This window comes from Perna viridis, chromosome 1 (assembly GCF_037379345.1).
Source record: "Perna viridis isolate PV_CMFRI_1.1 ecotype Kerala chromosome 1, ASM3737934v1, whole genome shotgun sequence".
Taxonomy (NCBI): Eukaryota; Metazoa; Mollusca; class Bivalvia; order Mytilida; family Mytilidae; genus Perna; species Perna viridis.
In genome coordinates this window covers 42,211,614-42,328,618 of record NC_142445.1, presented here as the reverse complement: position 1 = coordinate 42,328,618, position 117,005 = coordinate 42,211,614, and the positions used below count along the sequence as shown (strand labels likewise).

At 32.9% G+C, this 117,005-nt stretch overlaps 8 protein-coding genes, 1 long non-coding RNA gene and 1 pseudogene across 19 annotated transcripts; 3 read left to right on the top strand and 7 right to left on the bottom strand.

Moving 5' to 3' along the window:
* Positions 1-18,456: 18,456 nt before the first annotated feature.
* Positions 18,457-20,815, bottom strand: LOC148628839 (GTPase IMAP family member 4-like). Its single transcript, XM_088595462.1, has 2 exons — positions 20,683-20,815; positions 18,457-19,861 (listed from the first exon to the last, which is right to left on the bottom strand). Exon 2 carries the CDS (start codon positions 19,858-19,860, stop codon positions 18,985-18,987), a length of 876 nt encoding a protein of 291 aa, XP_088451588.1. The 5' UTR covers position 19,861; positions 20,683-20,815; the 3' UTR covers positions 18,457-18,984.
* Positions 20,816-24,715: 3,900 nt separating this feature from the next.
* Positions 24,716-27,113, bottom strand: LOC148628838 (GTPase IMAP family member 7-like). 2 transcript variants are annotated; one of them, XM_088595431.1, is made up of 2 exons: positions 27,015-27,113; positions 24,716-25,712 (listed from the first exon to the last, which is right to left on the bottom strand). In XM_088595431.1, the coding sequence occupies exons 1-2, from the start codon at positions 27,075-27,077 to the stop codon at positions 24,876-24,878; spliced, it is 900 nt and encodes a 299-aa protein (XP_088451557.1). In that variant the 5' UTR covers positions 27,078-27,113; the 3' UTR covers positions 24,716-24,875. The 2 variants fall into 2 exon arrangements, with proteins under 2 accessions (XP_088451557.1, XP_088451560.1); XM_088595434.1 differs by lacking the exon at positions 27,015-27,113 and adding an exon at positions 26,359-26,495.
* LOC148628837 (GTPase IMAP family member 9-like) lies at positions 26,526-28,313 on the top strand. 2 transcript variants are annotated; one of them, XM_088595419.1, is made up of 2 exons: positions 26,526-26,685; positions 27,038-28,313. In XM_088595419.1, the coding sequence occupies exons 1-2, from the start codon at positions 26,653-26,655 to the stop codon at positions 27,917-27,919; spliced, it is 915 nt and encodes a 304-aa protein (XP_088451545.1). In that variant the 5' UTR covers positions 26,526-26,652; the 3' UTR covers positions 27,920-28,313. The 2 variants fall into 2 exon arrangements, with proteins under 2 accessions (XP_088451545.1, XP_088451551.1); XM_088595425.1 differs by lacking the exon at positions 26,526-26,685 and adding an exon at positions 26,839-26,860.
* Positions 28,314-29,939: 1,626 nt separating this feature from the next.
* On the bottom strand, positions 29,940-38,742 carry LOC148628836 (very long chain fatty acid elongase 4-like). 2 transcript variants are annotated; one of them, XM_088595444.1, is made up of 8 exons: positions 38,567-38,742; positions 34,946-35,017; positions 34,127-34,314; positions 33,591-33,671; positions 33,040-33,096; positions 32,357-32,465; positions 31,058-31,185; positions 29,940-30,157 (listed from the first exon to the last, which is right to left on the bottom strand). In XM_088595444.1, the coding sequence occupies exons 2-8, from the start codon at positions 34,998-35,000 to the stop codon at positions 29,987-29,989; spliced, it is 789 nt and encodes a 262-aa protein (XP_088451570.1). In that variant the 5' UTR covers positions 35,001-35,017; positions 38,567-38,742; the 3' UTR covers positions 29,940-29,986. The 2 variants fall into 2 exon arrangements, with proteins under 2 accessions (XP_088451570.1, XP_088451576.1); XM_088595450.1 differs by lacking the exon at positions 38,567-38,742 and adding an exon at positions 37,896-38,026.
* A 2,451-nt stretch (positions 38,743-41,193) lies between these two features.
* LOC148628835 (very long chain fatty acid elongase 4-like) lies at positions 41,194-49,111 on the bottom strand. 2 transcript variants are annotated; one of them, XM_088595408.1, is made up of 8 exons: positions 48,928-49,111; positions 48,543-48,613; positions 47,357-47,544; positions 46,070-46,150; positions 45,397-45,453; positions 44,587-44,701; positions 42,179-42,306; positions 41,194-41,685 (listed from the first exon to the last, which is right to left on the bottom strand). In XM_088595408.1, the coding sequence occupies exons 2-8, from the start codon at positions 48,598-48,600 to the stop codon at positions 41,515-41,517; spliced, it is 798 nt and encodes a 265-aa protein (XP_088451534.1). In that variant the 5' UTR covers positions 48,601-48,613; positions 48,928-49,111; the 3' UTR covers positions 41,194-41,514. The 2 variants fall into 2 exon arrangements, with proteins under 2 accessions (XP_088451534.1, XP_088451536.1); XM_088595410.1 differs by lacking the exon at positions 48,928-49,111 and adding an exon at positions 48,753-48,879.
* A 3,288-nt stretch (positions 49,112-52,399) lies between these two features.
* LOC148628834 (very long chain fatty acid elongase 4-like) lies at positions 52,400-65,745 on the bottom strand. Of its 2 annotated transcripts, XM_088595401.1 has the most exons (8): positions 59,889-65,745; positions 58,143-58,203; positions 57,393-57,580; positions 56,614-56,694; positions 55,560-55,616; positions 54,559-54,673; positions 53,768-53,895; positions 52,400-52,646 (listed from the first exon to the last, which is right to left on the bottom strand). In XM_088595401.1, the coding sequence occupies exons 2-8, from the start codon at positions 58,195-58,197 to the stop codon at positions 52,485-52,487; spliced, it is 786 nt and encodes a 261-aa protein (XP_088451527.1). In that variant the 5' UTR covers positions 58,198-58,203; positions 59,889-65,745; the 3' UTR covers positions 52,400-52,484. The 2 variants fall into 2 exon arrangements, with proteins under 2 accessions (XP_088451527.1, XP_088451521.1); XM_088595395.1 differs by having other exon boundaries at positions 58,143-65,745.
* A 146-nt stretch (positions 65,746-65,891) lies between these two features.
* On the bottom strand, positions 65,892-77,888 carry LOC148628833 (phospholipid phosphatase 1-like). 3 transcript variants are annotated; one of them, XM_088595389.1, is made up of 8 exons: positions 77,585-77,888; positions 76,066-76,388; positions 74,783-74,859; positions 72,820-72,971; positions 71,128-71,345; positions 70,668-70,788; positions 67,100-67,276; positions 65,892-66,289 (listed from the first exon to the last, which is right to left on the bottom strand). In XM_088595389.1, exons 3-8 carry the CDS (start codon positions 74,841-74,843, stop codon positions 66,083-66,085), a joined length of 936 nt encoding a protein of 311 aa, XP_088451515.1. In that variant the 5' UTR covers positions 74,844-74,859; positions 76,066-76,388; positions 77,585-77,888; the 3' UTR covers positions 65,892-66,082. The 3 variants fall into 3 exon arrangements, with proteins under 3 accessions (XP_088451515.1, XP_088451510.1, XP_088451505.1); XM_088595384.1 differs by lacking the exons at positions 74,783-74,859; positions 76,066-76,388 and having other exon boundaries at positions 77,585-77,885; XM_088595379.1 differs by lacking the exons at positions 76,066-76,388; positions 77,585-77,888 and having other exon boundaries at positions 74,783-76,033.
* A 7,975-nt stretch (positions 77,889-85,863) lies between these two features.
* LOC148628832 (uncharacterized) lies at positions 85,864-94,093 on the bottom strand. Its single transcript, XR_015924606.1, has 3 exons — positions 94,011-94,093; positions 89,266-89,499; positions 85,864-87,980 (listed from the first exon to the last, which is right to left on the bottom strand). It is a non-coding gene; the product is annotated as an uncharacterized LOC148628832 (long non-coding RNA).
* Positions 94,094-94,187: 94 nt separating this feature from the next.
* Positions 94,188-107,334, top strand: LOC148628831 (uncharacterized). Of its 3 annotated transcripts, XM_088595353.1 has the most exons (7): positions 94,188-95,268; positions 100,411-100,449; positions 102,037-102,129; positions 103,170-103,268; positions 104,390-104,458; positions 104,793-104,854; positions 105,421-107,334. In XM_088595353.1, exons 1-7 carry the CDS (start codon positions 94,188-94,190, stop codon positions 106,195-106,197), a joined length of 2,220 nt encoding a protein of 739 aa, XP_088451479.1. In that variant the 3' UTR covers positions 106,198-107,334. The 3 variants fall into 3 exon arrangements, with proteins under 3 accessions (XP_088451479.1, XP_088451484.1, XP_088451488.1); XM_088595358.1 differs by lacking the exon at positions 100,411-100,449; XM_088595362.1 differs by lacking the exon at positions 103,170-103,268.
* A 610-nt stretch (positions 107,335-107,944) lies between these two features.
* On the top strand, positions 107,945-116,095 carry LOC148628830 (uncharacterized; annotated as a pseudogene). The gene is made up of 3 exons (XR_015924605.1): positions 107,945-108,184; positions 112,028-112,125; positions 113,620-116,095. The product of XR_015924605.1 is annotated as an uncharacterized LOC148628830 (transcript).
* Positions 116,096-117,005: the final 910 nt, after the last annotated feature.

Here is a 117,005-nt window from a genome sequence, read left to right as displayed (position 1 = left end):
GACCTGGCTAAATTCCTTTTTTTTCTTTTAAATTTTGTTACATTTGAAGCTATAAAATGGTATTTGTATGGATACATGCGGATTATAAGAGTCATTTGCGAGGTAGAAACACGATCCTTTCCTGAGGGAATACGGAAATGAGAATAGCTTAAGATTTTTACTATCGCGTGTTTTATTAGATATATGCTATCTATATACATGCCTCACTCTGATAATTTAAATGACACCCAATGTAATATTTTCTAAGAACAAAAGCGATGAAGTTTCAAGTCTTGTCTTTAGGCACAACTGTGGTGATCACAAACAATAGTTTTGCTACCTCTGAAGATTTTAAATGCTGTTGCACCGTAGAGATAATCAAAGATTTCTCTTTTTTGTTTTAGCCATTTCCTTATAAATTAATTTGAGATAAATACTGTAATCTGATTGGTTAAAACAATTTTGTTATATCTAAATGAATAAAAAAATATTGACAAGCCCCTATTCAGTTAAATTCAGAGCTACTTTTCTCATGTTTAAAATTAAAAGTTTATTTTAAATTTAATTTATAAGAATTGGCTATGATAAAAAAAAATTCGCGCAATAAACAATATGCACATGGAAAATTTATGTTATTTTTCAATAGACACATTTTTTTATTATTGCCAATTCTTAATTGTTATCTTTCTTGGCACCCATAATAATTTGAATTTAAGTTGGATTTTTAATTTCAATTTATGGTGTGTGGTTCGTGGTGTATTGTTCCTTTGGTTTTTTTAATATATTAAGACAATGCGAGATAATCTTTTCTTCGTTGTGTTAAAATCTCAATCTCCCATAATGACTTCTCCAAACAGGTCAAAAAAAAAGATAATGAAAGTTTATTTTCACAAAAAATTCTGAAAATAATTTGGTGAACGGACGGATGGATTTTTATAATATGATTATCGTTTTTATATAACATTAAAAAGGATTCATACTGCGAAAAAAACATCACGTTACAAATCACAAAGAGAATGTATTAAACGATAAAGTGAAAAAAACAGTAGTCAGTATGGTCGACAACATAGGGTTTCCCTGCTGTGAGAGGTATTTTGTAAAACAATGCAATGCGGTAGTAATCTTCACACTGAGACTACGTTGACGTTTACACTCAACAGTTTCTAATTAAAAAAAACTTAATAACTATCGTCAATCTCTTTTAACACAAGAAAAACAAATTGTCTAGTTACTATAAAACACTGGTCACATCTGGCAAAAATGGTAGTGCGTTTCAAGTAAAAAGAAGTGCAAGAATCATCAAGGGACTGGAGGCCATTAAATCATAATGAAGTCTGTTTCTTTTGACAGCAAAAAGAAAATATATCGTAGGGTATCATTAGCGATGGTCATTATTTGGTTTTGGCTATTTCAATGGTTTTTCAATGAGTCATTACATCTTCAAAAACCTCCGTCCAAATCCCCTTCCTTGCCTAAAGCGATGTTATGCTCTTAGTTAAAGTGATAACTGTCACTTATCAGCTTTGTTCATTATCATCAACATGGCTCAAATCTAGATATCTTCATATGGCATTGGCATGTGTACGTTTTGCACCTAGACACCATTTCTTACTTCAATGTGTCTTTTGTTGTCAATTGCCTTCTCATTCTAAATTTTCGTCCTTTCTTTTTTTAATAACTTTTATTTTGGTTGTACAACGTTCTAAGTACTATACAGAAATACAGTGTATACACTAATTATTGCGATTTTGTAATTTCGGTCAATAATGCGGTTTTAGTTTTTGCGATTTTGAAAAACTTGCAAACAATCCATTAGTTAAATTAAAATGTTCTACAATGATATCCTCAATAATCAGTTGCATTTGTCGCAATAATAAAAAAACACCGCAATAAATTTACAATATTACATAATCGTGATTTTGTTTTTAAAAGTCTTCATAATACATTGACCTTTATTTTGTATGTTGTACCTTCAAGGTCGCATGTCTTTAATGTGTGGGTACCTTATTTTTTTCTTAAGGAGTTGCACTATTCTGAGCAGGAGTTATAATGAGTTTAATATAGCTATCAATCTGGCATAAAATTCATTAATGGTGTAAAAGCATATTTATTAGTGCAAAAGAAATCCTCGAGAGATTAATAGAGAAAGTTTCCGCAGTCACAGTTCTTTCTCTAACTAACATTAAATGAGACCATTCAGTTATAAATACAGGGTAGCATCTGGCTATTACCACAGTCAAGATTCATTTGGGTGGAATATTAATATGACGTTTACCATCTAACCATAAAAGGACCTCAGCGAGATACTATTAAGTCCTTAATTTGGATCTTTGATAAACCAATGTCTCCGCTATACCTGTGAATAAATGCATTATAACGATTACTTTACACAGCACTAAATCTGTTGGATTTCTGACAATTTCCAATTTGCGTCTCCGGACACAATTAATTGACGGACGACAAAAGATGTTCATGCCATGATAATATAATTAGAGCTGTTGGCGTGCATATTCTTGGGCCGGAAAATCTGTTTCCGGTCATTCTGATTAAAGTGACCTCGCTAGGTTGACAGGTCATCAACTATACGAACACTGGAGTCATGTCTATACGGTTTATTCTAGAATACGTTTTCTAGATTAATATGTTATCAATTTAATCTGTGTCTCTCTGTCAATTCTTAAATCAATTAGAATCTCGCAACAAAAATTTCAAATATTAACAAGCCTGACATGAAACTTACTTAGAATAATAATGTGCTTAAGTACGAAACAAGAAAAATAAATGTAATGGGAATTGATATACAGTTTACTTAAATGATTTCTGCTTTACATTAATTGTTTAAATGCAATTTACTTGTATAAATATGATTAGATGTGTATATTGAACAATAAATTACCATTTTTATAATGTTACTTCATGAGATGCACTAAACTCTCCCGACTTTCACATCAAGAACGTTTATTTTTCCATTAATGTATTCTTACTCATGGCTACACAATTAGCCATCATGGTGTAAAAAGGAACTGAATTTGATGTTACATGCTTATGTCAATAATGAAATTTATTAAATTTACATTCTACGAAAATAAACAACATCACAGTAAGTTGTCCATTTACAACTCATTTTCAATAAATCAATTGATGTATATAAATTGTATTGGAGTTGACTGTTTTATAAAGCCGAATTGCATTCATATAAATGTCCCATTATGAAGAGACAATTGACTTGTATGAAGATCAATAGCTATACCAGTTGATGACCTTTCCATGTTCAACAATATACCAGCTCCCATTAAGTGGTTTAGTTTATATAAATGTTACTGTTACTAGTAAGCTTCTAAAACACGTCAAAACCAGCGTCAGTTCTTACAAAAGTTATTAAATACTATTAGTAAGCTTCTAGCAACTTGCCAAAAACAAGTCTTAGTTCATATAATAGTTACTTACAATTGAGAGATATCAAAAACATGTCAAAATCAGTTTTCAGCCTCTTGTTTCAGTCATTAAAGGAGTAATAAAGAGAATCAAGATTCGAGCGGTAATCAAAACAAAGGCGAGACAGGGAAAACACACACAACAATGAATATGAAGTAACCAAAAACAGCACGTTAAAAAAAAAAAACAAATGTAAATGAACAACCCGCACTCCACTAAAACTGGGAGCATGGAGAATATATAGTACATTACATTAAATTACATTCAGTTTTAGTTTATTTTTGAAATATTGTCTGTTACCGTGGATTATATTAATTTTAATGTCAGGATCTTTCTGATTTTACTTTAAGGTGTGTTCAGGACCTTTTTGGTGATCCCTGAAAGTATTTACTATTTTGAATTTAGGTTATAAGCTGGTGCATTTGTTGCGTTTCACCATATTTTTTTGTCGGTCTATGAAGCCTTAATTTTTATGTTCAATTTTAAATATCTTAAATATCGTAAACTATGTTTTGAATTCAGTTTTCTTCGATTAAAAACAAAGTCTGGTTAAAACATATTGAATAATATGATTAAAACTGGTTTGGACATATCAATTTGTATAGTATAATAAAAGCTTATGTAAATATACGATTTCTAAAGCCGTGAATGAAGTTCAAACACAAAAAAATGCAACATGTGTGTTTAGAACCAATTTGAGACACATCTAAAACACAATTGTATTTGGACTGAAGATAAAACTCACGAAAAACATAAGTCTGAATATCATCTGGTAAAATGTGTTTCCTATGTACTTTCTTGAATGAAAGGAATAATTTTGGGGTAAGCAATGTACATTTTGATATCACTCGTAAAATGTTTGTTACCACGTGATAAACTATTATGTTCGATCATACTAGAAATAAACATGCATTGTATTGTTCTTGTATACTTTTCAAACTATCAGGGAGACATGAAACTATTAACTCAGTAAAAACAATTTCAATAAAAAGAAGGAAAATTGAATCTTATATTGCTGGAATATATCCTGATTAAATGTCCACATTTTTTTAAATTGAACAATGGCAAACCTCAGCATTGTGATTTCTACTGATCAAGGGAGATAATTCTTGTTATAAACTGGTTTTTTTTAGAAGGATACTGAAATTGACTAAACGGATTTTGATTCAGTTTTATATGTTGCTTCCTATGATACAAATCAGGTCACAATTTTATTTGTAGTTCGATTTTTGACTGAACTAATATAACATTAAATGACACTTTGTAGACATATCATGATTTTTATTACAAAAAGAATTGATGTGATTAAAGGATTTTCACTGTCTTTTGTACCGAATTATTTCTCCGTTGTTTAAAGAATCATGGTTTATTTCAGAAAAAAATAACTTTGTAGTTTTCTTATTCTATATTTTCGAGTAGACAAAATATCGATATTCTATAACTTTGGGAAGAAAAGGTCTAAATCAACATCTTCAATGCTTGAATTGAAACATCAAACATCTGTTGAGTGCACGACTATCCTGTTTTAATAAAGTTAATGTCAGGGTTTTTTTTTTATTTTGATTGTGATATTTGTTTCTTGATTGTTTTATGGAGATATGTGAAAGGTAGTACGATTATTATTTCGTTGACTTGTACAACTTTCCACTACGAATACATTGACAGGGTTCAAATGTCTATTTTCTGATATTTTTTTTCTTTTTTTCAATTCATAAGTAAAATGTAACCACGGATTATTATTATTGTATTATTATCCAAAACTTTAAAGTAGATTATAAAGTGATATAAAACCCGGACAGAAAACAAAATGATGTAAAGCAAAGGAAAAATACAAAATAATGTAAAAAAATCCGGGACAGAAATATCAAATGATGTAAAACCATGACAGAAAACCAAAATGGTGCAAAGCCAAGGCAAAAACACAAAATGATGTAAAATCCGGGACAGAAATATAAAATGATGAAAAGCAAAAACAAAATACGAAATGAAGTAAAAACAGGGACAGAAATACAAAATGGTGAAAAGCCAAGACAAAAATACAAAATGATTTAAAAAAAACAGGAAAGAGATACAAAATGCTGTAAAATCAAACACATAAATACAAGATGATGTTTATACTAGACAGAAATACAAGATAATAAAAAAAAACTCGAACATGAATACAAATTGATGTACAAGTAGATGGGTAATACTACGAATTCCTTGAACATTCTTGGTGATTCATTTAATGGTGACAGATATCTTTCCTGATATAGTTGTACAAACATAACTTATTAAAGCATAAAAGCGAACTGAATTCAAATCATATGGTTACACATCAACAGAAGAAATATTAGTAAATCCAAACAAATCTTATAGCATCTGTAACTAAATAGACAAATTTATAAAGTTTTGAAACATTAATCCCCTGAAATAAGTCAATAGTTACCGTTAGGAATCTGTTTTTCGCAGACAATTCTTTTTGATTTGTCTATAACGGGACGAAAATCAAATGAAATCTGTCGAATAAATCGTGATGAGAAATAAGTCTATTGATAGCATTAAGAGCCTGTATTTGACAAATCACTGAAACTTCAGATAAATCATCTCTTCCAGTGGAATGTTTATGTAAGAAATGGCTACTTAATTCCTATAGATAATATTGACAAAGTAAATGACTTACATCGGCAATTTATTATAGTCTTGTTTTTATCGAAATGACTCGTTGGTTCAGATACCTATATTATATGTATCATGTGTGAACGATGGGATAGCTTTGCGGTTTTCTCGAAGAAAATGTATTTGAGAGCTCAAATACAACTTGAGAAGACAGTTGAGTTAGTCTATGGTGTTTACTTAAAGAGTGAATATATTCCTGTGGTGAGATGTTTTATTGTCAAAATAACATTTCTTTGGAAAGTCGAAGAACGAAAAAAATCAGAAGATCATGAATTTATGAAATTAACTTGCGAAATTGCACATTATTTTCACATAAAATACTTTATGATATAATGCAACAACAAAATATTTAAAATCTGAACCGAAATTCACAGGTTGTAAAACTAGAAAAAAAATTCAAATTCAGAGATGTAAAACTTGAATAGAAATACAAGATGAAATAAAACATGACTAGCAAGAGAGTATTCTGATGAAAATTATCCTCAATATTTACAAGTTGTACGTACTAACTTGTATACCTTTAAACATCTTTAAATTTTGTTTTTTGTTTGTTTGTTTGTTTGGTTTTTTTTTTTTTTGGTTTTTTTTTTGTTTTGTTTTGTTTTTTGTTTTTTTATGGTTACGATTTATAACGTCACTGCAGGTTTGCTTAATTTTTAACCAAATATCTTATCGTATTCAGCAATAAAAAAATACCTTCTTTTGGCTATGTTGGCAGCACTACTTTACCTAATAATAACGTCTTCTGATAGACATGTCTAACATTATCTGGGGTCCAACCTCTAATCTCCAACAATAAAACTCTGAAATTAATTTACGAAAAACGATGTGCCATGACATTATAATACTGTAATCTACGTTCAACGACAAATTTACGATTTTAAGACTAATCTGTAATTCCATTTTGTATCTTATGTCGTAGAGAACTAATTTTCTCGGATTTTCTTGAAGCTTTCGACATCCGATTCTAGGGCATAAAATGTAGCTAAATTCTGTCTTATCTGTGATCTCTTTCCTGTTTTTTAGAGATATTAGCCGACTAATTAATGTAATGCATTCCAAATCTGAATTTTATTTTGGACGCAATTACAAAATTCATGGAAATAATTTTGACCAGTGAATTTCTTATCATTAAATCTGTGAATTTGGTCTCCCTGACAATTATATAGGAACTTAATAGAGATTTACCCACAAAATTGATATGTTTCGTCACAGATAATTACAACTAATGTTAATCTTGCCTAAACACGTACTATATTCCCAGATCATGAAGCAAAAACTAAAATGTGCAAGATTTCAAAAAAAAAAAAAGAAAAAGAATAAGAAACATTTCACTTTTTTCTTACTTCAAGTAGGGTGTATGTTAAATATATACTAAACAAGCCACTTAGAGAACAATTAGTGTTATGTATTTCCCTTGACTTATTGTACATTTTATTGTTTGTTGGCGTTAATTCCTGACAATTTTCCATGTGTAAATCTAAGGATGCCGAAGTTTGCCCTCAATTCTGCTGTTTTGGTGACCTATGTTTCGCGAAAATCTCTTTTTGCTGTATGCGTGTATTAAGCGAGTTAAGTTTGTATTTAAAATAAACCTAGAAAGCATGTTATATAAAATAAAATTACAAAGAAAGGAAGGAAGGAATAATAGACCATTAATACACGAAGTGAAGATAGGCGCCTGTTAATTTGTCGTCTTATAATTAACGCAACTAAAACGCATATTAAGTTTAGATTAAAAATAATATTAGATCTAATATTCAAAGAGTCTTTCACTTTTTTGTGAAAATCTCATTTTCATTCAAATATATCAGCTTAATTGGTGTACTTAAAAATAACTCTTAAAATGCATTTAACACAAGAAAAAACATTAAAACATGTACTTTATTCTTAAAATACCTAAAACAGCAACACAACTGAACGAAGATTTGAAAGCATTACAAGACATCAAAGATGTTTTAATCATAAGATGAAACGATCTTGCGATTTCTATTAAGATCTATGTATAATGGCTTTGTGTCTCTGTCACCTTTTGTTGTGGTTGTCTTTGTAAGCTGTCTCAAGTCCTTTAGATGTTACAAGACAATCAATGAAACTACATGAATATAAATCTAGAAAAATACCCTTCTTTCGTCTTTGTACAACAAGCCACAAAGGATGAAAGAATAACCTATTCTTTATTCTGACAACTTACTTCTATAATTGACGAAGAAGGCTTGGTTGGCGTAGGCTTAAACAAGACAATTATCTTGTTTCTTTCTCATTTGTTTTGTGTGGTATCCCTATCAACGAAGAGGTGTGTGCGTGTGAAATTCGTTTCTACAGTTTTTTCGAACGGTACAATTTGCAAAATGTAATATTTTAATAGAAATAAAACTTCTCTCTTGTTAAATCATGTGAATAGTTATGTGTTTTTTTAACCAAATGCTAAAAAGTAATAGGGTTTACTAGTGGATTTTTTTTCCCAGTATCGTATAAGAAAAGTAGTAACTAGATTTTTCAGTTAAAAAATAGAACGAAGAGTAGACTCTGACCATCACTTTCGACACTTTAACAACATCGAAAAAAGACCCATTCTGACTTGGCATACACGTAACTTTTATTATAATCATTGACATGAACTAATAGGGAATAAATTCCACAACGGTTACAATCGTATAACTTTCGAAGCAATGATTTCATTCTTTGGTCAACCTATCCTAGTTAAGTAGTTTCTGTGCGAGCCGCTAAGCCCTTGCAAGAAAATTAGAAAAAAGATTTATTATTATTTTTTATATATTATTATTATTATTTGTTATTTATCATTATCTATGTTTTTAATTTAGTATTTTTTTTTTTTGCTCGTTACGAAAACACATTTTTAATATGTTGATTTTCTTTCATTTTTTTTTACCTAAAACCCAGAGAATAAATGTACTAGTACTTTCACTACGTTCACTTTACAAGAATAACATCACAGATTTAAAACCAGAGTACAGAGGCCGTTATCTTGTTCATACAGAAATTATCTCTGGCCTGCACGTACTTGTTATACTTGACATAATTGGTTTTTACCCGGATTGTTTCTCTGATACCGCAATATTACTTATTTTTTGCTAAATAATATACCAATAATTAGACAAAGTAATGGGTACCGAAATCTTTATTCGTGTTCACTTTGCAATAAAATACAAATGAATGCCATTCTTTTGAACTAATTAAAAATGTTACGAAATTCTGATGTTCTGAACATCATCTGTTACATCGCTTGTTCTATTTCTTTTCTTTTAATGTTTATTACTTCTTCTCTTTTTTTCTGTTTTTCCTCTTTTTTTCACTACAATTATTTTTTATAATACAATTACATCAACAGTGAGAATGTATTATTTATAGTAACTACTCACTATAAGAATAAGGCAGTAGATGATTCATAGTGACGGAAAAACACACAAATCTCTCCATGACTTCTTATTTAAAATGTTGTCTGCAAAAATGGCATTCATTTCTTTGTTAAATGCCAGTGATATATGAATTGCGCTGCAATTTCATCGTCGAAGGGAGATAGCTCAGTTTCCCCGATCATTCAATTGTAACTTCTACATCTTCTGTTACTTCTAAGACGAACGAACTGTCAATTTGTCTTCAATATACCACAAACTGTGTGTCCACGTTGTAAATTTATGTGGTTTTTTTCAGCTTATTTATCATTTTTCAATTTTGCCAGATTCTTACTGATTCCAGCATTAAAGTGCCTATGCACTTACAGTAGGAAGATTTCAGTTACTTTTCTTTGCTTTTCTTCGCTTCAATTTAAGTTCTCGAAAGAATTTAGAATAGGAATTAATAGTCTTTAATTACATGTACATGTATCAGTATTTAATTTATGTAATGGTTTGTGGACACCTTATTATATGTGATGATGCTGGTATTCGTTTACAGATATGTGGAATGTAGTTAGATTGCTTCTAATTTCAAAATAGCATGTAATTTAGCGAGGAGTTATCAATGACAAATGGGCATTAATTTTCCTTATAATTCTGACATTCGAAACAATGGGATTACAAGCAAAAGCAGTGCCGCTTCTCGGCCTTTTTTTCAAAAGCATCTAAAAACATGATAGCAAACAGGAATTTGGTGCACATTGGAGCCGACAAACCATCACAAGGTACCAGCCAATCTGCACACCACATTTCAAATCGTTCCCATGGAGGTTTGTCAAATTTTATGCTACAAAGTGATCACCAAATTTCTCGGGATTCACTTTATTTAGGGAAGAACCGATGTGTTGCAACTATTAGACCATGCACATTTATACCACATTTTTAGTTTGTTTTTATATTGGTTTTTTTGTGGGGGGTCTAATTTTTTAGCTGTACAACATTCCCGTCTTGTAATGATATTAACAGCTTCAATAACGAATTGTATTGTGGTCAGCACTAGCTGCTGGATTCATCTTTTAGTACTTGGAATCATTGCTTCCTTAGTTCACAGTTCCAATCACAACTAATGTGTTCATAATTAGTTTTATCTTAGCAAGGGACATAGGACTTTTACAAATTGAATATACATATATAAACAACAAGTAAATCCTATATGCCTTAAATAAATTTAATTTTGATGGTAACAAGAGCTTTTTTGTTCTGTTGATGCCTGTTCTAATCAAACACTCATCTTTCATATCTCCACTGGCATTTCCATAGAAAAAAATTCAATTATCTTGTCTGGAACGTAAATTACATTTATCATATGTCATAATATTTCAATTTGAAGAATCAGGGAAACTATTGATGTGTATGTGATAGTGACACTACTGCTCAGTCTCTTTCAGATTTATCATTCCAATCTATACATCTAGCGTGCTTATTAGGTTCATCTTACTTGCTTTGACAAACCGTTTACGACAAAAAGATAATGGGGGGAATCTAGATAATAAGCTGCAATAACATTCCTTTTGTGTTATCCTTATGAATCTTTGTGATGTATCAATTTTCCAATAAATGAATGTTATGGAAGGTTACTATTTCAATGCACCGTGTTTAAATTTTGGATTTGTTGATAATTAATGGTATTCTATTGTCGAGATGGGAATTTAATTGAATTCATATCAATTTGATGCTCTTTTTGGTAAAATTCATTATTTGATTTGATATGAAGAAGATAAGATCAACTTTTTTCGTTACAAGGTTGTAACATGCGTCAAACCGGAAGTTATTCGATATGTGATTGTTTTTTGTAATTGACTCTGTTCACTTGATTATTTGGTCTGGTATTCTCTTTTTAACCCAGCCTAGCCTTGCATCATTGTATGAAGTTGAACTGATGTCTTTTGGGTATTTTTTCTTATTTTTTGATCTTCAAAATTTTGTTTCATCGTGAGATAAAACTTAGAAACCCTTCAAAGGGAATAATTTGATATTTTGTTTCAAGCTTCATCATTCTGCGACTTTTACCACTTGCAAGCGTTCGGACATTCACTGGTTATATTTTTCGGATTTTCTAGTGTAATTCATCGTTAGCTTCAACATGGAAATGATATGAAATTTGTTATTAAGCTGAAGCATGAATAATGGCACCGTGTGTGCTATTTTCGTTATAGTTATCACGAACGAGCATCGCGAAAAATGGAAACCTTCACACACGTGTTCAAACACAGCGAAGCTCCACAGCCTTATTTTGTATGCATAGACATAGTTGACAGAGTTAACAAAGCAACGCATTTATAAGCACAAGACAAAAACACATGGTTACATTTAAGGCATATTAGGTTTGCAAAACACATTTAGCTGAAAAACAGAAAAAGAAAGAAAACTTCTAAAATAACGCGTGGACTTTGGATGTTTACAGTACTACAAATATCGATACTCATAAACTTGTAGCAAAATGAAACGAAGCAAACATTTAATGAAATAATAAATGATACGGAAAAACTAAAGAAACATCAAAATTTATACGAAAATGAAATGTGGTTGAAAACATTGACTTCTACCTGAAAAGTAATAACTAGCTGTTGTAACACATTGACATCATTAGTAGGAATAGTAATACCAAAGCAAGATGCTTCTTTGTCTTGACTTGACTATTTTTTTATGAAATGTGACCACTTGAGTCCCTTTGAATTGATAAGGGACTTAAACGATAAATAAGTAATTTCTGAAAACATATGTTGCAATTTTGCCCGAGTACAGAACAGCTACTATTACAAATACTTCTAGCTACATTTACAAAATATCTATTAAAATTGTCAGCCACATGTTTTTAGTCAATACAGATGTTATCATTTTTCACAAAACACGCAGTAATGCAAATTTATTCGGATTTGCCATAGTGCGTTTTAAGTTTAAGTGGACACTAGTTAATCAAATTCATTAAAAAAGATAAAACTTATAATGATAAATCGTTTGAAAATTTACAGTTTTCAGAACATTGATACGTGATTTGATACATACTGGTGTGCTAAACAATTCTCCGGGGTTGGGCTTCTCGTATAAATAACCCTGGTAACAGACAGTTTATATGCATAGCACCAACTTAAAAAGACCGGTTCGTGACGCTGATTATCTGAGATCATCAGTGGTATGGGGAAGATAATATTGGTCCTGATTGATGCGAGATTTGCAAGTGATATTATACATTGGCTATCTAATCAGTACTGGCAGAGAAATCTGCTGTAGTTCCTGACATATAAGTTTGTCTAACGATTAGTGGTCGACAGCATTTTATAAGCTTGAATAAACGTTGAAAACAAAGTTGCGATATCTTATTCGAATTGCAAGGTAACTATTTAACAGGTAGTAGATTCATGAAAAAGAAAGCAGGCGCAGTAGTTTTTTTATAAGTCATAAGCTTCCAGCTGACCGTCTATGATTATTTAGACAGTCAGTAGATTTGTTGGAGGCCACCGGCCCACGGGGAGATATAGGTGGAAGGTTGATACAGCATGCGATACAGATTTTAACATGTCATGTTCATTATATCATATATTTTAACCAGACTTCATGTATGCTGTGTGAAGGGGTACGATATAGGGTATGCGATATAGGTCTAGAGGTGTGATGTAGGGTTTGCGATATAGGTCTAGGGGTGTAATATAGGGTATGCGATATAGGTCTAGGGGTGTGATATAGGGTATGGGATATAGGTCTAGGGGTGTGATATAGGGTATGGGATATAGGTCTAGGGGTGTGATATAGGGTATGGGATATAGGTCTAGGGGTGTGATATAGGGTATGCGATATAGGTCTAGGGGTGTGATATAGGGTATGGGATATAGGTCTAGGGGTGTGATACAGGGTATGCGATATAGGTCTAGAGGTGTGATATAGGGTTTGCGATATAGGTCTAGGGGTGTGATACAGGGTATGTGATATAGGTCTAGAGGTGTGATATAGGGTTTGCGATATAGGTCTAGGGGTGTAATATAGGGTATGCGATATAGGTCTAGGGGTGTGATATAGGGTATGGGATATAGGTCTAGGGGTGTGATACAGGGTATGGGATATAGGTCTAGGGGTGAGATATAGGGTATGCGATATAAGTCTAGAGGCGTGATATAGCGTTTGCGATATAGGTCTAGGGGTGAGATATAGGGTATGCGATATAGGGTAGACGATATAGAGTTGAAGCAAACGTTTGTAATGCAAAATATACAAAAAAAGTTATCTTAATCTTAATATATGATATAAAAAGGAATAGCTGACACCTACATTTTCTTTGTACATGAGCCAACCATATATCGTATGATCATTCTGTGCCGTAATTATTTTATTATTTTGTGTATTTTTCATTCAAATTACATAAATTACTGCTTACTTTTTTCAAAATTTAAAGATACTGTTCTATTACTTAGCGCATTACATCATCATCACATTTGAGACTTTTATTAACGCGTAGTGTTGGTATTTCCTCCATTGTGATTGGTAGCTTCGATCTCCCAGAATCTGTTCTTTATCAATATATAGCCTTGGTTTATAGAATATTCTATAGTCCCGTAAGAAAAGACTGTAATAAAAAAACGATTAAAACGGTTGAAACCTTTCTGTTTTGATTTGCTCTCTGAATTATTATTTACTAATGTGTGACTTTTTAAATATAATGTTTTTACTTCAGGTAACAAGCAAATACGAAGTATAATAATTTTTTTGTGACGATTGAGCTCCACACAGTCACAGCCACGTGCAGCAAAAGTGCGACACATGGGAATCACAATGATTGCAACTTGTATTTAACACATGAAAACATATGCTTCAGTTCACATATGATATTCACGTGTTTATCACATCATAATCATATGTTGTTTTATTTACAAACGTACTACGATAATCATGTGTTACAAACTAATATTTACATAATATGATAGCCATATGATAGTCATAAATTAGATATCACATGCAGGACTTTTACTTTGATTGATTGTTGGGGTTTAACGCCTGAGCAGCAATATTTCAGCCATATTCAGGCGATAACTTTTACATTAGATGTGTAGAAAGTTTTTGCTTGTTACTCACCATAAATTGATCAAAGTTAAATAAGTCATCCCAGCTGTTGGTAAGCTGCGCCACACATCATAAAGTTATCTTTCAAAAGGGAAATAACATTTGACTCCTACAGTCCTTATCAAGCTAATGAATGTCTGAAACCTCGCATTGATGTACTTATGAATATCTTTCAAAGTAGTTATTCATTGAGGGCCTTGTTTAGTGCTCCATGTCTGCCTAAAGCTGATATCAAGTTTGTTCTAATGAGAGACAAAAACAATCCATTCACGCTAAAGGCATTACTCACAAATGATCTAAAAACACCTGTGGATAAATTGCTTAATTTGTCGAAACTTGATGTCAACTAAGACAGTAAATTAGTAAAACACCGTCCTGTTTAATAAATGGTTAAACTAACGACGCTAGCTAGACTACTGAATTAGTAGATAAAGGGGAAATGATGAGCATTCAACAGCTTTTTTAGTTATCATTAAAACTTATATAGGAACTGACTATGGATTTTTTCGGCTAAAATTACATACCTGCTGGCCCAAACAAAGACTGATTAACTTTCCGGACAGCAAGTAAATATATTGATAGAGCGTTCTTTATATTCTTACTTATAATTAGATAAACCATCGGTCGAGAGATTTATTGAGTTTCCTTTTACGTTGCATATAAATATTTTCTTTAGTTTCGCTACAAAACAGTGGTTGCGTTTATAAATTTTTAAAATGGAAGATGTGTGAAACATAAAATTGAGTCTCTAGGGAATAATCCGTGAATTCAAAACGGAAGCACCAAGAAAACGAGGAATTGAAGTTCCATAAAACATAAAACGGAGACTAGTTGGACCACAAAAATAGACTACAAAAATGGATCATAAAACATAATATATAATGTAGCTGGACCATGCACGGAGACTAATTGGACCATAAAATATAATAGGCTAGATGGCTTACAAAATAGGGGCTAGATGGGCTGTAAAATGTGAGATTAAATGGACATACAAACAATCACTGACGGACGAAAAGTCGCGTGACATCATTTGCAAGTAAAAAAGTCACAAAATTGGTAGAACAATATGTTATGGGACAATTTTACACAAAAAAATCTAAATTAATGTAAAATTCCTTACTTTATTACTCATATACATAAATTATCTGTGTGTCCTTTTGTCCTATTACTTGTTTTCTCTGTGAATTAGTCCGTTAGTTACTGTACTGAAAAATTCTGTTAGATACATTCAAATTGGGACCATATACAACAGCGTTACAAGAGAAGTAACTCCTGCTTCACACACAACATTGGTAGTTTTCATTTTATTTAATCATTTTATTGGTGAAGAATTCTTTACGTTTAGCTAACTGCAAATAAAAAATATACTTCATGTCAATTTGCTGTATTTTAATTGGTACCGTACGATGGTAATATTCTGCTATATCACATGTATCAGATACCGATATTTTTTTTTCAATTTAGATCGAAGATATATATATACATAGCAGTCACCAGAGCTTTTAAATTTGTAAAGCCTGATAGCATTTGCAATTACCTTATACTGCCGCAATAAAATAGTCCCACAGGCATACCCCATATAGATTCAAATGCAGATAGTTAAATCCATTTTATTGGTATTTCTAATATAACATATTTAATTCTATTTTATTTAAGCCAATAAACAAACCCAATAAACAACTTTTACTGCGAACTTAATTTGCTGATTAATCAGGATTGTTCATTTGTATTAACAACGACCCAATTAAAATAGTTGACCTCTAATCTCTTATCAGTACTTGTTTATCTCTATGCAATCAGTCGTTCACTGTCGATATATTCACGTTGTCTATATATTTTAGATGCATAATACAGATAGAAATGAAAACCTCGGAATGCTAAAGCTGTCTTCTGAGATTTCAGGCCCTGGCGGGTCCAAATATTTACAAAAAGGGGGTAGTGGATTCGATCGAGAAACTTATGTAAAGAAAGGGGTCCAATGCTATCATTTGCCACTCATTAATTTTTGCCAAATGTTTTACAAAAGGGTAGCAAAACCCCCTGAAACCATCCCGATGTATCACTCACTGTACCGTGTATTTTTATAACGGTTACTGCCTCATGACATCGGAAGCCCGGAGATGGCAAACAAATATATTTTTAGACGATGGCATAGGAATTTCGATTATGCATTTCTCGGGAATGGTGTCAGTCTCTGGTCTGGTGCTATTGCTTTTTGTAAATAATCATTCTATTGGGCTATATTGGCCATGTGTAAACATAATAGAGCTGCGTGTGCTGCAGGTGCTACAGGGCCTTAAAAGTGCATGGCTAGTGTTGTCTGTACCATACATAATTGTTGAAATTGTATTCCAAGACATCGGCGTTTATGTTAATGTACGTGTAGCTTGGAGATTGAGAGAGCGGTTAGCTACATCATTGAAAATATATTGTCAACCCTCGGCAAATATCTTTTTTATAGTCCTTCTGCTGTGTTGAGTCATTGAAAATTTTAATTTTTTTTTTGTTTTGTTTTGTTTTTGTTTTTGTTTTTTTTTATATACGAAAAGGAAAGTATTCATTACAATGGCTGTAAAGTATTCTCAATTCGGCTATCTTTTTACCTATGACTAAAGATAATAAAGATTCAAAAGAAAACCATAAATGGAAAGTGATGGCGGTTGATGTACGTGTTCGGGATCAAATGATACTGGCAGTCTTAGTTTCATTGGATGATCTAGAGGTTAACCCCAAAAATCCAGCTAAAGGGATCTCCTTACTTCGGAACAACCTGGATCCGCTATTGGGTTTATGTTGCATGTACTCTACTCCTGATAATGTAATCCAAACGAATCACATTTGTCAACCGAAAGACAAATAACTGGAGACTATGTCATAAAAACCATGTCGGCTACAGAAGATGGTGAGATGGAGTAATGGTAAGATTAACATCATAAACCTGACAGACAAAAAATACATCAAACTTAGACTGTAAGAAAAAAATAAGGAATAATTTTCTTATCTTTAAGAATGCTGTGTAGATCCTTCTAAAAATACTGTTTTGTAGCAAAATTAAAAACGCAGAACCGTTGTCATAGCACCTTATATTACATGTTTCTTCAGAGTATTGATTAAGTAACAAGTTCTTACACTAACTACTGACAGAAACATACAATGAAACAGAGGCTTCACTTTTTTTGACAATATGTGGTCTTTTATTTTACGTGTTGTGTATACAGCACATAAAATCTAAAATATTGTATATGGTCATTCATAGTTTTGTATTATAGATTTCCACTTTTTTAATAAACTTTAAAAAGTGTTTGTAACCTTTTCTTCTGCATTTTTTTCATGTTTACCAAAGCAAAAAGAAACGAGAGAGTCTTAACTTGTTATAAGTTTAAAGTAAACATGAACACATGTACTTTGGTTGTGGAGATTAGCAACCCCTCTTTTTTCATGACAAAATAAAATTCGAATAGTAATTCATATGTAACCACTTCACTGTTTCTTTTTATCACAAAACAGTAAAACCTGTCTAACGCGAACCATTTTGAGATTGAACGAAATGTGTGGTCTGGGCATATGTTTGTGACTTTTTGTTTACCACACTTGTTTATACACATGTAAATGGATTTGATATGATGTGACATCGAAATAGTTTTTATTACTGGTAGACAATTTTCTTTTTATTCGGGTTTCGGTTTTTTAGACATATTTCATTGAAATCTGGTCCTAACAAATTGGTACATGTAATGATGTGTTATTATCTGGACAGAACATTTAAATAGGTCTGTTTTTTTTTTTTTTTTTTTTTTTTTGACGATAGCAAAAGTAATAGTTAAAACATGAATATTACGAAATTGGCACACTGATACATCATGAGTTTGGTGTGTGTGTGTTTTCATAATCAGATGAATTTAAAAATAAATCAAAGAGTTCAATATATTATTATAATAACCATTTACAACAATAAGCTTGTGCTAAGATACGTTTGAATTCGATCAATGTATTTTCCTTTTATCTCCTATTTTGCAATTTTACGATTATTGAGGCGTAGAAATTCAAACAATCGATATGAATTGATTCAGTACATGAGTACTTTGATATACAGTGAAACCTGTCTAAACCGAATCCCTTTCGGACTTAAAGGTTGTTCGGTTAGAAAGGAGTTCAGTTACCCAGGTTACAATACATTAAAATTGATACAAAGAGACTTCAAGAACTATCTGATTTACACAGGTTTTCGGATTTTTCAGGGTTCGGTTTAGACAGATTTCACTGTATTAGAATGTACAATATTCACATCAAATGTTAATATGATTAAAATGTATTAGATTTTTTTTCTTATCATACATACATAGTTGATAAAATCTGACATGTCTTGAACATACACATACAATGTTTTAAATATACCATCGACACATACATGTATAGTGATTTACTGTTGCTTTCAACTAAACTAAAACCTAAATATTGTTCGGACCAGATTAACTCCTGCTTCGATAACACAATCTAACCAATTGTTTGAACTTTTTGTCTCGTTTCGTATCTCCTCTAAGTCAGCTTTCAACTTTCGCTCTCTCTCTTCATACATCTTCCTTAGTTCTTCGTCTGCTTCCTTTCTTATTCTTTGCTGCATCTCCAGTATTTCCCTCTCTTTCTTGGCTTTGTCCTCCATTATTTGTTTCCGTAAAGCTATTTCTGCGCGTTGATAGTCTTCGCTAGTGTAATGGCTACCTCCATTTTCTCTGACCATATTTTCAATCATCGACAGCAGTCCTTCAACTTGGGCATTGGCTTCATCGCCGGTTAATGTGTTGTCAAAAGCAATATAGCGGTTTTTGCATTTTTGTAGAAAATCTGTCAAAGAACATGGTAATGTATCAATAAAACCTTGTATATTTGAGTTACCAGAGTCTCTTTTCCAGTCGTCGAATCTAGTGAATAAAACAATCACGTACTTCGCAAGATTTTCCCCGAAATAAGAGCAAAAGTGCTCGACTGTCTCGACATCTTCTTTGGTAAACCTATTGGTTTGAACACATAAAATGATGGCATGTGGTCCAGGGCTTGTCAGCCAGATACATCTCTTAATCTCATTTTGAATTTCTTCGTTGTTTGTCCTATTGTCGAAGGCCCCTGGTGTATCCACAAGACTGATCTTCTTTTGGAACCGGGTTGCATCTCTTAATTGACAAGTGGTTGTTATAGATGTAGCACTAGCTCCACAGTCGAATACCTTTTCTCCTAGTATGGTGTTTCCAGTTTTGCTCTTTCCATTACCGGTTTTCCCAATAAGGACAATGCGTACTTCATTACTTGGAGGTTCGACCATGCTAAAAATTTAAACAGAGATACATATCAAGAAGTATCGATATTACTCTCCTCCCTTTTGAAATGAATTATTTGTCTATTTTCCTTATAAATGCATTGAAAAATTTGAAAACTGCATGTTCTTAAGTTATGAGACATGGCAACATATGCACAATATATGATGAAAGAATAAATATTGTTTTGTAAACTGACTCATAGAGGATATGTTTAACATCAAGAAAGCACCCTAACCTACTGAACAAGAGAGGGTATTAACCGGTTACCCTTTACCTAACGGAAAATCAGATGGGGTACGTAACTGTAGACACAAAATAATACAACAGGTTTAAAGAAAATTGCTTGAAGCGTTTTTAAGTTATTGTTCAATTATCGGAAATTCCTTTTTTTAAATATATAAAGTAAAAAAAAACTCGAAAACCAAAATCAAAGTTTTACAACAATTGTAAATAAAGCTAACAATAATAGTGGTAAAATATTTCCCAAAGTGAAAATGAGTGGAACCACTATTGAGTACTAGTCCAAAAATGTAACCCCCCTTTTTTATTATCAATATCCCATAACTCTTATAATCGCAAAATCGAAAATTTACAAAAATTGAAAGGAAGCTTATATCAACATAAATAAACAATGCAGCAAAGTTTTATTGGCATTACTGCAATGGTTTACTGTTGCACAATTTATTTAGATACATGTAAGTGTGAACGAGGGATGCATATATATATATAGACAGACGGACGGACGGACACCGGTATAGTAATTACCATATTACGCCCCGTCTAAAAAGACGGAATTACAAAAAATTGTAAACAAAAACAAAACCTACCTTCTCTCTTATATGTTATAATTCTGAATTGTGTGAGTTAAAATGGTTTAAGTTTTACATAAAACCACTGGAATTTCCAGGTTACGAGTATGCTATTTAGGTTTTAAGTTTATATAACTGTACCTAAAAATTTCCATACGCATAATATAAGTTAGTACATGATCGATCGCATGCTAAATATAGATTTCTTTATTTAAACTTACATGAAATGAAAATTGTTGGTAATCCTAGGCTAAAAATAGGTAACAAAAGAATGTCTGAGTCATTCTATGTATTTGCAAATTTCGCCCTTCGATAATGTAGTAGGGGTCAGTCCTGTATTCTTTGCCCAATAGGCTTCGTATAGTAAACCTTAGATTTTCATGATTAAAAAAAAATAAACAAGGAGTTTCAATCTAACTTTTGACCATGTTGTCCTATTAAGGGAATGTCAAAAATAATTTTTAGATCCATTTTAGAAAAAAAAAGCACGGACTTTGTACACCAGAACAGTCAAACTAAAAATAGACTTTTCTACTTTCACTTTTTTTTTGAGTTCGTAAAATAGACCCCCTTTCTGAAGCATTATTTTCATGAAAATACTGTTTTTCCTATAAACAAGTTTTTTTTTGTGTCATGGATTGATATTTACCCTGTACTTTCGATGAAAAATTATAATCATTTTCGAAAAACAAAAACAGGAAAAGGCAATAAGGAAGCGCACTATATTTTTAGCCTCTAAGTTTTGAATATGCAATACCAAGACTGATACCAATACATAACTCAATAAGCCATTTTTTTTACATTTTCCTTAAAAGCCATTGCAGATATTTTTCTTTGAATATCACTTTTTTAGGTCAAAATTGATCAAGACATGGGACATATACTTTTTAAAGAAAAATTTCTGTGCATGGGACATCAACCTTTTCTCGTGACATAAGGCTTGCCACAAATTTCCATGTAATAATGAATAAACATGATACTACTAAAGTCCACTGATAAATACTACATGTATGTATATTACATGTATTAACAATATTAGCAAGTTTCACAAAAATTTGGCCTGTCAGTTAGATAACCTTATGTTTGAATCTTAAAAAATCTTTGGAAAGCTCATTCATTTTTGAGTCTTTGTGCAAAGTCTAACATTCATTTGTTAAAAAAATAATGATATATGGCAACTTTTTACATCAGTGGTGTACATCGCGAGTTAAACTTTTTTCAGATGGGGTAAAAAAGAGTCCACTAAAAAGGCTCAATTCAAATATTTGATGGAATTTGGTTTCGTTTCACTAAACAGAAAAGTTAACGAACATTCCAAATTGTCCAATCAATGGAGATTTGTCCTTCAACTCAAATCCTTCGATAGAAACTGTGACCTGTATACTGATAGCATGGCTCGGCCGATTGCTTCACATAAGGTGCTGGGACAAGGATCAAGTTCGTCACTCCAAAGGTCATTATGCATGACGTGATTGACCGATATGGAGTGTAACAAACGATCAACCTCCCAAGTCATGTATTTTTTCCTCTACCGAAATTAATATTCCACGAGAAATATGATGGGTGTCTTGTGAGAAGCGAGAACTGCTAACCCTTCCGGTACACCAGAATACCAGTAATATCCGGCGTTTAGCTATAAGTTCGTGTTGTTATAAGCTCTTTTGTGTTGTACGTCTGTTCTTCATCTGTTGTTCTTTTTGTGTTCCTAGCAATGCAGTGTTCACGTTCAACCTCGTTTGTATCTTCAGCATTGCTACTTCGTTTTTATACAATCACAATTTTTTGTCGGTCGTATAATGGTATCACACTGTCGTCGTCGTCGTCCGCTGTCGTTCTTGTCCGTTTACTTTAGTTTACTAGTATTTACAACTTGATAACTTGAGTAAAACTTATCCGAACTTTATGAAATTTTAAAACATCGTTCCAGGGGACATGACAGAGGACCCTATAGGTTTTGGAGGTCTTTGCACCACCCCTTTTGAAAACCGTTTGGGGTTAAAAGGGTACGAAATTGGGCCAAGCCAAAAAGAAAATTGGTTTTTTCGGTTCTAATTTCATTTTTCTTGGTTGGACTCCTGCGTTTTCTTTGATTTCAGACATCTCTTTCGGTTTTTGAGTTATAAGGGGCCAAAGGGACCACACCCCACAAAAAATGACTTTTTTATTATTTTAATTTGAAATATGTTCTCTTTGGATTTCTTACGATCATCTCCTCCTGTGTTTTTCTATCAGATTTACATCTCTTATGTTTTTTAATTACATGGGATGAAGGCAAAGGTATTTAATTAACACCATTTAAGCAATACTTTTTCACATTTAATTGAATTTCAAATTTTGTGCTATATTGTATTCAAACTAGTTATGTTCATAATTTACTGTAAGTTCCTATGCTTAAGAGTGCCAAATACTAATTGTGTGACCACACTTGCCCCGAGTGAACAGAGTTTAACATGTCGTAATCGTATCATGCAGCGCTCTGCGTTGCTTTTATTTTTAAAAATATTTGATACTATAATATGACTGTTACTCGACATAGGCATATAGAGGTTGATAATAGGTGTTAATCAATGATTTATTTTTAGCGGGTATAGTATCCATTCTGCTCACACCGCTGATCATACTTCTAAAGCTATTTTGACACCGGATTTAAAGTTTGATATTGATGAGAGTAAAGTTTGAGGATTAAATTGCAATTCTTAGATTATTTCTGTACATGTATGGAAGCGGGAATATTATTTTGTGTGGTTGAATCGGCCTCTGATGTTACAAGACGAAATGTAATTTTATCAGCGTTTTGGTGTCGTAAAACAAAACGTCTTTTTAAATAGTATTTCGATCTACTCAGTTTTATCGCCAACCACTTGTCTTTATCATGTGTTTGTCATTCATTTCTTGAGAAAAGGTTGTCTGATTCAAACCCATGTTTCCTGACCGTTTACTTTATAAAATAATAATTTCGAATAAATAAGTCGTGCTGATTTGATACAGGTCACGTATGCGCATATTATGTAAATCGCAGTATTACATAAAATCATGTTTCAGAAAATATACACATACGTGATTTATTTCGCTTATTATTTTATATTGCATAACTTTTAAAACAGTTACTTCCAGGGTTTTCTAAAGAATAGATGCTTTTTACGAAGCTTTCATAAAATGCAATTTATTTTCTTATCGTTTTGTATAAATCTTAAAAAAATAATAGTTTTTCTTTTTCTCTTTTTGATTAGTTAAATTATTGTCGAAAAAATATACTATATGTGTCCGTCTCTCCGTCCTTACTAATATATTTTTGTGAAATTTTCTCCCAGAGGTTCTTCCTAACTGGTCAATCTAGGCCGAATAATACACACCAGTCAATATTTATTTTTGATTTACTATAAAGGCTTGCTTCCCACTTGCATATACATTGCTGAAGAATTATTATTTTCATAAAAAGAACTAAAACTCATGAACATGGTATATGTAAATAAATATTTTAAAAATAAATCTGTAATTTTCTATTGGTCTGTTAGTCTGTACACAATCGTATTCAATAACAACCTCATCAGTATTTAAGTTTTGAAACATTTGTGTAAACACATTTTTCCCTAAACTGTTTCTGTTTAAAAAAAAACTTTTCTCAACACACTGCATATGCAGATGTGGCTGTTAAAGATTATTGCAGTGTCATAGATGTATCTTTTCTGTTTTCATTAAATTAAATACACCGCCTTGATGGTGTAGTTAAAGTGTACTCGCCTTACGTGCGGGAGGCCATGGCAAATAGAGAGACAGGTTTATTCCTGATTTATTATCTGAAAACTGCTTCATTTCACGTAATATGAGTTTGTACATTCTGGAAAAAAAAATGGTAAAAGAATGTTTTTATATGATTATTGTTTGTCTGTGTAAAGGTGTGAATATTTTTAGTTCAGAAATATGTTACATGTATATACGAATGTTAGTTGGTTTTGCAACTTTTGTTACGTACATGTAGTTGACTGTTCAAATAAACATGAAGCAACGGGTGTTCTTTTGGTGAACTGTATTCGAAGTAATTCTAGTCGAATTTCTAGTTTTGTTTTTCATAATTTATTTTTTGTGATGATAAAATATGCATTTAGTATGACAGAAACAAAATAATTAGGTTTAATGTACAAATAGTCACAGTGTGTGGTTCGACGGGAGACTGTCCTGACTATGACACGATAAAAACCACAAGAATTTGATCACTGTATTGTGCAATCATTTTTCCGACGACGTCTCCTCCGATGCTGAGCCGCGGCCGCTTGTCTTGCCTTCTCTATTTCTGCTTGTAACTCTCGTTCCTTCTGTTCCCGTTCCCTTCGAATTTCTTCCTCTTGTTTCTTTCTAATTTCTTCCCTGATTTGCCTGTCACGTTCTTCCTGTTCTCGTCGTATTCTCTGTTCCTCCTCCCTGACCCTCCTCTCTGCCTCTAAATAGTCATTGTTAGTGTAGTAACTTCCGCCGTTTTCTTGAACCATTCGTTCTGTAATGGTGATTAGATCACGAACTTGTTGATCGGCTTCAGTGCCCTTTAGAGTATTGTCAAACGCTACATACCTATTATTACAACTATCTATAAAGGAACGTAGATGAGGAGGAAGAGATCTAATAAAATCATTCAAGTTTTGGCCATGATCATTTTTCCAATCGTCATACCTCGTAAACAGCACTACAACATACTTCATCATCGCATCACCGAAGTGGATCACAAAAAAGTTCAGGGAATCAATGTCCTCCTGTGTAAATCTATTCATCTGAACACAAAGTATGATGGCATGTGGTCCTGGAACTGTTAGAGAAATACATCGCCGTATCTCAGCCAGTACTGTACTATTGTCTGTACGCGTGTCAAATGATCCTGGTGTGTCCACTATACTTAGTTGTTTTCCGAATCTATTACATTCTTCTTTTTGACATGTTTTTGTTACTGAATCTGACTGACAACTGAACTGAAACGCCATCTTTTCTAAAATCATATTTCCAGTTCTACTCTTTCCATTGCCTGTTTTACCTAACAGGACCATTCTTAATGCCATGGTCTGAAACAATCAACAGGAGAAACTTAAACTATACAAGAATAAAGCAAGAAAATATCTGTGGTAATATATCTGAAGTAGATACTGAATATTTTCATATAGAAGCAGTGTTTAATTGAATGTTTCCATTGTGTAATTTAGATTATTCACACTGTGAAATAAATTCGATAATTTTCATTCTCGGACTTTCTCTCTCCCAAACGTCACAGCACGAATATCAATTCACAAAATTTTAAATTCATGTTGAAAAAAAAATGAATAATAGAGGAAATCTATATGATAAAGGTGAGAGGTGGGCAATTTAGCCTCCTGTGGCGGAGCCCTATGGTTCCTACTCCGGGAGAATACCACAGTAGGGTTCTTTAACGTGCGAGGAACGTGGCATCTTTCCCAACACGGTGCACCACTATGGTTTGCGGTCAGATTTTCTGTATTATAGCCTGACAACCCCAGCATGTAACACGCCTGGGGTACCCCATTCCACCACCTGGGACACACATCCCAGTTGCTCTGTGGGCAGAGCGCCCTAGCCCCCGGCTAGGGTTCTGAGCACTATTTAGTCGCCTTTTACGACAAGCTTAGCGCTGCTGCAGGCCTATTCTTTTAACACCCGGACCTGCACGGGAGTGAATTTTATGTAAGGACTAACCTGATTATTAATACTTTTAATCGTGATTTTTCTATACTGAATATACACACATATATATTCACCATATCCATTCTCCTTATATACATGTAGGTATATACTTTTAGATACACGGGTTTTCCCACTATAAAATTAGAAAATGGATTTTATTTAGAACGATGATCGGATTATAAATTGTTTACAAGATTCTAAAATCACCTGGATTTTCCAGTCTCTAATTTTATACATAAAGTTAAATTTTCACAAAGAGGATTTGAACGCCTATAAAACATCATATATTTCAAAAACAAGATACAAATGTTAAGTACTGTCGAGGCAAACCCACTAGTGGTAAGTGTTATTGCATATTTATAGAGAACAACGATTTTGTTGGCTTCAAAATTGCGCATAAGGTAGAAAGACGTCAAACATGTACAAATGTTAAGTGTACTGATTAATCATCAATGGTGTTTTTATTTGTTTTGTTTTGCTTCGATTAATTTACCTCATACTTTAGCGATAGATGGTAAATGTATTTTCTTCCTTCATTTTTATTACACTTAAAGGCTGTATCATATCAAGTACCATTTTTGTTTTCTTTTACAGTTTTTATAACTGAATAATTATGCCGTTGCCTCAGTCATTTACTGATTCAACATTCTTTATGTAAAAGCACTAACGTGTGGTAAATTTTCTTTTTCAGTATATGGCACAAGATATAGCTGCTGAAATGCACCAGCCATCAAATGAAGAAATTCGACTTGTTCTGATCGGGAAAACCGGAAGTGGAAAAAGTAAAACTGGGAACGTAATCTTAGGCAAGGATGAGTTTAAGTTTGGTTGCGGTGGTGGATCCGTAACTGATACTTGTCGACTTCGAGATAATAAAAGGTTCGGGAAAGTCATTAACATTGTCGATACACCCGGAGTTTTCGATACAAGGAATGGCAATGACAAAACCCAAGAGGAGATAAAGCGATGCATATGGTTGACGACACCTGGACCACACGCCATAGTTTTGTGTGTACCTATTGGAAGGTTCACTGAGGAGGATGTGGAAACGGTCAATCATTTCATTAACCATTTCGGAGAGGCCTTAATGAAGTACGTCATCGTCCTCTTCACGCGTCTTGATGACTGGGAGAGGGACCAGGAAGATATGGGGAACAAAGGAGTCGGCATTGAGGGTTTCATCAATACATTAACAGAATGTCCGAAAAACTTCCTAAAAAGATGTAATAACCGATACATCGCTTTTAATAATAGACTTAGTGGTAATGATGCCATTCCTCAAGTCCAAAACTTAATTAATATGATTGATAAAATGGTAAGTGATAATGGAGGCTCGCATTATACAAACGAAGACTATGCAAAAGCTGAACGAATTCTACAGGAGAAAATAGCTGAAGATAAAAGACAAAAAGAACAAGAAATGCTGGAGCTCCAGGAAAAAATCAGAAAGGAGACGGATGAGAGACTACGGAAAGAATACGACGATCGTGAGAAAAAACTGAAAGATGAACTCAACAATATACGGCGAGAGACGCAACGTAAACATTCCAAAGGGCGGTGTATCATTCTTTAACTATGTGTTGTTGCTGTATTTTGAAACAAACGAAAAACTAAGTATTATAAATCTTGAGTTAGTCACTCCCTGTTGTGAGCGAGTCAGTAGAAGTTTCCAAACTCCAGAACAAAACAAATACTGCAAAGTCTTTCCACGCCAAAGTATAATTGTCTTTTGCGTTGATTTATCCGTTAAACTCATACATCCGTGTGTTCTTTACTAGTGTGATGTTTTATTGATATTTTTTTATATTTTTAACTCTTTCGCCTTTTTACAGCGAAATATTATTATTGAAGATTTATACATAATACAGCATAAATATAGAATATAAAATGGATAATTATATGCTAGTTAAAATTGGTTTTAATGATCAAACATTTGTCATTTTATTAATAAAGCTCAGGAAAGCCTTTTTTACCAGTTAACTATGCCGTTTATATCTAGGGCTACCAGGGTGGCATAGTCTTTAATTTCTTTAAGTATAAAGTGAAATAACTCTGTGTAAGTGACGAAAAAGATTTAAAAATGCAAGTAGCATAATAAAGGAAGAAAAATTGAAAAAAAATCAGATAAGACATTCAATTTAAAAAAAAAAGGTCATGGAACACCTCGGAATACCCTAAACTGGCTCTTTTCCAAGAGTTGTGATGAAGTAAATTTTTTTCTGAAAATCAGTTTGGGAAGGTATGATGATGACGATCTTTAACACAGCAAAAACACAAAAAATTTCAGCATCATTTATAAACGTGTGACAGACTAACAGACGGTACGACACAAAAACACCACACCAATTATAAATTGGGCATTAAAACTTGCCTTGTTGGTGAACACTGAGTTTAGAATATTAATTTTGATTACCACTTTTAAATTTTTTTAATCCCGCTCAATAGGCACAAATAAAAAGTTTATCAATGTTTGAAAAAATTAAAGTAGATGACGACTATCCTACCGGTGCGCCTAGTCCATGTTCCTAGATGGACTCCTGGTTGATTATATGGTTACAGTTTTCTGCATTATCAATTCAAGTTCAGGTATCATATACAGTGCTAGTCTATCCCTGTAACCCAATGAACAATCGATCACGCGGAGTTTTCCCTTGATATCATTTTTATGATGGAGATGATCACATCATTTTGGTTGTCGTGGATTTTTGTAAATCCATCTGAACCACAAGAATCGATTTGTTCACTCGCGTTATAGGGTTTTTTTTCTCTTTCGTCCAATCTAATCAAAATTAGTCCTATCAATTGCTCCATTTAGTCACTGCATATAGGATCTAATAAAACTCAATTCTACTATCTGTTCAGATGACCTTTTTAGAATCCTTTATATTTTTTTTGTCTTTGAATAATGCTTTCAAAATAATGAAAGATGAATTCTGATTGACTGACCAGAAAAATCATCAGAACAGGAAGTAGAATGAAGTGTTGCAGTGACTGACTGGACCAACTAATTGGTCTTATAATGCGATTGTCTTTCGTCTACCATTGACATGAGATTTATGAGCAATCATGGTGTTTGTAAAAAGTCAGAGGACGTTTACCTCACCGATTCACCTGGTCTATGCTCCCAGTTTTTGTGGAGTCCGGGTTGCTCAATTACTTTTGTTACTATATGCGTGTTATTCAGGTCTTTGTGTTTATTTTCTCTATCTAGTCATTAATCCTGCAATATGCTCTTTTTTATTACAATTCAAGTCCTGGTTCCTTTCAATGGGGCCTTAGAACACTTTCAGATTATCTTTTAGTCGTTTAGTACAGAAATAATTCCGTACAGATTTATCAAGCTTTTCTTTCTTCTCCGAAACGTCAAACGCCCTAAGACAAGACACTGTCTGTTAACAACGAAAAATTAAATTCATAGACTAGAATTAACAGTTACAGCTTTTTTCACACCCTGAATAGCAGAGTCTATAGACTAGCGCAATGATACATAGTAAATCGGGAAGCGGTTACAAGTCTGTGGAAGAGATTAATTCATTGGCGGAATTCTCGTGGTCTGTTTAACAACTGACCCGTATTCAGACAAGAAATAATCATACAGTATTTTAATTAATTTTATTTTATTCAATTTTATTAGTTCAATCTATTTATCCTTTTTACTTTTGGCCTTCACATATGACTGATAATAAAAATTGCTAAATAGTACAATAAGTGTTACTGAATACAAAATAGCTGCCACGTTGAAACCTTTAGGAAACTCACAGTCTGTCAGTAAGTTGTAGCCAGTGTGGACAATAAATGTTAAGAACTGAACCTGTCAAGTATTAAGTAAATTAAAAAAAATAAAGGATACAGTGACGGATCCAGGGGGTCAAGGGTCGGAACCACCCCTTTTGTTGGAAAATTTTGTTATTATTTTCTTCCAAAATTTTTACACAAATGAGCAAATCGCCTGGAACCCCCTGGATATCTGGATCCGCCCCTGTTATAAAGTTTGATACAAACGTATATATACTATACAGCATGTAGTTTTCTAGACCAAGTATTCGATTTTATATTGTTATATTTTTGCGTACTTTAGAAATATAAGTTTAATATATGAATTGTGATAAAATATAAGACGGTAGTGAAAACAAAGAACTCGCATAAATAGAAACAATCATGAATTTTCTGGCAAACTATTTTGATTTATATCATATATTAATTGTGACAATACGAAATGAACACATAAATGATACGTTCTAATTAATTAGTTACGGAGCAGAAGAGGTTAATATCCTGTCTACACCTTTGATCAGTATGAATATTCATGAAATTTAGTGTACCTTGCATTCCATTACAATATGTTATGTATACTATACTATAGTATTTGGTTAATGAAATGAACTCTTAGTCTAGCTACTATAAAAGTGTAAAATGCACAAGATTAAAAAATAAATTAAAATAATGTTTGTTTTTGTTTTTGTTGTTGTTTTTTTTCAGTTTTTAATCGCAAACTTCATATAATTATAAGGACGGAGCGTCTGCGATACAATATTGCTCAAAATCGTTCTGTCGACATTGACCCCGATGAAGTATTTCGGAAATTAAATGTAATTAGAGAGTAATGTGTTTGAACTTTGAACTCAGACACGGCATGTGTCATAGGAAATCTCGTTCATTCCAATTGGTGAAGACATCACACATAATCAAAACCTAAAATCATTTTACTTACCAATTGTAGTTTGGTCAGGTATTTTTTCCACCACAGATATTTTTGCATATGAGGTCCCATAACTGCGAGTCCATAGTACATATACATTACACTATGTACGAAACAGTTAAGCATTGGAATAAAGAAAGCTACAAAGAGAGATAATCTACTTACAAGTACTAATTAACATGCATAAAGCGTTTACTTATCATTCTTTTATAAACGCATCATTGTTGAAGGAAATTCTTGCATAGACTTAAGATATGATAATAGCGAAGTTTGTTATGCTTACAAGATATTGTAACGTGTACCCGAGCGGGGCGTACACGCATTAATTTCCTTTATGAAATAAACCTTGGTTCGTACCAGTTTTCTGGATTCGTCAATCTAAAGAAACTGTATAAATGAAACCAAATTTAAAATTCACTGATTGATTACAATTGTTTTACAGACTGATTACAATTGTTTTTAATAAACCTACACGCTCCTATTATTTTATATCATGGGAAACGGAAACCAAACTATTTATAAAGCTAAACGTAAACTTAACGTCTGTGACAAGGTATGATATGACTGGGAACACTCACTGCAGTAGTGTGTGAACCCTGACTCCGCAAAAAACTGTACAGCCCCAATTTAAAAAACCTCAAACCAAGATATGGAGTGTTTCGGCCAACTAGCCTCGAACCATTTGAGACCCCCCTTCAGTCAGACAATGTTTCAAGCCGTTTTGTTGTGACCAATGCAATATTTGTACACCACACCAGGCTTAGAATCCTTGAATTATTTATATAACCCCTATAAACAAATACTCTTTCCTAGCTCCTGACTGCTTGATTCAGAATGAATACGTTTTCTAGATTTTGATGCTTTATATACTATAAGCGCGGACTTCGAAGAAGACACCCCATTGATGTAATCGGGATTCTCTTCTTTGTAAGTTAGGTTGGGGGTTAAAGTTGTATTGCTTCCGAATGATAATGGGCATATTCAACTGTCACTGGATAGAAACCTGTTAATGACACTATCCATTACAATTACCCACTTTAGTTGTTATAAACCAAAGAACTTAAGCGTATATATGTATCCATGATAAACATTTCCTTGATTACCCTTAATAAAGGATTGATTTCTGTTTAGGACGGGATGCTTTAGATAATTATTAAACCTATTTCTTGCAGATGTTATAAGCCATTTCGTCACAATATCATAAAAGCTAAGATACGTGTTCTTATGTCAGTTTAAGGTTTCCATACTTACATGTATGAAAAGTCTAAAGTATTGTTCAAATTTACAGCACGAAATAGAGTCGAAATATACCTTGACCACCAGCAACAAACTTGGTACCAAACCAGTAGTTTACTATCATTGTACAGTGATGATATGCATGGAGAAAGGACACATTATGTTTCCGGAGTATTAAAAACACCTACAAAGAGAACATACTAGTAATGGATCTTTCCAGAAACTGTATTGCATTCTGGGATTTCTTATAAAAGTTCATGACATTACTGATTGGTCATAACGTATTTCATGAATATGCTGCAGCGGCATGAGTTTCTAAATTGGTCCATTCATTTTATAGTAGTCGTCATATTACAGTCACTTGTCGTATTTTCTGTTCCAGTAATTGCAACATTTTTAAAACTTTTTTTAAAACTTTTATTTTAAATTAAATTCTCTTACATTGCCCGTGATGGTTTTTATAGCTAAGCCGAATATCTGAATATCTAAACACAAAATATATCTTCGTCTTTGACCGCACCTAAAAAAGGTTCCTTTTGAGGGGATACAACACGCATGGATTGCATGCCGGAGTCTCCACTTCATCAACGATTGCAAAACACGAAGTTTCCGTTTTTCAAATCTTATTCATACTGTGTTTTTTTGTTTGTGTGTTTGTTGCTTTTTGTTTGCTAGACTTTTGTGTTGGTATGGGGGTATGCAAATGGATAAGACCTAATAAACCATGCTGTCATCAACCAACTTATGCCAATTCTCACCGTGTCTAGTAATTCTATAACCTTTGAGAAAAAGAACCACCATATAATCTTTGCCATCTACAAATAGCAAAAATACCAATCAACAGTCAACAGTTAATGTAATTAATTTGGAATGTCGTGGTTCGGAATCCATAGTTAAGTACAACTATGACAAGAACTAACTCAAGACTTCCCATTTGTAGCAAAGAGGGTTTCATATTATCATCTTAAATTGTTTTTTTTTTATTTTGATACTAATACTAATACTTATCATTTTTCATATCTCTACATCAAGTCTTGGATATTGACATTTGCAAATGGTTTGAATTTTCAAAACTAGGCCTTGATTATAACGATAGGGTAAATAAAAAAAAATACAAAGTCATGACATGCCGATTGACACTTGTTGAAAAAAAATTGACCTGTTGCAAATCAAACGGTTAAAAACTTTTCTGGATTTGTTTCTGTTTTAAGTGTACATATTCGATTCAATTGGATTACGTTTGACAAGCTGCATCTTTTATTAAAATGTTGATAAGCTTTTAACTACGTAAATAAAAACTGTAACTTACTCTGACAGCAAGAGGGTCATCAGTATAATCTACAGGCTGACATTTGTAACTGTAACCCGATAATACTGAAACCGTTATAAACTGGAAAGAAAGATATAAATTTTTGATCCGAAGAAATCTTTCAAGCTGCCTTACCCGCCACTTCCTCAATATCAAAAAGTGATGCCCTTAGAATGACATTATTTTCATGGTACGTACATTGTAATTATCGCAATTTAACGTCAGGCGTTGAAACAGCTGCGAAATTGTAAAATTGTTGTATACTTTTTGTAAAGGTCTTTCCCTCTCACAATAACTAATGGTTTTCGTTTACTACATGTAATAATCTCGTATACTCGAAATTGCAATGAGGACACCGTAGTGCGATGATCGGGTTCCTGTGCCAAAACGTTGATGATTATGTGTAGCAGCCAACGGGTGGAAGTGTTTTAGTCGACGGTGTAGTGCGTTGGTAAATCCGGCGCGAAGTGCGGATATGGGTAGATTTAAAAATGTCCGACGTAATAAAAAAGCTTCATGTGCATTAGTATACCAACCTCTACAAGCATATACACAGAAAGTGCTACCAGAGCGAAATTATAAGGCACCAATACTACTTTAAGATCTAATGGAGGTCTATGCTTTAGGAGTTTTGGAAACAAATAAACCACTAATATGTATCCAAAGGATATGGAAAAGACTGGAATTGGAGACTGCATCAAAGGCCATGTTTCTACTCTAGAATCTACAAAAAAGGAACACACATAATTTTTTTTCAGATAGCATTATAAAAGCCTGCCTTCAAATGGTGTATTAAATTTTATGCAATATTTGTATCTGTATCCCCTACGTTATTTGACAGAATAATGAAGTAAATTAAATATGGAATGATATATGTGATCTCTTGTCTTGACGATTTACCTTTATTGTTTGTTTTCTTGTAACTTGTAAATACATGTACGTGCTTATCGGAATTTATATTGCCTGTTGACGTTTTTATGCTAGTTCATGTTGAGCGGAGAGTTTGAAAACAATTTTTAACATTCTAGCATAATTCTAATAGATAAATGTTATTTAATTTCACGGTACATACAATATATACTTATAATTACCTGCTTTTTTCCCTCTCTTTTTCTCATTTTTTAAATTACAAAAAATAATTTAACTCAAAGTGTTATTGTATGTCCTGATAGTTCATTTCGATTTCTTCTTTCTTATCATACACAATATCCGATTTTTCTATTTTTCTGACCAAATCCTTAATTAAATACAACAAAAAGCCCGTAGTGGTACAAATAGCAGTTTTGTATAACACTGAATGGAAGTCTTGCAGTTTTAGCTAGAGACCTTAATAAATTTTTACATGCTTAACTTACCTGCTTTATTTAGCGCATCAGTGTAAAGTGCTTGAAAATCATCTAAAAGCTTCATTTCAGAATTTCAAACAACTGAAATATATTGAATTCATTAATATAAAATAGTCTTTAAAAGGTGTGTTGATGATTACTATATTACTATCAATACCACAACTTGGTGTATGATTGGATGCATGGTAGCTTCGTTACAAATATATGTACTATTATATGAATAAGGATCAATATCTCTCTTTGTCGTTGTTAAATCACTGTAAATAGATTTGAGACAAAGTGGGGTGGGAGAGAATTGTTTTATACAAAGACGGCCGAATAACTTTGAAGTGATGATTTCAGAAGAGAGATGTGATCATAAGCCTGAAATGAAAAAAAAATATCACCATCCGGGTCTTTCAAACTAACATCGCTTGTTTTTAGTCTTGATAATAAACACATTGAACCATATAAAGATTTTGAATTTGTGGCATCGTCTTCTCTCTACCCATATGTAGAATCAGGCATGATTGTCACAATTAAATTCTGTCAAGACTCCGGGAATCCTTCATTTGATAATTTTATTGGGGGCTAGAGTGAAAATTGAAGTAGAGGACATAGTCCAAATTTTCCTGAAACAAAAGGCAGATGGGGACAGACCATAAAGGAAAAAAATGAAAAAGGCAGGGCCAATATTTTCACAAAATGATTACCCCCCACTCTCGATAAAGATCAAACGGTTTGCTCCCTTAATTTTTTTTTCAGTCATGTAATTCCTGGCATCTGTATAACATGCATACACATACCTTTAACTTCAACCGCTATATTGCAAATGGCGGGTTAATAATCTGCATTACTTTCGCGTAAAACCTTAAGCAGTATACACATTTTCGTCTTTTCTTACCAATTAAACGTGCGTGTCTTTCTTATAAAATATTTAATATTTCTTTAAATTTATTCATACGATATGCATTGTAAAAGTGCATAGATGTTGACACAAACCCCATATGTCCTCTAACGTAAAACGCCCATTATTGTATCATATCAAAGATTCAAATGAATGTCCGAGGAGTTTGGTTTCATGTTTAAGATCCATTAGCGTAGCATTTCTAATGACTTATACAATGTTTTTATAGCAGTTGCGTACACTACTTTGGGAAGGATTGCAAGCTTAATTGAAAATGTTAATCCCACAAATTAGTTTCGTAATGAGAAAAAGAATTTGGAAACTTGATCAAAGATCGGCATTGAAACTGCAGATTGAAAAAGCTTCAAACTACTGTAGTCTTGAGTATTTCGCTTTTTTTTTTTGTAAATCATTTTAAAACTTATGCAATCAATATCCATCATGTATCATTACAATAACGGTATCTATGAATGTGGTTTTAATCATCAAATGCCAGAGTTATCAAATCAAATTCCTGTTTATTCCTTTGCTCAAGAGCTTTTATGCACAATTTTATCATTATTGTGTTAAATTCAAGTTATGTGATTTTCAAGAAAACACGTTTAGAGCAGAACGTTTTAAACATTACAATTCATTTTTTATGCATTTTTGTAGGCTAGACGGTTCTTTCTTTCTTTGTATAACAAGTTTGCCATTGTGGGAAAATCTAATTTGTTATATATATATATACTATATAGTAGCATCCATGCAATATTATACTCTATATTAATTTCTTGTACATGAACGTTTGAACATTTTTCCAGTTTTTACACATATATGTACATACCACTACATTCGTGTTCGGTGGTTGATATATGCATATACAGATCCTTGATAGGGTATACACTACCGATTCATAATTTGCTTCAATTTTTTTTATTAGTCGTCATAGGCCAATGTATAGTCAGGTGTTTGAATTAATTAATAAACAGTTAAGTGTCAGTCCCTGTAAGAATTAGGTGGTGGGTAAAACATGGTATTAAATAACATCATTTTAATAGTGCAACAGACAAGATTTTCCATATCATGCTGGACCATTCAGATACGATTTCATTGAAATGCACTGATAATGAACATTTCGAAGGCCAGATAACTCTGTCAAAAACCTCATTTTTCTAAGATTCTATCGAAAAATTTCTGCACAAAGCCAGTGATGCAGAGATCGAATAATGGGCTTTTCAAGTAAAGAAAGTATCCTTGAGTGATATTACATTATCAGATCCGTGGGTTTTGACATGTATGTTTCTGATTTTTCCCATTTTGCCTGATTCTTACAAAAACTTACACTTGATATACACATCAGTGTTCTCAGATGTTTATCTTCATATTGTAATGTAAAAAAAACAGTAAATTGTTATTGTCAAAATTAAGGGTTTATGTAGCCCCATCCAAAGACAGCCAAAATGTAAATTGTTGAAAGGCGAATATCCGTTAACACGTACTTAAGGCACCAAAAAATTTAAAAAATATTATTCTATATTTTCTCCATTACTTTACAAGGCAGATTTTCAAATAAAAATATTGATTTCGATTGGTTTTGATATGAAAATAAAAATTTTGCGCTTGCGCGAAAAAAATATTTTATCCGACATCAAATCCCAGCACCCCACCCCTCCCCCAAAATAAAAATGGTCGCAGCCCAAGTGCAAAATTGCATCTCGAGTTGGGGCTCACGCTTCACTGGTTTTTGTTGTTGCCAGTAGTGATACTTGTTGCATATCGTCTTGTTAACGTAAAATAAAACTGCAGATAGAGAGAAAATTGACATGCTAATTAATGAAACCAACACGTAAAAGGGAAATTTCGAAAGAAAAAAAATAGATATAGCCTAATTTAAAAGTCAGAAAGTTATAGCGTAGGTAACACTACAATAACACATTTCATAAAACAAATAAAAATTAACAAAGAAAACCACACGAGATTATTCATCCTACATAAAGCAACAGGGAAGAAAAAAATTACCAACATAATTGAGCGATACTGTACTAATATTCGGATTCAAAATAAATAAAAAAGAACGTGTGAGACACTTACTTGCGTTGCAATTGATGTTCAGCCCTAGTAAATTACCTTCCAGATTGCAGCTGTTGTGTGAAACGAACTGCACTAAGCATTATAAGTACTAACTAATACCAGCACATGTAGATATTATGACAAAAGCAAAACAAACGTTTTCCTGATAGGAATATGACATCGAACAACAATAATCATAAGCCTGGGTTATTGGATAATTAAGTATGTTATTATCATACATATCTGTAGGAGCGATGATTGTAATGAGGGAAGAGGTTGTGCAAAGCTTTTAGCAGCGGGGCATGGATCAGCAAATGGAAATAGTGGGGCTGAACTATGTTGAACGCGCACAATTTAGAGGGGGTAAGGTAGTTGAAGCTAATAAAACGGATATAGGGATAAAAATGTAGACAAAGGCTTTTTTTGGTAAAATGAAAGACTTTTCTACTTCCATACACAAACAAGGTGAGAAAATGGTATGATATATGCATATAATACACGATCAGATTAAGACATGGAAAGTTTTTTTCTGATACATTTAAAAATTCATATGTCGTGTATAATTTAACGTGAATTTGTATTCAGAAATCAACACTTTCACAAAAATAGCATTTTGGTTCTGCTACTAATACGCAGTCAGTAGTCATAAATACTAGTAGAAAATCAGCAGTTAGAAATATTGCAGAACCTACCTTATCCAAAAATTCCAGACACTAACCACACGGCTTCTTTTTTTTAGAATGCAGTTAAATAACATTATAATTCCATTATTATCAAAGACCATAAATCAATTATAGACAATCGATAAACTTCTAAGTTACAGGTGAACATTTGTAGAATCGATCACGAGCGTATTAAAACTTTATTGCATCAATGAGAAATAGGCCTATTAAGTATAGATATTGTGTCAGATAGTTCGTTTAGTTCGCTCCGGAAATTACTGACTTAAAAAATACAGGGCGGCTCCGGTTCAAGGTTTTATAAGCAACCGTTAAAAATACGACTGTCTTAGGTCAAAACGGCTGCCTAAGGTCAAAATATAGTCTACATACTTGTATTTATTTTGTTATTGAATTGTGTCTAATTGCACAGATTTATTTTTTTTTTTCAACGACCTTATTTACCATATGTAGCTATTGTTTTTTTTTTTACATTCTTGACAAATATGTGCAACAGGGCCCTCATTAATAATTTAATTTCAAATGTAACTCGCATACTAACTGGAGAAAAAAAATGTGTCCACCATCTCATAGACCAAATTTTGTGTATGACTGTGGTTTACTCGTTGAATTTTGATACTAAAATTAATTTATAAGGAATGAATGTAATATTTTTTTCGGTATATTTGAAATAACTTCAATGCACGGTGGTCGGGCACACTTGAAAATAACTTGCTACGCATGTAATTTAGAGTGTCACGTGATTGAGGTTATTTCTTTGATCTTTCCAATCTAAGTTTTTACAAATGCTACTAAAGAAAAAAAGAGAGGCGACTAATTATGTTTCCGTTACAAAGATAACGTAATCCTAAAACGATTAATATTTGATCTACCCAGATACACTTGAAATTAAACAGATATTCTACTTCATAATTAGACGTTCACTTGTACATAGATGAAACCGAGTTCGAAATGGAAACTTTATGACAAAAACGATTTCGACTTTCTCATTGTAAACTTACTTTTGATAGTGGCAATATACCAATGGCGTATATATTTCACAGTTGATGTCGTGTATATAATTTGAACACTGACTTTCTTATATTAGTAAAACGAGGATACTTTTAAATAAACTTCTAAAAAAGGGATATGTTCAGCCTTTGTGATGTCATCACTACACTACACATCTTAATTCGAATAACTGATATGAAATTTCTATCTCACAGAAGAGACAAGTTATCCAAACTTTCCGTATTAAAACCTATCGAACTTAACAATTATCGGATTTTACTAATTTGTCGCTGTCGGAGCAGGAAACTCTAACCATTCCGGGACTTGATGTCACCCCCGGTATTTTTTTTACGGATTTTATATAACAAGTGCATTAGTTGGTGTGTTCTGTCTTGTTTTGCATTCTATTATATTGTCTACATTGTGTATATATATGGTCTCTGTTTCCCATTTCATATTTAGGCCATTTACGTCGATTCATACGTTTCGGAGTTGCCCTTTAATTTTTATGCTTCGGTATTTAGTCGGTAGATATAGCACCAGACATGATTTCTGTCAAGTCTTAAGTACAGCTCTGCTTTAAAACCAACCAGAAGCTTATGATTAGTGTAATTCCAGTTTTGTCTTTGAATTGACATCCTTTAGTACACCTCATAGAAATTGTGTGACATGAAGAGTGCAAGGTTGGCCACTAGAGATAATAACACTTTTAAAAATTAGTAGTGTTCTACTACCAAAAAGTATATGAAAATTTTCTCGCAAAGATTTTTACGCTTTAACCAGTCAAAAATATTTCACGATATACGGGAAATGAACACAGTAAGAGTTGTTTTAGGAAGTAACAAATGTACAATTGCTTATGAATATTTTCTTTGATCAATGTGAGATATTATGAATCGCCCTCTGCCTGTTTTATAAACAGACCCATGCTTTAAAAGTCTTCTTTACTACCTTTTAAAACCGGACATCTGTACAACCTTTATCAAACAAGTAAAACTTGATATGCATGGACATGTCTTTAACTTTAACCACCCAAATGGAAACCTGACAGGCTAATAATATGCACCACCTTCATGTTAAACCTGATACGAATCACATCGTTGTTGAAATCATTTCATTTTAACACAAACTTGTAAGACAATGCCGTGTTTTAGGTAATGCTCCCTATAAGAGTCAGGCAGTCGGTGAAATATGGTATAAAAAAACCATCATTTTGATACTGTAATTTTACTATGCATCATCAGAATCAAGCAAAACAGACGAGATTTTCCATATCATGCTGTACCACTGAGTTAAAGTTTCATTGAAATGCACTGAAAAATGAACAATACGAGGGCAAATAACTCTATCAAAAACCTCATTTTTCTATGATTCTACTGAAAAAATTCTACGCAGAGCCAGTGATGCAGAGATCAAATAATGGTCTTCTCAAATAGAAAAAGTATCCTTAAGTGATATTACATAGTCAGATCGGTGGAGTTTTGACATGCATGTTTCTGATTTTTGCCATTTTGCCTGATTCTTACGAACAATTACACTTAAATATTGTTTTGTTGGACTGATTATACAATTCTCTATGGATCAAGTGCATGTACTGTCATTCTGTCAGTTTTGTTTTTGTTAATGTAAGTTATATAAGTTATGCCATATCCTGTTTTCATGCTTTATTTGACAATGAAATATCTTTAAAGTTATTGTCTACGATTCTTATTCCTCTGTGAAAACTTTCTTAGCCATGCATCGAAGTTCACGATCAACATACACGATGATTTCAGTATCATCCGCTAGTTACAACACCAATGACTAGTTAGGGTTTTTAGTAGTATATTTGTTCTAAGTTCAAGCACAATGGTGGCGGACCAATCTCCGGAACAGAGGTTGGTATCACCTTCGTCCCTCTGTTTGTTTGAAGTAGGAGATACAAGGACATCTGTTTCGGAGAGTGGTGGCGAACATAAATACATACATTACTAATACAATTTCTGTCTTCGTTTCTGTAGATAAGAACGATAGTAGAAATTACCAAACAATGCTATAAGAGTTAATGCATATATAAACACGGCTATGTTGAATCCTTTAGGGAAGTCACAGTCAATTATCAGGTTGTAACCCGTGTGTATGACAAAAGCCACAAACTGGGCCTGGAAAGAAACAAAAGCATCTGTTAACTAAGTGCATTGCATAGACTAATTTTAAGACAGTAATGTTGATTTTTTTCATCAGTTAGTTAAATCTTATTTTAAGGAGGTACACCTGGGTTAAGGGACATAACTCTTGAAATCAGTCATAAGTTTACATCATATTCAATTTCATCAAAGCCTATCAAGCTTTCATTTGAAATAGAATGAAATAAATCCAGGGTACTTGGATGCTTAGATTAGATTGATGTAAAATACTTCACACAAACATTCCAATGATTTGTAAGAGTTAAGTCCCTTACCCTACGTCTATGTCCTTATGTCAGTCCTACATTAAGGTGTTAGCTCAAACTATTAACGAACATAAAGATCGAAGCATTTCTGTTAAATGTTTGTAATAAAAAGTCTTTGTGAGACTGCTATTTACCACACGAATAAAACACTACAACAGAAAAAAATGAATAGACAACTGAACTCAGGTTTGTGTTTTACTTACTAACTGCAATCTAGTTAAATATTTCTTCCACCAAAGGTACTTCTGCATGTGAGGGCCAAATATGGACAGGCCATAATATGTGTACATAAATATATGCACGAATGAATTTAACATGGCTACGAAGAAAGCTGAAATAGAAGTTATAACATATGTGTAGGATTATCCTCCAATATAAATTAATGTTCACGCAAATCAAATAAATGCAACTAAAAACGCGTATAACATGGACAAAGCACATAGACTACAATAAGGCACATCTTATCCCGGGCTATAGAAATAACAGTACAGTAAACCACACACACAAACATACACGTACATCGAGAAGGCAAATTTTAGCCTATACATGTATCTAATATAGACATAATACAAACAGTCAAGCAACGAGGAGGTAGAATTTACGCTAGAAATGGAAGTAAAAGGAACTAATATTCGAACGGTGATAAAAAAAAGAATAACATCCGAGGACAACGAAAAGACAAAGAAAATACATACACATTACAAAGAACTTGAAATAACCAAAATGGCACGCACACAGGACTGACTCGGGCTCAACTTAAAACTGGGAGCATGGACCAAGTGCACCTAGGGTAAGCGTCATCTGCTTTAAATTTCTAGAAACACTCGCCGAGTTGCTCATAAAATGTCCTGTCCGGGGTAGACTAAAACAACTATTATGACACGGTGAACAATTCGGTTGTCATGGTGCAGATGAATACACCATAACAATCTACGAGTTCATAATGATTACAAAAATCGTAGTAATATAACCCAGTTCCAGAAGCCTTACTGTAAGAATGAAGTGAAAAAGTCATCATAGTTGTCATAACGTATAAATCCCATTAAACTGGTCTCCGGATGTGTTCCGCTTGGCTTAGCTACACTAATGTAGCTTAGCCTAGTATTTGGAACGAGAGCCAGTTTAGAGTTCACATACAATGTCCTGAAGAGATGTTGCCACACATGAAAGGAACGTTGACGATACGAAACGAGAAATCATCGATCGCGTTTGTCATGAAAATTTCCTTTCAAACCATCTCTTAGAGTAGGTGAAGGTATGAGACTGACTGTTTGTAATCTCCTTAATCTAAAGTTATTTTGGGAAGATGTGATGTATCTAGGATAGTACTTTAACCCCGCCGCAATTTTTGCGCATGTCCCAACTCAGATATTACTGGCTTTTGTACCTATTATTTCGTTTTCACTTTCAGTTTACATTTTTGTTGCAGGAGTATATTGGGACAACTATTTCTCCGTACCTGCGTATAATGTTGTTTTAAGACCAGCTGTAGCCTGCCTTGTTGTGCGAGGGAGGTTTGCAGACCAATGATTGGCCTTGAGCTGACATTTTTTTTATTCCGGTGGGGTTGTTTCCTCTTTGATATATCTACCATATCCATTCCCGTTATATAACAGTGACACAAAACACACACGCATACAAAGAGAGGACACATTTTAGCTTTTAGCCTATGAATTACTGTAACATAAACCAAACACACAACCAGATGACATAATTTAGCTTAAATATAACATGGTACACAAAAATTGTACTATCTGATACGTTATTTTGTAAGGTACGTGTATGTAACGAAATTGTGCCAAAAATGGTTTTCAAAAGGCAGCACAATCTTATCAATAAATGAATTTGTAATAAGCATACTGTATCTACTTCAAATCTATTTTTTTTTGTAATTTGGCATTGTTTCAAAGGCCCTTTATCTCTGCTTTATCAAGTTAACGTGTTAATATTTATTTAAATTAAAAAAAAATAAACTGTCTGGTGAACAAACTAAATATACACTCCATAAATAGTCTATAGTCAATTTAAGTACGGTGATATTGAAATTCAATATCAACATATAAACATTTCTGAAGCCTTGAAATCTTTCAGTGGAGAAATGTACAAACAGAATGGTGCTAAAAGAAAGACGCCAAACAAAACAGTTTGTTGAATTAGTATTGACTCTAAAATCGATTCCTTTTAAGAAATGTTGATATTTCTAGTTTATTTAGAAAATATCATCTAAAGAAACAAAAAAAAGAACCTTTAGTCGTATAGACTAATATATAAACATTCATTTAAAATGTCTATTATTTAATCGACAGAATATTTGTGCAGTGTGCATGGTGGACGTGTTTTTCAATACATGGTCGGCAATCCAATTGGAACATGTTGTGCTCCGCTACTCTCGGGGCTATTCCTTCACTATTATGAGGCCGACTTTAAGTTGATCTTATTTAAAAGAATGAATATCGTTTAGCAAGATGTCTTCACCTCAGTTTCCGCTTTATAGATGTATTTCTTTTTCTTTAAACAATCCTAGTTTCGGAGATAATGTAATAATATATCTCATCTAACCCAAAGAGCTTGAGATTAAGGAGACGATGAAGTTAACCGGTTAATTACTTACACTGGCCACCGGCTACGTATTTCACTCCCATCCACCAGTTCAGAATCATTGTGCAATGATGATACACATGCAGGAATGAAACTTGGTTAAATTTTTTGCGAAGAATAAAAAATACCTGTAAAATAATCCAAAACGATCAAGCACAAAATTACTCTTGAACGACGAAGCGGGGACCTTGAACGTATTACTGCAAAAAGTACAATTAGTCTGTTATTGTTCCATGACGGGATGCCTCAAAGTCTTTCAAAATTTTAAATTAATAAAAATTTGTTATTAATCATAATCATCTGTATAATATTTCTGCATGTGGAATTTTAATCTTAAACATTTTTTAAAGAAATAATTCAAAAAATTAAAATCGATGTATACATTCCCCAAACAATATGAACAATCTATATTGAAATTTAAGTTTATTTACATGTTTATAAGCTTTTCCAAAAATCAAACTTGTTGCGTTCACTTCCATAATTATATGCAGGTACATTCAGTGAAAATTTTTTAAAAAAGTCTTGCGTGTTGTAAACTTTCTAAATTATCCTTTCCTTGGAACAGGCAGGCAGCGAGTAGTGATTGGCCGCCACTACTGACCTGCCATCTAGGGGGTGTAGTACACCTTAGGATGCCAAAAAGCCAGTTTCAATGTCATGATTTCAGCGACCAGAAAATTCCGTTTGATTCCACTACAGCATATTTTTCTGTATTTGTATATGCACCGTTTTTATCATGTATAAGGTAAACATTAGAATAATTTCATCTTTTTAACTCAGTCTTAAGTGTTTATAGTGGAGTTTATAATAATGATATACTTACTGTATCAAGGAGCTCTATTACTTTTGAGAAAAAGAACCACCAACATACATTTGCCATCTACAATTAAGACAGAAATCGGGCATAAATCAAACATTGCGTCTAGTACTAGGAGTGAACAAATTATACACTATCACAATGGTATGTAAGTTGAAGAAAGCGCAACCAAAGCTACTTTTAACAATAATGTATTTATATTCACACATTTCAGAGATACCCTAACTGATACTGAAAAATATAGTAAGCCATATCTTGAGTGGTAAAACTTCGACTGCTTATGTATTATTGGGGGTGAAACCTCTACTGGTAACCTTCAATGATTGCTCATGGATGACTGAAGAAACCGTTTCTCTATTGGTTAAACTACCTTAACTGTTCGTGGGTTACTGAAATAACCGTATATCTACTGATAAAACTTCGACTGTTCATGGATACTTGAACAAACTGTATTACTATTTGTAAAACGGTCCCTCCATGCTAATGAATGACTGGAGTAAAGCAAACTCCACTAGGCATACTTACCCCTGACCACCAGTGGATTACCGGGGTTACGCTTATTTCTGGTCAAACTGACTCTGACTGCTCACATTAAACCATATCTCTGCAGGTCAAAGTCACCTGATTGTTCATGATTATCAGTCTAAGAGTGAAACGTATTTCTACTGATCAAACTTACCCTAACCGCTAAAGGATTGTTGGAATAATCAACGGGTTGGCATTTATAGCTGTAGTTTGACAGCATAGATACTATGAAAAACTAAAAAAAGAGAATTTGAATAAATTCGACCAAGTGATTGTAATGGATTTGAGATAAATACTGAATATTGACTTGCTCGTGTGAATGTTTGTTATTCATAAATGGGAGGGAAAAATATGCTAATGCTATAAAAGTGGCATGAACAAATTAAATTTACATGCGCATCATTTGGTTTGTTCATATATACTCTACTATTCTATCCCACCCGTTCTGCACCAATCTCCTGTGCAGAGGGTATATTCGCTTTTCAAAGCATTACATCCCTGTAACACCAAGTGCCAAGCCCAACCCCTTCGTGCAAATTAGTACAGTCAGTACACAAGAAATAGCACCGCGGGTGCTCATGTCCTGTGAATTCACACCCTGAAAAGTATGGCCTATGCTGGTGGAGTGATATGTAATAAATCATGAAGCGGTTACAGGTCTGCGGAGGAGATTGGTTCTGCACATCCTTCACAAAGTTATACATTTAAGAGACAAATGCATTGTATTTTCAGATTTTAAGATTACAAACGTTGATTTGAAGGTGGAAAACAAGAATTTGAAACATTAAAACCTAGATTGACGACTATTGATAATCAATACTATTATGATATTGTCTTGAATTTTCCTGAAAATCCTGATTTTTTTAAATGAATAGGCCACAGGGCTTTGTTCCCCCTTGCAAATATGCAGCCCCACTAGTATATAAACACGAAGTGGGAACAAGACCCTGTGAGTGGCCGTAATTTGCTTCCATATTTATCTATAGACGACGATTCGGTGGATTTTGTGGAATGTTTTGTTGAACTCGTGGATCGTTACGGAGTATCCATCTGCACCATAAAAACTGATTTGTTCAACGTGTCATAGTTTTTCTTTCCTCTATCGACTACCCAGGACTTGACTTTTTAATAGCAATACGGTGGGTGTTTCGAGAAAAGCAGAGGACGTTTATCCTACCGTTGTACCTGGTCCATGCTCCCAGTTTTTAGTGGAGTCCGAGTTGCTCATTTACCTATGTTACTTTGTATGTATTATTTTAGTTACTTTATGTTCTTTGCTGTGTTTATCTGTTTTCCATGTCTGGTCTTTGTCCCTTGATTACATTCTTTTGATTTCCGCTAGTATCTTGGTTCCCTTGATTCCTCTTTCAAAAATATTTTAACACGAAAAATGTAAAAGTTTACATATGAAAATTATAATACTAGCAATTTCTTCTTTTACCTCTGAAAACATATAAACAGAAAGTCCCACAAGGAGAAAATTGTACGGTATCAAAACAATCTTTAGATTCATAGGCTGGACGTTCTTCATCAATCTTGGGCTAACTAGCACCATTAGTATATAAAGGACAAAGAGAATGAGAATTGGAACTGGAGATGGCATCAAGAACCATGTTTCTACCCTAGGATCTGAAAATGTATTATGTATTTACAAAGTACATTTGTATTACTCTTGTGTAATTATTGGAATGTATCTAGTATTCATAAATGTCAGTTTTCCCTAAAACTGCAATTTAGTAAATACAACAATATTACCGTATACTTGTGTTTTGAATGTTTGCTTGTGAAATCTTTATTTTTCATTCAAATATTTTGAATTTTTATCTATGTTGTTCATTAGATGTCTATCTAGTAATATCATGCATTTTTTCAACTTAAAACATGCATGTACAATCATATAACAAGCATAATTCCACCATCATTAGTACTAAGTATTTTAAACATGATATACTATATAGTCTTCATAATTACTATGAAATGCGGATGTCTTATGTTGCATTGAACTGAAAACTGAGTAATTCCTTCTATTGAATGCGTCACAGGGGCGGATCCAGACACTTTGAAAAGGAGGGGGTGCCAGTCGGGTTCCTCAGAAAAAAAGGGGCTGCTAGGACATTATATATTATTTACACATGAAAATGACAAATTTTCCAATAAAATTGGGGGCACCAACCCCCTGCATCCTCTCTGAATCCGCCACTGCGTCACAAAGGAACTTGATAAACTGACAATCAAAGCATTGCATTTTTTTATTTCAGCCATGAATGTGCGTTGAAATGGGCATGCGTATGCACATGACGTTTTGAATAGTGATTACACCTGCTTAACAAATATTATATTATTCCAGACGTTTGTCCCGAAGCGAGTTTACTGAAGTGATGTTACAAGGGGGCATGCTCGCAGCCCGACTAATATATACACATGAACTAGTCGAGCTGCATATTTAATAGTAGGGGCAAACCATAAGTGCATTATACTAGTTCTGTAAAGATGTTAAAATATCTAAGCTACTATGATGTGCTTGAATGTTGATGGCGTAGAAATTCGAATATTTTTCCATTTAAAAAGGTATGTTATTGTGTGAGAAATCGAGGTTTTCGATTCATTAACTAGGGTAAGTAACTCACCACCTCTTTGTAAACTTTCTGCGTAGAACTGTTCAAATCGCTTAATGAAAGACATCATTCTTCTTTACTTACTGAAAAAAAAAAGATGCATTAGTATACAATTTATCGTCTAGATGTGAAGTGTTACTGACTCATGAAAAACAATATTTTCCTACCCCAAAGAGCGAATTGAATACCTTTTTTCCAAAAGTGAGTAAATTCAATACACACCCTCCCCGGATCCGCTGTAATGATATCGATAAGGTAGTATTGGCAGTAATTAATGTCAAGTCTCATTAATTTTCGATTATTATCAATTTTTCATGTCGCATACGGTGTGGTGAGTTAGAGTTATCCATCTTGCTTCACGAATGAACTTGATGCACTCTAAAGTCAATGGTCTTACCTGATTTCTGTCCTTCTACCCTTGTTGCTAGTAGATAATATACAATTGCATTCGTGTTTTATCGAAATATAGTTTAGCATGTTAGTGACATGCATACACACATGACACAAATCAAAACAAGATGACGATTGCGTTGTTGTGTTCAAAGTCTCACCGATTTATCACTTCTACACAACGGAGGTAATATATCATTTGATGACCTTTAACCTGTATTCTTAATCCTTTATTACCATCAATATAGGGTATTAAATAGGTCAGTTTGTTAATCGTTAACTATCCATATCTTACTACCTTCTACAACTACATTTGTACATTTATGAATGAATGAATAAAATGATTCATTGCTAGTGTCTTGCATGAAGCAGAAACAGGTACTGCTTACTCTTTCAGAACACCCGAGTTCACCCCGGTATTAACCAGGGTACGAATAAATTTTTTTATCAGCTCAACATACTTTTAATATAACCTATAAAATGATATTTATATATACTTGTATGATAAACGGTTATATTAATTCAAAATACCATGTTATATCATATTTAACTTTGATATGAAATTGGAAGCCAGTGGAAGACATCTTTAAAATTTAAGGTTATTGTTTTTCAGCATTAAATTAATTTTTTTGAGTATTGTTCATTTGATTTGGCAGTTTACATTATATACTGTGTTGTTTTGTTGTTTTGGGGCCAGCTGCAGCCTGCCCTGTGGTGTGAGGGTTTCCTCGTCGTTCATTGAAAACCCATGGGTTGCCTTGAGTTGGCATTTTTCATCCCGGTGTCTCTTTGACACATTCACTTTATCCATTTCTCATAAATAATAATAATGATAAATAAATAATTTAATTGATAGAATATTATCTTAATTTTTAACAATTATAATAAGAAAAATTATAATTTCACTTTTCTTCTTTGAATAAAAAAAAGAAACAGCGCGACTGTGATATAATATAATGAAGACTGGCGTTGCTATTTTAAAGTAAAATAATTTAAATTTAAAAAAAAAACCAAAACTTTTAAGGTAAAATGTTTGTAATTTCGGAACAATGCATTAAGACATCCAGTGAATGTTGTGTAGAAAAAAATGAGAAAAGAACATCGCATCTTTTACCGTGTGAAAAAGCTAATTACGCCACAGATATAAATCTTTCCCCGAGCATTGATGTTGAATATGATCTCCACATTTTTCAAAGTTTATTTGTGACAATTGCCTTTTGAAACTGTCAAGGTTGAGAAAAGCAGGATGATGAAAAAGAAGGCTATCAATATTAAAGTTTCTAATGAAAATACATGTGCTATATCCTGGCCATATGTCGACAAGAAACTGGATACTATCAACAGACACCTCTATATTAAGACATTATTTCAAGCTACAAAATGAAACAATAGCCTTTTCATTGGCGGTTGACTTTTAGAAGAAACTTCTTTTTAAAGTGCTATGACAGAGTAAACATCGAAACACTTTTTGGGACGCCTGGAAATGGTTCGCCTATAGCCATCAATTTGTTGAACTTTTTAGACGTCCTGGAAATTCGGATCTAAGCGATGTGTGTCGCCATCGTTTTCCTGACACTTTAGCAAAATTTAAAAACTCAGACGGAAAATTAATTGCATAAGAAGAATATTTTCGTTCAGAAAAAACAACTCGCAATGCTGTATATACAATGTGTAAATACATACTGTCCATTTGTGAGCCATGTGTTCTCTTGGTCCATGAAGATCCCTCCTAGAAAAAGTATGTCTTACATAAGGGATTGAGCTAGACCAAGAAATGGAAAAATCATTCTTACACATCATGAAAGAAAATGGCCATACAGCTTTAGAAAATTTTGAAGAAAAAAGTTTACAGCATATAGTATTATACTTTCATCGCAATGCCAACGAGAATCGGCCAACAAAAATGGTTGTTTACGTTAGTAACAGTTATGAAATGACACAACTAAACAAAACAAATCACAATTTCTTTATCAGTATTAGAACACAAAAAGAAATCTTCACTTAAAACATGGAAGTAGCAGGAACAAACTGTAATGCTTAATCTGGCCTCCTATCTCAAATGGATAGAAATAGATAGAAATTATCAGCTGTATAAAATAAGTGTCTGTAAAGATTTTTATGATATTCTGTTACTTTGTTGATGTTCAAGTTAGAATTACAATGCTTTTCCAACACACACATGCACACACAAAAATATGAACCTTTTTCATCCATTTTTTTTTATAAATATTTTGAAAAATTTTATTGACCGTACATGCAAAACTTGAACTAGATATTTCATAGGAAGCTTTTGCCAGTTGTTGATATCATTAAAATTTCATTTTGAATTATTAACTTCTTTTATCTATATCCTTAAGAACTACTTTTTAATCAACAAAGAAAAAAGTAAACTCGTGTTTTCAACTTTTTCACTAGGATGGATTTGTCCCTTTCGGAACAGAACCCTTTAACGTAAGATAACATTGACAGCTCGGTAGTTCATAGCAAAGAAGTTGGAATTACCTCACCGGTACACCTATTCCGTCCTGCCAACTCATTAATTGGTGCTTATAGCCCAGACCTCTTATATTTCAAATGTCTGCTTCAATATCATTTGCTTGAGTTCAGAATATCGCATTAAGAATGTTTCCTTTTATTTTACATTTATATCATTTGGATCCACTAGGGTTGACTCCTGTATCAATCAATTTTGTCCATAAATGCGGTGAAGTTCGCATCTTGATGTCAAAGGAAGAGTATTTGTCTCATTTTGTCTTTTAGGAAACATTATTAACATAGCAACCAATACAAAATTTATTTTTGCCAATATAAACTTGACAGAAAGAAAAAAAAATACTAATAGTTTTGGAATGAATCTTCATCATAAGCCCATGCTAGATGTTTCAAACAAAAAAAGTAATACGCTATCTTTGGAAGTGCTACAGTAAAGTGTACAGCAATGTAAAACAATAGGACAGCACGTGAAATTGTTTTGAAATTGATCGTGTGTGTGTATTATGTTTCAGTCCATTTTTGACCTTACATGAAAGAGGATGGTTAAAGTCTCATATAAGGTAGTTTAACCCCACCGCAGTATTAATGCTCATGTCAGGAGATGTTGGTCATAAATGCATCTTTGTGTCTTTATATTACTTCTGAACTTTGATTTTGAAAAATTATCATTTTTCTGTAACTGTCATTTTTTAAAATTAATTTTCGATGAAAGGGCCTTTCAGAGCTTCCATAAAGGATGTGTACACTTGTTCAAGTATTTTTGAATTTTGGTTTATACGCTTGTACATCCGTTGTTGTTTTTTTTCGTGTCATTGACTTTGAAGGACTTACATTAAATCTTTTACACTTATATTTGAATTGAACACAGTGATTGATAAATACAACAGGTTCTATTTCTGCGAAAAATGTTTCGGGCAATAGTAATCTAAACAGCTATGTCAAAAAACGACAAAATATGAGAAAATTCGGCAAATAAAAATGCAATGTATGTCAAAATAAATACTTTAATTGTATGATTACAAAAGTGTAAAATATTCATCAAAGAGCATGTTACTCTAAGCACAACTTCTATCATATACTATGCTCCTTTTTGTATGCCGCCTTGTAAAAGTTGGCGAATAAGAATACCAGAGAGAATGCATAAACAAACACAGCTACATTGTATCCATTTGGAAATGAACATTCGGTCACTATGTTAACACTTGTGTGGATAATAACTGCAAAAAACTGGCCCTGAAAATTAAACAAAAATGTCAGTAAATTTTAAAAAATCAACACTAATCTTGTCAGTAACAAACCATAAATCCATATAAATTAACGTGCAATTAAACTTCACATATAAACCGTCACTCGCGTTTTAAGTAGTAGTCTTTGTAAGAATCATGCAAATTTTGTAAAATGTGATACACCTCAAAAAAGGCTGTATACTTTTATTTTTGTTATTACGTTGCTTTTATAGGTCTATATGATGAAATGTACAATTATTCATCCCAACCTGTCTGCTCTTAGGAGATAATCCACATTGAAAATCCAAACAATTTCTATTGTATTTTAGTGTCATTTACAGAGTTATCTCCCTTAATTTTGAATTTTACAGATACATTCTATAAAATATAATTTCTTAAGAGCACAGGTTATATGAAAAACCACATGTCAATTTCTGCTTACTATAGCATTTTAAACAAAATATCAAAAAAAAATATGTAGGCTTTCCAACCATGAATAGCATTTTGCATGATTCTTAGCTGGACTGCTACTTAAATATCATGAAAGTGTCAAAAATCATCCAAATATTATATGAACGTACATGTATGATACAATTTACCCAGTCAGTCGCCAGTCAAACAGTATACGTATTTTGTAAATTATAGAAGTATCATCCACTAGTCATGCAGAAATTATATGTACAGTTCTTCAAAATAACGTCAATAGCCGAGAACATGTGTCAGTCGCTGGTCCCCACAGTATTATAAACGAGAGAAAACTTACAGACTATGAACATGTTACATTTCACCAAGGCACTATCAACCCGTACAATATGATGACGTGTCAAACGACATTCAGGTGTTACACAAACAATACTGAGAAAGTATAAAACATCATCCATGTATCATAGGAAAGTCCGGGACATTTTTTTTAATAGACAAAAGTGTTAATACAATATGCCACGGATAATGTGTATGCACGATGATTTCGTGGTTTCAGTTGAGTTCTTTAACATGCGTGTATTAATACCATATACACTCACCAGTTGTGGTTAGGTGATAACATTATTGTATTACTACTAATATATACACTCACCAGTTGTAGTTTGGTGATAACATTCTTGTATTAATACTAATATATACACTCACCAGTTGTAGTTTGGTGATATACTTTTTCCACCATAGATATTTTTGAATGTTTGGTCCTAATGCTGACAGTCCATAATAACCATACATTAATACATGGACAAATGTGTTTAGTAAAGCTAAGAAAAATGCTGAAAATCAAATTTATTAAAGATTAGCTACTATTACCATCAAAGTTTCATGCTTTATAGACTAAATTTGTAAATTTTATCAAACTGATCCAGTAAACATAAATAGTTCTCAGGCATTTGCTTTATTATAGTTTCTGCAAAAACAACAAATTCGTGAAGAAATTTGACTTACATATATATTTTTTTTCTTTTTTTTATATTTGTAGTTTTAGGCCCTTACTTAACTGGGAAAAGCATTTTCTTCTAACTTTAGCTTACGTAGGGATCCGTTTGTAGAACATACACTTGCAAAGTAGTGGGCAAGGCTGGCGGAGCAAGACATGCTTACCCTTCCGGAGCACCTGTTGTCGCTCCCTTTTTCGTGGAATTACATATTGCTAGTGCATATAATTAGTTCTCTCTGCTACGTCGTTTTCCTTGTGTTATTTTTTTTATATATGTACTAGTAATCTATTTAATTCCATTCGCTAAATTGTGTATGTAGATCCTCTTTTAACTATTTCCTGTCTTTATGTTCGGGTCATGTTTTTGGGTTTTGATATATTTGAAATCTTCATAACTGGCGCTACGGTATTTTTTGGCCGATATTTGGTAAAAAAATACAAAAACAAATTGTTCGATATTTTAAATAAAAAGAGGTAATTTCAGAAACAAAAAGCTTACATTGTCCTCCAGCTACATATTTCACCCCTAACCACCAGTTTAGTAACATTGTACTATGATGATACACGTGAAGAAAGCTTATTTGGTTATTCTTCTTCCGTAGTATAAAAAATGTCTGAAATAATAATTATATTATTACATGAATGTAATAGAGTATGTAAGTCTTGTCACGTAACTCCGTGGTTTCACGAGACTAGGTCATAGAAACTTTCGTCATTTACAAATCGTTGAGTTAAGTATTAAAAGTAAAATATCTTACCGTGTAAAAATACTGATAAAAATGAAAAATATATAACTTCAACATAATAAAAGTGGTAAGGAAACAATAGAAGATTTTGCATTGTACTACAGCGTTTTAAGATCCCGAAGTGAAGTCTATAAAATGTAGACGGTTTTCGGAAACGTTCGTCATCGAAAATTCGTACATGTATAAGGAAAATGAAACTATACCAAAAATTAACAAATCCTTGTATTTTTTCAGCAGTCTTTGAAAAAATAAACTCAATCATGTGGTGCATACTAAATAGTGTAGCGGGTTATTTTCAAGTGTGAAGCACGCGCTTTCAAATAGACCAAACTTATTACATTAATTCTTTAGTAAGGTACGCTTTTTTTGCAATTCAAAACTAACAAGTATATCAATAATATGACGTCACAATCATATGCCCAAATTACATGTACGTCTACGAATTAATAAACAAAAACGTGTCAAACATTCATAAAGATACGTGACATCCAAAATTAAATTATTATTCAAAATAATAATCGTTCTATCTAGCAAATAGACGTTCCTTACCCCAAAATATGATATTCAGTTATCATTTGAAAAATAAGTAAAAATAACTTAAGTAAGCATTGGGATTTCCTTCAGGAAGTTTATGAAAACAGATTATAGGTAAAGAAATATAATTGTATACTAAATACTGCATGTACATGTAATTCTGTCAGAGATTCCTAAGCTACTCACTAACTATAACAGGAGTTATAATTGAACTACTTACCGTGTCTAAAAGTTCTATCACTTTGGAGAAAAAATATAACCAGCAAACTTTTGCCATCTGTCAAAAAGTATACACATGCGTATCATAATATGACACGTACCAAAATCTAAGTTTTTCATTATTTCATCAGGATTCTCGAAGTTTTTCTCACCGTTATCTAAACTTTACTCGATATTACTAATTTACACTAAATCAAAAGAAAACAAAAAAAAATACATTAAACTGTTTCGTATCATCTGATTGATTGACTGTTGATTGATTGTTGGGGTTTAACGTCCGAGCAGCAATATTTCAGCTATATTCAGACGATGAACATGAAACGGATGATAAAATGAACATGAAATGATGATGAAATGAAAAACGGGATGGGACACAAGGACAGTAGGGTCGACAAATTTTGATTGCCACTAGAAAAAGGGAGGGATGGGTAAGGTCGGGCAATTTAGCCTCCTGTGGCGGAGCGCAAAGGTTCCTACTCCTATCGAATACCACAGCAGGGTTCTTTAACGTGCGAGGAACGTGGCATCTTTCCCAACACGATGCATCACTATGGTTTGCGGTCAGGTTTTCCGTATTATAGCCTGACAACCCCAGCATGTAACATGCCAGGGGTACCCCATTCCACCACCTGGGGCACACATCCCAGTTGCTCTGTGGGCAGAGCGCCTAGCCCCGGCTAGGTTTCTGAGCACTATTTAGTCGCCTTTTACGACAAGCTTAGCGCTGCTGCATGCCTATTCTTTTGACACCCGGACCTGCACGGGGCTCGTCTCATCTGAGTATAATAATGATTTCGCTATTTTAGCAAGACGTTAAAATATTTCTATGTATAATTCTTCTTGCTACATACATGTATGAGACATTAAACCAAACTGTGAACCCGGGGTGTATTGTGTTACATCGTATTGTACTGTATTGACGGACATTTCTGTCTACAGTAAACTAACCCGCACTTTCATATATAACACTTTGAATTAGTATATCCGATATCTGACATAAGATGTCTTCATTTTTCATTTCTATTGATATTTTTTTATTTGCACATCTAACTTACGCGTAAAGCATTGGTGTCGTCTGAATAATCAACAGGCTGGCATTTCAAACTATATCCTGCAAGCACAGCTGACATCAAAAACTAAATAAAAAATGTTTGATTTAAACAAAAGCAAATGAATATGGCTTGCGTTTATTATTGTTACGCGGAGGGAAAATAAATGATCGCGATATAAACATAGCTGTTACAATCATATAGGTTATGTAACTGGTGTTGTTACGATGTTTAGAGTTTCTACAAATCAAGATGAGATTGTAACAAATAGATAGGTGTACGTATTCTAAATAGAAGACAAAGTTCTCATTACGGTATTTGACGTGAAATGAAGTCATAGCTTGAAAGCACTATCTGACAGGAAATCACTCACGACTTTTGGAGCTTCACTTACAAAGTTTGGTACTTTCGTATTTTCTTCATTAAAAATTGTTTATTATATGGTCTCCAATAATTATTTAAAGTCAGGTATTTTTTTTCTTTCGTTTCCGACATGCCATAGGAGTAGGTCTTTAGGCTTTAGTCCGAAGTACGAACACAAAGTAACATCGGTCTCGCTAATTAGCGACAAGAAATGTCAGGAACCGTCAAGATGTCAAGAAAAAAGCGACAAAGAGGGGAAATAGTGACTAGAAGATTTTTAAATATATCTAATATAAATTATATTCAGCTTCGTCTTTTTAAAGGTAACACGTGCTCCATATTAAAGGGGGGAAGGGGGGTTGTGGTGTCCTCGACAACCACAAGTGCATGTTATTGCCCTAAACCATCGAATTATACCCTACCTCATAAAACATATATGCTGACAGTAACACCATGAATAAATTATAGGCAACAAGAGTATTGTGGAGCTGTAAAGGTTTTCGGTGTTCCATTAATCTTGGACCGAATTTTACCATCAGGAGATACAGACAGAATATCGTCAGAATTGGTAATGGAGATGACATCAATAACCAATCATTTACACGTTCATCTAAGAAAATATCAATGTATACATATGTGAATGCACGTAGAGCAACATGTACATCAGGCAATATAAATATGCGCGTATGTTTTTTTTTTCGATCCGGAAAATATTAATGAAGATGTAAACTATGTTACAAATATGCATGAAAAGTTGTACATGTAATTCTAAATGCTTATACACGTAGGAGGAAATCTAGTCTAACGATTGGACATACTACAGGGGCGGATCAACAGGCCTGTAAAGGGGGTTCCAGATACTGATATTATTTGTCCATTTATGCCCAAATTTTGAACAAAATTAACCAAGTTTTCAAAAAAGGGTGGGGCAACCATATGAACTCCTATCACTGCCATTGTACAGAATCTCAGTAAAATATATTTTTCTTTTAAATACTTTAGTTTTTGTTGGAATGAAAAATTTGAAATCTTTAAAACGGAGATATTTTTGTAGAGAATGAATAAAACATTTGAGAGAGTATTAACATTACATCCAAAGCAAATTTTGTTTTTGTTATTATTTTTTTGGTTTTTTGTTTTATGTTTTTTGTTGTTGTTGTTGTTATTTTTACCTCCTTTAGATAATCCCAAGTGGTAGTAATGTTTAGCTGTATTAATCCAATCCATGGTTAGCTGAAAAAGAAGAAAACTTTTATAAAGTGGTACACAAAATAACCACTGCACAATATATACATGAAGACATTGCATATACATGTTCAGTCAACCAGCTATTGGTCCTAACCGTCGCACTTTTTCTGTCGGACCTATTTTCGCAGTTGTTTTTTTTTCTTACATAATTTCGTATCATATTTTCTCAAATAAATGATGGCTGAACAATGACGACTTCTGTTAACCAAGGGAGAAGTTTCTATTTATCTGAATAGATATACTGTTACGCTGTCTTTTTTTGTTTTTTTTTGTTTTGTTTTGTTTTGTTTTTGTTTCGTTTTGTCTTTTTTTTTTGTTTTATGTTTTACAACTACTAGTGTCTGCTTACGAACTCGAGATAACAGTCAAGGGAACCTTCCAGAGCGGTATATAAGAGATATGCTAAAAAGTTATGTTTTTTGAGATGATGTTACAATATTAATTGCTTTTTTGGTGCTCCACTATTCAGCTATTGCCGCCTTCATGGTGGAAAATATTGTACACGTGTTGATAAGATTATTTTAATTGATTGGTTTATTAAAGAGTGTACAAATGTAATTTGCTATTTTCGTCGTATTATAAGAAAGTAAAAACTTCTGTTTTGTGTGATCACGTTAAAATGTGTTTGATATATACTGTCCAAAAGCAAAAAAAAAAAATGTTCAGTTTCAGAGTGCTTCCTTATTCGCCTACGTTCAAGAGATTGGACAATGGTACGATTGTATCTTTCATGTCTATATCCCCGATTTCTCTCTTTATAATACAACTTCTTGATATAAAATACAAAACAAAATAATGTACTCAAATGGACTTGCACTCGCTGAGAAACGGGGAAAACCTCGCAATCCGACTGTCCCCGAAGCTCGTACAGATGAATTTGATATTTTCTGGCAATGTACACTGTACACTATACATTTACATGTATTGTTTCTATTCGAAACTGTTTCATATTATATTAAAATAAATTTAAGTGGTGTTAATGGTACTGTTTATAAGTATCTGTTATGACCTGTGTGTATAAACTTACCGGACAGGTGACCACATTGGTGAAATGTGTGGTATTTACATATAATATGGGACTAGAGCGGAAACAGTAGGAAGTAATGTAACATGAATGTATTTGGGGGGGGGAGATATTTTTGACAGAGGTGCCGTGAAAACTTGTTTGGGGGTTGGGGTGAGGACACAAGTGGATGAGGAAAACGAAAATATGTCAGAATGCGGAGATTTGGAGGAGCTGTGAGCTAGACAGACATCGGAATAAGTTACGATTTCTTAATGCGATTAGTTGATGACTTTTACTTAGCTGAATGAAGTACACTCGGTTCTGAATATAATGCTTCTGTTTTTAAGTGTGTTAGTTACGGAGAGAAAGAACCAAACATGGAGCTACTGACCTGGTTATAACTGTATAACTGGTTGTAAAGGTGATAATTTAATAATTTGGACAAGGTGACACACAGGTCATATTGGTCATTTCTTGATAATAAAATTAAATCATGTTTGTATATGAAACCGCGAATTTTAAATGTTTTACTAGAATGCCTCGTATTCTTCTATACATAAAAAGAAAAGAAAAGAAAACGTGGCTTACCTTCTAATATCGTAAACTTGCATAACAAGAAAACACGTGCTTGGCCTTTAAATACACCAGTTATGTAAAAACTTACTGTGTTTATACGGGTGATTGTGTACTATAGCAACTTTATCGGGTGGCTCGTATATTACACTGGCATTATTAACCCTTTAAATGGTCACAGCTATAAAACTGAATGGTACATGTAATAAAATTAAATGACTAAAGAAACCAATCAGTCGAATGCGACAACTTCAACGACTAAATCAACCCGTTACACTGTCAAGCGACGAAAATGACAGTTAAAACTGCAACAGATCGGTAATAGATCATGTCAAGTATTTCGGAAGTGTGGTGCTATTTTACTATTACTGAATAACAATTTGATTTACTATAAAAGAAAACAGTCTGTCAAAATGTTGTCTTAAGGTTCAGTTAGAGTCAATATTTGGGACATTCCTTACATTAAAACATGAAATGTTTTCATTCATAGTTTGAATAATACATTAACGAAGTTGGTTCGGTAAGAGCAAATTTAGCCTCAAAAACATGAAGAAAATTTTATGTTGTTTCTCCAGCTCTTCAATGTGTTTTATAATTGATTTGATTGGTTTTTGGTAATAATTTAAACTATATTGTCATATATGCCTTTCAAACTTGGCTGAGATTGGGAAAATCTGTTAAAAAGGCTAGAAAACACCAAATTTTGTGCAGTTTTTCCGACTCTTTTAACAATGGCCACATGCGTGTTGACTCTCGTGCTTCCTGGGAAATGTATATTTTGTGTAACAGATGTGTGGTCACGACCGCTCCACACAAAAACCTTCTTAAAAATTGCAGAAATGTTAAAAGTTAAAGGATTTTGTAAAAGTTACATTAATACATACTGTTATTTCTGGAATAACGTCATCCAATCTCGTCAAAAACATCTTATACTCAGTGTTTGCGACCATTTTACTATACTTTTACTACCTAGACATCATCTTTAATCAAATTTCCAAAAAATGCCCAAATTATGAGGCCAAAGAGAGTCCTTACCGAACTGTCTCCTTTAGCGCTGAAGCATTGAAGTATTGCTAATTGCATCACACACAAGCACAAGTCAAACTTAAGAAAAAAATGTTTTATAAACTTATATATAACATATAACAACGACAGTTCAAACAACATATTTTATAATAAATCTACAGCTGTGAAAAACAAGGTTTGAAGTCTGAAATGCATATAAGCCCTGTTCCTAAATGTATTATGCAGTGCAAATTATCATTAATTTTCTGTTTAAAAAAATGTCATTTCTGCTTCATAGTTTCATAGCTGGTCTTCCCAAATTTTCAAATATAGACTCCTCATATTTTGTAACTGGTTTGGAAACCCTTCAACGCTTTTACATGCTCATGAAACATAAAAAAAAATAAAACATTCAATCCTTAAATAATCTTATAATTTTATTTATAAATATGGTAACTATTGTAGCACCTCATTCAGATCAAGACTCTCAATTGCTTAATAACAGTTCTTGATAAAATGAGGAGAAATGTTTTTCATATCATATCTTACAAAACCGGTCCACACTGCAAGAAATGGACAAAAATTTCATCTCATAAGTACATAAGTAAAATCATTATTTTGCGCCAATTCTACCGCTAACTTAACTATTTACGTTTAGGGAGAGGGTTTGGGTTCCATCAATCGTGTTCACCCCACCACATCTTTTTGGCCTTCCCCAAGTCAAAAACTTCCAGCCCTTGTTAAGTCATAACTTGCGTCAATTCTACCATGAACATATAGCGATATGGGAGAGGGTTTGCAGTGGCGAATCCAGAAGGAGGTGCAAGGGGTTTCTGAGAAAACTCGACCGGCACCCCTTCTTTTCAAAGTGTCTGGATCCGACCCTGGTTTGGGTTCCATTCAACTTGTTCAACACCAACGCACCTTTTGAAACCTCCTCAAGCCAAGAACATTTAGCCTCTGTTAATCTTTTTTTAATTTTGATTTTTTTTATACATTTAGGGAGCGACCATTTCATGTTTATGGGTAGAGGGGGTAAGGATCAAATTTGAAATAAAAAGGGAGGACGAAGTTGTGATTTAAAAAATCCAGGATGAACAATTGGGTAAATCCAGGACAGGTTGGTGTAAAAAATAAAAGGTCAGGTCAAATATTATACTGAAAAAATAAATCCAGGACACAAAATTTGATCCTACTCCAATGGTTTCTCTCTTAAGTGTCAGTCCCTGAACGAATCGGGCAGTAGTTGATACATGGTATGAAAAAAAACCATTTTGATGCTGTGATTTCACTGCACCATCAGAATCAAGGAAAACAGACAAGATTTTCCATATCATGCTGGACCGCTGAGTTACAATTCCATTGAAATGCACTGAAAATGAACATTTCAAGGGCAAATAAATCTGTCAAAAACCTCCTTTTTCTAAATTCTATTGAAAAATTTCTGAGCAAATCCAATGATGCAGAGATCAAATAATGGTCTTTTCATAACAGAGAAAGCATCCTGAAGTGATATTACATTGTCAAATCGGTGGGGTTTTGACATGCATGTTTCTCATTTTTCCCATTTTGCCTTATTCTTACAAACACTTACACTTAAAGGTGAAGTGTGATGTCGATTTCACTGAACCTGTATTTTACATGTTTTATAATGGAAGTTGAATATACTGCCAGTCCATATCATTTGTAAATAGCAATCATTATGACTTATACTAGATTTTTTGTGAAGAAGCAGTTTGTATAAATTGTTGAAAAAGTAGAAAAATAAATCGTTAAACAGCGGTGAACATCCTCCGCTAGGCTAAAAAAAATTTTTACTACAGTGTCACACATTGATCAACGCACACTTTGTATTTTTGAGTTATAAACAATGCTATAGTACATTTGACTAACATTTATTAGACATTTAAAAGACAGAACACTTTGATATAACGAAAATAGGTATGGTGTATTTGTCGACGAGACAACAACTCCATCCGGATAAAAATGTCAGCCCAAGTCACCTATTGGTCTTCAATGAACGACGAGGAAACTCATAGACGATACATATACAATTTGAGTACAAAACAGAACACAAAAAACAAAATGGTACCTTAAAAAATTACCAGTGTATAAAAAATCAACTGTTTATTCTAAGTTTTCAAAACATTTTAAGTCGTCTAGAAAACAGCAATGGGTGTCAGGATGTTATAAATGATATCTCTTCGGACTGGACCACAACATATGTTTTAACTAATAAATCAACAGCGAAGTTCACTCGAACAAACTTTGAAATTGATGTTATGGCACAAGCAAAGTGGCGAGGATTTGGGTGGGTCAAGGGCAACACTCTGGTTGGGCGAGATAATCAATAAAATAATGTTAATTCGTGTTAACAAACTTTCAAATGCGCAAGTAATCGATCTTAATCGTATCAATCATCAAATTACAAAAGAGAATCAGTTTCCTAATTCGACTTATTTTCAGAATTTTGAACTGGGCATTGGACTTTACCATAACGAATATGATATAAAGGTGAATAAAAACGAAACAATATAATGGGAACCGAAATTATACAGAAAGAGGTACTATTGAAACAGGAAATATGTCACAGAAACAATATGAACAATATGAATAAGGTCAAAATTTTGTGTAGGTCCGTGTCCATTCGAGCCTTAAAAAGTTACACCTACATTGTATAGTAATGAAGTACATGTAATAATATTTTATCCCGGTTGTCTTGATGTCTCTTTATATTTTATTGTACAACAATAACAAAAACTTACTGCCTGCAAACAGAACATCTTGATAAAATGGTTGCAATCGTTCCACTTACATGTATTAAAAAAGGTGATAATCATCTGGTATAAAGTTACTTTGCTAATCAATAACACCACCCCATCACAACGACAAGCGAGAAAATTTGATTGTGAATATATCGATAATAAAAGCTTCGAGATAGCGCAGCATGGTACGACATCAGCATGTTGAACTCTGTTTACTTAGGTAGGGCAAGTGTGGACACAAAGTTGCCTTCGATTTCTGTACATAGAAAACCTCGAAAGACATGGACTTTCATAAGGAATCTTATCAAATGAATTCTAAATCGGACCAAAACAAAAAAAATTGGAGGTGTGGGTCCCTATGGTCCCTCATAACTCGCGGCTAACTGTAAGAGACTTCTGAAATCAGATTGCAAAACAGGCAGGGAATTTCATGAGAAATCCAATCTAAAAAATTCAAAGGTGTAACCCCTCAAAACTCGAAAACCGTAATCAATATTTGAATTCTGATTGAAAAACGCAGGCAAGGGTTTATATAAGGAATCCATGTAAAAAATGAAAATCAGGCCAAAATAAAAAAGCAGTTTTTATTAGCCAAATTTCATACCCCTTTAACTCCAAAACCGTTGAAAATAAGTGTACCCTGTAAAAACTGTTAAAAAGAATTTCAAGAGAAACATCCTTAAAATTGGATTAACAATAAACTTTTTCTATCAATTCTAATGAAAACAAACATTTTCCCATTTTAGCCTCTTATTTTCAAAAAAGCTTCTAAATCAGGAACATGTTAAGCCTCTGTTGTTATTATCACTACATGATTTTTATGGTCTACACGATTTGATTCACCGATATAGAGTTTCTATCTAAACGATGAGACATGAAATATTCACTTAGATTTCATGTAAGCCATTGAACTTGACACTTACCAAATTTTACCTACTTGCAATGTAACGGCTGTTATTGGTGAGCATGCATGCTGAATTCTTATCCCTCATTTGATCTTGTTCCCGTCGTTTATTTTTTTATTCTTTTCTTGTTGCAAGTGCTTCAGTTTTTTGTGTATTATCTTAATATCTAGTTGTAGTATATTTTGTTATTCATTGAAGGTAGATCGTCTCTTTTTTTGACCACGTCTTTAGATTCTGAATTGTCTGTACCGTCCTTACGATTTGATGGGTCGTAATTTTTTGCCGATTATCAAAGTTTGGACTGTTCGTAATTTGGTTACGAATGTTAATTATCGAGGCTTGTGGTCGCTGTATAGGTCTTTTCTCCACGCCATGTTTGTCGACTATACCGGACAGTCCGAACCTTATCATGAACAAGCACATTAATATAGACTAAAAATCTGGGCAGTACCTCAGAGGTTTGTCAACTACTTTCGTCGAAGAGTGTATGCATGAAACAGTAAGAATCATTTCCAAGTCAATGCAAAACCATTTTTTTTTGTTTAGCTTCTTGTGAACTTCAAAAAATCTTTAAGGTCCAATAGAACCTTCCGTTAATCTATCATAATTTGTTTATTATTTATTAAGACATGTTTTGCAATACTCATAGACATCATTATAGTACTGATTACTTCCCTTTTCCTTTCCTCGGTTGTTTTTGAAATACTCCTATGCAAGTTTCAATCAACTCTTTGTACTTGTTTTATGAACAACAAAAATATTATATTACTATCTAGTCCTTCTATATACCTCTTTTTTTGCATGTAAGGCGCAGCCAACCAACAGCACCCCATGGTACTGACCATTATTGAAAGAAATAACACGGGAATCAATTACTTTACAAATTTCAAAGAATAATGTTTTGAATGTTCTTTTTTCTTCTTTGTTTCATAAAGCTGCACAGATCAAGAAAAGCTACAAACATCCATTATTTACTATAGTAAAAAAAAAACACGGGTGCTTATAACACACCCTTCAGCAGCGCAGCGCATTTTGAAAGGCATATATTTGAAGAAGAAATACAGTTGTTTTCCCCATTTTTCTCAAATTGTGTCGCCTCTCCGTCATTACCAATGTTGAACTGAAATCTACCAAGAATTCAATTTCGAGTAAATATGTGTGCATGTGTGTTTGTAGTGTTTCGTCCTTCGCTATTTGACACAGGTGTGATGGAAATAGTCGAAGAAAGTGACTAATTTTAATAAATTGCTATTTTAGTGAAAAACTAATAGATCCTAGTTCTTATATAAGGTACAGTATTTCATTAGTAAGAAATGATGTTTTTTTTTTCTCGAATAAAGCACAACTAGCGAGCAAAATAGTCACAAGCGCAATTTGCCACACAAGGTTTGACTTGAATACTGAAATGCGTAAGTAGGATACGAAGAAAATATTTATATCAAAACTTAACACATATAACATGTATGATAATTTACAACAAAAAGATCTGATTTAATAATGTCACGTAGGTTTACATGTACTACATGTATGTCATCCTGTGTCAAATTAGATTAAACACTGATATAGATACCTAATTAATTATTATTCATGTAACTATTGGACTAAACAATTCAAACATTTGACAGATCTGCTTTTAAAGTACCATTTGCACTAAAGTAACCGGTGTCTGCTCCTGGTGTAGAAGCAGAAGATATTGTGTGACTAAGTAGCGGAGTCGGTGTCGATACTTCATCCTGTCTGTTTTGACGCCTCATTAAAAACGGAATCTTCAAATGAAGTCTACGCGAACGCAATGCTTTCTCTCCAAGAGCTTTAAACTGAAACGATAGGATATCATAATATTGATAGGCGTATTGTTCTGAACTTTTCTTTTCCTGCTTCTGATTATAAAGTTATATCTTATTTCAAAACACTTAATTATGTTCTTCCTGTGATAAGATCAATTATTGTTGTCTGTTGATATTTTTGGAAGTAAACGTGTGGCTAAATCCTAATATAAAAAAGAACTGATTACAATTGTTGAAGTGGATAAAAAGTTAATTTGGTTCAGTCTGGTGGTTGTTCATTCATACATGGAGTCGATCAGACAATGTATTATGCAGTTTAAGAATTATTACATACTATTTTGATTAGTGTAAACGGATTTTTTTTTTAACTTTAAAGCCACATGCACAAGCCAATGATCCTAAACGATTCCCTAAATGGACAAGCATGACACGTTATACTTAAAATAAGGGGAAGACCATTTGATATTGAGGAGGACATTGAAGATTTCTTTAGACTAAAATATTTATTTTACAACTTTAACGGTTAAAACATCTATTTTCGCCATGTTAACGGTTAAATATTTATAAAATAAATTTTTATATGCTTATGTTCGGATCAGAGTGATTTGAAAGGATCAATGTTTTTTCATCCATCTTAAAGATCAAAATTTTCATTTCCAAAATGGTCAGACTTAAAATTTTTATTTCAAAATTCTCCCAGCCCCAACCCTCTAAAACAAAAGAGCTTTCTCTAATTCGACGTTTCTGTGTCATGCTTACAGCCGCTAAAAATTAACATAGGTTGAATGATTATCGTTATCCTTCAAGTACAATAAATATTGTAGTCTGCATTGTATTTACCATATAAATACCCATGACAACACCGAGCAGACACCCTGCTACAATATCAGACACGTGATGTCTGTTGTCATAGAGACGTGTAACAGCACACATCAACGCCAACAGCACCATGGCCGTCTGTGTGAAACATTTTGCTACCGCTGAACACTGTAGAGTTACTTGTTTTTCCATGTACATCTGAAATGAGAAGTGCATAAACATAGAGAATGGTAACCTAACTTGTTTCATCCATGGATAATATCCAAACAAAATAATATTTGATTTGACATTTGCTTGGCGTTAATATTTTCTAACTATTTATTTATATTTAAAAATCAAGGACATATCTATTTAGGTACAAGCCGTCCACTAAAACTGAGAGTTCAGTGAACTTCACATACGAAGTACACAAGGAAATCATGTGTGAATTATTTATATTATAGAGTTTTGATAGGTCAAAATGCCTTTTTTGGGCCTGATTAAACTGCATTGTCCAAGGACAACGTTCCAGATCAAAGGGATTCCATTATAAGATCAACGATATTGAACATACAATGGTCGTATTTACATTGAAGTAGTTCCTGTTACATTTGTTCTGACTGAGTTACAAAGGAAACGGAGCAGTCCAGATTGTGATTTATACCCGGCTGTACCATACAAAAAAACTACATTTAAATTGATAGTAAATAAATCAAAGAGGTTAATTTCAAATACTTGTGCCAGACATGCCAGTTATTGGTGGCATACCTGGCTTTTATCAGACTCCTGTGAGCTGTACTGTATACACTATTAGGATTGTAGGAATGTTGGAAAGAACTTGAAGTAAAAGAGAATTTGAAAAAAAAGCATTATCTTTCAGTTTTGATAAATTATAAAGAAAAATAAAGCCTACCTATGCGGATCCCCCTTTTTGATGGAAAATTGTGTCGATTTCATGAAAACTTCAGACAAAAATTATCCGATAACAGCCTGCAATCCCTTTTCTTATGGAAGCCCCTCGGCCATCCCCCCTTTTTTCAAAATTCCTGGACCCGCCCCTGATTTTCGGAGATGAGTTTTCGGTGCAAAACTTATCGACTGCATATTTGTCACAAGCACGTGCGACTAATTCCCGCGTTTTTTGTTTGTTTGATTTGTTAATCTGATTGAAAAACGTATTTTTAGTTTCTACGTCCTATTTATTGAAAACATCATTTATAGAGAAAGTATGTTATATTGCCAGATATGGAAAGTAAGGTATAAAAAGCCCCAAAACTGTACTTTAATTACGCATAAGTATTCCTTAATATCGTAAGTGTTTCTTACCATTCCCGATGTTTGAAAATTTGTTTTACCAAAAGAACTTTTAGTGATTTCATAATTGGTTCGGTTATGATAGGTGTTCACTTTACAAAGGTTCAAAATGTATTCAAATTGATAACGAGTACACCTTTCAAGAGTGTATTGTTTAGACAGGTTTTCCTATTTTTCAGGGTTCGCTTTTGATAGGTTTCAGTGTACTTTATAAGAAACAAAAAGCACTTGTCTTCAAATTTTATACTTTTCTCTGATGACATGAACTCAGTCGTCAGTTAACCACAAAGGCATTAATTGTTACCTGTCGTCAACATGGTATATTAACTTTACCACCGAACATAAGTTACACATCTTTCAAAAGTTTCTTCTAATGTTGTAATTGTTCAGACTTGATGAAAATTAATTACTGAAACCGTCACTTTCAGCGGCTCCTTACGTTTGTGAGAACATGAATTATCAGCGAAAATGATGTATATTTCTACACCTTGTTAGTTTATTACCTGGTAATGTACAACCTTGGAGGTGATACAATCTCTTAAGAAAAACCAAAATATTTTAATTAAAAATATCCCGAAATAGATAAATGTGGTGTTAAAACAAACAAATATGAACGAAATATACATGTGCGTGTATTATTGCTGCTTGTTATTATAATGCAATTTTAACCAAGATAGGTTTGAGAAGGTTTATAATTAGCACTTGAGACAAATCCTGGGAGACGAAATGCTCCGCAATATTGAAACATAGAAAACGGCTTCCAAAACCTAACAACAAAATACAGATTCTGGACTAAACTCCGGAGAATTGGTTTCTTCCATGTCGGCACTATTATTGCAATTCCAGAATAGTGGAGGAAGGTTAACCGTACGAAACTGGAGCTGCTTTGGAGTTTGATTCTGGACTTCTTACGAAAGTTTCCGTGTTGTATAGCAAATCAAGTATTCTTATAACTTATAAACACAAAAAATAATAATTGAAATTTCAAAGGATTGCAGACGGCAAAATTAATAAAATGAAATGAAATTTTGCATATTTTTTTTTAATATCTTGAAAATTGCTTGTTTTTGCCCCATTATTGATCCTTCATCATACTAAATAAATACCAGATCTTTCTTCAAAGATGATTCTCGCTAGCATCTGTATCATTATAATTAAAAATGTCAGCTCATTAGTGAAGCCACATGTGTTGCCAGTAACTGTTTATTGTTTATTGTAATTTAAGCAGAGGGGATAATAATAATATACCCGTTTTTTGCTGTAGAGATTTATTTTCGCTTGGTTTGTTACGATTCGTTCATTGATAAATTCCAGCATATCTAAAATTTAAACAAAGGAGTTGATTACATTTCTCACCTGACGTTCTTAACCACTAATTACCCTTGTACCAAAACATCAGGTGTTTGAATACTACCAAATCTTCAAATCGTATATAGCAAAGAAGTCGAGGATATAGGAAATTAGAAGAAGTTTAGACGATTTATCAAAACTCCATGAAGAAAAACAAACAAAATACACACAAAAACAACAAATAGATCACATAAATAACAAACAACATATAAAAACAACAAATAACTAACAGGAAAACAACAAATAATAAACAGGGAAGCAACAACACATAAAAAACAACAACATGTAGAAACGACCAAATACAAAAACAACGAACAACCTCAAGATACAAAACCAACATACATGTACAGAAAACCACAAACAACCAGAAACAACACCAACATACATGTACGGAAAACCACAAACAACAACCAGAGACAACACCAACATACATGTACGGAAAACCACAAACAACAAACAGAAACAACACCAACATACATGTACGGAAACCCACAAACAACAACCAGAAACAACACCAATATACATGTACGGAAAACCACAAACGGCAACCAGGAACAACACCAACATAGATGTACAGAGAACCACAAACAACAACCAGAGACAACAACATACATGTACGGAAAACCAGAAACAACACCAACATACATGTACGGAAGATAACAAACAACCAGAAACAACACCAACATACATGTACGGAAAACCACAATCAACATCCAGAAACAACGCCAACATACATGTACAAAGAACCACAAACAACAACCAGAAACAACACCAACACCAACAAACAACATGCAATACTAGTCTAAGAATAGAAACATACAGAAAACTGTAATTTCTACTAATGATAACATTAGACCCCAGTTTATAACTGGTTTAATGGAACGTCTCAAATTCTGAATAATACTTAGTACAGTAACTGCTTAAGTGAATTGAGTGTGTTACTTACAGATGTAAATATAGCACTGAACATAGCGAATCCAGCATGTCCGGAAGGAAAAGATAAGCGACTTTCTCTATGAACGGCAGCATTGTGTTCCGTATCAGTGCAATTGTACTCTGTAATATATCTAAAAGAAAAACAATTTAACGACATTGAGAAATAGCTATGAATAATTTTAGACATAAAGCAGAACAAATTAGTCACATTAGTTTAATAACTAGACCAAATATACAAATAATTGTGCATTTAAAATGTGGTACCAAACTTCCAAGTTTAAATTGGTTATTTACTACCGCCAATTCTTTCTTGTGTAAGTTATGATTATAAAATATCTTTTAATCAATATTGTTTATTCTTACTCTTCATTTCATATAAAATAATTGAAAGTGTAATTGCTAGCACATGAAAGCATTGAGAATTACTAGTATAAAAGAGTTAATTTTAAACACAGTACTAGAGATATTACCCTTTCGTACAATCAATTCTTGAGAGATCTGGTTTGCACACGTCGAAGAAATGTGGTCTCAGTCTGCCGATTGCTGGTTTTCCTCCTTGTATTACAAGTTCTATTAACGTGAAACCAAAGGCATAGGCGCATGAGATTTTGAGGAATACAACTAAATACTTATTTATGTGTTCCGTTCGTCTGGTCACCCTGTATCTCTCCAACTCGTTGACGAAAAACTAAAAAAGAAGATCAATGTAAATGATTTTCCAGTGTTAATACATCTTGTATAGAAAGACTTTGATTGACAAATTAAGCAGCCTTTGTGAAGCTTTGGTAATTCTAATTTGGTATATATATGCAATTCATACCGATTTAATAGATGAAACACAATTCTAGCAGCAAATCATCAATTTTCTGAAATAAACAATTAATAAGCTACAATTCTTATCTAAGAGGATCTGTTATAATGAAGAACTGTCTTCATATACTTATAAAATGACAGTCAATCAAATAGAACTATCGCTTCCTTAGGATGTAATATCGATATTAGCGAGAATTTCGTTCTTCAGTTATTTTGTTTTAATATGAGTGCTAGAGCTGGAGAAAACATACACCAAGCATGGCTAACTTTACAACTGATTGTCAACCTTATCGTGTCCTTGTCAGGTGATCTTATTTATATGACCTAAGTGAGAGACATTTCTAGCTTTTAAACATTTAAAAAAGACCTCCTATCGTATAATCATTTTTTTTTTGCAAGAAACTTTGACCATTCCTTTCCTTACATAGTCAAATACTAGTAAGACGTCGCAAAGCTTGATACAAATTATAGGCAAAATTCAAATTAAAGCTTACCCCCTTTTTAACTGTCTAGATCGAACCCCCTTATACATTTCTGGATACGCTCTTAGATATGTATTTTTTTTATATTTAATCTATTGGGCTTTGTCATATAAAACATGATTATTATATAGGTACAAAAAGTTATCTGGAAGTCAAATTGTGTAACCGTTCCCAATTCCTATGAATTAATTGTATTTCATATGAAGTAGGAACGGAACTTATAAGAGCATAATTATTTACTTATAATTATGTAAGTTGTGTGTCTGCAACACATCAAAACATTAATTAGTGTTTAAAATAGGGATCGTTTATACTAAAGCACTTTATTCTCTGTGTCAATAAACCTTAAAACAATACAAATCCTGCATAACGGAAAGAACAATTTCACAAAATGACTTTAATTTAAGGTAATTTTATTGTAGGTCATTATATTTAAAACCTAACCCCTGAACGTACACGGAGAGGTTAACACTGTAGTTCATTGCTAGTATGATTTACAGACAATCTTAGGTTGACGTTTTGAATACAAGAGAATAATAATTTAAATGTGTTGTACATCAATAATGATGCAGGGCTAAAGGAAAGATTTTACTATATCTAACCGATCAATCAAAGTGATACACGAAACCTTTGTACCTTCAATATCTGTGAAGTTTTGTATGATTTTTGCATGGCATATCTAAGTTCAATGTTATATCTGATATCTCTTTTGATTTTGAAGATAGGACATGCATACCCTTTAAAAGTATGCCATACTAAACAATAACTATTTTGACTTGAATCCAAAGAATAAATTCCAAGAATGTTACAAAACAGCAGAGGGCAGCTGAATTTAATCTTACAGCTTCAGAATGTAAACGTACTCACCACAACGAATGGTAAGAGGAAGCCAACCAGTAACAGAAGATCGTCAGAGATCGTGTTCTCTTTGTAAGGATAACGTAAACTATCATCGTTACAGAAAAACCCTCTTCTGTACGGCACACTGTTCTTATAGAGGTATAACACAGGTAAACCGACTGTAAATAGAAACAGATAGAGTAAAATCTGTCAAGTGACATTTTGTGTTAAGAACCGACAAAATCCTGGTCACACAAGACTGATACAGGTTATTTTTACAAATAATACACTACATAAGGATAGTTTAATCACAATCATTTAAGACAAGTTATCGCTGAATACAGGTGGTCACTAATACAGGTTTGACTGTATTTTACCAATGCGAAAAGTCAAGACCATGGTTCGTTTTTTGTTTGCTTTCATACTTAATGTTTTTGATCCATCTCCCAATTCATTTTAGTAGCTCTGTCTTTCGGTTGTTAGTATGCGATGTAATTTAGATAGTGACTATATTAATGATTTCAATCAAGTAACGTCTAGATATCATCATTTTACTATCTATAGCAAGCAAAGTATCATTAGAGCGGTCGAAGCTGATACCATCAGATAGCACTTAAACTGGTTATATAAAAGCACAGAGGATAATCTTTATCCGATATTTCAATGCTTTACATATCTGCCACACTCAGTACTAAACCCCGCCTACATATGCAAATTAGTACAGTGAAGCGGAAACAACTTCTCGGAATCCTTATATAGAGACCCTATAAACTAATGGGGTGATACATAGTAGATCAGGAAGCGGTCATATGTCTGCAAAGGAGATTAGCAGTTCCGATTGATGAAAACCGAATATACCGAAGTGCTATTAAAAGGGGTATCAAAGACAAAAGACCCCTATAATATGCAGGGACGAACAGAACGAAACCTACCACTATACCACTTTATTGAAGAGAACAAAAAAAACTTGGTGTTTTTTGATATCACTACTATTTTTTTAGTATTTTATACTAAAGATAAAAAGAAACAAAAGATTGGATTTTAATCCACTTTATAAAGGGAAAACATATTTGAAAATAACTATTCACTTAGCATGCCTGAAATTGTTTGCATACAGATATTTCAATTTGCTATTCATTTTTAACACATTGCGTAGGGACGATCTTAGATGGCCAGAATTGCCAAGTGAATCCCTTATTCCTTCGATAAAGTATTCTATCATTGACCAATAGCAAAGGAAAAAAAATAGAGAATTCGTTTTTTGACTACATGTATTTTAGATATAGAATCTTAGATGATTTTAGATAAAGTTTGTTTTTCTCTAGCTTGTAAGTTTTTCGAGTGGAACCTATTACATGTACTAAACGGTGAAAATTAAAATATTACATTCCACTAGGTTGAACAATTTACTGCGACATTTGACCTCAAACCTATTTATTTCGCTTAATGTAACTAAAACTGTATACACTAGTAAGAAAAGTAAATAACCTGTTCTGAAAATAAATCTGATTACAGCGAGTAAAATAGTTAACTTCTGGGAACATAGCTGGTAGTTCCTTGAATAAACTCCTTGGTTAACTGAAATGATAGAAAGCTTAAATTCTCCTCTTGAATTGTTCAGTTAATTGCCTGAGACATTTCATCATGTAATGTAAGGGAGAATCATCTCTATTCCCTGAAGTAAACTATGTTATTCGCTGTAATTTATACTTGTATGAAAACAACCCAATAACAACGAGGGATAAATGCATGAACTACATCATGATAGTAAAGATACATCATGCCTGAATTATACCTCTCGGAAGAAATCTATTGACAATCGGATATTGTTTTTAAGATGGGCTTTCGTAGTTACTTAAATGCTTAAATATTTACATGGGATAAAGCAATCAACTCATACGTAGACTTCATTCCTGTCATATGAGACACATGTGTGTGTGGTCATTGGACATTATTGTTGTGGTTTATGATTATAAAACGCTCTATTTACCTAATACAGAAAATATTCTTGCAAACGAGATGTAGACATTGTTTTTGTGGTTCACGATCATGAACTGGCCTGTGTACCTAATACAGAAAATATTCTTGCAAACGAAAAACATACTTGCGTGTTGTTTTCACACAGAGGTATTCATCCAACACAGTTTTATGTTATCAAATACTATGAAATAACACAACATTTATTTGCTTTAGCGAGTATTAATCATAAGGGTAACAATGACACCGTTTTGTGGTTCTTTAAGTGGCCTAAGCTGTCGTAGTTTAAGATTTCTTCAGGAAAAAAATGAAATAAACTGATTGCATTATGTCAAGAAATAGCGTCACAATAATCAAAAAATTCTTTTATGGTTGTCATTTAATTTGAATTTCAGAAGTGTAGTTTAGGATCAAAACGACAGAGAAATGCGAGATAAAATCTGAAGTTTAGAAGTAGAAGACAGAGAAATACGTGTCCTCTCATCAACGAATGACGGTTAGAAGTATACGACAGAGAAATACGTGTCCGCTCATCAATGGATGACGGTTAGAAGTATATGACAGAAAAATACGTGTCCGCTCATTAATGGATGACGGTTTCATCATTTTATGATAAACAGTTTCTTCATATTTACTATTTTTTTAGCTTTTTATTTGATGACATTTTTCAATAGTGTTGTTTTTAGATTATTACATCTAATACATTTTCATGACATTGTGTTAATGTCGAAAACTATTCTAATATAATACGAAACATGAAAATCAAAGACAAGATTTTTATGTTCATATCAATGTTCCCTGTAAAGTTTTTTATTACTTTTTAAGTTATTTTTCTAGGAAGTTGCAGTAGTACAACTTTTATATATTAAACAATGCATTAATAAAATCATCATATCTGGATGAATACAATAGTTAAGTCGCTAATATTGCTAGCGGCTTCTTGCACTCGTAATTTCAGTACTGTACATTCGCATTTGATTTGCACAATTACATATTACTACACCACCTTATGTTGCAGATAGGTGCCATAGAACCGTCATCTCTAGCATATAACGAGATAAAAATGTACCTCTTAAATACCATACACATGTGTTCTTCGTGTGTTTTTACTTGTATGAGAACGGGAAGTTTCAATTAAAAGATGAAACGATCGGTGAAGCATTGAAGTTTCTGTAATATAGCAGAGAAATTCAGAGGTCGCCAATTGTTTCATCTGGTTCCTAATCTGGCTCCATGTTTAATATCATAAAAGACCCAAAGATCGCTAGAAATTTGAGAGAAACTTGCAGAACGAACCTTTCAGGTTACCAGTTGTTTTGATTGAGAAACATCCGGGTCATCACTGTTACCAAAGAACAATCAAGGCAACTTAGATTCTAGTGGAATTCATTCGATTTTAGAGCATATCGCAACTTCACTTGAGTTTGTACCATTTCGATGTTGAAAGCAAGCCAAAATCAGTGGCATAGACTACACGTATTTGACGATTAGCGACTTCGAAAACTCCATTCTTTGATTATTGTACAGCAGTTCATTCCCCCATTAGATAGCAAGGTTAAGTCGCATGCAATATATTCCAATATTGCACAGATAAATCTTCAAAGTCGTGTCGTCATCAACTACAAAAATCTCAAATTAGCTTGTAGCATTCGCTAAATAATAAAAGGGTTATTACATGAATAATGGGAAATATTATAACTCTCGTAGAATATATATTGCACTCGAAAATTCAATATAAAATTCAACTCTGGAAAATATTTACCAATTCATGCAATAACTAAATTTTATATGGTTAAACACTACAACTCACAAATACATTTATGATATTAACATAATGGACATTTGACCTCAGACAGGGAAAAGCTTTAATTTTATCAAGTTAGAAATTGTTGACCGAAGTACTTATGATGAATAAATACTTAACTTAAATCTCACTTTTGTAAACTACTTTTATTAGCAATACATGTATATTCCAAATGGCCTACATGTAAAAACAAAAATGATTAACAAATACGCATTTGAAAGTAACCTAAATATGATGTTTTTTTTTAAAGAATGAATGAATAGAAAATAAATTTAGGAAAAGCCTTATTTCGTGTTCTGTACACATAAGTTTGAGACCAGGAGTTTAACATTTTTTTAAAACAGACCCAAACTACAGTTTACGGGATGGTGTCGGTACATCTGATATTCACAATGAGAAAACCCGACCCAAAACACGGTCTATAAGGACTGGTGTTTGGTAATGTGATATTCACAATAAGAAAACCGACCCGAACCACAGTTTATGGGACTGGTGTTGATTCAACTTAGATTAATATACTCCTAAGTAGATCTCTTCCCTATTATTACAGATACCAATGTTGTCAACTGCAATTATGTGACATGACATTCACATACACCGATTTACATATCAATTATAATTCATTAAAACACGACACTCATTCCTTTATCTGATTCTACATATACCATATCTTCAGTAAATAAAATAGATACAAAGATAAAACCTCCTTGTTACTACCTTTGGTCAAAGACGGTATACAAAGGGACATTCCTGTTACTTATATGTACGCGTACTTGTATATGTAATAGACAAGCTAATATTATGCCAAGTCATCTAAACCTTACATAACAGTTCAATAGAATTTACCTTTTTGTCAGTGAATCGATAATCAACAATATTCACGAACAACAATTGATAAATAACTACAGATAATAACTTTGAAATTTAAACGAATTACGGTATCACCCTTCCAAAATTTATCTTAACATGACTAGTTATTGATAAAATTATAAAAAAAGACATAAACCTTACCTATGATCCAAATACTAAAGTCAATAGCGAATCGGCCGAGTATTCTCCTCCTGCCAACACAGTTAGGACAACACCAGCACGTATTGTCTACTTCCTTACTTGACATGTCTATAATATTAAACTTGTGTTTGTTAGACCGTAGTACAGCTCACTTGTATGTAAAAACTTAACACGCCTACTCGGTAATTGATCAATGAAATATACTGCAATTCACTTATAGGATTTTATCACCCTTTTTATGAACTTTATAACAATCACCAATAGGTTTGAAGTTTCCAAATCAAGACACCACCGCGTGAACGTTTATGACTGCACCTCTCCACAATATATATAGTACATATGGCTTGAGGCAACACGGTTTTATTAAGTGCAAGTCTCCTTCTGCTGTATTTCATCGTTGGTTGATGCTAAGTAATACCTATTTCTCCTTTCCTTGATTTAAACATTTGAAAAAAAGAATTAAACAAAACACGAAAAAATATGCAAGTTTCAAAAAGCAATTAGAGAAACTCTGTAAACTTTTTTTTCATTATAAACATGCCTACCAGAAATTTCGGAAGCATAAATTTAAACATCTGAGCCTGAAATTGTTACAATGTTCTTTTCAAGTAATGTTTCACTTTCAAATTGCACGTTTAAGCAAAATTTTTAAACTATAAAGCATATTTTAAGAAGTTTTTTTTTTGCACCATGCATGTTAAAAGTTTTTCAGTTGATAATAATCAGACTTTATAATTGATTAAGGACTGCAAAACTTACAAACTTAAATACTTATTTGTAAACATATCAACATGTCCTATTAACTGATGAAACTCGTCCTTTTTAGGTCTTCTAGATGATTATCAGCAATTAAAGATATTTGCACTTGGAATTCCAAAAATAGCTCCATTTAATTTGTTTATTAATTGGAATCAGTAGCTCTTTATCAATTTCCTGGTACTGAAAATTGAGAATTTTGACGTGCAGTTTGACTTAATAAATAAACACAGTTACCAAATGCAGATTATCTAAAACTAGTGCACAATCATGTATAACTCTTGGCAACGTTTACAATTATTTTGTTGTTATTAGGTAAGAGTTTCCAGTGAAGAGATGGAAAGCAAGTTTCCGTATTGTCAATGTATGCAAAAATACAATAGAGCCAATGATAGATCAGTTCAGATATACACAAATCTAACCGTGAAAACAGGACACTGAGACGATCTACATGTACATACACAATGTAACGAACAGAACGAAATACAATTACAAGAAACTGAAGATAAGATATTAAAAATATCACACTATTTTTTTTAAACTTGCAATATAAACTCCATAACAAAACAGGAGTGACATTAGTGCTCCAGAAAACTTACGTCATCTGTTTTATCGTGTCGCAGCCATGCGACTTTGTTAAGGAGTAATCAAGGGAACCAAGATTCTAGCGGAAATCAAAACAATGCAACCCAGGGACAAAGACTAAACATGGAAAACAGGCAAACACAACAAAGAACACAAAGCAACTAAAATAATACACACAAAGTAACAAACGTAAATAAGCAACTCGGACTCCACTAAAAACTGGGAGCATGGACCAGGTCAACGGTGGGGTAAGTGTCCTCTGCTTTTCTAGAAACACCGCAGTTTGCTCGTGAAAAGTCAAGTCCGGGGTGACAAAAGAGGAAAGGAAAACTATGACACGTTGAACAAATCAGTTTTCATTGGATACATCGTAACGAACCACGAATTAATAATGACGACCATAAAATATATGTAGTGTTGACTTGAATCTTGTAGCAACACAACCCTGTTTCAGAGGCCTAATTGTAAGAAGTCTAGCGCGATACAAAAAGTCTGTGTAGTTACGGCAAGCTCTGGCATAATGTATGAGTTGTGATAGGAAAACTCCATACACAGGTGCTGAGGGGATGTTGTCACAAATGAAAGGAAAGTTGACAATTCTGAATGAAAAATTATCACGTTTGTCGTAAAGTTTGGTCAATAGTTTTCCTTTACCATCGATCTCTAAGTGTAGATCAAGATATGAAGCTGATTTCAGAATGTCTGTAGTATCCTTTACCTTAAGTTCTTTGGTAGATGCGACGTACCAAATCCCCGAAAGTATGATTGTTTAACGATAATACGTCATCTATATAGCGGAAACTGAGATTAAATGATCTAGCTAAACAATGTCCTTTCTTTCAGATCAGATCTTCTATAAAGTCAGCCTCATAAGAGTGAAGGAATAGGTCAGCTAGTAGAGGAGCACAATTTGTTCCCATTGGAATGCTGACTGTTTGATGAAAAACGCGTCCACCACAAAGGACAAATATGTTGTTGATAAAAAATTCCAACATTTTGAAAACATTTTCTTCTTGTGGTCACGTCGTTACGGGAGATTTAACCATTATCGAAAAAGAATCTCTGCGTAATATCCTTTCTAAAGGTCCCAAGTACCGTGAACCACGCTCCATAAATTGGAATTATAACTTTAAAGTTGTTATTGATGCCGTGGAGGACTATGCAAGAAAATGGATAAAACGAGAACAAGAAGACATTGATTCTCTGTCAGAGTGGTTAAAGGCTGTGAGGTCTTTAATTTTGAAACGAATGAAAGTTTTAAGTAGGTCAATGAGTGCAAAGGCTACATCCGTTTTCAAAGACCCCGATGTAGCAAAAACATTGTCTACTATACATGACAAATATGTTGTCGTACCAGCAGACAAAGCCCAAAACAACATTGTTTTTGTCTGCAAAACGTTTTATATCCAATGTTTATTATCAGAGGTAGACGTAGAAAATAATAGCAGTGATAAGACCTATACTGCTACCACTCTCTCCAAAGAAGAGATTGTGGAAACCATAAATCTGTGCTATCCTCTTTTGGTCTCTCTACCAAGGACGATGATTGTGATTTACCGTCTATGTACTGGATTCCTAAACTTCACAAGAATCCATACAAACAACGTTTCATAGTTGAATCTGCAAAATGTACCACCAAACCTCTTTCAAAACTTTTAACTTCTATACTCACAACTGTCAAAGAGGGTCTGCAGTCCTACCACAACATTTGTTACTCCCGTAGTGGTATTAATTCAATGTGAATACTGAAAAATTCGAAAGATCTTTTGGAGACAGTCAGTTCAAGACTACTATCTGAATACAATAGCATTAAAAACTATGATTTTTCAACATTGTATACTTCTATTCCCCATACTCAGTTATAATCCCGACTTAAAAACATTATACATGCTACTGCTATTATTTTCTTCGTCTATCTCTGATAATAAACATTAGATGTTATACGTTTTGAAGACAAAAGAATGTTGTTTTGGGCTTTGTCTGCTGGTACGATAACATATGTTAAGCAGCATGATTTAAATACCAGAGTTTGTCATTACTATTGTATCATTATGTACCATTGAAATTGCTTATTTCTATGCAGAAGGAGATTTAGAAATATTAAAGATATTGACGAGTGAGAATCCATGTTCAAAAACCAATGAAAGGAATAATAGGGGGCAATAGACAAAAGGCAAGTTTTACAGGAAAAAGAACTAAAAAGTACACACATTGAAAGAGTAATCAAGGGAACCAAGATTCTAGCGGAAATCAAAAGAATGTAATACAGGGAAAAAGACCAGACATGGAAAATCAAAATAATGCGTACAAAGTAAATTACGAAAAATGAGCAATTCGGACATTGAAACTTCTCACTTGGAAGTAATTTCTTATAATTGTGAGTAAAAGATGCATGTTTTTTGTTCCTACTATATAATTTCTTCAGATGTCTGAATAATTAAATTGAAAATAAAACTAAATAAACGAAGTAAATTAAGTCTTAAACTAAGTATGAAATTTTTACTCAAACGACGTAAATAAATAAATTTTTAAAAAGTTAATGACATACAGCTTCGTAAAATACAAACAAGCTTATCTCATGATGGTAGAGAAACGGAAGAAATAACAATATTATCATTTAATTATTCCAGTTAAAGTGATAATAAAAGGAGTAATCAAGGGAACCAAGATTCTAGCGGAAATCAAAAGAATGTAATCTAGGGACAAACACCAGACATGGAATAAGGGTAACAACAAAATAACCGAACACTAATCCGATTCATAATCAAGTCAAGTCCAAAATAAATCTAACAAAACAGACAAACACAACAAAGAATATGGAATAATACATACAAAGCAAAAAAAAAAAGTAAACGAGCAATTCAGACTCCACTGAAACTGGGACCAGGTGCACCGGTACGGTAATCGTCCTCTGCTTTTTAAGAAATAATATCAAGTCGTTTTAGGAATTAATGTATAAATCAGGCAGATCCAGCGACACAGAGCAAATTTTATTCCATCTTTTTTTTTCTCCAACATAATGTGAAACTCGTCATGTTGTCTGGGAAAACAAGAATTTTTCTGTTTTAAAACAGGATGACTCTTTAACAAAATCAACTGAGTTAGACCAGAGTTATTTCATCTATTTTAAAGTTTGGTGCTTTCTATGTGATTTATATCCTTTTTATCATTTCAGAAAATTTCAAACCAATCTTCTTGTTTTTTTTTTGTTTTTTTGTTTTTTGTTTTTGTTTTTTTTTGTTGTTTTTTTTTTTAGAAAACTTATGGTCTCCCATGGACTTCGTCTTCGGTGCAACTAAGCCCTGGTTTACAACAATCTGTGTAAGTGATACATTAAACAGGCAAACATGTGAAATGTCTTCCGAAGACATAATGGATTTACCAAATATTTTGAGGATGATCTATAATACCATATTTATAAAAATATTGAAAGTTGTTAATGAACATATAAATTATATCAATTTAATTAAGTACACTCTTAACAATGTATTTATTTTTATAGACCCTTTAACGTAACTTTGGAGTAATCCATGAGCATGCTCAATATAAACATCCGGGTTGAAAATTCTTTTGTTCTTCCCTGAGATCTACCCCGCAGAAGTATACCTAACACATGCTCATCGACTGTTCCGCAGTTAAAACGGAACGGACTATTGTACATCAGAGCGCCTGGATAGTGCCAATGCCTACTATAAAAATAAACGCAATCGTGCCTTCTCATATGTAGGAAGTGCATGTATATGTTTCGTGAACAAAATTTGCTATCATATTTTCTAAGATCAAGCTTGCTGTTAGGGAGGTGTTCCCTTTGAAACTCTTGCAGGCTAATAAGTAAGCCTTTAAGACTTTGATTTAAGATAAAAGAATCACAAGATTATCTATCTTCTTCTCATGTACTGCCAAGTTTGATATGACGACAAAGCTAATAATTTAAAACCCAGCTAAGCAATCATTCAAATAGACAAATTGTTTTCTTGATTAAGCTATTTTTGCCAATTAAAATGGATGACATTCTAGAAACTTCTACAAATATTTTGATGAATTATCGAGGCTGTTTCGAAAAATCATTACATAAATTGGTCGCAGCTTTAACCCCATCATCAAAGCATAAAGTTATCTCGAGGTTATTTAGAGGATCATTAACATGGAAGAGATTGCTTTGCCAACTAATTGTTTCATGAGTTGAGGTTTCCGATGTAACAACATACGTTGTATATCTTTTTAGCCTGTAAGAGGTTTACTTAGACATCAAACTGCTGACAAACACATATTCAATGGAGATAATGTTTAAAAGAAAAACAGTGATGAACATTACCCCAAAGGTTCACAGCACGTAGCTTTGAAAAGCGTACTAAATACATCAATCTTTTATTAAGATGAAAGTTTACCCAGATGATTCTACACACACACCACCTGATACGTTGCTCCAATAATTTATATGGTGACTATTACTTTACAAATAACTATTAAAAAATTCAGGAAAGTTACGATGAAAAATCAAAGTACTCATGTACTGTATCTTTTAACAGCAAACGAGAAACGAAACTCCTGCTTAACCCCTAAACAAAATTTGGTTACTGAAAAGTACTAGAAGTGTATAAAAGTCCTGAATGTAGTGATAAAGCTATAAATTACTTGTACTTTCCATATTTGAAAGTGCTTGCTTCAAAAATTTCGTTGAATACCTTTGAAAAAATAACTATTTATAGGTTACAAAAATATCATTGTATTTTTTTTTTTTTGAGATTACGAACACATTTTTGACAGCAAAAACTATCTCTAAGATATCTTACTTTGTAAATTGATGCAAGCTTGCATCATTATCTGCAAAATCTTTTAAATATATGCGTAAAAGAAAATATGCCTTTTTCACCAATCACACCATTGTAGACTCGACATACCCTCAAATATCTTAGAATTTGATGAAAATCTTCTGCCATTAAAACACAACACTCATAACAAAATTGCTAATTTCGATATGCTGTAAATATGCTCTAATCAGCAGCGTTAAAGCATAGCGGGATCTAAATCCAAAAACGTGTTTATAGTTTGTCAATTCAAAAACTGTTTGGAAACCTTAAATTTTTGGTCAAAAAAGTAAATAGCATTTGTTTTATGTTAGAGTTTAAGTTTGTAAGAATATTTTTGACATGAAAAAACATTTAATTATTGAAGCCTTCCATTGTGGGCTGATGCAAACTTGCATTATTATCCCAAAATCTTTGAAACACACACGTTGAAGAAAATATGACCCATTTACCAAGTGAAAACATGACTTTACTTATTTAGAAATCTCATCGAAATTTAAACAAACCAAGAAACCGAAGAATCAACATAATTCTGACTGATTGATTCAAGTTGGTTCGCTGCTTCAAAACATGAGTGAAAAATGGAGATTCAGATTAAACAAAACAAAAATTGTACAGTTTACTGTTACAAACTAGTAGATATCGATAGAATTAATTTTGCGGAGGATATTATTAAACTTTACAAATCTATAAGCCCTATTCCTGCTAAATAAATTCCGATCTGTGATCGTTAATTGACAAAATTTCCTTTTGACATCGGATAGTAAGGTGCACAGACTAACCCAAATAAAAGGAGAATAGTAATCTGATTTATGTATAAATCAGTTGAAAGACAAAACAAATGAATGGAGACAAACGTCCTTTTTCAGAATAATATAACGAGACTAGATATGGTGAACATGTCAAAGAGACAACAACCTCACATGGTATCTTTCCGGATAAACCATTGATAAATGCGTTTGATTTGTCGTTAGGTTACAATTTCTTCTAATCGATGCCAAAGTCTGAAGAATACTATGGCCTGATTCTTGGTAAAGTTAACACACTGTTTCAAAACCTGATTTTATGTTTTCTATCAGTGTAGAAGATGAAAAGATGGTACCGATAGAGTCCATCAAGCTTTAGCAAAGTTCGTTTGTTGGCATAGGCAACTACCACCTGGACAGGTAACTGGTCAATTTAGATATTAAACCTCTTTTATTTTTTTAAGTTTTTGAAAGCGACTTAATCTATATTTCGGTGTCAACTTCTTTATGCTTGAACCAGCTTTGTATACACTTTTATTTAATCTAGTTTTAACTACTTTTATTTCCTTTAATTTTTAACTATGTGTTTTACTGCAATTAGAAGAGGGAAAAGTTTGACATGCACTAAGGCGCATGATTTACCGGTTAAATCAAACTTAAGGTACTTTAATTAAGTGCAAAAATAATGATCTAAAATATAGTCTATTAAACATTTCGTAATAACAATTGTATAGTTGTAATATATTCTCAAGAGGCCACATCATGCTTTACTGCTCTTTTAACACTTATAGTTTTCTATAAACGGGGCGAATAATTTGTGATTCTCAATAGCTTAGTCATAAAGATTAAAGAAAGATATTCCTTTCACTTTTGTACCATGTCTAGAAATTTGGTAGATTTTTCTCGACTAAATGCTTACTTCAATAATTATGTTCAAAAACCGTTCTATATGTCAATTTAAAAGTTAAAACTCAAAGTATTAAGTTATGTTATTTTGGGTTTTTATGTATCGTTAACTTTTGTTCTTCTTGTTTTGATTATTTGTTTGATGTTGACTGTTCGGTTTGATTTACCGGAGATACTGCACTTGAAAAATCCAATTTCATGTGCCTATGAATTTTGCAATATATTTTTAATATCACTGTACAGTGAAATAAGTTAAATGTACAATTATACTACATGAATAAACTAGGACGTTCTAAAAATTACCAGGCTTATAAAACAGAAAAGTTCTATTATTTTAATTACCAGTCTGGGTATGATGCATGTCATTTATCTAATTAAGTAAGTAAATTATTTATTATAGTGACATGCGTAGTTACAACAGTTTAGCAATATTATTTACAGTAAAAAAATGTTACACCCGGCCCTGTTAACTGTTCGATCTCCTGCAAATGCAGAGTAATCATTATGCCGTTAATTTAAGATGACAACATCGTCAGATTTTGAGTTGTAAACACATGGATATTATACTTACTTGTTAGCTCATCATTTTATTTAATTAAAACAGTGCAAATGACTAGAAATTACATTTTAGGGGTAATCAGCTCTATTAGAACCTTACATTTGTGGCTTATATGAGGAAAATTGATTTTCTACCAATCAACAATTTTTTTATCCTTCATTAACCCAACACCGTAAATCTGTTTTACTTTTTATTGCGTCAAATATCAGTTTAATATTTAGGATTTGTGACTTGAAGTGTAAATGCAAATTATTGCTGCATACACAAATTTAATGGTTAATGCAATATACTTAATCACGTACGTTTCTTCGAAATTAGATCGACAAGCACCTGCATAAAATATTTTATTAGATTTTGAGGGGACTTCCTAATTGCATTGGCGTATGTACGCACTTAGATTTGAAGATTTTAGTAAACCATTTCAATGTTTAGATAGATTTTTGTGTCTTCTAGAAACCATTTTAACAGGTGAATGGCATCTTTCCTTTTAAACTATTGATTCATGTATTTGATCTGTCGTAAAGTTACAACAGCTTCTGATCTATGTCAATCATCTTGGCAATTCGAACCCTAATATATTCTCAGTTTTTGCTCTCAATATCTGCAGATGTAAAAATTAACCGTTTTTATCTGAAGTCAGAACAGGTTTTTGTAGGTATAGCATATCATTTTGATGTTTAGGATAACATAATTCTACGCTAGATATCGACAGTATGCTTTACTTGTCTTTGTTTTTATATTTGAAAGATTGAATCAAGATTGCGTGCATGTACCACAGCTTGTAATGTTTTTTATGATTTTTGATAAGATGAGTCCTCATGCGTAATCGATGATGATCTGATTTTCAGCTTTTTGTAGGATCAGAATTCGACCCTTCATGATGTCAAGTATTTGTGTGGTAAATGGGCGTTTATTTGACGACGATATAAAAAAGGAATTTATACTTTTCTTTCTGTTCTGTAGGGTTTGTCTTAAAGATGATTCATGAATTCTTAGAATAGTACGTTCTATCAATTCACTATCTTTTAAATTCAATTTGCAATTAAATTTCTTAAATTTCAATAAAGCTGTCTTCTGATGAAAGATTATTTTCTGTGCTCATTATTCGACGAAAACATCGCATATAGACATAAATAACCTAGAAAATTACACAATGTGAAAATTACAAAAAGAAATTCAAAAGTAATATATGATATCGAATTAGGTAATCTATTACATAGACATAGAGTTACTGCTCTTTGACTTCATCTTTCAAACTAACTTATTAGCTCGTTATAGTATATCTGTATATATGAGATTTAAATGTATTGACTGCTGGTCCTGGAGTTCTTAAAAATCCGCTACTACATATCTATTTATTAGCCAGGTTGTAGTGAATAACGGTTCTTCGAGATTTTTTTCTTCTAATTAACGAAGAATAAAACAAAATATCTTTAATAAAGTTTTAACTTGCTTTGGGCGTACTAATTTAAAATTTGATCTCGTACTTGTACACTGGTACATAACTGGTATATAACACAAGAAATTTGAAAGTATCGTTTGAAATGTAATGTTTCAGCGAAGTTTAAGGCATTTTACGAAATAAATCATGGTTATCAATTCCTGTTTCATGATTCATGAATGACACATTCCACACTTGTGAAATCAATTTCAATATTCAGTGTTGTCACCCACTTAAGACGCCCAAAGGATCATAAAATTGTCAATTGGTCTTTTGAATAATATATTTTGATCCTACATTATTACAGATAAATTGAAGCACCAACTTATTCAAGCTTTTGCATGTATTTGTTTTTTACCCGAGTCATCAACGTTAAAAACAGGTCAAGAAACCGGTCGAATCCGCCCGTTCAACCGCCCGTCATGCTTACGTGTACCTACTTTGTGTAACTTGTGACAAAAAGCATTTAACTAATACAGTTCAAACTATACATACATTGTAATGCACAATTTCTTAAATCAATTTTCAACTACATATTTTAGCGTGTTAAACTTAGCTGATGTTTCTCATTTAGTGTTGTGTACTGTACCTGTACCTAAAAAAAATTAAAAACGAATATTGTTCAAACTTTACACCGTGTTTTTTATATATATTGAAGGTGTGGATCTCTTTTAATGGAGAAATTTAATATTTTTCTCTGCAGTTTGAACAAGCCGTTCTTTATCTTTCTATGTTGTAGGCGATACCCACTTAGTGTAATATTTTGCTAAAATGTATATATTTTTTTTTTTTTTGCACAGTGTGTATACACATATTGATGATATGTACCTTTTACCATGGTAGAATTTTATTTTTTTCCCCTACATTTTATAAAATGTTGAACTTTTTAGCAGTATTTGCTATCATTAGTACATTACTTAAGGAAATTTGTAGCCAACACATTGTAGTTTATGAACTTGCTTAGTGCTAACTTGATATAAATCTTGAAGGTGCTTATGCACAGACAAATGTATGACAGTTACGCAGGTCTTGTTATTTTTGTTTTTTTATTTATTCTGTAATTAATGTTTGTGGTTGATAATTAGGTATCTCAATTTTCTGTTTATATTTTTAAAACTATAGGCTCCATAGAGCATGAATCGCTCACCTGGCTATTTGACACCCCGACTTGTATGAAAAGTGATGTTTTGCATGAATCACTATCTTTTTTTTTGTAAAAGCATTCAAAATCAATACCTTGCAAAATCACTATGTTTATAATTAGTTCAATGGTAGGGTTTTTTTTAATTATTAAATTTGTAGTCCCTGTCTTTAATATTTGGTTGCACTCGTCTACGTACAAGTATTTTCATTATTATGATTACAATTATTATGATAATATTATTATTGTTATTATTATATTATTTTTATTAGAAGTATAAGTAATTGTAGTATAACTCACTGAAATGCACTGTTATGATATAAACGCCTTATTACGTAACATTTTAATCAGTAGGTCAACAGCTTTCAAAACCATACAAATTAAAGATATTCAATTTTGACTTCCCGGTTTTCAGAACATTGTTGAGCTATGTCAAGCCTTCCTGGTTTACATAAAGAGATTTAAAACTTTTATTAAAGACTTCTGATGAGAGTATCTCTTTTAGAAAGTTCAACTGTTCCTAAAACAGAGTGTTTCGAATCCAATTAGATATACTTATAAAAGATACCGTCTAGTTGATATTGGTACTTATTATCTTATTTTATTTTTTTTTACTTTTTGTTCCTACAAATACTTATTTTCATTTTATTTTTAAGTTTGATATTACTGTTACTCTACATGATTTATTAAGTTTCAGAAAGGAGCAGTTTATGTGCTAACAGCAGTTTGTTAAACCCACCTGATGTTCAAATCTTTTGACTCGTTAACTGTAAACAGGGCTCACACCTGGATTTTTCATCATTTACTGCTTTCTTTTTTATATTTTGATAAAACAAAAACTGGGAGGGATCTCACATTGAGATATACCTTTCCCATCTTTCGCTCTCACCCATAACCATATATGATTTAACTTTTGCGTATAGTTTTATCGAATCCTTCCGCGCGGTCAAGGATGAATTGCGCTTAAAAAGCTCTAAAATGAGATAAAAAAAACAGACACATTGAAAATGTTACCAACAGACGGTAATAGGATATTGTTTGCAAATGATGTACTGTAACAGCTGTTTATGAACAAAAAGTCGTAAGTGTGAAATTTATCGTAAATTATGACGTCACAATGCTATTTTCTGTTATGACGTCATTACAGATGTAGATTACAGTTTCTTTTGTTTTTGTTTTCTCTTAACGGGTGCTTGATTCATTGATATTTTTTGACAATCAACCAAAAAGTTCTGATTTTTCTTTCATTCGAACAAACATATATGACTACACTAACGACCTAATGTTTGGGTCAAAGACATTTCAACAATTTCAGTTTCACAAGTTGAAAGAAAATGTCATCTTTAAGGTTGAAAGTTTTAAAACTTATTCCCTTATGGTCTGCTTTAAAAATAAATTAGAGAAGGAAATTATTAGTCAGAAACTGTGCGGAAGTTGACAAATATGTTACCAAACGTTATACTGACATGTTATAGAGAGGGATAATCGTCCTGAACAGAATAGATGTTCGATGTATGGTTCATAAAAGAAGGTAAGAAGAAACATGGACTTTAACAATTTACATTTTACATCAGATACATGGACTTTTACAATTTACATTTTACATTAGATACATGGACTTTTACAATTTACATTTATACTAGATACATGGACATTTACAATTTACATTTACATTAGATACATGGACTTTTACAATTTACATTTTACATAAGATACTTGGACTTTTAAAATTTACATTTCAAAGTTGCCTTATGACAAGGACAAAGTCTTATGGATGAACCAAATGCATTTTATGACCTGTTTAGTACCAAAAATGATATGTTGTGAATTAAAACATCATTTGTTATTCGTATTCAGAATATCGTTAATTTTGCTAAATTGAATTTGTTATTTGATTCATTTTTTTTGTTTTAATTACATTTTGTAAAAAAAAATATAATAATATAAATAAAAGGGAGTCCATGCAAAAACCAGGGAGAGGATGGCACATGACAAATTTTGTTTTTAAATTTGTTTCATCTTTTTCATATGCCTCCTTCCTCAAAGTTGAAAGTTGTTTTTTTTTTTGAGGTTTTTTGTTTTTGTTTTTTTTTTTTTTGTTAACTTTAACATTAAAGAGAAATAAATTACACAGAAAGCATTGAAATTCATTGAAGAAAGGGAGAAATTTCTTAATTTGAGCAAATTTTGATCGCTTTGTTAGGGATATTTTAAATCATTTTCTTAGCCACTCATTGTCAATTCAAATCGAACTGTGCACTATTTGACATACGTATAATGTATATATTACATTGGAACCAAAACAAATCAGATGGACAAAATTTACCCTGTGGCACCCATATCATAGGATCTGCCTGATTTTTGCATGGACAGCCTCTTAAAACACACAAAAAGTCATAACAGGAAAAAATCAGGATTAAAAATCAAATAGTTGTTAACTTGCTGTTTAAGAGTGTTCTAAAATAGCTGTAACTAATTCTCAGTTGAAGTACAATAAGGTAATAATTTTGATGAACTTAAATATTTTTTATACGATGGCAAGGAAGAGATGAAGATGGCTTCAAATAGAATAAGGTTTAAGTGTATGCGTTGTAAGTTGTAAGAATCAGGCAATATGGCAAAAAAAAATCAGAAAATTGCATTTCAAAACTCCAACTCTTTGAAAAGACCATTATTTAATTTCTGTATCACTGGCTTTGCTCAGAACTTTTCAATAGAATGTTAGAAAAATAAGGTTTTTGACAGAGTTATTTGCCCTTGAAATGTTCATTTTCAGTACATTTCAATGAAATTATAACTCAATGCACCAACATGATATGGACTAATCAAGGGAACCAAGGTTATAGCGGTAATCAAAAGAATGCAATCCAGGGACAAAGACCAGACATGGAAAACAGACATACACAACAAAGAACACAAAGTAACTAAAATCATACATACTAAGTAACAAAAGTAAATGAGCCACTCGGACTCCACTAAAAACTGGGAGCATGGACCAGGTGCACCGGTAGGGTAAGCGTCCTCTGCTTTTCTAGAAACACCCGCCGAGTTGCTCATAAAAAGTCAAGTCCGGGGTAGACAAACGAGGGAAGGAAAACTATGACACGTTGAATAAATCAGTTTTCATGGTGCTGATGGATACACCATAACCATCCACGAGTTCATGATAACGACCATAAAACTTCTGTAGTAACGACTTCAATCTTGTAGCAACATAACCCTGTTCCAGAAGCCTATTTGTTAGAGTTCTAGTGCGATACAAAAAGTCTGCGTAGTTTCGGCACTCTCTGACATAACGTATGAGTTGTGATATGAACACTCCATACGCAGGAGCCGAAGGGATGTTGCCACAGATGAAAGGAAAGTTGACAATTCTGAATGAAAAGTCATCACGTTTTTCGTAAAGTTTGGTCAATAGTTTTCCTTTACCATCGATTTCTAAGTGTAGGTCAAGATATGAGGCTGACTTCACAGTGTCTGTAGTATCCTTTATCTCAAGTTCTTTTGGGTAGATGCGATGTATCAAATCCCCGAAATTAGGATTGTTTAAAGATAATACGTCATCTATATAGCGGAAACTGAGATTGAAGGATCTAGCCAAACGATATTCTTTCTTTCTGATCAGATCAGCTATAAAGTCAGCCTCATAAGAGTGAAGGAATAGGTCAGCAAGTAAAGGAGCACAATTTGTTCCCATTGGAATGCCGACCGTTTGTTGAAAAACACGTCCACCACACTGGACAAAATGTTGTCAATTAAAAATTCTAGCATTTTGTAAACATCTTCCTCTGTATATTTGGAAGATGATTTGGAATTATTTCTTACAAAGTATGAGGAATCTCTACCAAGAACTGTTGTCTTTTTTCCTTGATTCTGACGGTGCAACTAATCGAATTACACAATCAATTATCTATTACATTTTTTTCGTAAAATGTTTCACCCACTGCCTGATTCTTACAGAGACGGTCACTTAAGTAATACAAAACTACAATAATTATTCCGTCCATCCAGCAAGTTTACGTCTTCATTGTTATCATAGGTTGATGTTTTTTTTAATTACATTATGTCAAAAAATCGTTATACTAGTTTATAATGATTTTCTCTTATTTATAGCATTTTGATTGAATCTTACTAATATTTTTTGGCGTAAAAATAAGGTTTTTATTGAATAATATTTTGTTTTTCCTATTGACTATGGTTTTGTTGAACTAATAAAGACATGTCAGGTTACCTAACTTATCGACAACTTAAATTAAAAAAAGACACCTTCGCCTCTGAAACTACTGCGGGATTTTAACAAAACTTTTCATGCATGTCTGATGGTATCTATTTTGATTTGGCCAAAACATAACTACTGTTCCTATAATTAAAGTACAGAGTAAAAAATACATCTCAAAAACATTTTTTAAATTCTGACAAAACATGATATTGTTCATTTCATTAAGAAATAACTATATATATATTTTTTTTTAAATTGATCCCTATACCCATTTTATTTCAATTTGTAGTTGAAATACTCAATTTTTTTAGACTAGCATTTTGCAAATAATTTAATTTTTTCACCATTTTATGCTTTTTAAGTTGATAGCTTTCTAAAAGAAATGATTTGTCCCATTCAAAAAAGATGATGAGAAATATTAGAGTAAAACAACGTTTGGAATATATTCCATATTATTGGGTCGAAAATAGGCCGTAATTATTATACCCCCTTCAAAAACTTTATAAAAATTAAGCACATGTTTAAACATCCACAAGTCATTATACAGGTGGCATGGAAGAGTAATCAAGGGAACCACGGTTCTAGCGGTAATCAAAAGAATGTAAACCAGGGACAAAGATCAGACATGTAAAACAGACACAACAAAGAACATAAAGTAAGTAAAATAATACTTACAAAGTAACAGAAGCGAATGAGCAACTCGGACTCCACTAAAAACTGGCAGCATGGACCAGGTGCACCGGTAAGGTAAGCGTCCTCTGCTTTTCTAGAAACACCAGCCGAGTTGCTCATAAAAAATCAAGGGGAAGACGAAAGAGGAAAGGAAAACTATGACAAGTTGAACATTCAGTTATCATGGCGCAGGTGGATACACCGTAACGATAAATGGATATTAAATAAAAATTATTCAGTTTAAAACTCAGAGGAGGAGAAGAAGTGTGTAGCTTTTCTATAATATTACTATATGTGCACGATTGAATATTGACCAGATAGTTTGTAATAATTGTGCACTATTTCAAGATATTTAAAAAAGCACGCACACAAACCTACAGGTACATAAGTAACGGTAGACATCTATGGTATGAATTCGAATATTTTTTTTCTACACGGTTGATTACTGAAATTTAAATAACTACACACTAACATATTTCTGTACATGAATGCACTTGTTATCAAATATTTAGACAGATAAGACCTTCATAAAAATCAACACTGTAATGTTGATAAAACTTAAAGATATTCACACTAAAGTAAAAATGGTTTACCTAATGACATCAACAGAACTTTATATCATTGTTAACCTCTTTTCAGGTGGTGTATTCTAATCTAACACAGATTTGTATCTAGAACTATACAGGAAGAATGTTCTAAAATTAACACTCTTTGCTCAATATCTAGTATATATATACTTCCTTGTTCATATCAAGCTAGAATGGAATAAAATGGCTTTAGAGGACGGGAATATCGTATGGTCAGATGATTCCGAGACCGTAAGGAACGTGGTTTATAGTTCTTATTTGCCTGTCATTGTACGAGTAGCTGAAGGATATTATGGTGGCAACGAGGCGGAATCATTTTCAATAGGCGATCTCCTTAAGTTGGACTATGTAAAAAGTGTGCAGAAAATTTATGCAACTGTGATCTCGTCATGGAGCGATGCTATTCTTGAAGACAAAACTGGTTACATGCAACCAGATCATGAAATTATTATTCCACTTTTATATAAAGGAAAAGTAACGATTGCGAGACCACCGAGTGAATTTAAAGTGTACTGCACAGTTTCCGAGTTACTTAGAGATTTTCCAAAGTTTTTGAGGGTCGAATCTGAATTCTTCGCTCAATCAAGCCAGGACAAAACAGTACGTGTTGAAGTAGGTAAGCGTTTGGAACTGGATAGATATTTACCCAACCAAGGATTAGTAGCTAAATATGAAGGAAACAATGTCATTCTCAAACAAGACATGAGAGGTCGTTTCATCCCTCTGCCTGACGATAAGGAGTATACTCTGAAAGAGGTTGTGGATACTCTCCCTTTACCGCAATATGTCAAATTTGTGGAAGACGAGTTTGAAAAGGTTCTCACAACTGATTTACAAAGTGCTATAGACAATGTCCAGACATTTACTGGATGTGTAAAGCTAACTAGAGTTTTCAGAGAAGAGGTTGTCGTAGGACATCATAAACCACAGTTAGAAAATGTCTCACAAAGTCTGCGTCTAGAAAATGAAAAATTTGTTCAAAGAAGTATTGTACTTTTACCTCTTGGCAGAGAGGCCGTTAATGAAATCGAAGTAAATACCCCAATTTATTCAGAACCAGATGAGTATGAACTGTTGGCCATCCGGAATTTTTCGCAGAAATCTCCAAACATGGATCTTGTAGAAGGTAGTTTATACTTAGAGTTCTCTAAGAACCCCAGAAGTTTTTATGTTTTCGACGAGAAAGAGGAAAATGACGACAATGTCAATGATGTGATGGATTCCGGGGAACCACCTCCTCCAGTACCACCACGGCCACCAAGGGGTAGGTAGTTTAAATTGAATTGTTCCCATCAATGACTATTAAAATACTACAAGGTTTTAGGGCTGAACTAGTACAAATACTATCATGTCACCGAAACAATTTGCGAGCTTTAATAACATATCGCAATGGTAATTGATGCCTTTCATTCCCCTAGAATGTGGCTGCATTTGCCTGGTGTACAACGTAGCCAAAGTTACCATTGATGTCCTTCATACTCCTGATGTAATAAAATTGCCAGTGATGCCCTCCATTTCCCTGTTTTGAAAGTGCCATTGATGTCCTTCATTTCGCTGTTTTGAAGGTAGCAAGAGATGCCCTCCATTCCCCTAGTGTAATAAAATGTTCAGCAATGTACTCAATTACAGTGGAAAAAGTAAGTGATGTTCTTCATACTCCTGATGATGTAGTAAAATGGCCAGTGAATTCCTTCATTTCCCAGATGTATCAAAATGGTTGAAGATGTCCTCCATTTCCCAGTTTTAAAACTGACCAGTGATGTTCTCCGTTCCTTTATTGTAAGTAAGTGGTAAGCGATATCCTCCATTCCCCCTGGTGTAATAATTAATCACTGATGTTCACTTTTCTTGATGTAACAAAATTTCCTTAATTCCCTGATATAACTGAGTAGAAAGTGATGCCATCCATTCTCTTGATGTTACAAAGTGGTCAATGGTGTTCCCTTTTCCTGATGTAGATGTGCCCCTTTTCCTAATGTAACAAAGTGGTCAGTGACGTCCCTCTTTTCCTAATTTAGATGTGCTTCTTTTCCTGATGTAACAAAGTGGTCAGTGATATAACAGAGTGGACAATGATGTTCTCCTTTCTCTGTTTTAACAAAATGGTCAGTGATATTCTGTATTTTTCAGGTGAAATTAATTAGCAATCTTTATATAAATCAGAGAAGAGGTGTTTCATGCATGTCAAAAATCCACCGAATTCACTTTTATTTCTTATTCAGAAACACTTACTGACCATACAACCAGTTTTAGGTTTTTTTTTTTTATTTTGTTGCTGCGTTACATGAAATTGACACTTAGCAAAAGTAATCGTTCTCAAGTTTCCTTGATTTGGATGATATCAGTTGGAGAATAAAATGTATGATTATCTCAAAAATACCTATCTATACATAAAAAGGATTATCATTATGTAAAAATATGACATATGTAGACCGTAAAAGCATGGTTTGCTACGTGAGTTCTTCTACACCATGAATCACTACAATAGACAGTGTCTGATTTTTATATGGACTGTTACTTAAGTGGTCAGTAATATCATGTCCTTAATTCTCTGATGTACCGATCATTGATGTCCGCCATTCCCTTGATGTAACTATGTAGCCTATGTGGTAGATCATTCCACCGTTGAAAAACAAATTGGTCAGTGATTTCCGCAATCCCGTTAATGTAAGAGATATTCTCCTTTATCCTGTAGTATCACAATTGTAATTGATACTCTCCTTGCCTCGACCTAAAATTGCTACAGTAAAATACTGTAAACTTTCTCAATATAAAATGTTGAATACTAAATAATTCATAAAACAACAAACACTTAGTATGATGTACTTTATAATGAATAGTTTATTATGACTTTTAAATGGATTAAGTGTGTCTTGGGATATTGGCGATTCTAATCAAAAAGCCAAAATGTAAAATGAAGTGCAAAACGGATTTGATCTTATTTTTCATTTAAATAGTAAAAATGTCTTGTGAATAAAACATTCATTACTCGTTTATTTTGATATTACATTGTAGTTATTTTGACATCGACCATGGAACTTCTGTTATCAGAAAGTGGATATGTTTTTTATTTTTTAGTGTTATGACGTTTATACTAAATGTAGTGGTTATTTTAGTGATTTTGTTTGAATTAACCTTTTATATCTTAGTATAGGTTTCTTCTTCATTATACTGAATAATTTCAAGTAAAATTCCGTGAAAGAATCAGGCAATATTTGCCTAAAATATATTCCGTATATCTAGAAAACAACCAAATATAACTAGTTAAATTTTTGACTGCTTCTAATAAAATATAAATAAATAAATTTCCCGCCATTTTTTCATTGTACATTTCAACTAAACTGGTCAAATCTATATCTTATGAAGGCAAACTTTACAAACTCCTTTATCGTTATTTCTAGGTGTTATTAGGTTAAAAAAATACTTTGATAATGCAATTAAATATCTGCGTTTCTTTTCTTCATGTGCCACACTTTATACACAATTTTAACTATAGAAAAACTTAATGATTCAGATGTCAAGTACCTTCCATGTATAAACAATACTTTTTACATTCATTTTGAAGAGATGAAGCAAGATATATTGGCTAATGTGCCAACAAACAAACCTTTGTATGGTAAGTCGGTATTGTCATATACTGACATTTGTAAAAACGAATTAATGCGGATAGTATGTGGAGAGGGGGTCCTGCAAAGTGAGGGCATATACAGAACAGTCACCAGTACAATATATAGAATTAATGAAGGCATTATCATTTGTCATGAGAAAGTATGCTCACAATGATATATACTGTTCCAATGGTTCTGTTATTTATATGAATTGAAATAGAGTAATGATGACAGTATTGATACTGGAAACCAATATTATTGGGGTTTTTTTAAAGAAGAATTACAGTGTTTACAGATTTCAGATATTTTAAAATAATCTGCAAAATGCTTTCAAATGCTCATTGACCATTTTCTCTATCATCTATGTTTTTATTTAATATGGAGGAATTTTTCATAATCACATCGATTAAAATTGCATATACCCATATACATGTATTTTAAAAGTAGGAAAACTCATTACTTAGCCCCACGATGACTTGAATAAGGCAAAATTTCATATGACGTTAGCTATGAAGATATCATCAAATTAAAAAGTTTGCCTAAGTATAAATATGACCAAGATAATGTGTAAAGTTTCATATAATCAACATCGAGGACAGATTTGTATAATTGTGACATATTTGTCATCTATCGCACTGTCCAAGAATCTAAACAGAGACTCGGTGGGTGTTTCTAGTAATTGAGCGGAAGCTTATCGTACTGAAATAGAATCTAATATAATGCATTATATGAGTAGCCGATTTTATATCAGCTTTCTACGTGTTTATTCTGCTTCTTTTCAAGAATTTTCCACCTTTATCCGTGGATTTCATTTACAATCCCCACGTTTTATCCAACATTCATTTTCAATGAAATACATGAAATTAGGGAAATTTAGATTACTAAGGGCATGTATAAAACAAATAATGTTTTCCTGTATCAGTATCCTTTCAGATTTGTTGTTGTTTTATTTCATCCGTTGTACCATGGGAAACCAAAATCAAAAGGCAATTATTAAAATTTATATTTCCTGGTTTCTTTTTAATTACAATGGTTATTGTGTGCTTATTTTCACAATATTTAATCAGATTGATATAACATGCAAGCTCCCTATATTTTTCCTGTTTTTAGTTGTTTTTTTTTCAAATTTGTTTGAAAGTATTATCAAAATAGAATGCATGAAAAGTTTCACATATTCCCCAGTTCCAAAAATAAAGGTTGAAGTTCAAATTTCATTAACACCAGCTGTCAACGTCCACAGACCAAGAACGTTTTCAGTTTAGCAGATTTGTTCGTTGCTACGTCGAGGCAAGATAAAATATCTACAACGACAAGTTTACTAAACCTCTGGCCATTAAGTGCCTTAACAAAAATACTCTACCAACAAAAATGAACAGTTAAAATTTGTCTATTCATAAAGTAATATTTTGCCCAGTCCTTTTCTCTCCCCAATTTGTTACTACATTATCATAAATGTGTTTTAAATAAAATAAGCAAAACACTGGTCTGTCCTGTAAAGTCAACTCTATTTATATTTTATCTTAATATTTGTGATAAACTGATTACAAAGTGTTCTTGTCTGAAAAGATTATCTTATACACGAGTATTTGAAATCAATTTATGTTTTCAGCTAAATACATACATATGTACATGAGTAATCAGTTTATTACAACACATTTCAACCGTTTCATGGTTATTGCCCTCCATAAAATGTACATATTGATATGGTATATTATAGCAGTTGAAATAAATAATGAATAAGAAAAGATTCCAACTTTCTGATATCTAAGAATTTCATTACAATAATAGTAACACTTTTCTTCTGTTGACTTAATCTAGTTCTTTAAGACTGTCTTTTCAAAACTTTTAATTTTCTTGTTTAACCCAATTCGTGATGATTTGTGAAACCATCTCTCATATAGAATACTAGGTGCAAATCACTATGTCTCTATCTTGTCTTGTTTTGTGCAGATGTTGTAATTTTATTCTACTGTTATTGTTTTAAAATATTGAAAGAGTAATTAAGGGAACCAAAATTCTAGTGGAAATCAAGAGAATGTAATCAAGAGACAAACCCAGACATGGAAAACAGACATACACAACAAATAACAAAAAGAAATTAAAATAATACATACAAAGTAACAAAATTAAATGACCAACTCGGGCTCCAGTAAAAATTGGGAACATAGTCCAGGTGGACCGGTAGGGTAAACGTCCTATGCTTTTCTAGACACACCGCCGAATTGCTCATAAAAAGATCAAGTCCGGGATAGACGAATTCAATTCATCAGTTAAAACAGAAAGTAATAAACCATGACTTGATCTTGTTTTTCATCAACACATTTTGTTGGTGTATCCATCAACACCATGGAAACTGATGTATTCAACGGGTCATGGTTTTCCTTTCCTCGTTTGTCTACCCCGGACTTGACTTTTTATGAGCAACTCGGTGGGTTTTTCTAGAAAAGCAGAGGACGCTTACCCTACCGGTGCACCTGGTCCATGCTCCCAGTTTTTAGTGGAGTCCGAGTGGCTCATTTACTTTTGTTACTTTGTGTGTATGATTTTAGTTACTTTATGTTCTTTGTTGTGTATGTCTGTTTTCCATGTCTGGTCTTTGTTCCTGGATTACATTCTTTTGATTACCGCTATAACCTTGGTTCCCTTGATTACTCTTTCAAAAAGAATAATAATCAACCACGCTTCTTCAAGCCACATACACAAAGAACATGCGAAATAGTTTTACTCAGGGTTTATATTTTACTCTTTGAGTTAGTAATTCTATAAATTCATTTAATTCTTTGTTTTCTACTTTAAAGGTACTGGTGTTTCAAGAGAAAAAAAGGTGTCCTCAAAAGGTTGGAGCATAATCCATACTATATAGTGAATAATATTATATACAAAATAAAAAGAGTGCAAAGACGCATTTAAATTATAGTATACCCCCCTTCGTTTCTCCCTTTGGTCACCTTATTCAATATTTGTCATGTTTAGTTAAACTATACTAACTTACTCAAATTATCTTTCACTACGGTCAAACCTGTCAACCGACCTTCCAACGGAGAACGAAATACAGGTGGCCTTCATATAACAGTTAATTTTAAATAGAATTCATATCAAAGAGATGTTTGAGATGTTTGATAGTAGTATTTTAAAACAGATCATTGCTGAGTTTAGGGTGTCAATATAACCGGTTTGTTTGTATTTGCTAAAGAGGTAGACCTAGGGTAAGGTACATAACTCTTCAAATCAGTAATATGCAGTGATATTTCGTGAATCACATGGGCTGCGTGTATTTTAAATATGAAGAAACTATTCATAATAGAATCGAAATAAATCACGGAAACTCATGTTTATCATTGTTTTACTACGGTCTGGGCATTTATGTTGAAACAATGCGACATAAATAGCCCGCCCGTGGTAAAACAATGATAAAATGGAGTTTCCGTGATTTATTTCTCAACCTTATAAGAAGTTATTATTAGAATTTGTTTGATTTAATATTTGAACTAAATGATGTATTTTGTCGACTACAACAAATGGATTTTTTTGTTTTGTTCAAGTAAATATTGAAGAATTACATTATGCATTGAAATATTTCTATATTTATCAGTAATGACCAGCAAATTTCTGTCGAGATTACTTTTTTCCTTATTTATCCTGTTAACAAGTGAATGTTCGAAACATAAGGCAACAGAATAATTTGCACTAAGAATATTATGTAATAGTGAATTTAGAAGTACCACAATTTTTTTTCCTGACCAAATCTTTATCTTTCGTTTTTGTTCGATTATAAAACGAAATAAGTTTGCCAAGTTCACATAAATTATCTTATGCAATACGGTTTATCTTTATGTTTACTATATGTACAATTATATGTGCAAAAGACATATATTGTATAAGTATTGTATAAATATTATACCACATTTCTTTCTAAATAGCAGTCTTTATTTATATCAGACGGGGTGTTTCATGCATCTCAAAATCCAACAAAATTCACTTTCATTTCCGACTGAGATACTTAGATCTACAGACCACATAACCAGTCTTAGTTCGACATTCTGATGAGATAAAATTTTGTATATATATTGTACATAAAATTGCTACTTTGCCAGAGTTATCATTCTTTATTTGGATGATTATGGGAGATGAACAAACGGGTTCTGTGGGGGTGGGGGTGGGGGGGGGTGGGGGGTAGGACCAAGAATCACCTCTACCATTGGTAGTATCTGAACTTTTTAAGGATTATGACTTTAAATTGAAACGGAGTTTAATAAGGAAATCGAACGATATCCATGTTTTTTTTCTTATTGCTGGCCAGTTTGTGTTTTTGTTACATACCCTGGTTGCTGTGATGTGTGTTATTTTTTTTCAAATTATATCTGCTTTGTGTTGTTAATTGTACCATGTGTGGTGTTTACAGTGTGTTTTGGTTGTTGTTCTAGAAGATGAAAAGCCACCAGAACGTCCAAAACGTCCACACAGACCTGTAGTTACTATTAGTGAAGCAGATGAGGACTATGAACCTGTTGATGAACGTCAGTATTTTTTTAACCATTGGTTATTTTCATACACCTTCTTCAAACTGATGGAATGTGAGCTATGGTAAACTGCTTATCTCGAGGTCATGGGTTTGATCATGGCCGAGTCAGACAAAAGACTTTAGAATTGGTAGCCAATGCTTTCCGCCATGCACGCGATGTTTAGTTAAAACAGTGACCACTTACTAGCTCTAAGTACATGCTTGGTAGGGTAATATGCCTAACTGCTGGCCGTTGCTTCTGTTATATAGCACAATAAAGATCCAAAGATCTAAACAAGCGTGTCGGACTAGTACAAAACGGGGTCTATTAGACTGGGCAGAAGTTCTCATCCTGAAATCCATGAAATATACAACATATTGCATTAAACTACACACAATCAACCAGTCAAACTTCAAGTGTTATTGAAAAAATCATTTGTTTATGTACAGATCAGTTGATCTGTTAAAATGAAGACACTAAGGAAATTATCAATAGTACGTGTGCTAATTATGTGTAATTTTGGGTTTAAATATCAAGAATATATTTGAATTTTGGCGGTCGGCATTTTTTTTTATTCATTTACTTCAGAACACTCTATATAGTATCATCGGTCATCATTCTTATCTAATATTTGTTTATTTTCTTGGATGTTGTTTGCCCTTTTAGAGCCAGGCATAATTGAAGTGTAGTTAGTTGATGTTCTACTATTTAAAGTAAAGGACAGGTGTAGTCTGTTTGAATTCTTGCTTGGTATCAGTCCAACATTTAATCACTTGTAGTCAAAAATGATATATTGGTAATATAACAGTTAAGTAAATATACAGTTATATCATTTATAGATTATTTGCATTTAAGTCCATTAGAATGCTCAGTACACACTACCGCTGTGTAGGGCTTCGGTAGAACAAAATAATTTTCTTCGCGGAAGTGTATGGTAAGCATGCTGCACGTATACCGACTATCCATGATTAATACAAAAGGGTAAAAACATGTTTAGGATAACAAATCATGACCAAAGTTATCTAACAAACCCTCTGGGGTTGCTATCTTTTTAGCAAAACCGATGGAGCCTAAAAAGCATGTCAAGAATAGGAAGAAACACTACCAAAATGCAGCTGTGAAACCACATCCCGTAACGCCTGCTCAAAAACAAAGTATGAAGTTATCATCAAATAATTACAAGGGAAATAAATCACTAAATTTATTTATTTTAGTTTTTATAAGTCAAAGGATAAGTCGGAATCTGATATGCATTCAATTGTAGTGAAAATGATCAATGCAAATTAGACTGTCACGGGTGAAATTCTTTTTTTTCTCCATTTTACTATTTGTTGTTGTTTTATTTTTCCTTTTTTTAAATTCCTTGTCACTCCTGTTTTAAGTGATAATTTCGCCTCCTTTGTTTTTGATATTATACTTTACCAAAATAAAAACAACTGCAATATGCTTCTCGCTCTTTGTCTGCTAATAATGAACCGCGCTCATGGCGATTGCAATCACTTGCAGTTACTACAAGTATGCTTTAAGTTGCCGTGGTCATGATACACTTCGCTTCACTCGTCAAAATTTCACTTATATCAAATCTGATAAAAATTCTACTAATGTAACCACCATCTTTTATTTTCTGTTGTCATGCTTTTATCATATTACATGTATTTCATAATTTCATACATTTTCACTCTTTACAATGTCAACAACCTTTAAATTTTCTAATTTTTGTTAAGTTCACGGTAGCTTATGTCATTTAAATCATTCTTTTTTTATAATATTAATGGTACTATTTATTATTAGTTCTATTTTGCCGTTGCCAAACTAACTATCAGCATACACATTGATACACACTGATACATTTGTCATTGTTGTTCATTGATTCCCTTGATCACTCTTTTTACACTCACTTTTTTTTTTTTTTTTTTTTGTGTGGTTTTATTTAATACTGCTATTTACATTGGTCTTACATAGACGTTGACTCTACCACACCTATAAGTCCCTAAGTTTACAAAACTATTGAAGCTAAACTTTTTGAACGTTTTGATAATTCATGTCTTTTCTTGAAATATCCACAGGGAAACATATTCGCATGATTAAAAATAATCAGTAATTGCATGTGATATCATATAATTAATAATATTTAAGATGTATCTGATAATTTAGAAAGAAAAATAACTTAACTTCTATTTATTGTAAACATTTTATAAAGTATGTCATCTTGATCATTTTATTTCACCTCTTTTTTTTTCTTGCATAAGTTAATATTTAAAATTTCGTTTAAAAGTGGAAGAAACAAAGACAAGTGATGCCAAAGAAACGTTTGATGGACCGTTGCTTATCTATGAAGTCCCGGGTAAATTAGAATAATTTAAGGTTTATTTATGAATTAAGTAAATAAAGTTCTGATTCTCCAACAGCTTGCGAATACAATAGTTTTGATCCTGTAAAAGTTTCAGTTTTACTAATGTGTTAAAACAACCAAATTTATCCTATGAATTCAAACCCAGAATTTCATTTATAAACAAAGATAAACATTTTGAATTGAATTGAAGGAAAATTAAAGATGACAAACATTATGCAACTCAAAATTCCTGTAAATAATAATAATAAAAACCCATCGAGTACCATTTACTTTAAATATATGTTCTGGTATGTCGTTCGATATTTATATATGTTTCTTATTCCAGACAACATCCATGATGATTATATTGCTTTGCCACAGAAAGCACAAAAGATTGTAGTACCAGTGGTATGTATTTTGTGTGTACAATGCATTGTGTGTGTAATTCTTGTCAAAGAGTAATGAAGAGGACCACGATTCTAGCGGAAATATTAAAATGTAATCCTGGGACAAAGACCAGACAGGGAAAATAGACACATACACCAAAGAACATACAATAATCAAAATATTTGGCACAAAGCAACAAAAGTAAATGAGCAACTTAGGCTCCAAGAAAAACTTTGAACACGGAACAGATGCACCGGTTGGGTCAACATAATCATTTATGATACGATTAGAGGTAATGCGTCCTCTGTTTTACAGCGAGTAATATACTCAACTTGGTCTTACCTTCATTAAAGAACCCTTACCTAGTGAACCTCTTTAGACTGAAAATTGGCAAGGGGATTTGAATTTCTATGTCAATTAAAATGATAAACAGGTAACTACCCAAAGAGGTCCATCAGTAAATGGTGATTCCATTTAATTGTATTACATGTATATAGAAACTTCTTACAGTGGTATAATGGGAATTAAACGTTAAGTTCTTAAATGTCTAAAGTTCGATATGAAATAAATATTTATCGTTCTTTCAGCCTTTTTACAAGAAATTGAAGCGAGTACATTCGGAACTGGTATCAAAGTTCAAGTCGAAGACACCAACAAATAAAACTGAACCACAAATGCCTTTGGCAGTCTCGCAACCACTTCCTGTTTCTCCTGTTTCAAAGTCACCGGTAGATCAACTGGCCCCACCGTCTATTCCCACAAGATTTAATCCTCCATTATCTCCTAGTACTTCAGAACCAAAAGAAAAGTTTAAACCTCCACCATCTCCAACAGCTAGACTACCACCAGATCGAACAGCGTATGATTCGCCAATAGGTAACCCTTATTGTGACACAAAAAATAAAACTGTTAACCATCCGCCTCGTCCTAAGCAGAAACCAAAGGCAAACGCAAAAGCAATGCCGTCAGCACCAAAGATTGTTGTGAAAACCAATCCAATCATAAGCGAAGAAGGTGAAGACGATATGGAAGATTATGATTATCCCGATGTGTCAAAAATGTTGCCCCAAATCCCGGAAGGCAAACAAGACCGGCCCGTTGGTAAAGTGCAGCCAAGTACCCGTCCTATTCCTTCGACACAGGAGTCGCGGTTATCTCAGATGTCAGTTAAAGAACTAGTTAGTTGTCTTCAGCAATGTGCTCTATCAAAACTCGCAGTCTTGTGTAATGAACATAAAATGGATGGACAATTCATAGCAGATTTAGACGAAGGCGATCTGAACAAAGAACCGTTTAATCTCAACTTGATCGAGATTGCAAAACTGAAAAAGATGAAGACGGGGTGGCGCCCGAGAATCGAATAATTGTTTTTTTTAATTTATTACTCACAATAGTTGAGGAATATCTTTTAAACTGTCAACAGCATCACCATAGTCATTCCGTTGTCAACCCCGACACACAATACTAACGACATTAACAGAATTAAGCTTTTACGGCAATATTTTATATAAATGTAATTTTGAAAAGTTCTCATTTTGTTTTAGGTTTTGTGATGTTATCCGTTCGTTTTATTTATTTGTGAAATTCACTTCTAATCCTTTTTATTTATCAGTAGAGTTTGTCACCCATTACATTTTTCATAGTATTATCTATAAAGTTTTATTAAGGTGCTTTTGTCATCCCCCTCCCTCTTTAATGGCAATTTAGCTAAAGATACTTTTTCTTTCATTTATCAAACTTTCCCGAGTGAAATCTAATATATGGGAACAAAGGTTATAGCGGTAACCAAAAGAATGTAATTCAGGGACAAAGACCAGACATGGAAAACAGGCACAGAACATAAAGTAACTAAAATCATACATACGAAGTAACAAAAGCAAATGAGCAACTCGGACCAGGTGCACCGGTAGGGTAAGCGTCCTAAGGATAAATGCTGAATTATCATGGCTTTTGTTTTAATTCAATTTTGTTTTCTGTTGATTGTTAAATGTGATTATGATATAATATATTTAAGATATAGTTTTCTTTTTACACACAAAGTTGATTTTTTAATACTGCTACTTATCCAAATTGACCAATATATATAGCACTGTTTGTCTCTATCGAATTTAGTATGCACAAATCTATTTCTTCAATAAGCATTGCATTTGATTCTGGTTTGGCATAGTTATTGTTCGAAATATTTTCTTAAAATTACATTAGGTTTTTTTTTGTGATTGTTTTACAGTGGTTTTATTGTAGTATTATCAAGTACTTTAGGCATTCATTTGCCTTTGTAGATGTCATTCTATCAAACAAGTCATTACCACAATAGGTATTGAGGGTTACACACGTTTTTTTTTAGAATTCTTACGTAGTGTCGATAGTGTCGACTTTATTCTGCATTTATTGTCATAGATCACTGTCGCATATTTTACTGTAACCAATAGATTATTTACTGTTTTCTTTATAAATATTACGTTTTTTTTATTTGTTATGTTAATAAATATTTAAAGTATTCATTATTGCTATTTTTATATAAACATGATGTGTCAATATCACAAGGCAAAAAAAATAAACATTTATAGATCAAACAAGCCAGCTTATTTTTAAAAAATGAAAAATGCTGATACACATTTATTGATAGTCACAATATACGAAAAAAATGTCTCAGACTGTGACGACTCTATTCACTACACTGCTCCATCGGGTCAAATTGATACAGGGAAGAAAATGTAAGCATGTTAGAACTGTTATATTTGCAACAAATATTTTGTCGTTTCCTCCGCGGGACTCGAACTCGTACTGCACCTTTAATCACAGTGTCTGAAGCTTGGTGTTTCAATTCTCACTGAGATTTTTTAAGTAAATGATTAATCAGCTAACAAATTCAACATGCACCGTGTTTAGATTTTTAAAAATCTTGACAACTTGTATGTCATTAAAGGTTTTACTTCACTACGATTACACTTGAGATATCTGTTTGAATAGTCCAATCAGGAAGTAGTTTAAGCAAATACCATAATTATGAATAACAAGAAGACATATATTTACGTAATACACACATACTTCTGTTTGGATTCGTTAGTACATCAACAGATCTACTATCAGTTAAAAGGCCGTAAGGTACGGAATGTGTCGAAATTACGACATAATATGTCGAAATAACGACATAGCTAAGTCGAAATTACGATATAGCTAAGTCGAAATTATGACATACTATGTCGAAATTACGATATAGTTAAGTCGAAATTACGACATAGCTAAGTCGAAATTATTACATAATATTTTGATATTACGAATTAATCACGCGCAGGACTGTCGCGAGATTTCCGGAAAACTAAGCAATGGCGACCGGTGGAAAGAAGAAAGGTATGTAAATGATATTTCGATATTTTTACGCGTTATTATGCCAGTGCAGAATATTCATGTATGTATCATAATGACTATAGCATATCTCTAGATGATACTACTTATATCTTTATGTTATAAAATATAGACTAGTTCGTAACCATACAGAGCATTTTTTATCCCCCAGTTGTTCTCCGAAAAACTACATTTCATGAAATTAGTCTGTCGCATGCGTTTATTTCCAACAAATTACATAACTCATTGCTTTAAATGAGTTTTATATGGAAGAGGCGTTTAGTTGTTGATAAAAACTGCATAGATGTGGAGATATAATGTATTTGGGTAAGTATGGACCTTTCATATACCCTAAAAACCCTCAAAAATCAATGTCACCGACAATAGGTGTGTGATTTAAAGACCTGTACTAGATTAAAGCTCACACTGTCACGTTTTGGCTATCCCGTTTAACTACGTTTTCATATAAACATAGTGAAACGGTAATATATATATCAAATGGAATCAACGCGTACTTAAAACGGCTACATACGTAGCTACACGTAGATTGATACGTGACCAGTCCGGTTTGTATTGGTCTGCACAAAACAAACGGTACGAAAATTTAAACGCACTAAAACTTAGAAAAGGGTATCGCCAATGTATCAATGCGTACTAAAAGCGTATTAATGCCTAATAAAACAGTAGTCGAAAGGTGTGAATGCATTTGAGTACGAAGTTGATACGTTCTGATAGGTTTTGTTAAGTTATGTTATGTTAGATGATACATATTTTAGGCTTTACTATACAGAGGTATTATTGCGCTTGTCGTGCGTTTTCCTTCGCATTTACCATTGACGACATTGTTACTAAGTAAAAATCCTCGTTTGACAGAATTTTCAGCATTGGTTGCATAAATCTGCAATACTTAGAAAATATTGTGAACTAGAAGAGCACGGTTTGCCAATTTCGGTTCGTGTTTGCATAAACAAAGATTGAATATAAAGATTGATTTTATGCTTCATCTTTACTGATTGGTCAATATAGGTCTCGGAATAATAACAGAATAACCATGTAAGTCTGAGGAATGTAATATACATATTTTTTTTTTATTTCTGGTTTGAATTTGAAAAAAAACATTATGTTCCTCAATAAAATCTCTGCCTTGGTTTTTAATTAGATTTTTGATAGCTCTTATGATTTCCGAGTAATTACGGGTCAAAGGGGCCGAATTTTAATTTTTCATTGGAATTTAATGATTTCTTCTCTAAATGTAGCTTTAATCCACGGCTTTTAGTAATATGGCAACGGATTTGATGTATCTTAAACCGTTGTAATGCCAACTTATAGAGGCCAGAGTTGGGCAACATGTATGACCAAAAGTTTAATTTTTGATTCTTTGTCTGATTTGGGAAAAAAATCATGCAATGTTTTTTTTTAAAGAATGCAGTATGTACTACATGTGACAAAGATGCGTAGACAATCCACAATTCTCTTCATGTGTCCAAGGCAAATTACTGTTCATAAAGGTCCCCCAATATTATCTGTGGTATCATGCTACACTCGGCGTACCTTTTTAATAAAAAAAAATCATTATGGCCCGGGAAATTTGGAAATATATATTCTGGCCTCCATACTTGATCAGTAGATAAATCTCGGTTACTCGTAGTACAACAGGATTATTATGAATTAGGTCACCTTGACCTACATTTTCTGCTTGAGCGACTTGGTTAAAACGATCGGAGGCATGCTTGGCTCCACGTGCTTCATAGACACAACTTCTATTTTTATAAAATATTGGAAGGGGGTGACCATATCATGTATCCCATTTTGAGAGGAGGCCTTGTAAGATTTACTGAATAAATGATTTAAACCGGAATAGTTCGAAAACTACAAAAGAGTTAAGTTATGATTCCAAATTAGAACATCTTATGTACGAAACAGTTAAGAGTTTAACAAGCTTTATTTCATTAAAATAGGTCATATTTACTTAATGATTTGTGGGGTAATTATTGAATTGAAACTTTGGGACGTAAAACACGGCTAAATGTCCACAACTTGGGGATAGTGAACCACATTCAATTTTATTGGGCGTTTCTTTTCCTTGTCACTATTAACCCCTTGTAAATATGGTACATATCGACAAGACCAACAAAATGAAATGTATTTTTGTCGTAGGTTTTCTCTTTATTTCACATCCTGGCGTTTTTTCCCATTAGTACTTATATTACTTTATATATAAGTACTAATCAGTGACGGATCCAGAAATTTTCATAGGAAGGGCCCACTAAACAAGCTAGAAACCACTAATTCCACTTCCGATAGGCTTCTATGCTAATTTCACAATATTCAATGGCTTCTCTGGAATTTACCTTAACTTTAACCTGCAGAGGACTATATATCAGCATGATTCTACATATGTCAGCTCACAATCCTCAGAATGGCATGTGGGGTTAGCAGACTTGCAGTGCAGTACTGGTCACCGGAAGTGAAGTATCTATAAATAGCATGGGAAATCCCAGTGTTTTCACAAGATAGCGGTATATTTAGAAATCATTATGGAGATTAGGCTTCACATCACAAGAAGCAAAATGCACCTATAAAATGTACAGAAATGTTTTTCCTTTCAGAAACTGTTTAAATTTTTCAGATGAGATGAGAACTTTTTTCACAGCACTATGAGGAACAGGAGTAATTTCTGCGTAGGACTATTTTTGCGTACGTTCCAAATGCTCATTGGTTGAATTGGTGGTCTGTAACCTAAACAGGGCCAAACATTGGCCCCCCCTCTGGATCCGCCACCGCTTGTGGAAAAAAAATCGTAGAATCAAGTGCCTGATATAAGTTCATTTAAACATGAACCCCTTATGCTAGGTCAATGATACTTGGTATATAGTTGCATTAGCATCACTTGATCACAAATTCAAAGCCGCATAATGCATAAATCCCCCACAGTCACGATCAATCGACTTTTAAAATTTAATGTTTATGTGCTTACATCAGTTGAACATGAACAACGTATATGATAGTATGATAGGTCTATGATATTTAGAATGCAGGTCTATAAGCATCGCCACATCACAAATTGAAAGCCGCTTTATTCATAAAATGCTCCACTCCACCCAAATGTTTTTGATAAAGAATCATAACTGTCTTTATTTTTTTTTTGTCTAGAATATCATTAAGTTCAAAATCACAAGAGAGAACCCTATTACTTATTTTCGCAAAATAAATGAGTTTCTTTCTTAAAAAAAAATAGAAATGGCACAAATTAATAAAATTTTATTCTTTGGATTTTTTAGACATCATATAAAGACATTATGATTGCTAAATTCTATGAAATGAATATTTTTTTTTTTGCTATGGGAAAAGTTGCTTCTCGAATAAGAATGGGTGAGTCCAAATATAAACATCGCGTTCAGAAAATGCAGAATAATGACCGAAAAGCTATTGTAAAGGTAAAATATGATACTCTAAGTTGTATTGTGGTAACATTAGCCACCCCCCTCCTCCTCCCCGATATTTACATTTGCTAATTTTAACAATCTTTGGTTTTCAGAGGAAACATTGTATCAGGAATTGAATGGTGATGACAACAAATATGTTCTGGATGACCATTTTAATAAAAAAAAATTGCAATTTTTCAGGCAAATTTTTACGCTTGTTTGGATTTCAACAATATTTGGTTTACACCGGCAACATGGTATTCTAAGTTAAATGAGGATTATGAAAATTTTGTAAATGGCTTAAGCCTTGCTTCGTTGCTTAGTTTATAGGGCATTGTTTGCCATAAGCAATTCAGGCTTTTGTGAGCCTCTTGTTTTTTATATTATTGAGTACAAAAATTTATTTGTTTCTTTACATTAACAGGGAGTCCAGATATGGATATGGAGAAAGAAATTATTTCCTTCTTAAAGTCAAGAGGCTATACTGATGGCCAAATTAAAGTCTTGAATGATAATAAGTTGGTAACTGCAAATGAAGTACCATAGTAATGAGGGGGTGAACAGTTGGGCCCTTTCACCCTTCTCCCTCTACTCCTTTTCTCCCTCTCCTGCCCCTCTTCTCAAAATTCTGCACTTTTCTCCCACTATGCCCACCACCAGTAATTACTTGCTCCCACTATCATATCATAAGCTATATGAAAAGCATGGTTTATCTACCAAAAAATTACATCCACTTCAGAATTAAAATAATGCATATATTCATGGTTTTTACCCTTGTTTTCTTAAATTTTATGAAGCTTCAAATTGTTATAAACATTATTGGCAGGGGCAATGTGCTAGAAATAGATGAATATATGGTTTCCCATGAATAGTTTTACTCCCAGCAAACAAATTTTGGGGGTATATAGGAATCACCCTGTCTGTCCATTGAAAAGATTGCCATAATGGCAGTTCCTTCTGAAAACCCCTTCATGGATTTTGATGAAACTTTAAATAATTATTCTCACATATCACTTACGGGCTCACAATATGTCTAGTCTAGTATGTTAAGGACAAGTTGATCCCAGAGGTAAAATGCCCTTCTGACAACCCTTTTTCCTGAGGCAGTGGTAATCACAACTAATTTTGAAACACTCACATTTCAAAAGATACATTCAAACTTTCTTTTGCATAATGCTAAAAAACATAAATGGTCTTCCATTCTGAATGCAGAAAATGACACTTTATTAGTATCCACTCAATCTTTTGTTCCCAATTCCACAGTGAACAGTCACGGTATGTCTCTTTGTACCCCAGCAAACTTATGGGGTATATATACATCACCCTATATGTCCATCTGTCTCTCCACATTTCTTGTTAGCACAACTTCTCTAAAATCACTGCACAGATTTTATTAAACTATACACAAACGAAGGACACCATATGGAGATGTGCATGAAGAAAAATAATTGAGCTCGAAGGTCATTGAAGGGAGATGTACATGTAGTTCGACTTTTCAGTCTTTATGGGGGGATATATAGATATTGCCCTGTCTATCTGTCTGTCTGTCCACATTTCTTGTAAGCGCAACTCCTCTTTAACCACTGCATGAAATTTGATGAAACTTAATACAAAGGAAGGACATCATATGCTGATGTGCATGAAGGACAATAATTATTCTCTGATATCATTTAGGGGAGATAATTCAACTCTGACATTTTAGATATTCAAAATTAAAGAATGGCCTCATAAGCACAACTCCTCCTTGGAAAATAATGTTCAATTTGAACAAAGCAACAACCGTTTGTTGCATGAGGCATGCAGGGGTTATCGTTTGTTAGTAGGCCCATGATATAATTCTTTCTGTACTATGTCAGTAATGAGCAAGTAGATTGGCTGTTGCTTTGAACTGATCTATTTCTTTTTTATACACAAAATCCCGGGCTAACATATACTTATCGTGAATTTGATGCTGTCAAGTTCATGTTATGAATTTATTAGCTGAAAATGATAAAAATAAATGTTGTTTTCTTGTAGATTGATCAGCGTATACTTCAAACTATTCCTGATGGTTCTTTGAAGGAGTTTATTCCTTTAGCTGGAGACAGATTTCTTTTGAAAGAATTCTGTAAGAGAGGGCTGAAGGGGTCAGCACAAGAAAAGAAATCTTCTTTAATAAAAGCTTTGAGATGGAAACTCAACATACAGAAAAACAAGAGTGATTCAGAAGAGGAAGAAGAGCCTATTAAAAGGTCCCATCTCTTTGGAAACAGAAACTTTCAACTTTCAAGCAAGTAAAAAAGAAAAATGGTGGCAGCACAAGAAAGTTTGACCTTCCCAAATGCTTTAAAAAGAAAGAAATAGTTGAAAAAGCTAAAGCCATTTTTTCCCTGAAGGGAAAAGCAAACTAGGATCTTCTGACCAGTTTGAATTCCAACTTTGTGACTTTTCAGAGGATGTAATAGAAGGTGATGACACCATTGAAGAATGGTATGAAAAACTGGTGTTAATATTCTGAGATTTTATTTGGCCACAACATCAAAACTGCCGAAAGGTTTTAACAAAGAGAAATCAGTGTATAAAGGTCAATCAAAGAGAGTAGATTTATCAGATGATGACTCTTTACCAGATCCTAATATTTCATGCAGTGGAACAAGTGAAACTGCAAATTGTATACTCTATGAAATTAATGTTCCACCAACTTTACCGGAATATATTTTTGATTCTGAAATAGAAAATAGAGAATCTGTCATAGAAGTAGGTCCTGAGATAGTTTTTAATTTGGATGGTGCCCTTGAAAATGAAGGATTTGTAAATGACAATGACAGTACTTTGCCATATGAAGCAGCAACCCCTTTTCCTAGTATTCAAATTCATCGTGGATCAATGTCCTTGATAGAGATGATTGGATATTTCAAAGATCCAGCAATATGTTACAATCCTCTATCAATTACAAGGGTTCTGCCAAATGGAGAAACTGAAAAGGCAGAAGATTCAGGTGGTGTATTAAGAGACTTATTAAGTGAGTTTTGGCAGTTGTTTTACGAGAACTGTACTCTTGGGAGAACAGTTAAAGTTCCAACATTACGCCACGACTTTGGTGAAGAAGAATGGAAATCAGTTGCACGTATATTGGTATATGGGTTCGGAAAAACTGGATACTGGCCTATTCAGATATCAAAAACATTTCTTTCACAATGTCTTTTGGGTCATGAAACTTTTCAGATGGAAGAGCTTATGAATGACTTTTATAATTTTGTATCTGTACCAGACAAAGAAATTTTTGTTAAAGCATGTTCAAACTTTTCAGAAATAGACATGGATGATTTGATTGAGGCATTGGACAGTCATGAGTGCAAGAAAATTCCAAAAAATGACATTTTTAAAGTTTTTTTTTAAAGAAATATCCCACAAACAGATATTACAATCACCAAGGTTTGTGATAGATTGTTGGAAGGATGTTTTTGCTAATAACAACATAAGATTAAAATCAATTGATCTAAGTGATATTTATGGACAGTTAGAACCAACCAATAAAAATGTAGTGCAGATCCTTCAGTTTCCAGATCCAATGGATGTACAGTCATCAGAAGTATCTAATAACCTGAAGAAATATGTGAAGAACTTAGATGATGGAACATTGAAAATATTCATAAGGTTTTGTGCTGGATCAGATCTATTAATAAGTAGGTGTATTAAAGTGGAATTTGCAGTTATGCAGGGTCTACAAAGGAGGCCAATTGCTCACACATGTGGATGTATACTAAAGTTATCCAAAATATATGAAAACTTTATGAATTTCCGTTCAGAATTTGACAACATCCTAAGCGAGAACTTTTGGGTGATGGACATTGTGTAAACATATCATCACTTAGTGTTCATCATCATGTTGTTAAGTGAGAATACATGTTATTAGCAATGAAGATATTGCTGTATTTTTATACAAGTCTTTTCTAAGCTAACTAGTATCATGAGTATATTTCCATTTTAATATCGTAATTGATAATTTTTTACAGTGTTTCCTTTATCACTAAAATCCAAGTGGTTGAGAAAACTTTACATGACAAAATTAAACTCAGCTCAACATTATCTACAAATATGATCTCCATATAAGAATTATTCTTCTTTAACATCAGAATTGATGATTTTCATAGATTTAAATAAACCTACACTACTTCGGGTTTAAGCTAAATAGCAAATGAGATGTTTGAAAAGACCTTGTGATCTTGTTGAATGTTTGATTTCTTTAGTATGAACTCTAATTTCACTTTTATTTATTTGTTGTTTTATTTTACTTCATGTATGGATAAAAAATACATTTGATTTGCAATGAAGACATTGTTGCAATAATGTCAGTTTTGTACTTGTAAACATGTATGAATTTTATATTGACTCTTAAAGCTGAAGCTAAATAGCAATGAAGTATCGGCAGACCAGATAAGACTTCCGTCAATACATAATTATACATCAGGTTGTTCATTTGATTTGCAATAAAGACATTGTTTAATATTAATCTTGTTAACATGTATAAATTTTATATTGAGTCCAGTAGCTGAATCTAAATGGCAAATGAGGTACATACATGTATGTATCTGTAGACCAAGATGTGACATTCCAGCTAATAGATATGGAACATGCTTCATGATTTTGTTTTTAATATATACTGCAATAACCTTGTCAGTCTGTCTGTCAGTCTGTCCGTTCGTTACACTTTTTTCTAACAGATTTCTCAGCTTCTACAGGAGAGAATGCTTAGTTATTTGGTATATTACTTTCTCATGTTGACTTGTACCATGTCTCCCTTTTTTTCAGGTTTGTTGCTAATCTACCTCCATTTTACCAATCTATTTTGTAGTTTTTTATATCTGCATAAAGTAAATTTTTGAAACTGACTAATCAACTGCTATTGCAGGGAATACTTAAATATATGATATATTGCTTTCTCATGATAATTTGTACTGTGTTCATTTCCCGGCTTTGACTGAAACTGTGAATTGGGGGGGTATTCTTAGCATGATGTAGGGTTCGACATCTTGTTTAATTTTATCTGCCAAGAACACCCGATTATCAATAAAGACATTGTTGCATTTAAATGTTATTTTTATTGTACTCAAAACAATTTTGGTTGTATAATGCATTCACCTTTTCTTTATATTTGTCTGACATGTAACAACTTTGCACTTACATTTACCTCACTTTACCCAATGAGTCATGGGCGACCCCAGCAATTGAAAATAGTTTTGAGTTTAAAAGTGCATTTAAAGGCATTTCCCATTCCAATGAGGCCTAAAGGTGTAGAAAACAGTTTTTATACCCCTAAACTGCAGTTCGGGGTATGCCAGTTTTGTTCGTCAGTCCTTCTGTCTGTCTGTCTGTCTGTCCGAATTTACATTATCTGTTAGTCCTTCTAGGACAATGATAAT

What these genes read in the sequence shown, in the direction of transcription:
- LOC148628839 (XM_088595462.1), bottom strand. Translation starts at nt 19,860, where the DNA reads ATGGTCGAACCTCCAAGTAATGAAGTACGCATTGTCCTTATTGGGAAA.
- LOC148628837 (XM_088595419.1), top strand. Translation starts at nt 26,653, where the DNA reads ATGTTAAGTACTGTCGAGGCAAACCCACTAGTG. An exon ending in TCGAGGCAAACCCACTAGTG is followed by an intron (nt 26,686 to 27,037) that starts GTAAGTGTTATT and finishes TTTCTTTTTCAG; the next exon opens with TATATGGCACAAGATATAGC.
- LOC148628838 (XM_088595431.1), bottom strand. Translation starts at nt 27,077, where the DNA reads ATGGCTGGTGCATTTCAGCAGCTATATCTTGTGCCATATACTGAAAAA. An exon ending in AAAAAGAAAATTTACCACAC is followed by an intron (nt 25,713 to 27,014) that starts GTTAGTGCTTTT and finishes TGATTGTTTCAG; the next exon opens with ACCATGGCATTAAGAATGGT.
- LOC148628836 (XM_088595444.1), bottom strand. Translation starts at nt 35,000, where the DNA reads ATGAAGCTTTTAGATGATTTTCAAGCACTTTACACTGATGCGCTAAAT. An exon ending in CTGTGTATATGCTTGTAGAG is followed by an intron (nt 33,672 to 34,126) that starts GTTGGTATACTA and finishes CTTTCTTTCCAG; the next exon opens with TTTATAACGGTTTCAGTATT. An exon ending in ATGACCCTCTTGCTGTCAGA is followed by an intron (nt 33,097 to 33,590) that starts GTAAGTTACAGT and finishes TGCTATTTGTAG; the next exon opens with ATGGCAAAGATTATATGGTG.
- LOC148628835 (XM_088595408.1), bottom strand. Translation starts at nt 48,600, where the DNA reads ATGATGTCTTTCATTAAGCGATTTGAACAGTTCTACGCAGAAAGTTTA. An exon ending in AGAAAGTTTACAAAGAGGTG is followed by an intron (nt 47,545 to 48,542) that starts GTGAGTTACTTA and finishes ATACATTTTCAG; the next exon opens with ATCCTAGGGTAGAAACATGG. An exon ending in TAATAGAGCTCCTTGATACA is followed by an intron (nt 44,702 to 45,396) that starts GTAAGTATATCA and finishes ATTATTTTACAG; the next exon opens with GTATTTTTTATTCTTCGCAA.
- LOC148628834 (XM_088595395.1), bottom strand. Translation starts at nt 58,284, where the DNA reads ATGTATATGCAATGTCTTCATGTATATATTGTGCAGTGGTTATTTTGT. An exon ending in CAGCATATATGTTTTATGAG is followed by an intron (nt 56,695 to 57,392) that starts GTAGGGTATAAT and finishes TTTTTTATTTAG; the next exon opens with TTTTTGATGTCAGCTGTGCT. An exon ending in ATATGTAGCTGGAGGACAAT is followed by an intron (nt 53,896 to 54,558) that starts GTAAGCTTTTTG and finishes TTTGATTTTCAG; the next exon opens with CATTTTTCTTAGCTTTACTA.
- LOC148628833 (XM_088595379.1), bottom strand. Translation starts at nt 74,894, where the DNA reads ATGTTTTTCGTTTGCAAGAATATTTTCTGTATTAGGTACACAGGCCAG. An exon ending in AAGAATATTTTCTGTATTAG is followed by an intron (nt 72,972 to 74,782) that starts GTAAATAGAGCG and finishes TTCTATTTACAG; the next exon opens with TCGGTTTACCTGTGTTATAC. An exon ending in TTGTCATGGGTATTTATATG is followed by an intron (nt 66,290 to 67,099) that starts GTAAATACAATG and finishes CTATCGTTTCAG; the next exon opens with TTTAAAGCTCTTGGAGAGAA.
- LOC148628831 (XM_088595353.1), top strand. Translation starts at nt 94,188, where the DNA reads ATGGCTTTAGAGGACGGGAATATCGTATGGTCAGATGATTCCGAGACC. An exon ending in ACCACCACGGCCACCAAGGG is followed by an intron (nt 95,269 to 100,410) that starts GTAGGTAGTTTA and finishes TCTACTTTAAAG; the next exon opens with GTACTGGTGTTTCAAGAGAA. An exon ending in GCTTATCTATGAAGTCCCGG is followed by an intron (nt 104,459 to 104,792) that starts GTAAATTAGAAT and finishes TTCTTATTCCAG; the next exon opens with ACAACATCCATGATGATTAT.